Genomic DNA, 144,179 nt, shown 5'->3' on the forward strand with positions numbered 1-144,179 from the left:
TGATTTATTCATGTTGTGTTTCCCAGAATCTCTGTTCTTTGATTTAGCCCGTTTCTTTTCATTAATTAATTCTTCCATTTTCTAAGCTCGTTCAGATAATGCAACAAATTCTTTCAATTCTAGAGTCCCAACAAGCATTTGGATATCTTCATTCAAACCCCATTCAAATCAAGTACACATTTCGGCCTCAATGGAAACCAATTCTCGAGCATTTTTATTGAGTCAGATAAATTCACATTCATATTCAGAACAATCATATCACCTTGTTTCAACCACATAAATTCTCTCTTTTTCTTTTTGAGATAAAAACGATTAATATATTTCTTTTGAAACTCAGCCTAAAATAATTCCCAGTTTACATGATTTTTCGAAACAATAGATATCAATGTAGTCCACCACTAGTAGGCTTCCTCCTTCAATAGTGACACAACACATCTTAAACAGTCCTTAGATGAACACATCATTTCTTCAAAAACTCGTTGTGTGTTTTCTAGCCAGTATTCGGCCTTATTTGACTCATCATATTTCTTGCCTTGAAACTCTTCTGTTCCACACTTTCGAATTTTCTCTACTGGAGGTCTATGAATGTTTACTGGGTTTAAAATCTGAGGATAATGGGGTGCCATAGGAGGCACTGTCAGGGGTTGAGGTTGTGTAGTCGCAAGATTAGCTCGCATAAATTCTAAAAACCACTAGTTCATCTGTAACACCTTCTACTCGAACCCAATCACCAGATCCGGATATCAGATGTTACAACACATAAACATTTAGCAAAAGTTTTACAACCAACATATAACCACTTTTAAAACATACTTCTTATTTTTTTATTAACTATCTTCAAAACAAAAGATTAACTAAAGAAAATATTTAAGAATACGTTAGATTTTCAAAGCAACATAAGATGTTACAACAAAAAAGTTTGCTAAAGACAAACTCTTCATGGCGTAGTATACTAGCACCATACTCCTATAGTGTCCTCTGTATGCATACTATCGCAACTCGAACCACCACCCTGGCACAATCTTGGCTTGGTCCCTCCTTGCGTACTCACTCTTAAAGCAAACCTAAAACATAAACAAACATTTGTAAATTCATATGAACTTAGTGATTTTTAACCCAGATTACCTTGCAACATTTCTTGTTGAATTCTTCATCTTGAAGATTTTGGATTTCCTCTTTGTCTTTGGCGGATACTTTCTTATATCGGGCATATACATATATATCAAATCTCATACTTAACCATCCTACACACTATAACACCCCTAACCCGTCTTCGTTGCCGAATTAGGGTCACAAAGTATTATCGAATAATCAAAAACATTTAACATATTAACATTTAAATAAACTAAACATATTATAATCCATTTAATTAGATGCATTTTGTCCCTAATTCGAGCCTTTGATGCCCTAAAAATAGCTTTGAAACAATTCGGGACTAATTTGAAACAAAAAATTTCATTCCCTTTTCTTACCCATTGAACCATCTAGAACTACATTAGATATCGGGAAAGCTCACACATAGTGTGCCTTTACATCAATGTTCACACGAGTTGTGGGTGGAAATGTAAGCTACACGATGTTACTCACATGAGCTATGGAGAATCTGTAACAAATGCAGGACTTTAGTCATTGGTAGGACATTCAAGACCAGCACCCAAAACATGAAATCCCTAATGACATGTCATTTGTATCCTAAGAATTCTTTACGTTCAACCGGGACTCGTTATCCATCAATTCATCATAACATGGATACATTTATATTTAGATTCATTTATATTAAAACAAAATAGTAAACATTCAATTTAGCTAACACTAAAACGATCACAGTTCATACGAACTTACCTCGATGATTAGGGCGTAGAAGTATAATCGAACTAATCTGAAGCTTTCGCTTTTCCTCGATTTAAGTTCGAATGTGGTGTATCTTTATCTAAACAGATAATTTCATTCAATTAAGTACTAGAATTAAATTTAATCCATAATTCATATTTATGCAGAATTATGAAATTACCCCTAATACTTTGACTTTTCACAATTTAGTCCTTAAGCTCATAGCTTTAAATCTAACCATTTTAACCTATATCCATACTAACCAAAGCTGCAAGAGACCTTGAAACAACCCATAACTACCAAAATTTCACCAAAAAACCCTTGGATTTATACTGTTAACAATTTAATCCCTAATTGCAATATTCAACAAAAATTACTTAACAAAACATGTTTATTTTACAAAAAAGATAAATAATCCATCAACCAACATCAAAACCTATTCAAAAGATTTCATGGCAAGTCCTTCAACCTTTAATTTTTTTGCAAATTAACCCTAGGGCTAGCTAGATTAAGCTAAAACGAACTCAAAAACATAAAAATCATTAAAAACGGTGCTTGAATTCACTTACATGCACCAAAAGAAGCTTTGTCGAACCTAGATTTCTTCTCTAATGGTGGAAAACGGTTTTGGCTTGAAGAATTGAGGAAGATGATAACTTTTCATCTTTTAATTTATTAACATTTTAACTTAATTATCAAACTACCAAATTAACCTTTTAAAATTATTAAAATTTGATTAAAACCTATCCATAAACATCCACTAACTCATTAATTGGTATATTTACCATTCAAGTCCATTAAATTTCCTTTCCATAGCCATTTATCCCTTTAAACTAATAGAACTCAACTTTTATACTTTTTACAATTTAGTCCTTTCCACCTAATTAACCATTTAAACATCAAAATTTCTTAACGAAATATTAATACGACCTTAATATAACCCCATAGACATTAAATAAATAATAAATTAATAATTTACCCATCAAAATAGTGGTCTCAAAACCACTATTTTCGACACCACTAAAAACGGGCTGTTATACACACAATTCACTCATTGAGCAGATTCCAGACTTCACCACTCAATACAAATCTCATTTCTTTTTGGAAAACAGATACACTTCTCAGAAGGATATCCATACAGAACCTAACTTCGACGGATTATCACTCAATCGGATGTTGAATACCTTCCCCAAGATAGGGTACTCACATATACTATTCTTGGCGGGTACTTATACTAACTAATCTTTTAAAATGAACTTCATACAGATCCTGCATTTGGCAGATTCATACTAAATTGATACCTATCAAAGTGCTAGTCAGATCATGTCTTTAATCAACCCAGATCGCAACTTATTCTGATGGATGAAATCTTCTAAGTCATCCTGTAGAATCCCAGACAACCATGTTATATATATGAGAACGCTCTGATTTGACAGACAACTTATACTTTAGATAACCTTTTTATATACAGCATGAAACACTCAGATTTAGCAAATACCAGGTAATTCAGATTACTTCCTTACATAGCGTAAACAAATTTTGATCTGACAAACTCTTAGTACTTACAATAACGAATATGCCAAATTACCTATATTGACAGACTACTATGGCATATTCACCCTTTAGAAACACTGTTGAGAATCCTTTTAGGAAATTCCTTTAAGTCATATTGAATTTCATCACAAGGTTATTCATATAGAGATGTTTCCAAACTTATCCAAATCTCTACCACAAAGTTATCTAGTGAAGAAGTCTCTAAACTGACCCTAATTTCACCACAAAGGCGATTATCCAGATCTTGCCTCAAGGGCATTATAGAATACGCCACAAAGGTTTTACAGATTATGCCACAAATGCATTACAGAATACGCCTCAAAGGATTTACAGAATACACCATAAAGGCTTTACAAAATAACACATGTTTACTATCCCAACAGATTATCTCAGAGGGTGTCATGGGTTTCTCCCTCATGGTTTTGTACATAATTTCATGTTGTGCTCTGCCAATCTGATATATCTTACCGGAGGCAACACCATGAGTATTCTCAATGTCGTATGGTGCCATGGGTCTCTACCACATGGTCTTACACATATTTTCATATTGTGATATGCCAATCCAATTAGCAATGTACTTGCCCTACTAGAGACATCACAAATGGTTGTGTAATACGCCAAACCCAACCTTATAATAGGATCCGAGTATGGTGTGTCACTACTTAAAATCCAACTAACTTTAAAACATTTTGGTGAAAGCTTTATATAATTCTTACAAATTTATAAATATAAGACATATATTAGTTGTTACTTTACTAAGACTTGAATGAAAAACATCAACAGTTTAAAAATTATACACAAACCATATAATGTATAATTTAAAATATAATAACTTCATTAAACATAATATATTAATTTAAAACCCAGCATTAATGCCTCATAGAAATCTCATAAAATAGTCTTATCAAAACAGTAGTTCTAACTACAAATCATTTCCAAATACACATCTATGTCACCCCCACAAGTCATGTATGACACAAAACCTCATAGTCATCTCACAAAAGCAATAGCACTCTAGCATAGTCCATCTAACAAAGCCTTCCTTCAATCAGCAAGCCTGGGAAAGAAAAAGTAACAAAGTAAGTTCATACGAACTTAGTGAGTTCCAAAGAAAAATTATACATAACATTACTAATAGTACAATTGAAAATTTTTGAAGGATTTACACACACATAAACATAGCACGCCCAATGGAGTATACAAAACACACACAGACTCAGTATGCCAACTTACTTATCATTTGGGCTTATATTGTATGCCAGCTCAACATAACTCAGACAAATCCATTCTCATGTCAGCCATATTCCCAAAATTCATAATCAGAAGCATATCATTCAGTCTTATTCACATACACTCTCCCCATTAACTCCTCATATCATTTACATTTAGAACAACATTTTTTATCATGATTTGCCAATCCGGTTTGCAATATAGTTTCCCTACTAAAGGCTACACAAACATATCTTTTCATCTTCATCACCTTATAACATTTCATATCATATCATACATATCAGAAGTAGACGGTAATGACTTAAGCATGAATAATATCTCACAGACAGATTACACTTAGATTGAAGACTATGGATAACCATTACCCATACATCACCACACAACATCTTTCATCCAATACAAAGGACGATTACTTACCTTACATGAATTACAAAATAAAGAAACTTACTAAACATAGAAGTAAGAATGAACTCACCAGAAACTCTAACACAAATCTATAAAGCAGGTCATTCTTTATCACTTGGACCTTCTTTAACTTATTAAGCTAAAAGATAATTAAACATATCAGATCACCAATCAATCAAATCTGATCATGCATGTAAGTATTAACAACGCTCAATCCTGAATTAGGAAGTTTCCTCCCTCACACACTATTCTAATATATATGCATGCAGAACGAGAAATATTTAAATGACTTAGAGGGTAACCTAGTGTTCATTAGTAATTACTAGTGAGCTGGTACTAACGTAGAAGTTAGCTGAATATTGCAAACCTTACTTCGAAGAGGTTTTCTGAACCTAGATTTTTAAAGGGTTTTCAGAGGAAATTAAGGAAGAAGAACAAAATGTAAAAGTGTTCAAAAAGACCACCACTATCCTTATATACTTAAGCTCAGATACAAGGATTAGTGGAAAATTAGATAATTCCACTAACTCTCTTGATTCCAGTGATTAAGTGCACTTAACATGATTTAAGTCTTATCATCTGTAGTAGTCTAATTCTGTTCTAACTAAATCTCAACTTAACTAACAAAATTACCTTACTTAAATAATAAACAAATCCAAATAGCTACGAACTTAACGAGTTCACCCAAAACATTTGGGTTGGGCAGATACTTAACAGAAGAGTCTGCCAAACCACAGAACCCGCCAAAACTAAGAGTTTTCCAAATGGCGCAATACACATAATTATATACTTAGCCAAGACAAACCTTTTACATACTCATATCTATCCTTATTTTACCAACTATACGTCAAATAATAACTAGATACAGAGACTTCGTTGGGTTGGTTGTTATAGGTTGTGTTAATCACTTAACACAGAATGCACTTAACCAGATTCTTTCACACTTCTAGTGAACTCATATTCTTTCATACTTGATTTCACAAGCATACATACCACACATCATCTTATTCATGCAATAACCCATATATCTCATTTGTAATTATGCAGAACCTTTACAATAATTCACATACATACATTACCATCTATCTAAGAAGACATCAACATTTGATCTACCATTATAAACTAACATGCAAGAGTCAAGATAAAAACTCACTTAAACTCACATTTACTATAGCTCAAATTTCCAAATCTGATCGTCCTTACTGAACGAACAACAACAATAGAAGGTTGAAACATCCATGGATTCACCCAAAAACCTTAACTTCCAGGTTAACAAAGAGGAAAAGAATGTTTAGGTCTAAAAAGAAGAACCAAAGGGTGGAAGAAAAAGAAGAAAAACCATCTCCTTATTCTCTTCTTACCATATATATACATACTCAACTTCTCTTAATGGATCTTGATAAGTGGCCATATTTACTAAAATCATTCTTTGTTTCCCTACTAAAAAAATTTTGAGACAAGTAGAGGAAAATCTAGTGAAGTTGATGTTTAAAGATATGCTAGTCAAGAAGAGAGTCAAATCAGTCCAATCAGCCCTCAACTAATCCCATTACAAGAACCAACTAGAATAATGTTCATGGAAACCAGGCGTATTACACCTTGGTGGTGACTTGCGTATTGCGTGGTCTGAAAGACACTTTAGTCCCTTACAACTTTCTCATATTCAGGCAACAATCTGAGACGTGCCCTTCATTTTTTGTACTCTCTTTTCAATTGAAGAATATCCCTAGATTAAATCCTTAGATACTTCTACGGGCAAATACTTTATGCGCCAACTTTACTTTTCCATAAGACTGTAAAATGGCGAACTATCTTACCATAGCGCGCCAAAATAGGTAACCTTCACATTCACCTTCTTCTCAAATCCTCAAAATTTAGGGTGTGACATTATCATTTGAAAGAAGGCATTTCTCACCTGACTTTTGGGCATTTGCAAAATAGGGATACTATGACTTGTTCTCTAGTTAGAAGTTAGAACATTACTATCTATCTCAACAGGGAAAACACAATTTGATTCGACTGACATCGTATATCTATATGAAAAATAGAGTCAAATCAAATCAGAAGGCATCACACTATTACAGGTTATTGTTGCATGTATTTTTAAACAAGTACTCGATACGTTTTAGTCTTAGAATCGACTAAATCGTAGCTCTGATACCACTAAATGTAACATTCCTCGCTCGACCTAATCATTGGGTCCAACTTATGGGATGCTACATTCGTTACCAAAGCAACTACCGATGAAAAGATTGAAAATAAACCATTCAAATATATAAACATTTCAAAATTTCAGTCATTATACGATCAATAAACTTTCCCAAGACTCAATTGAATATACGAAAGCTTAATTGTTAACCTAAACATGAAATAGGGCTAAATTGCAAAATTTAAAAATTTTAGAATAGTTACTAATACCCCTGAAATGGTACTGATACCATTTGTTAGTTCAATGTTTAGAAAAATTCTTCCTTAAAACACAAGTATTGATACTTGATATATGGTACTGATACCTCTTTTACAAAGTATCAATGTCGTTTTATGATTCTGATACTTTTATAAAATTTAGACAAAGTTCAATTGTATCGATACCCTTGTAAAGTATTGGTATTCTGATTTAAGTATCGATACTTCAATCCAGTATTGATACCGTTTTGAAATTCAATGTTTGAAAAATTAACTAAAAAATACTAAGTATTAATACCTTCACCTGTGGTACCGATACTTCAGTACCAATTATGTCAAAATCTTCCATTTTGGTCCCTTTTCATGCATAAACCAAAGCTATTTCAAAAGATGCTCTAAAACACCCTATAAACCTGCACAAAACCAATTCATTTCATACCAAAACACCACAAATCAATACTTTCTCAATCAACCAAACATTAAACATCAATTGAACACTTAACCAAGTCATTTTCACCTATAAATTCAATACCTTCAAGCCACATTTCAACTATACAATTTTTAAGATCCAAACATACCATTATACATTCAAAATTTTCTATTCAACAAGACAAATAATATAAGCATATCATTTTGCGAAAACACGTTTATGCATATATGGACATTAACTTTCCAAATTCAAACATTCAACAAGGTTTCAACCAAACCATCCATTCACAAAAAATTATATACATAAGCACCTAAGTACATGCCACAATACCGAGTTTAAAACGAGTAAAAGTTTATCGAGTTGATAGAGGGATAGTGTGATCTTTGAGCTGATCCAACTGATGAGTTTCGCAAACTGACAACCTACAAAAATGTAAAACAACTAGGTAAGCATTTCGAATGCTTAATAAGTTTATAGGTGTTAAAACGAAAACTCACCCCGAATTACCATTAATTGTAATAAACTAAATAATGTGACATAATATACCTGACATAGCATATTCACAACAAATAGGTGAGTTCAACATAATTCGAGTCACATAGCAATTCCACATTTACTATGTTATTCAATTTAGTACCATTCATATAGAATTCACATTTCAATACCATAGACACTATCACATCATCATATACCATTTGAGCATCAAGCTTCTAACATACCATTTTCATTTTTATTTCCATTAATCAATTAGCTCAATGAACTTTAGTAAATAAAATCGGATACACAGGTAACTACACCACACTAAAGATTACTGTAGTGTAAAACAGAGAACAGTGAACTGCTAAGAAGAGAGCACCGAAGTGTTGATCAGAGAGCACCGAAGTGATGAACAGAGAGCACAAAAGTGTTAAACCCGTACAAGTGCGTAAATAACCCTCTTGGCATATCAATCGTATCCTAATCATTTACTAGGTTCACGCGGACATTAATAATGTATTCGTAACATTTAAATTACTGTAATGTCATCATATACATGTCATCCTATCATAAAACATTCTCTATTCTCTTGGGCACATATAGCACATATTACCATTTCTTTACAATCCATGCCTCACCTTTTTGTACCAAATTGTAACCAATTCAAAGTTACATTTATACACAAACAAATTCATAATTAAATTTATTTACATTACTATTACAAAAAACTACACCATATGAACTTCCCTGGACAAAACTGCAATAATAAGATGTCAGTGACTAATCTATAATTTTTCCTTTTCCTCGATTATCTTCCGATTGGTTCAATTACTGATCTATAATAATAACTCATTTCACTTATCAATTTCAAATACTTTATAGCATTCTATTTTATGCATATGACAGTTCAAATTCAATTTTGAATGTTCCCTAAAGTTTTAAATTTTATTCAATTTAATCACTAAAATCAAAATTGCTATAACTTTCAAATTTGAGCTTCAATTTCAAAACCAATCTAAATTTCATCTTTCTATAGCCCCTATTGCCCATATTTATAGAAATTTCATACTAAATTCAAAATATTTACATTTTACTCACGATGATCAAAACTAACAATTTTCACTTTAGAAATTAGTCCTTTTTTTCATATCTAAGCTTCAAATGTACTCATTTAACACCAATAACTTCAAGAAATCATCAATGACATTTTTAGAAACTTTAACAATTTTGCAAAATAGTAGTTGAAAACGTTGAAACCCTTGTTTTTCTTTATTTTCTTTCGTGATGAAGAAGATGAGCATCCATTTTATTTTTATTTCCTTTTAATTTGATATATATACTTATATTAACTTTCATTAATCCTAGTTAACTTAATTAAACTATAATTAACATTTCTTAATCAATTTTAATATAAACTAATGAGGACATACATCATTCTCCATTATCTATTAAGAGAAAAGTTTCTAATTGCTTAATTAGTCTATTGGCTAATAAAAAATCCATAGTGATTCAACTTTTACCAATTTTATAATTTAGTCAATGTACTGCAGTTAACTAACAATTCACCAAAATTACTAGACCAAAACTCAATATATTTCTAATTTAGACTCGTAAATATTAAATAATAATATTTACAGACTCGATAATAGGAAATGGGGTTTTGAAACCACTGTTTCTAGCACTACTAAAAAATGGGCTATTACATTTCCAACAGCTTAAGTAGTTGAGTTGAGAAGGGAAATTTTTGGTGTTTGACAAAGGGATTCGAAAAAACTTTTTTATTATTAAGAGCATTTTTAAAAGTTATACGCAAGTTGCCCATTACACGGAATTATTGAACAATCTCTTCTTCATTAATTTCTATGAAAGCTTGCTTCCCATGGAAAGAAAGATGATTGATGTTGCAAGTGGAGGCACTTGTTAACATGACCCTTTAAGAGGCACGAGACTTGATCTCCACTATGGTGGCCAACTTTCAACAATATCAAGCTAATACAGAACCTATGAAACGAGTTCATGAGATAAGTACTCCATCCTTAGAGGAAAAAATTGATAAGCTTACTAATATCATTCAAAACCTAGTTGCAAGAAAAAAAATCTCTTACTCAAGTTTATGGTATCTCTGCAGTCCCAAATCATACTACTGATACATGTTTGTATTATGCAACGATCCCACCTCACAAGTGACAGCAGTTGAAAACTTCTCGGGTCCACCACAAGATTTATATGATCCATATTCCAACTCGTATAATGTTGGATGGAGGGACCACTCTTATATCAATTATGGAGAGAAACCCTCATACAAACAACTGTACCAACCGAGGCCTCATCCTCAACAACCCCAAGCTTCAAGTACATTTCTAAAAGATCTTGTGAATAAACTTGTTTTTGATTCTCCAAAATTTCAATAGGACACAAAAGCGACACTTCAAAATCTAGAGATCCAAGTAAGCAAATATTTTGTATCAAACGGTAATGTAACAACCTATTTTTCAATTGTGTCAAAAACGGTGGTTTTGAAACGTCATTCTAAAGATTGAGTCCATAAATATTATTATTTGAATATTTAAAAGATCAGTAAAAAGTTTAATTAAAATTTGGTCCTTTAATTTTGTCAATTAGATAGTTAATTAAAGTACAAGGACTAATTTGTAAAAGTGGTAAAAGTTAATCACTTTGGATTTTAATTAGTCGAAGGGCCAAAAGGAGAAAATTTGAAATTTTAGATTGGTCAAATAGTGGTGGATATATTATAATCCACTAACTTTTGTTTAAAGTAGATTAAAACCTTATTAATTAAAGTTTAGTTAAATAAATGATAATTAACTAATTTTAATTAAAGTATATATATTAAATGAAAAAAATAAAGCCATAATTATCATCTTTTCCATATTCATGAAACAAAAAGGAGAAAAAAGGTTTTCAACTTTCGATCCTTGGTTGTTTATTTGGTAGGTGATTTTCAGTTTGTTTTTTGTAATTTTTATGTTTTTGAGGTTCCGAGAGCTTGATTTAGCTAGTCCGTCTATCAATTTGTAAAACTGTTAAAGTTTACAAAAGTTACCACTATTTAATGCTTCATGAAATTGGTGTTAATTTGTTAGATTTTAAGCTTAGATATGACAAACGACTAGTTTGTAAAGTTTAATTGCTAGTTTGTGAACATAGGGACTAAAGTGCACAAAATTCAAAATTGATGTTATATTTCTATAATTATAGATAATAGAGGGTTGTATAAGGGTGTAATTGAGATTGATTTCAAAATAAAACCTCAAATTTGAAAGTTATAGCAATTTTAATTTTAGGGACTAAATAGAATAAAATGAAAAAATTTAGGAGCATTCAAAAGTAAAATTGAAATGTCATATGCATATGCATATAATAGAATGATATAAGGTATTTGAAATTGATAAGTTGAAATAAATTATCGTATAGATCAGATTTGAACCAACCAGAGGATAATCAAAGAAAAGGCAAAATTACAGATTAATCCTCCATATCATTTTTGTTGTTGTTTTTGCCGTGTAAGTTCATATGAAACTTACTATGTTATTTATTTTGTGTGTGAAATATATATTATAATTTCTATTAGTTTAGGTTAATTATAATTTTGACGATTTTGGCATCTAAAGGACTAAATCATAAACTATGAGAAATATAGTATTACAAGTGAACACGATGTATGGAATGGATGTGGAATGTTTATATATTTTAATGATATGTATATGATGACATTACAGGGATTGGAATGAATTGAATATCGTAATAGAGCTCGTGTGAACTTAGTTAATGATTGGGATACGAATGGCATGTCATTAGGGTCCAAATGGAAAAGGAAATGGTTCAATCGAAAAAGGGAAACAAGTGTTTGATCAGGGATTAATACAATGGCTTGAGATCTAACATATGTTATAGATTCTCTGAAGATGGTGTTATCAACATCCAACTAAGCTCGTATGAGCAAGCTTGGTCTAAAGCTCGTATGAGTAGCTTGATTATGACAGCTTGTGTGAGAAAATTAGTCTCGTGTATATGAATTCATTTTGCTATAGTATCTGGGCGAAATAAAAATGAAAACGATAATTAAAAATTGAAATGAAATTATTGATCGTGGATTGAAATTGAAATGAAAACGATAATTAAAAATTGAAATGCATAGTTAATAGTATATGTTATAATATGAAAATGGTTATATATGTACATGATTTTGGTATTATGGTTTGATATGCAAATGAACTTACATAGTGATTGTGTGATTGAATTGTACATGAAAGTATAAAGTTGCCAAAAGATTACAATGTTTGTACCCATGTGTTTCAATCTCTAAATTGTTATAAACGTCAAGGTAAGTAAAGTAAATTTCATATGGACTTATTAAGCATTCGTTATACTTACTCGTTACTTTTCCTTTTCCATGTAGATTGTTGATTTGTAGAACCTATTATTCAAATCAACTTGAAGAACACACTATCCTACCATCTGTTCGGTATTCTTTTGATCACTTTAGACTCGGTTATGTGGCACATACATAGGTGTTGCCATATTAACTTAAAAAAATTTAGTTTGGTTTGAAACTTTGGTAATGCTTGATTTTGTGCAAACTAATGTCAAGTTTTATAAATGTTTGATTTGGTATTTTGTGTGATATTGTATATGGCATTTTGATTTGTATCATTAAGCTTAATATGGCATGGTTAAATGTTGGTTTGGAATGGTTTAAAAGCATGATTGTATGAATGTACTTTTGTTGGTTTTGTGTAGGTACAAAGGTGCAATTAGGCACCAACTGAATTAATATGGTTGATGGCTTGAAATAGGTACCAAAAGGCCTAATTTACACCAAAAATAGGGTCTACGTTACGACGTCAAACAATGGTCGTCGCAACGAGACCCGGACTCTAGGCCATGACATAGCAAGGAACCCTCATCGTCACAACAAGGCAAGTCAGTATGTCATGTTGCTACGAGAAAACCCCTCACATCTCGACATCATTTAAAAATTGTTGCAAATTGGTCTTAGTTCAATTTCGGTTCAATTCTAGAACATACATAGGATTGTAAAGACCTGAGAAAGGGATTATATGGTGAATATGAACTAAATTGGTTATGATTGTATGATTTATTTTTAATTTGAATGTTATTTTTCCATAGTTTCTCCGGTAATGACTGTAGTACCCTGTAACTCAGAATTGACGATCGAGTCGGGTGAGGGGTGTTACAGGTAGGTTGGAATCCCAAGGCAATCTGTCATCCCAAACAAAATCAAACTCAAGACAAAATGTGAGTGTAATGACTTTACGAAGTGGAATAGTCTTGGAACCCCTTATTGGCACGAGTCGTGGGCATTAGATTAGGAAAGAAAAGCAAAAAAACAAACTAGTGGCCAAGATAGAATCGGGAGCCCAAAAAATGATCACAATACCAGCTCATTTTCATGGAAGATTGGCAAAAAATAAAAAAGAAAGAGATGAGAAGAAGATCCTTGAAACGTTCAAGAAAATTGAGGTAAATATACCCCACTAGATGCTTTTAAGAAAATTCATCATTATGCAAAATTCCTTAAAGAATTATGCACTAGTAAGAGGAAACTAGTTGGTCATAAAAAGGTAAACATGGGGTGAAATGTCTTCACTATTCTTTAAAAGAAAATTCCACAAAAATATAATGACCAATGTATGTTTGCTATTCCATGCAAAATAGCTAATGCAGACATAAAAAAGGTTATATGTGATTTAGACATTTCCATTAATGTTAAGCCAGTATTTATTTATAATTCACTTAATGCATGTTCATTGAAAGAAATAGGTTTCGTGATTTAATTGGTAGACAGGTTAGTGCTTTACCCAGAGGGAGTTTGGGAAACATTTTAGTTAAATTTAATGAATTAATTTTTCCTACAAACTTCTATATCGTGGACATGAAGGACAATAACTCGACAAGTTCTTTCAACCTCTTGCTCGGGAGACCTTTCTTTAGTATTTCTAGTACAAAAATCAATGTCCGAAATGGCACTCTCTGTAACAGCCCGTTTTTGGATCAAATCAGAACAGTAGTTTCGAGACCATAAATCCTAAGTTAAAATATTAATTTTATTATTATATTAAAGTTTACACCATGATAGAATTATTAGGTGAAAGTTTCGTAAAGAAATTTTACTGTTTGAATGCTTAATTCGGTAAAAGGGACTAAATCGCGTAAAGCGTAAAAGTTGAGTTCTAATAGATGAAGGTATTAAATAGCTATAGGGCTTTCAAGTGAAAGTCCTTATGTGGTAATTCTTCCATAAATGAGTTAGTGGGAGATTTTGGCTTGGAAATTTTGAAATTTGGTTTAATTTTAAAGGTTAATTAGGTAATTATGTAATTAAAGTTATAATAAATAAAACCAAACAAATTGTCATCTTCTTCCATTCTTTTTCAACCGAATATCAAAGAAAGAAAATTCATTTTTGGAATCTAAGGTTCGGCAACTTTGAATGCTTAATTGGTAAGTGATTTTGTCATGTTTTTAATGATTTCTATGTTTTTGTGATTGTTACAACTAGTACTAGCTAGCCTGTGTCTTCGATTTCAAAACTGTTAAATATTTTGATAGTTTCCATTGGTGATCTTATGTGTTCTTTGATGTTTAATGGTGAAATATGAATATTTGGTGTTAGATTTTCATATTTTATAATGTGATTTTTGATGAAAATGCAAAAAAAGGATTAAATTGATAAAATGTGAAATGTGGTGGTTAAAAGTGTGAATAAATTGAAAATATGGGCTACTAGTAACATGTAATAAATTTGGTTAAGCATGGGTTTGTACTAAATTGCATGAATTTGCAATTTTATGTGATAAGGACTAAATTGTAAAAATGTGAAAGTTTAGGGGCAAAGGTGTAAAATAGCCCTAATGTGTGTTTTGGACTAAATTGAATAAATAGTTTCTTAAATAAGCTGATTTTGATCATATATATCTCAAGATAAGTCGAGGTTGGGATTAGATCGGTGAAAAGGACAAGTGGACGAATAGTCAATAATTTCCATCTGAGCAACTCGAGGTAAGTTCGTATAATTAGAATCGAACTTTCATTTAATTGAAATTGTATGAAATGAATATGTATATATATATGTGAATTGAATGGTTGAAATAAACGATATTGAATTGCTTAATTTGAAATGTATTGAGTAATATCGAGCGCCGTTTGAACTATAGAAAATCGTAGGATACAAGTGAAATGTCACTAGGGTTACCGTTTTCGTTGAGCTCCTGCATTTGTTGCAGACTCACCACACCTTGTATGAGCCTACCGATATATCAGCTCTTATGAGCTTACCGTTTTAGCTCAATAGAGCTTACCGTTCTTTAGCTCGGAATGAGTTTACCGATTAAGGGTCAAAAGAGCGGAAATGATAATGAATTGATGGATTATCGATTAATACACATAGTGTGTATCACCCAAGTATCCTTCAATGTTTCATTAGGTTCAACGGGCATTATACTGTTACCGATTATATGCTTGAGAATGAAATGGAATATGATCTATGTGAATTGTATAGATGAAATATGATATGTGTTATGAGGACGTATGGAACTAGAAAAGAGATTTTATGAATTGTATGAATGAAATGCTATCTGAGTTGAATGCCAAATTGAATCATTCATGGATGAAATTTTGGTTATATGCATATTTGAGACTCTAACCTATTGAGGTGTATGTGTGATAGCATTTAAATATTTGAGTTGGACATGTTGATTTAATTGTTTAAATTATGCAATGTGGTAAGTTTAATTCCATTATACGGGCCTACTAAGCTTTAATTCTTACTCATTTTATTTCTTCGTGTTTTATAGAGGTTCGTTAGCTAGCTCGATTCGGATGACATCGGAGATAAACATCACACTATCCAGTCGATTTCTTGGTACTTTTGAACTTATGGAAGTTGTGTAAACATGGCATGTATAGGCTAGTTTATGGGAATATGTTTTTGGTTACTTTAGCTTATTGTATAGTTATGTGTTTTGATGTTCTTAAGCCATGAGATTTGGCTTAGTTGTTATAATGGTCAAATGTGTATAAGATGATATGTTTTGGCAAGTTTTCTTATGAAGGATTTGATGCATATGATAATATTGGTATGTGATGAGTTAGTGATTGGAAAATGTTTGAATGTTATTTGATATTAGGATAGGTATGAGGTTGAATCATATTAGTTTGATATGTGTTTAAATGCACAAATTGTATTGATTTGAGTATGTAAATGATTGGTTTTGAAATGGCATATAGGTGCATTGAAATGGTTGTTTATAGCTGCTCATATTGTATGTGAATTTGGTACTATATGAATGGTTTAGGTACTTGTTTTTTGGGGTGTGAAAAATGGCTTAAACCAAGCCTATTTCATGCCGCACAGCCTGAGTACACGGGCATGTGACCCTTATTCAAAAAATTTTCTAAGTTTTCTCAAAACTTTTATATGTTATCGATTCAGTCCCAAACGTATGAATTAAGCTTGGTATGCTCGATTTAAGCATGTTATGAATATGAATGATTGATAATTACTGAAATGAAATGATATTTGTTAAATTTTTGATGAATTACCGATCTGAAATGAGTTGAAAGTCCAGTAACGCCTCTTAACCTATTTCGACTACGGTTACGGGTTAGGGGTGTTACACTCTCACTATGGAATTCGATGGTGACATTATTAAATTTAATGTTTATGAAGTTGTGTCATCCTAGTGAAGTGTTTAATGTCTTTAGTGTCAATTTTATTAATCCCATAACACAAGAAATAAATGATTTGCATGATACTAATAAGTTGAAATGGTACTTTGTAGGAGCATCAATAAGAGAGCCAAGAACCAATGTAAGGAACTTTTGACAATTGAGGAACCATCAAGAAAAGTTGTCAGCAAGATAGAGGCACTGAAGCCTTTCAAACTCAAGAGAGGAAGGTGTAATACCCATAACTTGTTTCCATCGCCAGATTAGGGTTACAGAGTATTACTGCACAATTTAGAAAAATCAATAATAGATAGCATCAAGTTTACCATAATAATTTACAAATTTCATAAATGATTTAGATTAGAGAAAAACATGCATTTATGAGTATTAAATCAAGCTTACGTGGCCTTAAAAATATTTTAGAAAAAATGGGAACAAATTTGAAACAAATTAGAATATTTGGGAAAAATATGAAAATTTCAAAAACGGGGGTCACACGGCCGTGTGACTGGGCCCAGACCGTGTGGCTCAAGACATGGTCATGTGGTTATCCTACACACTTGTGTGCGTGGGCCATGTAACTCACTGACTTGGGTCACACGGCCATGTCGCAAGCCATGTGCTAGCCCGTGTGAACCCTGCACCCAACATGCTAGGGGCACACGCTTCTGTGAGTTTGCTCCTGTGTGACACACGACCGTATGGCAGACCGTGCCCCAAGCTGTGTGTGCCCAAAAATGACCCAAACATGTCATTTTCACACCCAATACTTAGGTACCTAAACCAACTTACTAACACATGATCACAATGCCTCAAAACACATCCAAGAATAATTAAAACATGCAAAATTAATCAACCAAAGATCTAACAAATAAGTCATCAAGGACACCTCAACTCAATCAATTAAAATTTCATTTACCTATTAGACTTCCAAGTTATGAACACTTGACCTCAAATAGCATACATCAAGATAACCAAGCTTACCAATTGACTCACACAACTACATCCACTTGTGTCTAAGTTGGGAACATGCATACATATATCAAGGAGTTATAAAACACCTTAAGATCATAAGCATAACAAGATATACAACATAAGCCATTATGCATATTTACAAACATGACTTAGATCCTCCTATTACATGCCATATAAGCCAAGTTGTATTCAGTATCTACCAAAACGGATCCTCGGATAGTGTGATTCTTCGAGTTGATCTGATCGCTCGATTATCCAAAAAAACGTGATCTATAAGGAAACAAGACAAATAATACAAGTAAGCTTTTGTAAAGCTTAGTAAGTTCGAGGTTAAAACGATAAAGTTTACCTAATAACATAATAAACCAAATAACAAGATTACTAAACAAAGGTGTCAACCACAGTTCACAACAGGTGAGTAATACTCGAACAATAAAGTAAATCAACTTTCGACATTTCAATAACATTTGTTTATCAAAAACACATTGCTGATGAATGATATATGGATATGAGTACATGGTTAACCATCCGAAACACACCAACCGCTCATAAGAGCTAATCCAATCGATAACACTCCTTGGCACTAAGTGCCTAGCCCGTAGGCTAACTTCTGCCCCCATAACATACTAGAAATCACTATAATACAACACGATAGTCCGAAAAAAATGCAGGACCTTGATATATTCAATGAACAAGAGATATACAGGAATCATTATCAGTTCTCAAACCAATCTCGTATCGCGCACAAAATAACCTATTGGCATGTCAATCATACTCTATCCTGCGTTCACCAGCTTAGACTATTTCATTAGTACACAATGTTATAACGATTCATTATCTCTATTCTCATTACAAGCATTAATACATTACTCAACACTCAAAAAATAAATTCATATAACATCTATTTAAATTTTATTACAATTAAACCGAACGAACTTACCAGACTAAACTGCATCAATAACGAAGGTACAGGGACTATTCCATAATTTTCTCAACTCGTTCTTGATCTAGAATAATAATTTCATTCAATTAACTAATTCCAACAGAAAAATTAACTCATTTTATGCTATTAAGTTCTTCTAGACATTTTTACAAAATTACTCCCAACATTTTACTTTTATGCGATTTAGTCTTTAAGTCCAAAACTCGCAATTTAACCAATTTCAACTAAAACCCAACTTAGCCAAATTTTTTAGGACCTCACTACAGTCCTTATTTACTGTTAATTCACAACAAGTAAAAATAATTTTTCTATTTTTACATTTTAGTCCTTAAACATTAAAATTACTAAAAACTACTTTACAAAATAGTTCTATTATTACAAAATAGTTCTATTAAACAATCAAGCTTAATAATCTATCAAAAAACTTCAAAAACATAATAAACACGTCAATGGAAAAATCCACCACATTTAACAATTTTGCAAATTAATCCTCGGGTTAGCTAGACCAAGCTAATACAAGCTCAAAAACATAAAAATTACTAAAAACGGGCAAGGTTTGCTTACCTAATCACAAAGCCAATTTTTGGTCAAATGTGTTTCTTCCTCCTCTAGGGTTTCGGTTGTAAAAGATGAAAGAAGATGATATGAATTTTTTTTAACATGTTCTGTTTAAAACCATTTATTTACCTAATTACAAATTTACCCTTTAAACATACATTTAATATTCACTAATTTTAAACCCATTACCATCCACTAAAGTAGTGATGGTTTATTTTCTATTCAAGTCCCTTAATTAACCTTTCTATAGCTGTTTGATAACTTTAACTAATAGAAATCAACTTTCTCAACTTTTACGATTTAGTCTTTTTTGCTTAATTAAGTATCCAAACGATAAAATTTCCTAACCAAATTTTAGTACAACCCTAATGATCTCTTAAATATTAAATAATGAATATTTACGGACAAACACGTCTGATTTGTGGTCTCAAAACTACTATTTTCAACAACACTGAAAAATGAGCTGTTAGAGAAGGAAATACATATTAGAAATCCAATTTGAACAGAATGATGGGCCATGTTGAGCCAACGATATTAAACAAATGCGCTTTTTATGAGACAACCCATTTTTATTTTATTTTATTTTCTTGTTTGATTTAGTAATTTGATTTTTGTTTATGTTTGTTTGTGGTTCTAGTTATTTCTAATTTATTTTATTTTTTACTTGAATAGGATTGGACTCTTGTAGCCACTTGCATCATAGCCCTATTGTCTTGCACATTCAGGGAAGTTCTCTCAACACTATGTCATTTATTGAAATACATTGAGGACAATGAATGGATTAAGTGAGAGGTAGTTGAATTGAATTAAAATTTGATATATGAGCATTGCATGTGGTAAAATGTGTTGATCTCTTGCTTGTCTTTATGCATGACTTGTATTTCTCATCCTTATATGCTATTTTCATTCGATAAAGTTCAATGACTACTTCCCAAATTCTTTAAAGCATCTAAACACTAGGAAATTTTTGATTCCATTACTTGATTCTGATGAGAAAACACTTAGGTTAGCATAATTATTTGAGATAAAATTGTGTGTGAAATTGAGTACTTAATTTTTGCTAAACTGGTCAATACACTTTATTTGCATGAATTCATTGCCATAAATAGTCTTTTGTTTTATCTTGTGCTCGAAATTTGTTTGAAAAATTGGAAAAAAAATTAAAAAAGATTTGAAAAAGATAATAACAAATGCTCCATTAATTGTTTAGATTATGAGTAAAGTCTTGGAATCGTGACCGATTAAGTAACCAGGGTCAAGTGCTTGGGTTTTCATATATCTTCACATCAAAAGATCAAGTCACATTATAAGCTATGCACTTGCTCTGCTAATCTTAACAAATATTAATCATCTAGAGATGTGATTGATTGAGTAACCGAGATCAGGTGCTTGGGTTGTCATCTATCTTCACATCAAAAGATCGAGTGGGGTTCTAAGCTATTCATTTACTCTGCTAATCTTAACAAATATGAGTAGAGCTAGTAGCCATCTAGAGATGTGACCGATTGAGCAATTGATGTGTGGTTCTTGGGTTGGCACCCTTCTTGTAAAAAGATTTAGCGAAACTCTAGACTTCATTTCCTCATTTAAAAAAAAAAAAAGAACACAAGAAATTGAACAAATGGTTGTTTATGGTTGTGAATTTTTGAAAAGTTTGGTATCTTAGCAATTTAGCATGAATCAATATTGTGGAGTCTAATCATAAAATAATTTGATAATCGTGTGCTTAATTAAATTGTGAATCGACATGTTTGCCTGAGGAAGATGTGTAAGATTGGAATTTTACTAATGTCTATCTATTCGATTGAATTGAGATTATGATGATTGAATTGACTTGAATGATTGTGCTATACTTAGATTGATAAATGCATGAAATGCTCGAGTGCAAACATTGATTAATTGGGGGGAATTGCTACTTATATGGCAACCAATGCTGAATATTCTAAAAGTAGTGTAGCTTTTCTTTCGAGGAACAAAACTATCAATAAAAGGTTAGATTCCAATGAGATTGCATCCACAACATCTAAGCCATAGTTTTAGTTCTTCAGTTCTAGTTGTCTTCTTTTACACCCAGAAATGGGTCCCAACGTCCAGCGTTCCAGTTTATGAATTAAGGGAAATTACAGCTTTTTGACAATGGGGGTCTCATTGACATATGAAGCCATTGTCCAGGCAATAGGGAATTTTAGTGCTGGCAAATGCATGGGGAACAATGGTTTTGGGTCCACTTACAAGACTGAAATAGCTCTAGGGTCCCTAGTGGCAGTGAAGAGGCTTACAATTGGAAGGTTCCAAGGTGTTACAACGGTTTCATGTCGAGGTAAAGACCCTAGAAACGATTAGGCACCCTAATCTCGTAACTCTAATAAGGTTCCATGCCAGTGAAACAGATGTTTCTTGTTTATAATTATGTCAGGCGGTAATTTATAAAATTTTACTAAGGAAAGGTCCACAGGAGCTGTAAATTGGAAGATTGTTCACAAGATTGCTCTGGATGTAGCCCATGCACTTGCATATCTACATGAGCAATGCACTCCAAAGGTTCTACACCGAGATGTCAAGCCAAGTAACATATTTTGGACAATGGTTTTAATGCTTATCTCTCTGACTTTGGGTTGTCAAGGCTTTTAGGTACCTCTTAAACCCATGCAACAACCGGGGTAGCTGGCACAATTGGTAATGTTGCACCAGACTATGCTACGACCTGTCGTGTATCTAAGAAGGCTGATGTCCATAGCTAAGGCATTGTGTTGCTTGAGTTGAAATCAAATAAGAAAGTTTTGTATCCTCCTGCGATAGGGTCAGGCAAAAGATGTGCTCACGACAAGGTTATGGGAAACAGGTCCGCATGACCACCTTGTACAACTGTTGCACTTGGCCATCACATGGCCTCTCAACTAGGCCAATTATGTGGCAAGTTGTCCGAAGGTTGAAACGATTTCAACCTTCATCAAGATAAAATGTAGTTTCTAGGTGTTTAACAGAACTTGTAATTTTTACACTCATAGCTATAATTACTATTGGAACATTTTGGCTTTGCTGAAAACAATGAAAGTCCCTTGTACAATGGGTTGATCTGTAACATGTTTGTAGCCAGTTAAGTGTTGACTGCTTTGTTGCTAAGTTACAAATTTCAGGGTTCGTCTTTATCTCACAAATTTTTACCTCTGTAGGGATATTTGACCCATCCTTGTTGTATTGCATCATTTCATGGAAAATGAAGATTCATTATAATGAATTATCCAGAGAAATAAACTTATTGTTTCTTCCTTTTAAATCAATCTCAGAACATGTGGTTTTACTTCAAAGATGATGCAAATATATCATCATAGATAATGGATGACTTTTTATATTACCTGAATTTCATTTTTCTTAAGTATCGAACATACAATCCTGGTAATATACAAATAAAACTTGAAGAAATTAAATATAAATACACCCATATTTATTAAAAACATGATTTTTAAGTTTTAACCCGATTATTTATGGAGGCAATACGTTGAAGAGCTGAAAGTGAATAAAAAAAGAGAAGCACAAAGACAAAAAAAATAACCATCTGCATGTTTCTTGCCATGGGAGCAAGAAACATGTAATCCAAACAGAGGCATTGCAAAATCTGTCCAATGAGACATCAACAGGAGTAAATTGAACATTGCAAACTTAGCAAAGGAAAACAACTGTTTCACCCTATTTTCTGGGGATGCAATGTACTGCACATTACAAAAAGGAAGAAGAGGAAGGGTTTACAACTAGCCACTCACACTATCCTCACTTCCTCTCCCTTCCAATGCTTAAATAGAATGCCGTCTACTCTTTTTCCTTTAGGACCTCCTTTTGTAACCAGAGCTTCTTGCTTCCCCATAACTGCTTGCTCCTGCAATGAATGAGATCATAGCAACATGAAGACCGGCTACTCCCTATAGGGGTGAGAAAAGGGGGTTGAATGACCACTCTTTCTTCCTTAACCAAAGGCTTAATCAATAACTTGATCGTAAAGTCTCAACAATAATGCCCAACAGCAGCAAGCTATGAACATTGGAGCACTAAAAACAAGTTCAGCACTTATGGATTAACATTAATATCCTACTTCAAGTAGCCAAAGATCAATCAAACAGGCTAAACAAATATTTGCACATGCAGTTGTTGCATATATTTTATTTGGGTTACTCAAATGCAGTGCTGTTGTTCCAAGGGGACTGAATAAGCTGGGCCTGTAATGGAGTTTTTAACACTTGATTCTCTATTCCATAGGACAGCAAGAATTATCTGAAAAAAGAAGTCATGTGTTACTGAGGACTTGAGCATGTCCATAATTTGTTAACAAGAAAAGTCAATTATTAACAAATTAAAATTTATGATACTACTAGATAAACATACAAATTATTGGGTGTGAATTCAAGGAACCAGAAAGGACAGTTTCTACATTTTTCTAGTTAGTAATGCAATGTGCCTAGCTGAATTCAACTCTATGAGTTCCATTGGAAAGACATGTTCTTGCAATTATGCTACATGCATGATGACATTTAGTCGTTCTCTAGAGGCCCCAGAGGAAGCTTAAAGCTCAGATTGATTACTTTCTGTGGAATCGGGGGCATATAAACTTACACACTCTTGTTATGTACCATGTACCCAAGAGTTTTAAAGGTAAAAGATGAACTGAAAGGTGCATTATATGCTTAAGTTGCTAACAATGCCGGCTAGAAGAACTAATAATTTTCATCTTCAATCTCAGTAGTTCTACACAACACTTTCCGGTACCTAAAATATAACAAGAAAGAAAAGTACAATAACACACATCCATAAATATAACAAAATTTATATAATACACAAATAATTAATACTATTAACAGAAAACCAATGCACTTATTGTAAGAACTACTCAAAATGAACAGATTCTGCAACTGGCGGAGAGTTGATTGTGTGACCTCTCAAGGTGTCAAGTCTCAACCACCAATCAAGGTTTCAATTGTAACTTCTCCTCCTTAAATGGTTGCGTCGATGCATCAGACAAACTCGGTAACCTTGAAACACTGCCCTTGCCTTTCCTTGCATTAGGCCCTATCTCCTCTATCATGTATTTCCACCCATCAATAGGTCTCCTCCGGCTAAATATGTGAGTCTTAATAAAACTAGCTATCTGTATAATTTTAGATAACCAAAAGCAGCTTCAATGTTAACAGTTCAATAGACCAAAGTACCCATGACAAGAAGCTCGTAAATAACAACACCACACACACACACACACCTGGAATTTACAGTAAGCAATTCGGCGATCAAATTCTTGGAGGAGAATATCTTCTTCCCTCTGTGACATCTCCCACACGTTTCCATCAGGAGCTTTTGATGTTGTTTCCCAACCATCAGGCTTAGTTTTTAACTCAGAAGAGCTTGGAACTTCTGAATTCTCCAAGTCAGCATTGGTAGAGTCAAAAATCCTTCACAATATACATTATGTGTTACATCCCACAAGTACAGCAATAAATTGCTGGTAGAACCTAAAGATGTTGTTAGCTATGACATGAAGACAAGTTTCAATATGGAAAGTAATAGAAACCAAAAACCCTTTCAAAATATCACATTAAACCAACATAGCAAGGAAACAAAGTGTATAAAAGAAAAGACATACTCAGAGCAGCTATCAAGCAATCTATCAATATCATTGGCAGAATTTCCCAATTTAGCTTCTTCCAATTTGTCAATCTCCTTCATCCACAACCCAGCATGGATTCTCTGCTTCTTCAACCTATAATCTTTCTTTATGTTCTCCAAACTATACAATCCACCACCCTCTCCTTTCCCCTCCTTTTCTGCTTCCTCTTTCTGCTTCTGCTTAGGTGACTTTCGTCTCTCATTCCAATTCTCATTCATGTCTTCGACAAATGCCTTGGTTTCAGCATCTACGTCCGATGAAAGCACCATTTTTGCGGATTCTTCATTAGAAGGGAAGTTAACATCAGCTTCCCAAGGAGCTCTGTTCTTGGGAGAAATGTCATCAGGGAGCCAAGCCGTTTCCCAGGCATCGTTCCAAGAGTCATCTTTGCCATTTTGAGGAGGTTTAGTGGAGAGAGTTTTGAAAAGGGTAGTCAGATTTAAGTGGGGTTTACCAAATTTCGAGTGAATTGTGTACATCACTGGCTTTGTGATGGATTTGGCAATCCAATTAAAGGAGTACATCATTTTAGGGTTTATGGCAAGCAAGTTTATAGCTTTAAAGAAATAGAAGTTAAAGATGTAGAGAAACAGAAGCAAGCTATGATATTTTTACTAAAATCAATTGTGAACGAGAACAAGAACCAGGTTGTCAATGCAAAGCTAGTGCCATTCAATAAAAACATGAACTTACTACTAATTATGAAAGATCACCCTTCTTCCTCTGAATCTCCTACCAAATTGGTTACTACACAACACCGAAACTGCAAACGTAAAGCTCTGATCAAATGCAAATTTCCAAGATAGAAGAAGCAAGGAAAAACTAAAAACTCTCCAAATTATACTAAAGCCAAAACATTAATAAAGAAATATTACTAAAGGGAATGACATGAACCCATGTAGAGGTGCTCATGGGCTGGGCCGGGCCAGGTTCAGGCCGGGCCCAAAAAAAATTTTCAGCCCGCTTCCTAGGCCCGGGCCCATGGAAAAATATAAAGTCCGGCCCGGCCCGGCCCATTTTTTTGGGCAAGCAGTAAACTAAATTATACTTTGAATAAAAATTTTAGAAAAAGGAGAAAATGGAGCAAACCTTTTGACAGAGAATGTAAATTGCCCGCTAATTTGTCGAATTGAAGAAATAGCTGCCATTATTATATCACAAAATTAATATATGAAGCTCTAAGACTCGATTTCAGAGACTCGGATGATTCATTCATTTTGCTTAACAGAGAGAACGTTAAAGATAATCGATAACATATTACATAATGTCTACAAAACAAAATGGTAGTTCAGTCCAATCCTTGAAACCAGTAATGTATAATAAAAACATTACCAAAAGAAATCAAAGACTTAAAATCCATCAAAGCTTTCAACAAGGCTTCTTGCCTTCTTCACCTACGTAGATCTCTTACTTCTCATATGAGTTAGGTCCTCTTTTTTTGCCAAATCCAACCACTGTTAAAAAAAAAACCCAAAAAATTCATATTATTAACAATCATTTAGTTTCATTGTTTTGCCTAGTCGATTACAAAAGAACAAAATAAAGGATTGTGTTAAGTGATTAACCCTGAAAAGTATTTAAATACTTCTTAGAGCATAAAAAATCCCTAAATTCTCAACGAAATTTGAAAAAAAAAAAAGCAATTTACATTTTCATTAATCACCTTTAGTGTTAAGGCAACTCTTACCTTGATTATACATGGAAATTTAAATATACAGATGTATTAGGACAAATAAATTAATAAATTGAAATCGTAAGTTAAATGCAAATGGCAGCTGTATTATCATTGTGAACTTGAAATAATGAGTGCAAAGATTGGGTTATTATAATTTTATATATATATACTTATATACCATTCATACTTTAACAAAATGCAAAGGCCCATATGTTCGAACATTAAAATACATATAAATCATTCATACTTTTAATTTATTCAACCAATATACTTTAAATTATAATTCATCAAAGTACAATACATATACATACGATGGGCAAGATCATATATCCTTGAATTAGTTAGTGGAAAATGATTGGCAAGATCATATTTGTCCACTAATTATATACCAGTGAAGGTTTTATTAAATTTTAAGAACCTTGATTAATCTCCCATTTAATCCTTCAAATCTAGTTGCTTCACAATTTAGTTCATTCCCTTTAATTACTAACTTTTAATCAATTGCTAATTTCCTTAATAATTCCCTTAATGATCCTACTCATTATTCACGGCTTTGTCCCGTGAACTTATCGAGGCTAAGAGCAAGTGCCACAGATGATTCGAGAACAGCCTACTTTTTCAGTTTCTTCTTATTTCAAACAAAGTTGAATTTTGGATTCACCCCAATCTTCTGGATCACAAGTTTTCGCTTTTTACGCATGTATAGAGATTCCATAAACCCTAAAATCTAAATCCAATTCTATTGATTTTCTTCCTTTTTCGGTTTTAATAAAAGAACAAATTTGCGACAAAAGAATGTTAACAGCAAAATCAAACCCCCCCGATATGTAAAGTGTAAACACAATCAAAATCCCCCCAAGATTCAGTGTCTCAAAATCAAAATCAGAAAACCGTTAACAGCAAAAATCAAAATCACAATCAAAATCAAAAAGCAAAAAGGGGAGAAGACGTTGAAAAATTAGAAAACCGGTTACGGGAAATAGGGTTAACACTTAACAGCAAACTCACCTTTGAAATTCAAAGGTAGAAGACGTTGAAGGCAAGAGCGGAGGTGGAGTCGAGGAGGACCGGACACCGGAGGTGGAATGGTGGATCGGTGGAGGTGGGTTTTCGATTTGGGGAAAAAAAGGGAGGAGGGAAGGGGTTAGGGATTTATCAGATAGGGGTCGGGAAATGGGAAATGGGAAATGGGAAATGGGGAGGGGAATTGGGAAATGCAAATGTAATAAATTTTAAAAATATAAAATATATATATTAATTAGAGGTAAAATTTCAATGGCTAATTGTATATGGTCTGATTATATAGTTTTAACTATATACATTCCTTCAATTAGGTAAAATTACAAGCCACTGTCAGTACTACCGAGACATTTAAACTGACATAAATTAAAGCTAAACTCCGATCAAGAAATGAGTACATACAAAACAATCGAAGATTCTTCAAATATGAAAAAACAATTGAAATCAAAATAAAGAGGTAAAATACTGGAAAAATGAAATAAAATCTCAAAGAAATTGAAGCGAAGAAAATTTTCATAAAGAAAATGAATATGACCACCTTCTGTTGAAAGCCTGCCGAGAAACCAGAGGACGGTAGAATAGAATAGCTAACCTGGGAAAGTAGGGTTCTTTGATGTTTTAGATTTTCTTTTCTTTTCATTTTTTAAATTATGTAGTGAAAGTATCGTAGAAGTTTGCATTTTTAGTGCGACTAATATTTTAGATTTTTTTTCTTCATTCCTATCTTAGTCGCTTTCGCTTTCAGATATACTCAAAATTCCAAATTTAATAAATTTGTTATTTTATAAACTTCATTCATGATCAAGTTAATAATATTTTCAATACAATAATTTAATTTTTCCTATGAACCTTAACAAATAAAAACAAAAAAAGTTTCTTATAAGCCTTTTATCATATCATTATCTTTTACATTGTCAACTTGAAGCATTTTACACATCTCTAAGTATAAAATTTATCTTTATCTAATTTGTTTGCAATTTATTTAAAAAAGAGATAACTTTTTTGGGTTTTAATTTCTCTAACTTAAATTCTAGATTTTTTGTAATAATTTGAATTTTTTTAGATACATACGTTTTTTTCAATTTATCATTTTTATATTTTCAAAGTTTATTAAATGATGAAATAGTAATCATTTCACATGATAGTGGTGTGCACAAATTAGATTAAACCCTATTCAAAGCAAACCAAAATATTTTATGCAAGAAGTCAAGAACATATTATGTCTAACATATTATTCCCTATAAGACTTTTAAACATTCATGACATAAATATGAAAAGGAAAAAATGTGTATTATAGAGTAATTGATTAAACCAATGTCTTACCTATTAAACTTCATTATTACAAATATGTTCAACATGACTAAAGATCTGTAACATGTTTGTAGCCAGTTAAGTGTTGACTGCTTTGTTGCTAAGTTATAAATTTCAGGGTTCGTCTTTATCTCACTAATTTTTGCCTCTGTAGGGATATTTGACCCATCCTTGTTGTATTGCATCATTTCATGGAAAATGAAGATGCATTATAATGAATTGTCCAGAGAAATAAACTTATTGTTTCTTCCTTTTAAATCAATCTCAGAACATGTGGTTTTACTTCAAGGATGATGTAAATATATCATCATAGATAATGGACGACTTTTTATATTACCTGAATTTTATTTTTCTTAAGTATCGAATATACAATCCTGGTAATATACAAATAAAACTTGAAGAAATTAAATATAAATACACCCATATTTATTAAAAACATGATTTTTAAGTTTTAACCCGATTATTTACGGAGGCAATACGTTGAAGAGCTGAAAGTGAATAAAAAAAGAGAAGCACAAAGACAAAAAAAAAAATAACCATCTGCATGTTTCTTGCCATGGGAGCAAGAAACATGTAATCCAAACAGAGGCATTACAAAATCTGTCCAATGAGACATCAACAGGAGTAAATTGAACATTGCAAACTTAGCAAAGGAAAACAACTGTTTCACCCTATTTTCTGGGGATGCAATGAACTGCACATTACAAAAAGGAAGAAGAGGAAGGGTTTACAACTAGCCACTCACATTATCCTCACTTCCTCTCCCTTCCAATGCTTAAATAGAATGCCGTCTACTCTTTTTCCTTTAGGACCTCCTTTTGTAACCAGAGCTTCCTGCTTCCCCATAATTGCTTGCTCCTGCAATGAATGAGATCATAGCAACATGAAAACCGGCTACTCCCTATAGGGGTGAGAAAAGGGGGTTGAATGACCACTCTTTCTTCCTTAACCAAAGGCTTAATCAATAACTTGATCGTAAAGTCTCAACAATAATGCCCAACAGCAGCAAGCTATGAACATTGGAGCACTCAAAACAAGTTCAGCACTTATGGGTTAAAATTAATATCCTACTTCAAGTAGCCAAAGATCAATCAAACAGGCTAAACCAATATTTGCACATGCAGTTGTTGCATATATTTTATTTGGGTTACTCAAATGCAGTGCTGATGTTCCAAGGGGACTGAATAAGCTGTGCCTGTAATGGAGTTTTTAACACTTGATTCTCTATTCCATAGGACAGCAAGAATTATCTGAAAAAAGAAGTCATGTGTTACTGAGGACTTGAGCATGTCCATAATTTGTTAACAAGAAAAGTCAATTATTAACAAATTAAAATTTATAATACTACTAAAAGATAAACATACAAATTATTGGGTGTGAATTCAAGGAACCAGAAAGGACAGTTTCTACATTTTTCTAGTTAGTAATGCAATGTGCCTAGCTGAATTCAACTCTATGAGTTCCATTGGAAAGACATGTTCTTGCAATTATGCTACATGCATGATGACATTTAGTCGTTCTCTAGAGGCCCCAGAGGAAGCTTAAAGCTCAGATTGATTACTTTCTGTGGAATCGGGGGCATATAAACTTACACACTCTTGTTATGTACCATGTACCCAAGAGTTTTAAAGGTAAAAGATGAACTGAAAGGTGCATTATATGCTTAAGTTATATATGGTCTGATTTAGAGGTGCTCATGGGCCGGGCCGGGCCGGGTTTGGGTAGGACCCATAAAAATTTCAGCCCATTTACTAGGCCCGGGCCCGGCCCGTCCCTAAATATGAGCCTGAGATTTTGCCCAGGCCCGGCCGGTATAAAAAAATGAAGCCCGGGCCCAGCCCGACCCGTTTTTTTATTTTTTTTATTTTTTACTTAAAAGTTAAAACTAATTGTTATTAAATTTATATGAAATATCAAATTGTAATTTTTTTGTATATAATGAACAAAAAAATAAAATTATTTGATTACTTATTTGAATTCAATTACAAACAATTAATTTGAATTTAATTACAAACAATCAATTCTTAAAAAAAGAGAATAAAAATAAATACATATTACATAATAGTATAATACCGAACTCATATATTGCATGAGATAATAAACTAGTTATTTAACTATGCTAGCCTTGTGATACAAGATCAAACTTGTCACATGTTTTAAGTAATACTAAAAAAACACACATCATTTACGAAAAGATCTGAGTTTGATTGTTTCGAAGGAAAGGGTGTGATAGCAACCTCTAAGTGATAGCAACCTGACTGGGCCTGCTTTTTCTGCCTCAATAGCTTGTTTCTGCAATAAAACAAAGCAAAAACAAAAAAGATGAGATTAAAATTTGGCAGGAGCTCAAAATTGTTTGATTCCAAAATTCCAATTAGTAAATTTCAATGGCTATGCAGAGAACATTGCTACAGAAACAAATTTCAATGGCTATGCAGAGAACATTGCTCGAGTGATTGAATGCACGTATATTGTTTGTATGCAAATACAGAACCCGTGGCAGCATGCATTCTCATCCAATAATAATTTTTTTGTAACTACAGCCAAACAATCAATAACAATCATTCTCATCCAATAATATTTTTTTTTGTAAAGTTAGAAAGGTAAATAAATCTTATACCAAATTCTAATGACAAACATGCTGAGCTAAGTGTGATGAAAGAAAAAAAGAAGAAAGTTTTTAAGCTCTGTACTAATAAAAGCTCTGTAGTAATAAAAGCATGGCAAAAGGAACAGTATCTACAATTTCTTTCTTTAATAGATGGTAAATTCACTAATTGAAAAGCACCAATTTCTGCCTAGTGCTCCTTGAAGATATACAAGTATATACTGCCTGAAAGTAAAATATAGTGTAAGAACTAGTCCTTAAATTTTAGATTTTTGTAGTTTTCTGATAAGATGCGGTGCTACAGTTCACTATCATGCTAGGAGAACTCATGACAATGATTTAGTCTAATCCCAAAAGACTAAGAGTTTAAATATAATATAATGCAATAAGTTGGTTTTGAGGGACAGAGGAACAAACCAAGAACTATGGGCACAATATTTTAACTATTAAATGTAAAAGAAGCATGTTGATAAAGATTAAAATCATAATCATGTGTTTTGTAAATATGACCAGCTAAGAAAAATTCATATCATGGTTTTGTTTATTTGGTTAGGTTATGGCCATTTGCCAGAGGATGCATGGCTGATGAATCTTTACTACTCTGCTATCAGTATATCAGTTTTTGGTTATAGATGGTTAAAAAAATTGTGTGTTACTTCTGAAGCACCTCAAAGTTTTGAAGGTTTCTTAAATTTTCATTTTCTACTGCTATCATTATATGTTTTATTATGGCACCTGTAATTTCACAAGATGTGTCTAATACATGTTTCATCATAAAATGCACATTAATAGTTCAAGTATCACATTTGACATTTTATGAAAGTGTAAATACCATAATAAAACATGTATTGATAGTTCAAGTACCATATTGGATATTTTTCAAAATACATATAACACATTAACATTTTATGATAGTACAAGTACTATAATAAAATACATATCAATAATTGATGTACCACATCGGACACTTTATAAAACTAAAGGTATCAAATATAAGATTATCCCAATTATAAAATTATTGGTAAAATGCAGTCATGAATGTAATAATAGCTACGTCAAGACATTGACTCTACTTTGTTTGACTGTAGTTAGGGTAAATGTTGGGTTCTTGTTTTAATGCATCGAGAACTTGGGATTCTTCGATTTGGGACTGGGTTTGATCGGATTGGGGTTCTTTCATGGGAGTTGAAACTGGGTTTGTGTTTAAAACGAATGGGATTGAAGGTTTCTGAACTTTCAGCAATAAAGAGCGGCCTTCTCTTAAGTACATGATTAAAATGTAAAGCTCGAAAATTTCAATTAAAATGAAAACTAAAGTTGGCTTACCTTGAACTTGTTGATTTGAAGGGTTTGGGTCGGAAGTTGCAGAAGAATCGAAGTGAAGAGAACAACAATGCCACCTAGTTTTGGTCAAAATTTGCTAGAGTTGTGGAGGACCGGACACCGGAGGTGGGATGGTGGGTTGGTGGAGGTGGCTTTTAGATTTGGGGGAAAAAAAGGGAGGAGGGAAGGGGTTAAGGATTTGTATCTGAAGTCTAAACGCGATCTGGGAAATGGGGGGAAATGGGAAACGTAAAATGTTTATGTAAAATAAATCAGTAAATGTAATAAAATATATATATTAATTATATTCGGGCCGGGCCAGGTCGGGCCCGAGCCAAAAAAATTTGCCCGAGGCCCGGCCCGTTTTCTAAACTGGTCTATTTTTCTGCCCAAACCAATATTTCGGGCCTATATTTTTACCCGAACCCTCCCAAATTTCGAGCGGGCCGTCGGGCCGGGCCGGGCCGCCCAACCCATGAGCAGGTTTAGTCTGATTATATAGTTTTAACTATATACCTGCCTTCAATTAGAGGTAAAATTATGAAAAACTACAAGCCACTGTCAGTACTGCTGGGACATTCAAACTAACATAAATTAAAGCCAAACTTCGATAAAGAAATGATTACATACAAAACAATCGAAGATTCTTGAAATATGAAAAAAAATTGAAATCAAAATAAAGAGCTAAAATACTGAAAAAACAAAATAAAATCTCAAAGCAAATGAAGCGAAGAAAATTTTCATAAAGAAAATGAATATGACCACCTTCTGTTGAAAGCCTGCCGAGAAACCAGAGGACGGTAGAATAGAATAGCTAACCTGGAAAAGTAGGGTTCTTTGATGTTTTAGATTTTCTTTTCTTTTCATTTTTTAAATTATGTAGTGAAAGTATCGTAGAAGTTTTCATTTTTAGTGCGACTAATATTTTAGATTTTTTTTCTTCATTTCTATCTTAGTCGCTTTCGCTTTCCTGTATGTACTCAAAATTCCAAATTTAATAAATTTGTTATTTTTATAAACTTCATTCATGATCAAGTTAATAATATTTTCAATACAATAATTTAATTTTTCCTATGAACCCTAACAAATAAAAACAAAAAAGTTTCTTATAAGCTTTTATCGGATCATTATCTTTTACATTGTCAACTTGAAGAATTTCACCCATCTTTAAGTATAAATTTTTTTATAAAATTTATATTTATCTAATTTTTTAGATACATATGTTTTTTTCAATTTATCATTTTTATATTTTAAAAGTTTATTAAATGATGAATTAGTAATCATTTCACATGATAGTGGTGTGCACAAATTAGATTAAACCCTTATTCAAAGCAAACCAAAATATTTTATGCAAGAAGTCAAGAACATATTATGTTAACATATTATTCCTTATAAGACTTTTAAACATTCATGACATAAATATGAAAAGGAAAAAATGTGTATTATAGAGTAATTGATTAAACCAATGTCTTACCTATTAAACTTCATTATTACAAATATGCTCAACATGACTAAAATTTAGTAGCATTCATATATACGTAGCATTCAAGTATCTTCAGGTGTCACGAGTTGTGGATCAAAGTTCGTGATGATCAAACAAAGAGGGTTCCATAGAGGTTAATTGATGAAATGAGACTCATTTAACCCGCTTGATTTGACCCAACTCGTGGGACATATGGAGAAACCCATTTACTTGAAACCTCGATGGCCTAGTGAAACACTCCAGTAAAACTAGAGCTATCAGGGTAAATAGTGTAAATCCTAAAGGGATAAAATTGTATAGAGTTTAAATTCCTTAGGGCTCTCAATTGTAGATAAGCTCTAATCTTAACCGTCGATGTAACTCAACCTGTACCGTTGGTTTTGAGGGGGCTCAACTATAAAGAGACTTCCCCCATCATTTGTAATCATTCCATTCATAGTTTTGAATATATCTGAGAGCATTTACTCAAACACTTGGTACAAGCTATTTTTCTCTAGTTTTTCTATTCGTTCATGGCTTCTTTCTTTTTCAAGTTGCTTCTGCTTTGTTTTCGATCCCTTAGAGAATTTTTGTGAGAATTTTCACTTTTGTGAGAGTTACGCTGACTTAGGCAAATTCAGAGCAAAGAAATTGCCTAAGGCTACACGATTTACGAGACTAAAGTTCTAGCCGCGTAATAGTTAGTATCAAAGTCAATGTTCGAAGGCACTAATTGAGATCTCAAATGGAGTAAAAGAACAAGTTAAGCTGATTAAGATCTGTGGGAAGAGTAAGAAAGCTTGCAGCTCGAGGGGTATGTGTTGAAAAATCGAGTTTGAAAAACGCAGAGGAAAATAGATTTGAGGAAAATCAGAGTTTTAAATTTTTTTTCTAAAACTAGAACTTTATTATGATATCTAAAGTAATAAACACTTAGTCAAAAATATACATTTCCGATTCGTTTAGGATGAACGCTTCCACCGAGTAGTCTTCTTCGCTATCCTCAAGCTCACGTCTGCCGAGTATGGGCTCGCTTTGAATCAAAAAAATTCATAAAATTACCAGTAGGGAAATTTTAGAATTTCTCTAAACTTCTGGACCAAGTTGTAAATAAAAAGATATCTTTAGAAATCTTCTAAAATAATTTCTTCAGAGAATTTTCTCTCTACAATTTTTTCTTAAATTTAAGTGTGTGAAAAATAATGATACAAGACTATTTATATAGGAGAGTTTAGAGAGTTCAACTATGATTAAACTTAATATTAAATTAATATAATACTTATCAAGATAAATATTAGATTAAATTTAATATTAAATATATTAAATTAATATAATACTTATCTACAAGATAAATGTTAAATTAAATTTAATATTAATATAATCACTTTAATATTAAATTAATAAAATATTATCAAGATAAATATTAACTTTAATTTAATATTAAAACTATTAAAATAATATCATTTTTGGAATTGTTAATCTGAAATCAAACTATCTAGTAAAGTCTTAGTATGAGTGTAAGTCTTCCATTGCTCAACCATAGAAGAACTATCATCTCGACCATCCGCAAGCCACCTGAATGTCGTCGTCGCAACCACTGGCAGCATCATACCTGGTGGTGCCATCGTAGGTGCGACACCCTTACGGCATCCCTAGTCAGTTCAACTGTTGTGTGTTCGGTCCAGGCTAATGATAGCCCGATTGGTCCGCTTCAGCCACCGGTTGTGTAACACTCTTAACCCATATTCATCGCCAGAATAGGGTTATAGAGCATTATCAAATAAATGTAACATAATCATTATTTTCAAAACATTCAATGAACATAGCATAATCCAATATTATACATGCATATCGTCCTTTAATCGAACCTTCAAGACCTTAAAATCACTTTAAAAGTGTTTCAGGACTAAATCGGGAACATTTGAAAATTTTAGGAAAAATTAGAAAAATTCAACTTCAGGGGCCACATGGTCAATTTACATGCCCGTGTATCTGGTCGTGTGGGCATTTGAAGTAGATGTTGGATCGCCAAGACACCCTACGGTAGCAATGAAAAAAAAATCAATGACCCTAACCATGGATCCATGTGTGAGGAACGAATCGGGTGATCAAGGTTACGAAATTACCTCTGCTTATTCGAGTAGACAAGAACACCTCAACAACGAGTAGTCCGATCCGCTATCGAACCAAGTCGTAATCTATCGTGATCCCGCCTCTCGTAATCCACCCAGTTGACTACGAACGGAAGGAATCCCCAAAACAGTTTTGAGAGTTATTTTTCTTTGACGGCTGCTAGGCTCAAACAAAGAAAAACGGGATTATATATATATCCTTTTTGTTTTAGGGTTTTTAGGAATTAAATAAATATAATAATATTTTTATACCGAAAATTATAATTACATTAATTATAATATTAGTTCGGTAAACCATATATTTATTTGAATTCTTATGCTAACCAAATTCATGTCCTCATTATACATACAACAACCTTGTACATAATGTGTTGGAAATTTGATTACCGAATTAAATTAATTCTATAATTAATTTAATTCAAGCGACCCCAAAAACAATACCAACTATGGTTTATTCCGTTCATTTCAACTATAGGGTGTAACCCTGTAGGTTCCTGTAACGTTAGCAGTAACACTAGAATGATTCTAATGCTACAAACAATGAGTGGCATCTAGCAATGCATCATTGCTACCTAAGTCACAAGAGATCATGATTCGACATAACCTTTTTTTTATGATTAACCTTTTATGCAATAATCCTTAAGTCCTTTATCTCTGGATTGGACACAAGTCTTGGAATAGTCACACTTACATTGTCCATTCCATGTTCCTTGATATCTTAAGCAGACTACGATATACAAATAAGTATGACATCTAATATCAACTTATTTGAGCATGGCCATGCATTTCTAGTCTCACTTAATCAAGTGGCCTAAGATATTACTCCTATTATGTAGGAGGACTTATCCTATATCGACCAACCATATCCCTCTACATAGATTGTGGTATATCCAACATCGCCTTTATAGAACAACCCGGTTATGGTGTACGCTTGATCGTATCAAAATATACAACTCACGATGTTGGGATTATGATGATCTCATGTCCGAGGATCATATAAATATTAATCATTATGAGTAATGTCGTGACAATTACGTAATAATCCAAGAAACATACTCATAACGGGTCACCCAATATGTTGTTCTCTAACACACATATTCATGTAATGATTCTGACATTCCATATCAATGACAACTCTTTATCATCAATCAACTACATGTTAGTCTTAATGCATTATCGTTGTCCTATCCAACAATAATACTTGACTAAGGAACTTTTAAGAATAATCATATTATTCTTAGGACATTATTATAAAACAGTTTATTTATATACACAGAAAAGAAACTGAAATAATAATGGTAACGCCTTATATTAATAAACATGATAAATCAAGTATGTTATTACAACCATCTCATGATTGATCTTTGGGCATACTCTAACAGCAGAGACACACAACCGTGTTCCAGCCTGTATTCGTGCTCGTGTAACTCACTGACTTGGGTCACACGGCCAAGCCATACACCCGTGTGCCAAGCCGTGTAACCCTCGAAATGACCTCGCACGCCCATGTGCTAGCCGTGTGGACCTAAATTGTGCCTTAAACCACAAGTTTACCATTTCCTACTTGCTTATGCATTCAACAACTCAAAAACCATTCATTTAATCTATTCAAAACACGATCAAACACACTCAAAATATGTCAAAACAATCATCTTAGGTGCCTAACCAATATACCCTCATTGATACCACATTTGTATTATCAAAACATATCATTATTGAATCATTCAAATCAAAATTTTAAACATGCCAAAATCCATCAATTTGGCCTAGCTTATATCTACCTAAAACATCAACTTATATTCACATACACGTAACAAGCATTGGTTCAAAATAACATGTCAAATTATGGCTTCAAACACAAACATACATTTATATACTCAAACCAACATTACACTTATAACTTCATTTACAATCCATCCACAAAATAACTATCAACTAGACATCCTAGGTACATGCCAACACAAAAAGATAAACATCACCACATTTGAGATTAGGATTGTTGTTGGATGCTGAATCGATAATCAAAAGAGAAATACCTAACCTGCACACGGGAAAAATAAAACCGTACACTGAGTAAAACTCAGTGATATTTCTATAATCTGAACATTTAAAGACAAGAGAATGCAAAATGCAAAATTGAATTATAAACACATATTAATGTCTAAGATCACAACTACCATCTGTCAATCTTTTGAATTCATACATAATAGCATATCATTTCATACTATATTCAATTTACACATGTTGTTGTATTTCATTTGTTTAACAAATGTTCCAATTCACACACTTGCTATATAAATAGCTTTTCACATATCAAACCACATTTGTTTATACAATGGCATTATCCATTCAATATTCAACTCATGAGTACATAACTCATGTATCTCATTTAATCACCACATATCTCATTTTTCATGTTTCAAATCATACAATATCATTCAATATCGATTACAAAACTTTATTATTTGATTACCCCTACTAATACGACTCGGGCTCGGACGGATACACAAATCCAACCAACATACTAGTTTGGCACCCAGTGCCTCATTGGATAAATCTGAAGTAATAACTACGCCCAGCATTATATAAATTGACACCCAGTGTCTCATCGGTTAAACCGAAGTAAATTGGCACCCAATGCCTCATCGACTCGAAGTCGAAGAAATTCCTGAACTCTTCCTATCCTATGGCATGCTATCTATATCTGACTCAGCCCAATACAGTTAATAAGGTTCCAATTCACTTTCCAAATACAACTAATATCCAATTATCATAATTGCACATTATCATATTTACAATATATTTATTTCAATTCAAATAATCAATAAATTCATAATATTTATATCAATTCAATCCATTTCAATCAACTATAATTTCAATTCAATATCAAAGTGCCAAAATACTCACCTTAACCACTTATCATATGCATTAAATCAAAATATAACTATTAGTAACTAGGTTCAGATTATAGAAAAACAAACCGTGGATTCCAAGCTATTCGACGTCGATTTTATCCTTTCCCTTTTTAGTCTAGGATTTCGGTACAACGTTAGCTACGGAATTAAAACAATTAAAAGACATCAATACAACACAATTTAATTTCATATTGAATATTTTAAATTTTACTCAATATTTTCTTAAATTCCAATTTAGTCCCTAAATCGAGATTAATTTTATTCTTCACATTTAATTCTATATTTTCATAAAATTTCACTTTAAACTAAATTTAACTCCTTATTTTTAATTAAACCCTAAATTTCAAATTTTTCACAATTTAGTCCCTATTACTCACAATTTACAAATTTGTTCTACAATTTAATATTTTATCATTTCTAGCTTAAAAATCTATTAATTTAATCTCTAATACTAAAACTATTTAATAATTACAACATTTAAAATCTTAATCAATGCTAAAATTACAATATGGGTCGGGTAGCCCTAGGTACCTAATTCTAAAATATAAAATTACAAGAAAAGAAACTAAATTGACTAACCAATTGAAGTTAAATCTTAGAAACTCTTATGGGCATACGTTTCTCTCATTTTTCTTCTTTCTTTTCTTTCTTTATATCTTCTATTTATTTTGGATGTCTTCTTTTACATTTCCCACTTTCTATCTAATATAATTATATTTATTATATATTATATTATATAATACATATACATACTTTTAACTTTTAATTTATTAATTACTATAATATATATATATATGTATACTTAATCATTAATGTCGTCCACTTAATGGAACAAAGGCATAATTGCTTTTTTGGTCTCTTTAATTATTTTAAAATCATAATTCAACTTTTACCCTATACGCGATTTAGTCCTTATAATTTAATAACTCTTAAATCATGCATATTTACTTAACCAAAATCTAATTAACTACACAACTAACTTCGTAAATATTTATTATTTACGAGTTTGATTTACGGGAACGAAGTCTTGGGAATGCACTTTCCGACACTCCTGACTATAGGGTTGTTATAGGTTGGACCGTCGGCCTAGTTTCACATACCAGACCCGGTTCAACTAGTTTTTGGGTTTCAATTTCGATTTTGCTTTCTTGGGCCCAATTTTCGATCTTAGGTCCAATTTTCAAGTTTAATTACCCATTAGACCAATTGTTTGACTTGAAAATTAATTTACAAAAATATCATATTTATTTTAATTAATTTGATCAATTTAATTTTATTTGATCAAAATTAATTTTCCTAAAAATCACTAAGATTTTCCAAAATTAATTTTTAGGAAAATTCTTTAATTAAATTATTTAGTTGAACAATTATCACTACCATCTAATTTAATTCCACGTCGAATAAATTGACTCAATTAAATTATGTCCAAATTCGTACAATTTTCTTCTGATTTAATGCAATCCGATAGAGCTTTTTTTGAGCTAGCGAAGGAACCAATCAAACATATACAATTAGGCTTGAGTAATTGCAATTATGTTTAGAAGCATTGTTCCGATAATTCACAATTTACTTAATCATGGAGTTAGTCTACAAGAAGTACCATGATTGAAAACTCCTTATTGTATACTCTTTACGAAAGCAATTCATCCAACTGCTTTGCCCAATGACCTCGTCATGTGTGTGTTGCCCTCATATGATACCATTGATTTCTTTGAGTTAAATCCGTTCACTCAATACAATCCTATTTGATCTCATTGCCACCATTGTGTCTTCTTAATGATTAATATGATCACTGTCAACAAATGACTGTGATAAATTGCTCGTTCGAGAACAAGTAACCCATGGCCACATTCCATATTTATCAATCCACACAATCCCAATGAAAGGATATCGTTAACTCTTTAATCGAGCTATAAATTTCATTATTGTCAGTAAAGTCATGTCATACACAAGTCATGTACCCAACATACCGACTATGGGCTTAATCATGTTTAGAGCATAAGCCTCCACTTATATCAAAGCACATGAGTTACATACGCATGATCAGTGACTAACTCTAGATTTAAGTAAATCGCACTATGAATGTCACAAGTTAATTAATTCACAAATAGATTTAGAATTAATTCATCTTGGGTCCAGTATAATGTATCATTATTTCAATGAATACATCTATGTCTCTACCTATAAAGTCAACTGCTTCAATTGCCAAGACTAGTCATCTCCCTCAATTGGAATTGTAGACGAAATAATAATCTTTCTAAGTATTTGAATCAAACTCTCACTTTGATTCTTTTACGAGATTACAAACTCGTTTAGATTATATACTGAAGTAAGTTGTCTTTCTCGCAATGTAAACATTTTTATAGTGTCACTTATCAATAGTTTCAACTTAAACAATCAATGAGTTAACAATTTGCTTGTCTTAATTTTGCTATGTATGCAAAACATGAAAGATAGAAACACAAAAGATATAGCAGTGAAATGTTCAATTAACTTTATTTATTTATTCATCGTTCAAATACATAGAAAATAACTACAAGTTTACTTCAATATTGACACATTTCCCCACAATATGTTGTCAGCTTTGAAAGGCTGAGTTGCCAAACTTGAAGGCTCCATACGGGATGTAAGGGAGACCCTTAATGTAGTCGAGGGACGCACCGATGAGTTGGACTTGATGAAAAGGAAGCTAAGGGACTATGTTATAGAGGCCCTTAGTGCCAATTAGGATGTCATGAAAGAGGCCTCCAATGCCACCAAGGGTGGTCAAACAGAGAAGAATGATGCTCCCGAAGCTATGGTCATGGCTTTGAAGGAGAAAAATGAGGCCATAATGGAAAAAATTAAGGATCTTGAGGGAGAGCTCGCTATGTGTAAAGTTACTGCGGGAAAAAAGATGTTGGCTTCTGTTTCTAAGCAACTTATAATAGATGTCCCCAAGCCAAAAGAGTTTAAGGAGATGAGTTCCACAAGAGATGTGGACAAGTTTCTTTAGATGATGGAATAATACTTCCGTACGATGGGCATCGAGGATGATGCCACTAAGGTAAACACTACTATTGTCTATTTTACTAGTGTCGCTCTCTTGTAGTGGTGTTGTAGATCCACATATGAGAAACAAGGTGAGACCAAAATTGAAACTTGGTAGGAGTTTCAGAAAGAGTTCAATGAGCAATTTTGCCCCCCAATATGTCGAAAAGGAAGCTCAAGTTAAATTGCATCGATTTTCGTAACAAGGCATAATTTAGGAGTATGTGAATGAGTTCAATTAACAGATGCTCCAAATCACGGATCTAAGTAAGAAGGCATTCTTCTTTTTTATGTATGGTTTGGAGTCGTCGGTTAAGCAAGAATTGGAACTTCAATGAGAATAAGAATTATCCAAAGCTATGATTTTAGCAGAGTCCTTAATCGATCTTATTTCGAGAAAAGACATGTTTGAGTCTTCTAATCCCAAAGGGAATGGAAATGGTAGAGAGGATGAAGAAAGACAAGTTGAGAATGGCAACAATAATTCTAACAATGAGAAACCACAAAAATGGGAAGAGGAAGCCCGACACTAAATCGAATAGGCGATTTAAATGCTTCCTTTGTGAAGGTTCGCATATGGTAAGAGACTGTCTAAAGTGGCCCATGTTTTCTACCATCAAAGAGGATGATGAGCCATAAAAAGCTTTAGTGAGGCTAGGTTTGATCATGCGTGGGATCAAAGTCAAGAGGGGCAAAGAGAATGAGAAGAACTTAGTGAAGTATTTTTTATATTGTGGTCCGCTTAAGATATAGGACTGTGAACTATCTAAAGTGATCTAAGCTATCTGTAGTCGATAAAGAAGATGATGTGAAGTTAGAGAGAGAGGCTTTGAAGCTTGGGTCAATGATACTCAATTCTGCTAAGGCAAGGAAAGATCATAAACAAAAAGTGGTTGATGTTCTAAAAACCCAATCTTATTTCCTAATTTGGCCGAAGCTTATATGGTCTTTAGTGGTTGTTTCTAACATGTGTTTTGTGCATGTTAGTTATAGATCTGATTGAGATCTAGTTAGATCTAAAACATAGGAGTTGGGAATTTAAGTCTAGTGTTTTGGATTTTCATTTTTCAAGTGTGGGTCCTAACTTTATATGTTTGGTGATTGCAAAAAGTATGTATGTACTTTATTGTATTGGTTAAATGTGTATTGACTATGCAAGGTTGGTCGAATTTTGGTAAGTAGTAATGCGTGATAGCCGAATGCACTAAGTGACCTATTTCGCATTGGTCAAATGTTCTAAGGTCTTAAAGTGTAATTAATCAAATGTGTAAGTGCTATAAGGGTTAACTGATTGTATGCCTTTTTTTATTGATTGTTTAGCTGAATGCATATTATTACATGTCTTGTACTGCAAAGCATGTTGATTGTTACTGTATAATTTATTGCATATATTGTATGCCACTGATTGTTACATTTTCTATTGCCTGCTTGTAAAAACATGTCATTGATTGATATTGTTATTACTTAATGCATGAAAAGCGTGCCACCGATACTGATAAATTGAATGCATGTTAAGCAGGCCATTGTTACTAGAATTGATATTGATAAGCATGATATACAACACGACTGATATGACATATTGCATTGCATGGGGATTAGGACTAATTGGTAACGAAGGAGTTCCGTGGAGTACTAGCCGTTTATCCTTAATTTTATATTGGTAGTTAATCTGCAACACTGGTGTATTGTTTGGAGTACTGGCAGTTTATCCATAAATTACTGAAATTCTAACTACAAATTGTTATTAGTGGTTTATCCATACTTAGCTACGGCTCCTACTGTTTTGGTGTACGGATGATGAGTTTTGGGGAACTCATGGTGTGTAGCGGATGGATGGATATAAACTCTGCACTGTTTTCATATGAGCATGCCTATAAACTATAAAGTTGTGCTTTACCGAATGATTGATAGCTTGTGTTCACTAATATTTTGATTATTCTATTTAAGACTCACACCGAGCTTTTCAGAACTCACCCCCATAGTTTTATCCTTACAGATAACCCATAAGGTTAGGCTCAAACACGTCATTCAGAAGTCTTGTCTCGATTTTTATTTGATAAAATATTTTTAAATTTAACTTCATTTTATTATGGGTTTTGGGGACTATAATTTTGTTAATTTTGAACTGTGGCATGAGTTTAATTTTAAGATTTTATTTCCATTTCATTAAATAACGTACAAACTGGTCAAATGAACAATAGGTCTAACTTGGGCATATTTAAGTTTAAAATTAAGAGACATCACTTTTTTCGTTGTGTAACAATGAGACTGGCGTTGTTAAAAGGCAATTTGACAAAATTAACTAAGTTTTTTCTCAAATGGCACGACACTTATTAAATTGGACTCTTAAATTAACTCAACTTAATAATCTAATGTTTTGATAATGCCAAGGCAGTTGCATTAAGTTTCCTAAAATTTATTCAAAAAGAATGTTCTCAAATCTAATTGGTTTTACTAGGCCATTTCGATGGCCAATGTAACCTTCAGAATTCAGCTATAACATTTGGGTCGGGTTAGGGAGGTTACAAAAAGGATCAAGATGATAAATTCCAAAGAGGCCCCAACTTTGGGAGTATCATAAAGAGTTGAGCTACAAATCGATGAGTGGAAAGAAAAGGAATATTTCAAGGTAATATTTTTAGATGATTACGACTTCGTGCTTGGCTTAAATTTCCTTGACCGGATTAATGTTTTGTCGGTTCCTGTTGTAGATTGAATATGTATCTTGGATACTAGCCAATGAAAATGCGTATTTCTGGTGAGTCGTGATGAGAAAGGTGGAACTAAGGTACTGTCGGTAATCCAACTAGTCAAGGGTGTTCATGGTGGAAATAACATTGAATCGGTATATCGAAGTACTCTAGCAGCCCTTTTGGAAATGCTAGAGGGGAAAAAAATCGATATGAATCCCGTTGATTCATTAGTAGGGCTACCACCTATGAGAGAAATGGGTTGTGCATCAAACTTTGGGGGTAAAGTAATGATACAAAATGGGCAATTGAAACGAGTAAAAGCAACGAGCGAGGTACATCTCAAACACTTATCTGGTATTTTTCATTTTGACTTACCATTGGCTTGGCAAGTACATAGAGGTCCTTTCAATGTATTGAAGCGGGTGAACCGAGGGGCTTACAAACTAGAGCTGGAGGGAAAATTCAAGGTTAACCCAATGTTCAATATGGGTAAGCCAAAGCCTATTTGTATGGATCAAGGGGATCTCGATTGAGGCAAGTCACAATGTGTGCAAGTAAGAGCGGTAGGCTTTTGAGAACAAGATGTAGCAAAGAGGAGAGAAATGGTTTGAATTATGAAACAACAAAAGTCAAGGCAAGTTTTCCCTAGGGGTGAGACTACCTAATAGAGAGGCTAGTCAAGAATCAAATAAGGCATCAAGAAAGTTCCGAGGCAAGCCAAACCAATTTCAATCCAAGGATGCAATGAGGGCATTGCAAGAATATGTGGGGGAGAATGTCACAGGTCGCGGAACAAAGCCCGTGATGATTGTGTAAAGAGCATCCTATAGAGGTCAATTGATGAAATGGGGCTCATTTAACCCACTTGAATTGACCCAGCTTGTGGAATATATGGAGAAACCCATCTACTTGAAGCCTTGGTGGCCCAATGAAACACTCCAGTAAAACTAAAGTTACCAGGGTAAATAGTGTAAATCCTAAAGGGATAAGATTTTATAAAGTTTAAATCCCTTAGAACTCTCAATTGTAGATAAGTTCTAATATTGACCATCGATATAACTCAATTTGTACCGCTGGTTTTGGGAGAGCTCAACTATAAATAAAAGTCTTCCCCCTTATTTGTAATCATTCCATTCATAGTTTTGAATATATCTAAGAGCATTTACTCAAACACTTGGTGTGCTCTATTTTTATGTGTCTTTTTTGTTTGTTCATGGCTTCTTTCTTTTTTCAAGTTGTTTCCTCTTTCTTTTCGGTGCCTTAGAGAATTTATGCGAGAATTCTCACTTTTACGAGAGTTAGGTTCACTTAGGGAAATTTGGAGCAAAGAAATCGTCTAAGGTCGTGCGGTTTGCGAGACTAAAGTTCTAGTCTCGTGACATTAGAACGAGATCAAATGCTATATAAACCATAATTTGTCTAATTATCATCTACTAAAAGGAAAATCACATTGATAAAAAGGACCAAAAAGGAAAAAATGTTACCAATCATATCTATTTCCAAATAATGTCACTCACAAAAGCTCCATTTCTTATATATGTAATTCAACTCAAACACTCAATATAACCAAACAAATATATCTCAGATGTCTAGTATACCGACAATACAAATAAGAAAAATCAATAAGCTTAATAGTGCCGTCCAAGCAAAACCGTCCCAATCCAACCGAAAATTTGTAGAATGCAAATACAAACAAAGGGTGGTTTTATTGATATAGGCATAAGAGAATTTTTTTAGGACTAAAATGATATTCCTTTTTAAATTTAAGATCAAATTGATAGAATGTGTAAATATTGAAGAGCTAAATTTATTATTAGGCTCATAAAAAAGGCTCACATTAGACTTCAATTGCTAAGTTAACAACTTACGAGAGAATAACTAAAATATTTAATTTCAAAAGTTAAGTGAAAAGATAAATAAAATTAATAATTGGTTGATGAAAATAAAACTAAATGCATGGTTAGATAATTATTCTTGTAGTTGACTGAAAAGGACAAAATGTAACAAAATAGTTTTACTATGTCATTAAATGATTACTTTTGACATATACATCGAATAAAGAAAGATAAGCAAGTAAATTAGGAAATAATATTATATGCTTTTGCGTGTTTAATATCTAATTATTTTTCAAAATATTACATTTTAAAATAATATTTCTTATTTGAAACATTGAATATAATTAAAATATATTAACTTATCAATTCAAATAATAATTAAATCATTTTAATATATTCAACTTACACTATAGTTTTAATTTATATAATTAATGCATAGTATCATTATTCAAAATAATAACTAATTAATATAATTAACTCCAACATTAATTAAGATGTTCGAATTCTATTCAAATGATAAATCTATTTTACATCAAGAAAATTAACACAACATTTTTAAAGGATAAAATTAACACAACTTTTGTTTAGCCAAAATCTTTTAATTAATAATGATAAATTATAATTATCACCATTTTTCCCTATATTTTATGCTTAAAGTTCCATTTAAGTATCAACTTCTATTAAATTATAATTATTTTTAAACGTATAATTATCAAAACTTTTATTTCATTTCAACTTTTTAACTAATAATTCTAAATTAAATTTATTTTATTTTTAAATGTGAATTTAGTAATATAATGAAAAATAAATGGTATTCTCGTCGGTTCAAAAGTTTTTAAACTCGCACTTTTATATATATTATGGATTATAGATAAAATATGTGAACTCAATTATTAAAAAACATTTCACTTAAAAATGATTAAATATTATTTACTCAGTCGACATCAAAATTGTTTCCAGTTTAGGAAGAGGTGAGTTCAAACACACTGAAACGCATTTATCCTCTTATTTAAAGGTTAGAGAGAGGTTATAGGTAGTTCTAAATATTGCATTAAAAATTAAAACTTTTACAATTACAGTATACTACCAACAAATTATCGTTAAAACATTTTAAAACATAGTCATTAGAATTTTAAAACTAATTACAATTACATTAAAACTATTTTAAAATCCTAATAATTATTTTCATTAATAATAAAAAGCTTATTGCATCGGACAACTCTAAACTATGACTCTCATTTTAAATTGGCCTTCAAACTTCAAAACATTCTAGTTACATCCACGAACTATTGATGTTATATCAATTAGGTTTTAAATTATTAAAATCATTAATTTAACTGTTAAATGATATATTAAATCTTATGTAGCATAATTTAAATGAAAATTTTAAAGGAAAATTAATATTGTAAAAATGAATATTGTAAAAATCTTGGTTTGAGGTTTTCAAAGCTTTCGCTTTATTGGTCAATCTCTCTTTTTCGATTTTACTTTATTTTAATATTTTTACTTTTAAAAGTTATATAGAAATCTTTTACTTTTCATTTTAAACTATGTCACATAATATTTAACATTGTTAGAGTATTCCCAAAGACCAATCATGAGATGCTTGTAATGATATACTTGTTTTACCTTATTTGTTAATATAAGGCATTGCCATTGTTATTTCAGTTTCTTATTCTGTGTGTGTAAATAAATTGGTTAATAATAAAGTCTTGAGAATATTATTATTATTCTTAAAAGGTCCTTAGTCAAGTATTATTGTGGGCTTGGACAAATAATATTGCATTAAGACTAATGTGCAGTTGGTTGATGACAAAGTGTTTTCATTGACATAGGGATGTCAAAATCAATACATGAGTATGTTTTAGAAAACAACATATTGGATTGACCTGCAATGAGTTCTTGGATTATTATGTAATAGTCACAACATTACTCATAGTGATAATTATGTATATGATCCTCAGACTTGAGATCATCATTGTCCCAACATTGTGAGTCATATATTTTGATACAGTCAAACGTCTACCGTAATAGGTTGTTCTATAAAGACTGATGTTGGGTATGCCATAATATATGTAGTGGGATATATGTAGTGCGTATGCCATAATATATCTTAGGTCACTTGATGAAGTGAGACTAGAAATGCATTGTCATGCTCAAATAAGTTGATATAAGATATAACACTTATTTGTTTATTGTAGTCTACGCAGAATATTTAGAAATATGAGATTGGATTATACAAGTGTGATTATTTCATGACTTGTGCTCAATCCAGATATAAAGGATAAAATGATATAATACATGAAAAGTTTATCACAAAAAGGTTATGTCGAATCACGACTTCTTGTAACTTGGATAGCAATGATGCATTGCTAGATGCCACTCATTGCTTGTAATATTAGAAATGTTCTAGTATTACTACTAACATTACAAGAGCCTACAGGGTCACACCCTATAGTTGAAGCAAACATAATAAAAATACAATTGGTATTATTATGTTTAGCTGTCACATAAATTAAATTAATTATTTAATTTGAGTTCGATATTGAACAAATTATATCTACAAATTTTTGTACACAAATAGAGAACATAATTAAAATTAATATATGAATTTAATTCATATAAAATATTAATCGAATATAGTTTACCAAATTATTAAAATAAATAGTTATAATAATTTCAGTCAAAGATAAAAGGTATGGAAGTTGATATTCTTTTGGAAAGAATATGATTTTTTAATACCATCCATATGTTTCTCTAAAAATAAGGGAATAATTTTGTTTTTCTGATTATGTGATATTAAAGAAAAATAAAAGGGATGTGAATCCCTATATGTGCATAGGTTACCAAGAAAATAAAATAAAGGGTCTAGTAGTCGTTTTTTAAAAACACTCTCTAAAAGGTTCAAGAGAATTTTGTTTTTCGTACTTCGACTGGGTACACTACGTAGAGCCCAAGATGATATTGTTATGGCTTGAGATCGGCATTGCATAGGGGAACCATATCGAAAAGGTATAATTTTTTTATCCTATTTCAACCCAGATTTGTTCCTCGTACATGGATCCATGGTTAATGATCACTGAAATAATTTTTCCACTACACCACGGGGCATACCAACGTCCCAACAAATATATCATTTAATGGTTAAATTAATAATTTATTAACAGAAGGACTTTATTGATGTAAGCTCGATAGTTTGGGGATGTAATTAGAATATTTTAAAGTATGAACACTAATTAGAATGAAGATTATAGTTTGGGGATGTATGGTGAAATTAACTCAAAATAAAAATTCTTTGTTTCAAATAATAATAATAAAAAGATTTAATAATTGTGCTAAATAATAAATCATCTCTAGCGACAAGTTTTAGGTGCAAAAGGACACCCGAACAGCGAGCCAGTTGGCTGGGAACTGGGAAGTCACCCATAAGTCTTACTTCCCGACACAACCATCTAAAAAAATACAAGACCATCCGGTATCCAAGTCTTCAGACCTTCATTAGGAATGCGATGTCATTGGTTACCAAACACCACGTGGGTTTAATTGCTTTACACCATCAAGTCAAAATGAATGGCAGGATCTATCCCATCATAGGCATCCTCGTCCCATTGAAGACATCCACCCCACATGTTCTGTAATGATGGCTAGATAGCAAGTACACCACGTTAACATCACCTTACACGTTACCCATGACTATAAATAACTCCAGAAATGATGAAGAAATGATCAACTATAAAAAGATATCAAGTCTATACCCTACCAACTTACTCCCAGCTCTTAGCTTTAACACTCTCCTTATCGTCACTTTTTACAACCTCTGGCTCTCTGTCTCGACTGTGTAAACCGACCTCTGCAATAGCCACCACTCTCTCCTCCCTATTGTATCACTATATCAACAATTGGTGCAATGAGCATGGACACCATGGCTTCGCAATCCCAAAGTGGCACTCCCATCAACCCAGCTGATCTGCCAAAATTCTTGTGGCAAATTAGAGTCTTTTCGGCACTTAACAAGCTTGTTTTCTAGCTCTTTCGTATGTTTTTATTATGTTTTTGGTTTTTTATTAGTTTAAGTTTAATTTTTGCAAAATAAACGTTTTTATGCAATTTTTAGCCATTTGAAAACTTAATGGGCCAATATGGGCCTAGGGGTGAACTAACGAGCTACTCGAATGTGTAGAACACTGATTTCGAGCTTAGAACGAAAAGGACAATGGCAACATCACGACACCGGGCTGTGGTGTCGTAACACCAGACTTCGAAGCTAAGAAATTCAACCCCGAAAGGTAGTGTCATGAAACCGAGCGACGAAAATGCCTAAATTAATCAAGGGCATTTTAGTGTGCACAATGTATATTTATCAATTTTAGGTTTTTAATTAAACCTAATTAGGTCAAACATTTTTTGCTATAAATAGGAATGTTTAGCCTCATTTTAGGAGGCTTGGCCAAGTGAGCCACTTAGTTAGTTTTAGGGTTTATATATTCTAGTTTTATTTTATCTCAACTTAGTCTTAATTCTTTTTCTTTGTTTAACTTGTGTTAGCTCTAGTTTTTCAAGTATTTTGATATAACAAAAAGAATATTAAAAATCCCCTATTTAAATTTGCAAAAATTGTTTATAAGTCTTGAAAATTATTTTCAAAGTGTTGGACAAAATAAACTTAAAAAGCCTTGAATTAACTTGATTTTTAATGAGTTTTTTGAAGTATGAATGACTTCTACCGATACTTAGGTGGACAAATATCGGTAGAACTCAAGATAAAAATGACCTTGAAAAGGCTATAGAATTCTACCAGTAGAACTAGAAGTGCTATCGATACAACCCTGACTTCAACCTTGACTTTTATTGGTAGAACACACTCCAGTAAGCAAGGTATTTTGGCCTAGGACTTCTATCGATACCCTGGTCAGGTCTACTGATATCCTCAGAGTTCTACCAATATCTTGAAGACTTCTACCGAAATAAGTCAAGATAGTAACCAAAATTCAGCATCCTCTACACTTCTACCGGTACTTTAATTGGTTCTATCGGTACCAAATGAAACCCTCAAATTTATACCAATACAAGGGAACTTATATCGATAGAACGAGCCTAACGGTCACATTTTAAAAAGACTTCTAGCGATACAAGGTTCAGTCTACCCATATAACAAAGCTGCAAACTGCATTTAAAGTTGGTTTTTATGGCTGCAATGACTCTATTTTGTTTCTAACGGCTACTAACATCCACAAGGTTGTTAAAGGACTTAGATACAAGGTCAACGCTCCCTATTGAAGTCAACAAAGACAAAAACAAGTACCTAACCTCCAAGAACAAAATTTTCCAATCTTTCTCAATCTTTTACTAAATATTTCTTGTACACACTTGTGGGTTAAGTTTTTCTTTCATTCTTTCAAATGATGTAACTTTGTTTGATAGTGCTTAATTTTTATTATCTACCTTTTAGAGGTATCATCTTATTCATCATTATTTTTCTCTCATTTGTGAGGTGTTACTTAAGGTTTTGGGTAGAAAACCTTAAGGGGAAGTGGTTCTATCTTACCTTTGAAAAGATAAGGTTTAGTAAGGTTAAAAATTATCCTTAAAGGTTCAAATCTAGTGGATTTGGGAAACCTTTAGTTGAGGAAAGCTAAGGTAGTGGATGTAGGCAATTGAGGCCGAACCACTATAATTTCTTGAGTCGTTTGATTTTTTTCATTTCCCAAAAACTTTTTAAAACACTAATCCACCCCTTTTTTGTGTATTTTGATCTCAATAACTTGGATTCAACTTCAATCCAAACCTTTAATTAAATAGTTTTTCTTTATTTCTTTTTTGTTTTCTACTTGCAATCGGAGTTATCTTCGCAACTGTTAAAGGAAATACGAATTTCGAGCGTAAATTGACATCGAAACGGATTTATTTTATTATTCCATTTTCTTATTTAATTTACTACTTTGTATGTTAAATATGAGGTTAGGGATAATTGTAACTAGATCCATGAGTGGCTAGTTTCTGTAAGGAGATTAACGAGCGAACATGTGACTAATTAACAAAAGGATTAGGATTTGAATACGAGTTAGTTGGTTTAAATTATGTGCGATTAAACACTAGGATTAACAACCCTAGGAAGTAATTTAGGATAAATAAGATCGAGAGATAAGTTTACTAAGTAAATTATAATTTATCATTGTCAAGAAAGTAAGGTCGAGAGATAAGTATGTATTGGTCGATTAGTTTATTAGCTAGAGGCCGAGAGGTAATAACTAGTTAATTAATAGCTAACTTGATAAAACCCGGGTTTTGAAGTTGATTAGAAACACTGAAATGAGTTAATCTTATGCCGGCTTAATTGGATTTTATTTTGGATTTTATTTTGATTTTTATTTGGTTGTCTTTAATTTTAGTTAATTTATGTTATTTTGATTAATTACCTTTAATTTAATTTTTTGTAATATAATTTTAGATTATTACTATTTAATCTTGTTCGTGTAGAAAATTAGTCTTAGTTTAATTCAATCTCCATTGGGTATGAATGTCAGAATACTTCCGGAACGTTTCGCTGTAACATTTTTCTATATTGCAATTTGACCCGTATACTTGTAAACAACGCTATTTTATCTCTAATCCATTTTGCTGCAGTATTTCCATTCCAGACTTTCGCATGTCTATCAGCAATCAAGTTGTTGGTGCCGTTACCGAGGAAGTTTCAACATTAAAATAAAATTTTATTTTCTGCATATTAATATGATAAATAGGAAAATTTAGAATTATTGATACAAATTTAACTTTAGCTATTTTTATTTAATCTCAAGTCACTAATTTCATTTTAATTTGAATTCTTTTATTTAGGAAGTTGACTGTTTGTCGGGATAAACGATGACAACTCTCTTGGGACGGACAATCTTCGACACAAATTGGATTCAACCAAGTATAGCAAAACCCATTATTCATAGAGCTCACTTTAAGATTAATCATGCATTGCTAACTTGGGTGTCAATGCATCTTCAGTATAGTGACAATGTTGATTTGGACCCAATGGTATTTCTTCTACGATTTGAGCAAATCTACAGCACATTAGGGTGTTTTGGAGTTTCTGATGAAGTAACTAAGTTATTACTAATCCTTTTTGCATTTGGAGGTCAAGTTAATAGTGGTTGGAAGCATTACCACCGGGTACTATAACATCATGGGAAGAGTTTGTACAACTATTTCTGCATACATATGATGAGTTGTTAAAATTCAAACAAAACTCAACGGAAACATTGGGGCAAGTATAGACTGATTCAAAATGATTATTCAGAAAGTACTTGGAAGAGGTATTGATCTCGCGATTCAATTGTACCATTTCTATGGGGGTTTATATTATGATAGCCTATGACAATTTGATATCATCACAGGAGGAAGTGTTTGGACTAAAGCAACTCATGAAATAATCATGTTGTTGAAAAAGTAAACAACAACAATCATACATGGAGGAAGGTCAAAGAGCTCGAACCAGTAGATGAGTTGATGAAAGTGACTAAAATGACTAACTAAAATAGAAGATGATGATTTAAGTGATGAACGAATTGCAATGAGTGACAAGGAGTCAGCAGATAATGACTCAAATCTATCCAATATAGGAGAGATAATGGAAGAAGAGATGGAGGAAGAAGCAATAAAAGACCATTTAGAACAGATTTATCAGATAGATTGGTGGAACCAGTGTAAGGAACCATTAGATATGAAAGGCTCCTCCTTTGATAAAATGGTCTCATCAATTATTAAGCCATCAAACTTGGAATTGAAACCACTTCTAAAACATTTGAAAAGCAGGCATCTCGGTGAAAACAACACTTTACCTATGATTATAGCAGCTCACTTATCATCTGAGCACGGAAAACCACTTCTAGAAGTGCTAAAAAAGAACACAAAAGAGAAATCAAATGGACCATTTCTAGTATAAAAGAATTTAATCTTATTCTTAGACAACATAAAATAAGGCTAGAGGAGGTCAAAAAGCTAGTGGTGGACGCACAATGACGTATTAATTCAACAATAAAAAAAGTAGTAAAAAAGTAGTTGATGAAATGATTAGACGCAAGAAGTGTATAAGCTATATATGACAAAAAAAAAAGATGAGTTTGACTCAATGTGTTCCAAATAAGGGTGGTCTAACGGTGGTAACAAGTGGAAAAAAGGAACTCATTCCAACACAGACGATAACAAGATGGAGAGTATGTATTGATTATAGGAAGTTGAACGACGCGACCAAGAAAGATCACTTTCCGCTTTCATTTATTGACAAGATGTTAGACAGATTGACAGGGAAAGAGTATTACTATTTCCTGGATGGGTATTCAAGATATAACCAGATTCTAATACACCCGGATGATTAGGAGAAGACTACCTTCACTGGCCCTTTTGGAACATATGCCTTCCGTAGAATGTCGTTTGGACTTTGCAATGCTCCAATCACCTTTATGAGATGCATGAAAACAATTTTTGCTTATATGTTAAAAGATGGATGTGATATTTTCATGTATGATTTCTTGGTATATGGAGATCCATTTACAAAATGTCTGGGAAATTTAGAATGGGTTTTTGAATTATGCAAATAGACAAATTTAGTGCTCAATTGGGAGAAATGTCATTTTATGGTAAATGAGGGAATTGTTTTAGGTCACAAAATATAAAAAAAGGGTTGCAAGTTGACAAAGAAAATATTGGAGTCATTGAAAAGCTGTCACACCCCACTACAGTCCAGAGTATTCGAAATTTTCTCAGTCAAGCTAAGTTCTATAAAAGATTTATTAAAGATTTTGCTTAGATCTCAAAACCTTTGAGTCAATTGTTGTAAAAAGACACATCATTCGTATTCAATGAAGAGTGTGCTTAGGCTTTTAAGGTAATCAAACAGAGACTAATTTCAGCTTCTATTATAGTCAGCCCAGATTAGACAGAACTCTTTTGTCATTATGTGTGATGCAAGCGATTATGTTGTAGGAGTAGTGTTGGGGAAAAATAAAGATAAAATTTTCCATGCGATTTATTATGTGACTAAGACTTTGAACCTTACTCAGTGTTATTATACCACCACAAAAAAAATAAATACTAGCCGTAATATTTGCTTGCGAAAAATTTTGCCCATACTTAATGGCAAATCGAGTGTACGTCTACACTAATCATTCGAACCTGAAGTATGTTATGAAAAATGAGACTAAGGACAAATTAATACGATGGGTATTACTACTACAAGAATTTGACATTTAGATCATTGACAAAAAAGACACTAAGAATCAAGTTGTGGATCACCTCTCAAGGTTAGAAATACAAGCAAGCAAACAAGATGATGTAAAGATAAATGAAAGATTTGCTGATGAACAATTATTCCAAGTGACACATCATCAAGTAATGAAGCGAACTCATAAAACACCATGGTATGCAGACATTGTCAATTATCTAGCCCGAAGGGTTTTTCCTGCATATGCATCTTGGCAGAAGAAGAAAAAAGTACATATGAGAGGAGCCTTATGTATTTTGAAAATTTACGGATCAACTGATTCTATGATGTATGGTAAAGAAAGTAATTGAAGACATCTTGCTAGGGTGCCATACATTACCGTGTGGGGGCCATTTTAGAGGAAGAAGAATCACGCAAAAAAATACTACAATCAGGATTTTATTGGCTTAAAATGATCAAGGATGCCTACGAATTCACACAACAATACGACAAATGTCAACGGCAAGGAAACATTTCAAAAAAGGACAAAATGCCTCAAACTGGCATCTTGGAGGTAAAAGTATCTGATGTTTGGGGCACTGACTTTATGGAACCCTTCCCCAGTTCTTTTGAAAATCAATACATTCTCTTAGCAGTGCACTATGTACCGAAATGGGTAGAAGCAGTGGTGTTACTAGCCAACGACACTAAATTTATGGTTAGATTCTTACGTAATAATATTTTTTTCTCGATTTGGGACCCCTAGAGAACTTGTTAGTGACGAAGGGTCACACTTTCGCAACAAGCAGCTAGAGGCAACTCTAGCAAAATACTGTGTCAAACATCGAGTCACCATAGCATATCATCCACAAGCTAACGGGAAAGCATAAATATCAAACTGAGAAGTCAAGCAGATATTAGAGAAGACAGTGAATCCAAATCGAAAATATTGGAGCACATGATTGGATGATGTGTTATAGGCATATCGAACAACTTACAAAACTCTGTTGGGCATGTCTCTATACAGACTAGTTTATGGCAAAAACTGTCATTTTCCAATTTAATTAAAATTTTACCGAAAACATGCATGAATCATCCATACACTTCAAAATATGGCTAATTGCCATTTAAAGCCATCCAATCATGCTTTTATAGTCATTTAGCACCTTTAAATTAATAGGAATTAAATTTTTCAGGTTTTACGATCTAGTCATTTTTACCTAATTAACCAACCAAACATCAAAATCACTCAGCCAAACTTTAATACAACACTCTAATAGACTTGTAAATATTAAATAAATACTATTTACTGACTCACTGGTCAGAATTATGGTTTTGAAACCATTATTTTTGACACCACTAAAAAACGGGTTGTTATAGAATTGACATGAACCAAGCAAGACCCCACGTGTGTTCTATGCAAAGGAGAGACTCAACACCTGTCCTTAGCGAGGTAGATTAGAAACATACCCCATGTTAGTGACACATACATTTGTGAGGCCATATTTGGAAAAAAATGTTGCCCAGGTGTAAAGTCATAGCCAATAAGGAATGGATAACAATTCCCCCTCCCCCAGTCAAAGGTAATACCTGTGTGCTTGATGAAGGAGGTATAATGTCGAGGACACTGCAAGTGAAGCATAAGTGTGACAAGGAAGGACCTCGTATTGCACATGTGACCCACTCTTGTGAAGACCTCAACTTTAATAGAGGGAGGTGTCGTTTGGGTTTTCGCCATCTAATGAGAGAGACACATGTGTTTGGTGATGATAAGTCATCAATTCAATAGGTCATAATGAATGGGATATGTGTATGTATTCTGTTGGGCATGGTAAGTCATGTCGCTTTAAATCTTGCTCTATATAATTGAGCCATTATAAATAGGACACTTAGAGGCTTTGTTTGGACCTTTACGCTCTTACTATCAAGAGTTTAAGAGTTTCAAGAAAGTTTCAAAAGATTCAAATATTGCCTGAGTTCTTGTCGAAGTCTACCTCTTGCAATTTTTATATGTTTAAATGTTCTATGAAAATGTAATAATGTGTTATAGAAAAATTTATATGTTTTGTGCTTAAATATTTTTTTGAAGAATTATGTTTAAATATTTTCTTGCATTTAAAAATTGAAAATATTAAAGATAAGTAGCAAAAATTAAATGGCATAATAATAAATTTAGCCCTTGACGCTTAATGTTTACATTTTCTATCAATTTGGCCATTATTCTTTTTTGGGCTAAATTTGACTATTAACCTTTCGTAAAGTGTCAAAACACTTTTATTTAATGAAAATATTGATTAATATATTATTTTGTTTAATGAAGTTGGTGTGACAACACGCATGATAATTCTCATGCACTTCATATTAACATGGTGTTGTTTGTCTTATACATCTTTTCAACAAATAATTTAAATTTTATAAAACAAAAAATAAATCAAAATTCAAATAGAATTATAAAAGTTCAAAAATTAACATGTAGTACATGTAGGTTGTCATACGAGCTACCAAGTTTAAAAGTTTAACATTTAGTTAGTATTTACATTTAAAAAATATCAATTGTGACTCTTTTTTAAAAAGTTGATGGTTAAATTTGACTCTTTTTAAAAGGTTAAGGGTCAATTTTAGCTCAAAAAATAATAAGAGCCAAACTAACAAAAAATGTAAACGTTAAGGGCTAAATTTGATATCATGCCAAATTAAATTAAAGCAGAACGAGGTGGGACGGGGATGAATGCATCCAACATCCATAAAAGTGGTAGTATTTTTCAAGATTATACATCAATAATATAGAAAAATGGTGAAATAGAGCTTACAACTTGTGGGTCAATAGTGGATTTGGTAACATTCGCCCTATTCTATTTTCATCCTTAAAACTAACTTTTCAAACTCAAAACTTGAACATATAGCAAGCAAAATTGGCTTCTCAAGCCAAACCAAAAACTTAAAATTTTTAGTTTTTGACTTTTCAAAAAATTAGTTTATCTATACCACTATATATAAGTCGAAGGCTCTAAGGCCTTCCTTCTTTGACACCTGTCATTGTTTCTCTTTTTTTTTTTACATTATTAATAATATTGGTTAAATTTCAATTATGATCTTTTTTATTTTTTGATTATATAAAAATATTAAATTTTTATTCCAATCCTTATACTATGTTTAAATTTGAGCATTTATACTTTAATTTTTGACGTAATTTGCTACCTTAAGGTTTATAATGCCATTAGTTAGTCGAGTGAGTACTTAAAGAATTGTTAACATCATTAACAATTATGTTAAATTTAAGAACATTACAATGTCATTTTTATCACATGATTATCGAGTGAGTACTTTTTAAATTTAAGAATGTTACACTAATAAACTTAATAGAAGAATTTTAATAATGTTAATAACTGAACCTAAAATTTAAATTTGAATAATAAAGGGATTGAATTCTTAAAAAAATGGGGACTTAAATTTCAAGTATTCAAAGAATATAGAAGCTTAAAGCATATTGTAACCTTTTAATTTTAACTAGTTAGTCCAAAATAATTAACTTAGCGTGAAGCTTGGATTGGAAACCATACTAGTTAATTATAAAAGATAAATATGATTTATGTACTCAAATTAAATTCTATAAACAATTTATATTAATTACTTAAATTTATTTAAACTTTATATTTCATATATCATAATATTAAAATTTGTACCATAATATAAATTGAATATTTGTTAATACCCAAAAAAAATAACACGGTATCATGGTAGTGGTGGCGATGGTGGTGGTAATAATAAAGACATGTGAAAATAATATTTTATATTTAAGTCAATTATAATTTTTATTGTAATTTAAGTTTATATATTTAAACTTAGGGCACTACACCAAAACAGGCTTTTAGCGGCGTTTTTAGTGGCGTTTAGATAAAAAACGCCGCTAAAAATCAAGCATTAGCAGCGCTTTTAAAAAAATGCCACTAAAGATCGAGTATTAGCGGCGCTTCTTAAAAAACGCCACTAAAAAAAAGAATTAGCGACGTTTTCCAAAAAGCGCCGCAAAAAACCTAAGTCCAACGACGTCGTTTTCTGAGTTTTTTAGGCATTAGCGGCGTTTTTGAAGAAGCGCCGCTAATGCTCAGGGTTTTAGCGGAGTACATAATAGTTTTATGACACTTCTCATATGTTAATTTTGTGAAGTGATGTGTCAGCTTTATGATTCCGTGTTACTTTTTATTCACAAGGACTACAAGAAGTCTTCTAGACAGGTCATTGATGCAATGAATGCCGAGGACCGACATTGATATAATACTTACTGAATTCGACCTCCAAATGACAAAAGGAATGAAGTTGCTAAAGTATATTATGCGGAATAATGAATCGGCGCATTCTCGTTATTAGTAAGTTTGTCTTGTACCATTCTTCGACGTCGAACTTTCATCATAGTGAATTTTCCTTCCGGTGTTCATGGTCCGATCATTTATGTACATTTCTTTCTTCTCTATGACAAGTGATGTCGGCCCGGGATGAGGTCTCTATTGTTGTTAAGTGCTTGAGGCTTGGTGTCATTGACTATCTTGTCAAGCCTTTACTGAACCAATGAATTGTTGAACTTGTGGACACACATGTGGAGAAGGCGACGTGAGGTTTGTTGCCCTTCTTTTTCTTTCCTTTGTTCTTCTATACTAAAATTAGATCCATGGCACTTAATAGCCATGAGAGTAAAATTGAACATACTCATCTCGGACATGCCTTCATACCCATATCCGACATGTCTTTATCTTGACACCTAACACTCATACCTAAGTCCGACTAACATGGTTCTTTTCTTTTCAAGTTCTAAATTGTTTAAAATAGGTTCTTTGTTTTCTTAAGCGGGGATAATGAAGATGATTCATTGCCAAGATGAAGGCGGTGAGGAAGCCTTGAAGCAAAACAAAAGTAACAAATAGCTTGTCTCTACACTTCTTTTTTTTTATCATGTTTTATAATTTTGTGACAAATTGTTCTTGGTACTCAAGATATTTATGCAAAATTACCCTATGATTCTATTAGTATTTATATTGCATGGTTGCACCATGTATTTCTTAACTACTTTGATAAATTTTATGTGTGGTGTTTAATTTTTCGTTATTGTCTCATGTAACTTGCGGCAAAAACCTACATTTGAGCTATCTTTCCATTGATTATTTTAGTTTTGATTCTAAATATTTATTTTTACTTTAATACTTACGACAACTTGAGTTCTAACTTTTGGATTTTAATTGTGTTATTAATTTATTATTTTAAATTCTAAAACTAAATTCATTAATTTTTATATTTATTTTAAAGTTAAAATTTTCATAACAATTTTAATTTAAATAATATTTTTATCCTTAAAAGTATATTTAAAGTTCAAATTTAAAAAATAAAACATAATAAAATATTTATCATAAAAATAAATATTATTTGATTAAAATAATTTTTTTAAAGATTATGTTTTTAGCGGCGTTTTGCTAGAAGCGCCGCTAAAGGTTTTAGCGGCGTTTGTGGGAAAAGAGCCGTGAAAGGTCATGGTCATTAGCGGCGTTTGTGGGAAAAGCGCCACTAAAGGTCGTGGTCTTTAGTGGCGTTTGTGGTAAAAGCGCCGCTAAAATTAGCGACACGTTCTTTAGCGGCGTTTTTTCCGGCGCTTCTCAAAGCGCCGCTAAAAGTCTGTTTTGGTGTAGTGGGGTTAATAATATATTAAAGACAATAAGGTAATTTAATAATATAAAAATGTGAAAAAACTCGATAAGGCTCATGAGCTACTTGAGTTAAGTATTACTGAGTTTGAATTTAGCTTGACTAATAGCTCGAGCTCGAGTTCGAATCAATAATTACCAAATCAAGTTCGAACTCTTTTTCGGATCGAACTCGAATAGCTTGTAAGCACCAATATCTCATTTGCACCCTACAAATAGTGATAAGAAAATTATACAATTTTCTTTGAAAGTTAATTAAGTTCGATAAATATATATGTAACTCTACTTAAAAAAAAAAAAAGAACACACGTATATGTGCCCATAATATATTTAAATTTTGAAATATTTCAATTGTATGCATTTCTAAATAATTACTTTTTCTTTTTGCATATATGTACCAACGAAAATTAGATATTTGATCATATCTTATAAAAATGCTTTAAATTGAATTAATTTACTTTTTACATTTAAGAGTGTTAAAACAGTGGTTTTATGGAAATAGCTTAGTACCTTATTCACGAAACGTATGCCACTGTATTATACAATTATTTTTGATGATTTATTTTTAATTTGAGAAATATTAAAGATTTATATACTTCAAAAGAAACTCGTTATTAATGTAATAATTAATAATTTTTCACAGTCAAACAAATAAAAGAAAATTGTTTATTTCACTCAGCAATATTGTTTACCTTTTTCCTTCTTGTTATAATCAATTTACTTTGAAGATTTCTATACATTCATGAGTTTCTATAAAAGAATAATATTCGACAGTGAATTTTTTCATCTCATAAATAAAGTAAGGGATTAATAAGTATTTATAGGAGTATAATATTTTTAAAAAAATAAATATTTTTAATATCACAAATATTATAGTTAATATTTTGATTTAATCTGTTTTAATTTTTAATTAAATATAAAATTATATTTTAGCCCTCCTGAAAAATAACATATCAATTTAAATCATTTTAACATAAAAATTTTAACTTTCACATATATTGTTTATAAATTATTTTAATATCACATATATTTATTTTGAATATCTATACTTACTATTTAAGCTCTTGACTGAGTTGATGTTACAAGTCAACTAGACACTAACTTAGTTAAGAAAACGACAACAATGCCCTTTCATAATTAAAATGAGTATTATTTGAAGGTATTTTAGTCTTTTTACTTTAAAAACCCAAATAAAATGTTCACACTGTGGGATTTAAACCCACAACAATTGCATTAGCAAAACCTTTAACTTATTTGTAACACCCCTAACCTGAATCTGTCGTCGAAACAAGGTTACGAAGCATTACCGGAGTTTACAAATTAATTATCAGACATTTCATTTCATCTAGCATTCATATTATAAATCAATCAAAAGCATACATATTGTCCCTTAAACGAACCCTCGAGGCCCAAATTTACGCATTAGAAACAAAAAGGGACTAAATAGAAAACTTAGAAATTTTTTTAGAAATATTTAAAATTTTTAACACTGCAAATGTCACACTGCTGTGTAGCCAGACCGTGTGACTCATATGGTTTGGAGACACGCCCGTGTCTCAGGCCGTGTGGACATTTGAAATAGGGACACACGACTGTGTCTTAGCCCGTGTCCGTGCTCGTTTGAGTATACTGACTTGGGTCACACGGCCAAGTCACACGCCCCTGTGCTAGACCATGTAAGCATTCTGTTTTCTGCAAATTTAAGATACAGGGGACACACCGCCATGTCACCCGGCCATGTGTCACACACGGTTGAGACACACGCTCGTGTCTCTACCCGTGTGGACGAAAATATGTCATTTTACAAGCTATATTTCTCACTCATTTTTATGTCAATCTACAATCAACATTAAACATATCAACAAGCCATAATTAAACATCCAAATCAAGCCAAAAAAAGTGGCTAAACTCAACAAATTACATATAGGTCATCATTAAACAAAATACCTATACATGCCATTATAACCAAAATCAAATCATTCGAAAGTACCGATAGAACCGATGGATAGTGTGATACATCTCCGACAAGCTTCCAACCCAATTGAGCTTCGATAATCTGCAAAGTAAAGGAAAACAAATACATAAGCAATGAATGCTTAGTAAGCTCGTATAAACTTTAATCATAATACTTCTTTTCAAATATGGAATTTATACATATCAATAATAATTCAATATTGATACCACATTACTCATGAAGTTATATTTAACAACTCACTAAGCGAATAAATCTACAGTATCACTTATACATATTATTCCTAGCATAATAGGATTTTAATCAACTTTAACTCTTCCAAATTTTCTTTATTTTCATTTGCGTTTGTTTACTTTTCACACTCATTCCATATGCATAATACACCAGTCATAAGCATATCATTCAACCCTAGCTACAAGCTAGTGCATTTAAACATAGACATTTTTGAATTAATCACATGATAATTCATTTCATAAGAAATTGCATAACTTAAACCTTACCACTCTTTCATGAGCACAAACATATTTTCATTTGAGCACTTACCATTTCAATGCATCTTGTAATTAAACATATTACCATTCAACCAGAAATTTGGAACTTGCCTAAGCGTCAAACAACAACACTTGTTAGCGTACTTGAACATATTTCATATAATTTCACTATCAATAACCTTATTATCTCAACATGTCACACTTGAATTTATTACTCGTTTCAACTTAAAAAATTTTCATGTATCAATATATCAAGATATTGATATATATATATACATTTCATGATACATATCATCTTTTACTGTTTCTTCATATACATATATCATCCAAGACAACTCACGATAACTTACCATTCATAGAACGATTTACGAATATGAGTACATCGTTTTCAAAAGCCCGAAGGCTAAATAGAAGCTCATGAGAGCTAAATGAAAACCCATAAGGGTTGAATGGAAGCTCGTAAGATCTTAATGAAAACCCATAATGGTTAAACTGAAGCTCAAAAGAGTTGAACGAAAACCCATTAGGTTTGAACAGAAACTCATATGAGTTAACAGAAGCTCGTAAGAGCTAAAAGGAAAGTAAACACGAAAGTTCGCAACAAATGCTGAACCTCGATTTACTTGGGTAATTTGCCATCAATTCATCATTTTCATTTATCGTCAATTCATCCTTTGTATTTACCGTCAATTCATCCTTTTCCACATAACAATTGTACTCAATCCCGCGTTCCACTCGTTTTAAACATTCAATTCAATTTCATAATTTAACAATAATTTTATTTTCAATAATAGATATGAATAATACATAATAACATTCATCAATTTAATAAATAAACATTAAATCTTAACCATACAAACTTACATGGGTTAAATTGTAAGATTTGTAATAGTTCGAGGACTATTCTACTATTTTTCCTTTTTACTTTTATCTACGTGCTCTTGATATAAAATGTAAATTTATTCATTCATTAGCATATATTTCAGTTCCAATTTATTTCACAATTTATACCCCTCAATTTTTAAATTTACACAATTATCCCAACTTTTACAACTTTTACAATTTAGTCCCTTAACTAGTTAATCTATCAAATCAACTAATTTTTCTCAATTAATAATTTATCCAAATATTCTAGGCTATCATACAGCCCTTAATAAAATAGAAATTTAATATCAAACCCTAATATTTTAACTATTTTCACAATTTGATACTAACATTAATATTTAACAAAATCACTTTATAATATCATTATACAACAAAATTAAAGCTCTAAACCCACTTGATATTAATAATTTCTTTCAATATATTAATTTAGATAATAAAAAATTCATTTCATGCAATTTGGTCATTTTTAACATTTTTTACAAAATTGCCCCTAAAATTTTACTTTTATTCAATTTAGTCCCTGAGCCTAAAACATGCAAATTAGCCATTTTTAGTGTAAACACATGTTAGCTGAATATTCATATATATTTTCCTCCTCCTCTCCATTCCACATCCTTATATGTTCATATCAAAGTTGTCCACTTGAGTCATAGTCACTAAATTATTTATATCTTGAGCTATAGAATTCTAAATTAAGATCCACTTAATGTTTTTGAAACTAGGCTCAAAAATATTTCCACCATAAAATTTTCAAAATTTATAATTTAGCCAATAAGTACAGTAAAATTTTCAAATTTATCCCTATTCATTGTTTGAAAGCTTGACCTTTCTTTACTAAAATTAATTATCTTTTAGTACGGGTTTGGATGATATTTCCGTTTATTAATATTGAAAATAGACTCATTAATAATTTAAACATATAAATTTAAACTCCAAATTATTTTTAAAAAAAATTTTGATGATTTTCCAAAGTCAGAACAGGGGAACCCGAAATCAATCTAACCTTGCCTCACAAAAATTCATATATCTCATAATATGAAATTCTTTTGCTTTCAAAATTTCTTCTATGTAAAACTAAACTCAATAGGATTTAATTTAATACTTTAATTATCCTATAATTCGATTTCTACAATTTTTGGTGAATTTTCAAAGTCAGACTGCTGCTACTGTCCAAAATTGTTTTAGTGCAAAATGTTGATAATCAAGTTTATAACACCCTCCTTTCCTTTCTCTATAATATTTCCCATCACTTCCTCTTATTTCCCTTCACTAACATATCAAGAACATAAAACCTTATATAAGAAAACTCTACTTTAACATCATTTTCATGCTTTTTCAATAATATCAAACTTAAAAATATATTGAAATCTTGATGTTCTTACCTTGCCCCATTGATTTCAACCTTTAACTTGATTTTCTCTCTCCTCCCACTTCCATTTTCTTGAATCCAAGGTGATTTTCTTGTTCTTCATAGTCTCCTTATCACTTTTCTCTCTTGGTGATTATGAGAATTTCTTGAAATTCTTGGTTAAAATGGTGAATTTTTGGTAAAAGGACCAAATTGTACAGAAAAGAAAATTTTTTTCATTTTTTTCTCTTCTCACGTTGGTAGCATGGAAAGATGAAGAGAATTATTCAACTTTCTTGCCTTATATACTAAATAAAATAATAATAAAATATAATTAAAAACCAAATCAAAATATTAATAAACTAATATTTATTTATTTATTTAATCTAAAATATCACCAACATCTTCATTACTCTTCAAAATTATCTTCCTTGCTAAATGACCATTTTGCCCCTAATGATTCTTCAAAATTCCTTCATCCACTCATCACTTATTTTGGTAAAATTTAATTTAACCCATCATACTTTTTCTACTTATTCAATTTGGTCCTAATTCATCCATTTTCCTTAGTTTCTAGATCATTCTACCCTTAAAATATTTGCACTATTGGTCCTTCAAATTTTTATATTTACACTTTAACCCCTCAAATTTTGAGTATTTACTCTTAGGCCACAAAACTTTTCTCACTTTTGCAATTTAATCCTTTTTGAGTTAATATATCATAATATACTTCCCAATGTTAACATAACTCAAAATTTCCTTTTGTCATTTTATTTCCTTATATTACTATATCAAGGATAATATCTTACTTTCTTCTTGTAGTAATTTCGGGTATTACATTATTACTCAACTAAAACTTTTTTAGTACTTTTATACATTTTAATTTTATTATGCACACTTTATTACCTCTGTCAATTGTATATATTAATAATGTACTGAACATACATTTATGTTCTAAATTTGTGGTTTCCACAGACATACGCGTGTGATAAGATTTCTAATATTATTTGTGAGTGTAGCTGAGGGCCAATTAAACGGTATGATATAAATTTGGATAAACTATATCATTTGTCACCCAACTTTTAGGGCGCTTTCATTGGTCACCCAAAGATTAACTTTTTAGCAACTGTTGATTGTATAAGTTGCATCATGTTTACACTTTCATTTTGATCACCCAAAAAATCCTTTGTTTAAGTATTGATTAAGGTAAAAAAAACATTAATGAATAAAGTGAAAAAGTGGTATAAACTAAAATAATGCATTAAAAATATATCAAATTATACTTGTTTACCTCGTTACTAAAAGTTCTAAATTTCTCTCTTTTCAATATTGAAATTTTAAATTTCAAAGTATCAAAATCAATTAAATAAATTATTGAAAATTTTTGGTAAAAGACCTCTCTATTCCTCTCAATTTTGATATTGAGTAAATTGGTCCCTCTAAAAAATCGAAGCAATTTAATCCCTATCAATTTCGATAATGAGCAACTAAGGACAATTAATCATGTCGTAAATATTTTTCATTAATTTTGCTTAAATTTGTTTGGTATAATAACAAATTTAGCCCGCAATATTTTTGTAAATGTGTAAATGTTGCAGCTAAATTTATTTATTTTTTTTAGAAACAAGACCGAATTAACAAAATATGCAAACAACGAGGGCTAAATTTGTTATTATACCAATCAAAATTATGCACAATTGAGAAAAGACACTAACATTGTGACTAATTGTCCTTAATTGCTCACTTTCAAAATTGACAGGGATTAAATAGCTCCAATTTTCTTGAGAGGGACTAATTTGCTTAATTTTGAAATTGGAAAGGTCTTTTTACCTAAATTTTTTATCTCTTAATAGTGTCAATCGATTCGTTACTATACTATTGAAATTAAGTAAATTAATTAATTTAATCACCTTCTAAAATTTAAAATGTTATTTTATGGTTCCAAATTAAAATCAACTTAAACAACTCATCTTTGATAAATGTTTATAAAACTCAAATTTATTTTGATTAAATGATCTTAAATCTTCCATGTTAAGCTAAAAGAAAAGAAATATCCTTACAATTAATTAATTTTAATATTATAGTAACAAATTAGTTGATGTTATTAAGGAATAAAATATGTTCAACAATTTATTTAATTGATTTTGATGTTTTAAATTTTAAATTCAAATTGAAAAAATAGAATTTTGAAGATGTGATAAGCAAATATAATTTGACCATTTTAATGCATTATTTTAGTTTCTACTTTTTTATGTTAATCCTTAATTCTTTTTACCCCAATCAATAATTAAAAATTAAGACCAAAATGGAATTGACTTAGAAGTTTGATGACTAAAATGAAAGTATAAATATGATATGTGATGTATTGTTAACTGACATTAGAGATTTGACATTTAAGAAACTATAATGAAAACACCTCAAGAGTTAGGCGATGAAATTCTAAGGATTTCATTTTGAGTGATCAAAATAAAAGGATCCTAAAAGTAGATAATCAATTAGGTAATTTACCCTATCCATTTAAACCCTTTTAAAAGTTTATATTTTGATTTAATCTGTTCTAGTTTTTATTTTTTTATTTTTACTCCCTAAAAAATAACAAGTCATTTTAAGTATTTTAACATCTTCAAAAAAATTTTAATTTTATCCTAGGTTCTAACTTTTACATTTTAGCATGTTATGCCCAAAAGAACATACAAAACTGGGACAGCGACCATACAAAACAAGGGAAAAAGGACAAAGCAATTAATGCCCTCAGATTCTCTGGCAACGTTGCGTGACTGCTTTTAGTTGAAACTGATATAAAATTTAAAATTTAAGCCCCCGGCGAGGATCGAACTCGCGACCTTTCGCTTACGAAGCGAACGCACTACCACTATGCTACGGAGGCAGTTGTGATGCATCTGTCATTACTAATTCTAAGTAGGCCTATATGGTTGAATTTTGTTTGTTTTGCTGTGAATAATGTTTAAGTTCATATTCTTTTCGTTATTGAAGGTATTTAAAATTTCCAATTGCTTGAATCTTTTTTTCGCATGCATGATGGATTGTGAAACATTTGGAGATGAATTCAGGTTGTACGACGTAGTGAAAACAAAGACAGTACTGGAATTCTGTCATAAATATAAAATATTCCAACATACATAGAACACTTGTTCTTACATCTTGTTTTGTGAAGGTTGCTCTGTTTGCCTAATGCTGCAATTCAAGACCCATGTTATTCACATTTCTTCAAAACAATTTCGAAAACTACAGCTGTTTGATAATGACTTCTACAGGCAGCTACAATGCACCCAGCTTTCATGAGAAAAATCTCTCACTTTGTTGATTCTTAGGTTTAATGCTGTTGAGACAATAACATTCTTATTTTTTGTTTTATAAAAGATTAACACCTAACGGTAATATTATTATTTATTCATTAAAAATAATTTTAAATAAATTTATCAAATAAAATACTTAACGGTCCTTAATTCAATAACGTTGATGGTCAAAAGGGGTAGAAAGAGAAAGGAAATGGTTTACACTGTGGTGAGATGTTAAAAGTCATTGAAAAAAAAAAGAATGAAGAAGTACATGACATGTAAGAGGAAGGTAGAAGAAAAAGATATAGATTTCCTAAGGCCAAGAATAGTTTTTTATAGGCGAAGATGTCCATCTCTTGGCATTGGGTCATGACACTTGTGCTTGTTTTGTCATGGTTGGTCATTTAAGGAGCATGATAGTCTTCTAAATAATCGGTGATGAGATTGATATAAATCAAGTGAGACCCCGCTTGTGTTTCATACAAAGCAGAGATTCAACACTTGTCCTTCAAACATACTACGTATCATATAAGCATACATCCGTGGGGCCAAAGCTGCAAAAATGTTGCTCCCGGGTAAAGTTATAGCCGATGAGGTATAAACAGCAATTACCCCAATCGAGGGAAATATTATGGTGACTTGCCCTGAATCAATTAACTTGTTTGCTTATTGATGGAGTTATAATGTTGAGGACATTGCTCTTGTGAAGACCTCAACTTTAATGGAGGGAGGTGTCATTTAGGTTTTCGCCAGCTAATGTGAAATATATATATATATATATGGTTCCTCTTCCTGTAGCTAAAGGCTGGTAATTTGGGCTAAGGTGCAACAGGCTTTGAAGACGAGCCTTTTTGGTATTTCAGCCGGTGAAGGGAGAGAAAGAGAAAGGAAAAAGAAAAAAGAGAGAAAAGAAAGGAAAAGGGAAAGGGGAAAATGGATATATTTTTTTAATTTTTCTTTTACTTTTAAACATTAAAGTATTATTTAAGCTCGTTATTATAATGATTTTAAATATTTAAATTAATTATTTTAATGATTTAGTTTAAAAATATTTTATTTTATTTTTAAATTATATATCTAAAAGAATTAGTACACATTATGATTTGTGTTGGACGAATTAGAAAGAAAGCTAAAAAATCAAATTATTTAAATAAGTAATTTATATAATTGTAGAGTTGATAAGCATGCATGTCAACTTACAATTGAAAAATAAATTAATTATTTAAGATCTATATTTGCTTTATTTTAAATGCTATATTTAAACAAGTTTATTCAAAGTATTTATTTGAATAGCATTATGTAAAGAGGTTGAAGGAATCATATACTTCGTATTTTAGTTTATATTTTGCGTAATTTATTATAATTACTAGAACGTACTTTTAAACTTAATTACAAAAATATAAATATTAGATACTTAAATAATAATTTTTTATTATAATTTAAATTTAATTTTTAGATCCGAGCAAAGCTTGGTAATAAAATCTAGTTTCAATAAAATTAAAAGACAATAATAATATTTTACTAAAAACTCAATATTCTTGTTAGTGTGGAAGGATGCGAGTTCAAGCAAGTTGAAGCGCGTTTATTCTCCTATTTAATGTTTGGGAAGCAAAAATGGTTATTAAATTTGATAGAATTTTCTTTTTTATCACTGAAGTATGAAAAATTACATTTTGGTCACTAAAACTAGTAACTTATAATGTTTTGGTCACTCGTCCGTTAATGGTTGTTACAATCTTAACGGAAAAGTGAGATAACACATTAATTCAAGAGTTAATATCTAATTTGATCCTTAAACTATAGCTAAAACATTTAATTTTGTACTTTTACAATATTTTTAACAATAATTTTGAAAAATTATTAAAAGATTCTAAAAATATAAGAAAAAACTCTGAAAATTCATATTTATTTTAAAATTATAAAAACCTTTTTAAATTATGATTATGTAAAAAAAAATTAAAAAATTCATAAAATTTATAATAAACAAAACACATATTTACAAATTAAAAAATTCTTATCTCCGTACCTTTCCTTCAACCCAACTTCATCCGCCTTTGATAAATTGCAAGTGGAAATGATTAAGGATTTCATTGCCACGTTTTCTTAAAATATTTTAGGGAGGGATTAAGTTAGTTAGCAAAAAGATGGTTGCTAAAAACACAAACAACAAAAGTAAATTAGGGTGAACAAAAATTTGATTCATTCGAAAAAATTGAAAAAGATTGAGTTATTCAATTTTTTTGAGTTTGAGTAGAATTGAACTCTACAATTCGAATAATTTAAGTAATTCGAATAACTCAAATAATAGATTGGTGTAAATGCTCCTTTAGTCCCTACTCTATTTTGAAAATGAGCAAATTCGTCTATTTCTCAACAAAAATTTTAAAAGTTCCAAAATAATTCAAAATAATTTTAAAAATCCAAATATTTATAAAATTCCAAATTTTATATTTTTAAAAATTCTAAAATTAAAAAATTCTAAAGAATATAAAAATGCTAAAAAATTCTAAAAATATAATTCCGGAACCTAAATAAATTAATTAACTATTCAAGTTTATCATACTACAAAGATCTTTTTCTCATATTTTGCTTTAAAAGAGTTTTCAAATATATATGGTTTTAAATTTATATGCTCTAAAATAGAATTAGTTATTTGGTAACAAGATGTTAATTTGACAGGTTTAACCTTTTTAATTTAACTCAAACAAATTTACTTGACTCTATTAGAAAAAAAATATTCAAATCGAGCTAGGGTGAAATGTAACACCCCTATACCCGATTCGACCCAAGGAACTTGATATAGGGATATTACATTTGGTGCCAAAGTGATTTTAGCTAATCACTAATATATTTGAACATTAAAAAAAATAAAGTTTTCATAACTTATATTTTAGTCCCTACTACTTGGAACATACTTGATCTTCCTAAGTACATGTCATTCTATTCAAAATTTTGAAACATACTCTCTTGGCACTTGGAGATGTGATGAGATGGATGCTCAAAACCTCAATTACAACTCTTCAAAATCATTGTACCTAATCTGGGCACAAAAAACAAAACCATACGCCGAGTAAAAACTAAGTGGTATTTCTATAATCCGAATATTTAAAGACAAGATAATATAATAGGCACAATTGAATTATAAGGACATATTAATGACTAGCATCATAACTATGATTTTCATTTATTAAAAAATATCCTAATTCACACAATTGCAATACAAATGGTTATTCACATATCAAACCATATTTATCCGTACAATGGCATCAGTCATGCAATATTCAGTTCATGAATACATCATTTCATACCATACTCAATTCATGAGTATATAACTCATATATTCCATGTATTGCCAACATATTTCACATTCTATTTTCAATTCAGTATATCACTTCCATTTCTAATACCATGCCATTTCAATATCAATTATAAACTTTATTATCTATTTACCCCTATTAACACGACTCGGACTCGGACGAATACACGGATTCACCCAACACACCAGTTTGGACCCAGTGCCTTATCGAATAATTCGAAGTAGTAAATTGACACCCAGTGTCTCATCGGTTAAACCGAAGTAAATTGGCACCCAGTGCCTCATCGACTCGAAGTCGAAGAAATCCCTGAACTCTTCCAATCCTATGGCATGCCATCTATATCCGACTCAACCCGATACAGTTAATGGGGTTTCAATTCACTTTCCAAATGCAACAAATATCCAATATTCAAATTTCACATTAATATTCATTTCAATTCAAATAATCAATATATTCATAATATATATCAATTCAATCCATTCAATCAACTTTTAATTCAATTCAATGTCAAAGTGCTGAATACTCACCTCAACACTTACCATATGTATTAAATAAAAAATACAACAATTAATAACTAGTTTCGAATTATAGAAATATAAACCAGAAATTTCGAGCTATTTGATATCGACTTTATCTTTCCCCTTTTTAGTCGAGGATTCCGGTACAACGTTAGCTACGGAATTAAAACAATTAAAATTCATCAATATAACCCAATTCAATTTCATGTTGAATATTTCAATTTTTGACTCAATATTTGCCTAATTTTCAATTTAGTCCCTAAACCGAGACTAACTTTATTTCTTTACAATTAATCCTATATTTTTATACAAATTTCACTTTAAACTAAATTTAAATCTCTATTTTCACTTAAATCCCTAAATTTTAAATTTTTACAATTTAGTCCCTATTATTCAAAATTTACAAGTTATTCTACAATTTATTCCTTTTCCATTCCTAACTTAAAAATCTATCAATTTAGTCCCTAATACTAAAATTATTCAACACTAACAACATTTAAAAACTCAATAATTGCTAAAATTTCAACATAGGTCGGGTAGTATTTAACACCAAGATTCTAAAAACATAAAAATTACAAGAAAAATGGACTAAATTGACTAACCAATTGAACTTGGAAACTTTGAGACCCTAGCCTTGTCTTTCTCCTTTCTTTCTTTCCTTTTTTTTTCTTTTCTTTCTTTCCTTTCTGTTTCGTTTTGTTTCTTTCTTTCTTTATTCATTTACTTATTTGTTTGGTTTTATTATATTTACTTTATTATTATAATATTATATATATTTACTTAAATATTAAGTAACATATTATGATATATATTTTAACTTAAAATTTTATAATAATTTCACCCTTATGCCGCCTCATTTATAAACTATAGCAAAATTGTTTCTTTAGTCCTTTTAACTTTTTGCTTTAATCTATAATCAACTTTCACCCTTTATGCAATTTAGTCCTTATACCTAATTACTTTTAATTCATGCAAATTCACCTAACCAAAACCTAATTAACTACACAACTAAATAAATATTTACGAGTCTGATTTACGATAACGGAGTCTCAAAAATGCACTTTCTAACACCTGTGACTATCGAGTCGTTACAAAATAGGACTCGTCAACTCGATTAACTCAAAATTTTTTACTTAATTCAATCGAATGATCACCCTAAACTAAATTGATGTCTAAGTTGGTTTGCACTTCTCCAGGCACTAAATGAATAATAGTAAACACATAAAACAGAAGAAGCTTTTACGTTGTTCTATTTCTCTTCTATGGAGCATAACTCTGTGAGAAATATGCACTCTCTTCAAAAATTACAAAGTGAACCTACTCAATCACACACACCGTGATCGTTCCCTTACCCTTGCACTTTGAAGACACAATACTCTTACCCTTATGATCACCCATTGTGATCACAGCTGTAACAGCCCGATTTTGACCCTAATCAAAACGGTGGTTTCGGGACCACGAATCTGAGTTAGAAAAATATTTTAAAATTATTTTATGTGTTTATTACGTGTGAATTTACTTGTGTGAAAATTTTGTGCTTTAATTTCGTCGTTTGAGTGTCCGATTAAATAAAATGATTAAATCGCGTAAAATGAAAATTTAGTTGTTATTTCTAAAAGGGTCGAATAGTGGTTGTTCTTTTAATATGGAGGTTTTATATTGCAATTTGACCATTTAAAAGATAATGGACGACATTATGTTTATAATATATAGTTTTTATATTATTTATAAAGGTTATAATATATATTATATTATAATGTTATAATAACACAAATAAAAGCCACTATCATCTTTTATTTCTTTATCTACTAACCGAAACTAAAGAAAAGAAAAGAAAAGAAGAAAAACCTAGCTATTCGGCCTTCCTTGAAGCTTGATTTAAGGTTAGTTTTTGTTCGATTTTTGATAATTTTTATGTTTTTGTAATCGTTGCTTCGAATGCTTCAAGACCCATGCTTGAATTTTTTATTTTGATGAAGATTTTGAGATGTGCCATTGATGAGTTTATGAGTTTTATGATGATATTTGATGAATTATGAAATATAAGTGTTAGATTAATATGTTTTGTCTTTGGATTTTTGGTGAATTTGAGTAATTAGGGTTAAATTGTAAAAAATATTTTGAGGGACTAAAATGTGAAATAAATAAAATATATGGACTTGTATGGAGCTTATGAATGTTTGGCCCTAGCATGATATATGCAAATTTTGTGTATTTTGAGTTTTATGCAATAGGGACTAAATTGAAAAAAGTGTAAAATGTCATGGGCAAAATGGTAAATTGCCCATTTATGTGCTTTTGGATTAAATCAAATGACTTGATGAATAAAAGGGTTGAATTTGAATATGTTTAGATCAAGAACCAAAGAAAACGGAACTGGATCGGGGAAAAACAAAAATAAACGAATAGCCAATTATTCCGTCCATCGATATCCGAGGTAAGTCTATAAGCATATAAATGTTGTTAAATTTGCAAATGTATAAATTTTATTTGTTGAATTGAATTTTGTGGATATATATGTGTATTGGTTGAATGCGTGATAAGCCAGGAAGTTTTATTTCATGTTCGATTCGATCGAGATACGTTGTCCGAAAGCCCCGTACAAACCCTAGGAATAGTTAGGATACATATGTCATGACATAGGATTCTGATATGTGTTTTCGTGTAAGACCACATCTGGGGCGTTGGCATCGACTTGTGTTTACGTGTAAGACCTTGTCTGGAGTAGTGGCATCGATATGTGATTACATGTAAGACCACGTCCGGGACGTTGGCATTGTCCGAGCCTTCCAACTATCCACGTATCCTTTTTAATTCCGAACGGTTCAACAGGCAATGTTAAGTGAAGATCGAATGTGAAATCAAATAAAAAGGTTCAGGTATGTACATATACTAAGTTAAGGTAAGGTAAGTTGAATGATTGAATTATTGATATAATGATACATGTTAATGTGAATTATGTGCAAGTTTATGTGATTATATACAAATTCGGCCTTGTGATGTTAATATATTGCATAAGGTGAAGACAAAATATGTTAATATACATAAATGAGTATTTGATCAAAAGAAAGTTGGTCCAAAGTATACATGATTTGATATTGAAATTATAAAAATATATATATGAGATTATGATAATTTATCAATATTTACTATGAATAAATTGTGTATATGAATTCATGATTCTTTTGTTTATGACTTACTAAGCTTAAATAGCTGACTGGGTATGTTCTTGTTTACCTCTGTTTTATAGATTTTGGAGTCAAGTTACAAGCTCGGGAATCGTTAGCAAAGTCTATCACACTATCGACTAACCTCAGTATTTTATAAGCTGAAATTTTTCTTTGAAAATTATGGCATGTATAGGCCAGCTTTGGAGTTAGTTTAATTCGAAAGTGTTTGTATAAAAGCCATGCGAAAATGGCTTAATTTCCTTACTTGTGTTCGGTTTTGGTTTAATTATGGCTTAAGTTTGTTTTGGTCATGGTTTAATCTTATATGGATAGTAATCACATGGTATGGCATATATATATGGTAATGTTTTGTTCATGTGTTTCGGCAATAAGGTAGATGAGGTATGTTTGATGTATTTTAGTAAGATAAATAATGTTAAGTTTAAGTGATTTTGGTTATGTGTTACATATATATATGTATGATATGCTTAGTATGTTTTGTTATGATGATTTGATATGATTTAACTTAAGTAAATTGGGTATGAGTAATGAATATGTTAAGGTCATTCGGCTTTGTAATTAAATTATTTGAAAATGCATTATATGGTATGGTTTGTGAGTGGGGATGAATAGGTGTTTCGGTTTGAATAATTTGATATTAGATGGACAAGTATTGGATTTAGGTTATAGGTATCTATAAGCTTATAATGTATTTGTATATATATTTATTATAAAGGTTTGGTCGCTAAATGGTAAATAATGAATTATGAGTGTGAGCATATTTGGCTTGTTAAAATATGTGATATGTGTATGGCATGATTATATTAATATGAAGTAAATAAGGTTTCCTATATGACCTAATAGGTAGTTAATTTATTAGTTAAGTGTATGTATTCTAACTATGGTATTTGGGCATGTGAAATAAATGTAATATTGGTTGTTATTTGTGTTCAAGATGCTTTAAATTATTATAGTTGATGCGCATAATCTTGAGATGAATTAAAATGGCTAAGTATATGATATGTTTGGTAATTGTTAAATAAATGAAATTGAATTAATGGATGTCTTAATGCATGCTATGTATGAGATGATTATATGTTTGAATATACAATGGTTATTTTGATTTAGTTGTAATGGCAAAGTATGCAACTTTATTATGCTTGAATGGTTCGGTATATGTACTTTGAATTGATTATAAAGCATGCGAATTTGGTATACAATAATTTGTTCTTTGTGTTCAATAATGTTTTAGGCATTCGAAGGCCATGCATTTGATTTTCATACGATTCGAACTTTGTATTAATGAAGCATGATTTGTATATGTGAAATGATTTAAATATATATATGAATTGATTTAGAAAACTTAATAAAGAAGATTATATTGCCTAGTATTTGAATTCAATTGAATGTCTGCTCTGAGTTGTGTTTTGTTAGGTAATGCCTCATAACTCTAATCTGGCGACGGATTCGGGTTAAAGGGTGTTACAATAGCAAGTAAAACCACAACAAACGGTTTTACTATCAAAATAACACTCTTACACAATTATTTTCACAAGAATAAATTAAGTGTCTAACTTTCAATCTATTTTCCTAGGCAAGTCTCTCAAATATATAGATTTTGATTTCGAGACTTGCTTATAATTGAAGATCTAATACAATTCCAATAAAAAAGTAGCATCATAAGATAAATACTATATAATAATAGCATATGAAGTAAATATGGACTCTATGGTAGCTCATCAATAGAATCACGATCCAATCCAAAGTCCATAATCCAAGGGATTGCTTTGGGGAATTTCAATCCAAATCAATTATCAATATTTGTATTCCTAAGCAACATGGTCTTTCATAACGAGCTAGATATTCACCATGTAATCAGCATAGCCCAAATATAAGGTTCAATAAGTTGCCAACACCTAAATTTGGAAATTGTTTCCACACATATTTGATGGGCAGAGAAATGGGCACTCCATTTGACATCAAATTTTCAATTTCATATTTTCAGCAATCTCCACATTTGTCAATTTGTTGAAAAAATCACTCAATGCAGGAAGCTTGAAATATAAAAAACCAACTCCCCTCAGCATATACACCTTAACTTAACTTAACTTAGAAAGTAATTAAGCAATTAATCATCACTGCTAGGATAATTTGCATCAATAACTAACTAACAATAATTATAACTAAGTAAGTTAATAAGGTAATATCGAATGCATTAATGTAAATTAAAGTTAAAGAAATCCAAGTTTATTACCAACAACAGAAACAATAAAATATAGTAGCAAAATCACTTAACAAATATCCAAAAACTGTAAAACAGAAAAAAAAATTCATAAAAATATCCAGACAATTTCGCCCTCAAAATGAGCATCCAACAAAGGCAAAAAAAAATGGAAACAACTCCAGTAAAAGCAACAACACCAACTTATGCTATTCTCCCCCTGTTTAATCTTCTTCCTATTTTTGTTCCACAAGATTGCCAAATTAGGCTGCATCATCAAAAGCTTGAAGATATGCAACCAAAGCTTGTGCATTGGATATATGACTTATACAGTATGTAGCATCATTCACAATAGTGGAATTCTTAGCCCAAGACATGGGTAAATGATATCATTTCATTGAAATTACATGATAGATGAAAAGTAAATATGATCACGGGTAGTTTGTCTTTGTGATGAATGACTTAATTACTATATGATAATAATTGACTTTTCATGAAGGAAGATGTAATGGTTACCATAAGATAAAATAGGATCATATTAGGAGAACGAGTTTATCCCAAAGAGATTAAGGATATCCTATGAGGATAACACACTTATGGCAAGGTCATTAGACAAGCATTGATCGAGTAGCTTTCGCAATAGTATGTAATTGGGGAGAGCTCAATCATGATACTATAGTGGAATGACTTCGTGACTAAATGAGTTTATAATTAATAGGCAAAAAGCTGAAACTTAATTATAAATTATTTGAGTTCTAATCACATATGTCCAATCAATCCCTTCATTAGCTCGTTGAAACCAAAAATGAATTGCATGTTGAATCAAATAAACATAAATTGATAGAAATGATAAAGTTAGAGAAATGGGTTACATTCAAAATGAATGTGATTTCTCACTTAGTATGGAAATGACTTAATAACTAATTTAAGTTTTTCAATTATTATTTAATTAAATAATGGAAGTTCGAAAATAGAATTAAATTAATTGGTCATTATGAAATCCGTTGAATGTAGAAATTAAATATATTTTCTTCAGATTCTTTTACAGTAAAGTTGTCATAATTTAATGGGCTTAGAATTGGATTGAGAAAATTGTTTAATTGGAAAATTAATTTACTCAAATTAATGTATATTTTGGGAAATAGAAAAACATGTATTGGGTAGGATTAAATTATAAAGTGTTTGGTTAAAAGTTTAGGAAGCACATATAATTGGACCTAATACAATAGAGGCCTGAATCCCCATCGTAAGACATGTGAGGGGAAGCACACCCTATTAGCCCCTCTCTTTCCTAGTTCAATTAGGGGGTTGTTTTTTTCTATTAAATAGACATAAAATGCATTCTACTAATTCAACTAGAGTTTCACTTTCTCTCCCTATAAATAAATGGCACTGGTAGGGCTAAAAACACAATAAGTTATATACAACTTTGAGATATTGTTATTCTGCCCAAAAATAGTGATGATTTATTTCTAAGTATAAATTCTATTTTCTGGGAATAACAATTCTACTGGTTTTTATAAGAGAGAGATTTACTTTTCTACTAAAAGTAAGAAAATTATTTATGGTTCTGTGTTTGATTCAAAATTGTTCGAGTCCACAATCAAAGTAGTTCGTGATACAAGAATAGTGGAGAAGGTCGTGCAGTTGAAAGCCAAGAACGTCTAGGATCCATCTAGCCCAAAACACATGTACTATTTTGGGAAAAAGTTTATTGCTATAAGTATCACAAATCGACCCAGTTTTTAAAATTTTATTTTTCTATTGTGCAAGAAAATCATTTTCGAGCCAGATTTTTTCCAACAATTGGCATTTCTTTTGTCACTATAACTTCATCAGAAGAGGTTCTATCATTGAGAACTTTTGTAGCTTCCTTTTCTAAAACACCTTATTCATGCAAGTCTTTTTCTAAAACTAGTTCAGTAAAATTAGTGGTAAAGTCACTTGGGTTTAGTGAGTTGGTGGAATTGGATAAGGGTTCAAAAGTAGCATATGGTACCAAAGAAGGATTTTGTGGAGCACCTTCTTCGTTCTGGCTAGTTAGGGTTTGAATGAGAGAGTCAATCATTCTTTCTTGAATAGGATCAATATTTGACACCAAAGGTGACAAATTTTTAGTAAAGGGTTTAGAATAGGGACTTTTGGGTTTGACTCAACCCGAAATTGGATCTGAGTATGATGTGTCACAACTAAAATCAAACTAACTTCAAAGCATTTGGCGGAAGCTTTATAAAATTTTAAAAAGTTATATATATAAAATATATAATGGTTGTTGCTTACTATAGTTGATTGTCATCATTATAGTTTAAAATAACATACAAAAAAACTTGGCATATAAGTTTTTAATAAATATATTCATTGAACAAAATATAATAATTCAAATTCAAGCATTGTCAAAATAAAATCCCGCAAAAACAAAGTATTGTCAAAATAGTAGTTCTTAATACAAATCATTTCCATAATACAAATATACGCCACCCCAAGAGTCATGCATGATACAGAATAAAACCGTCAGCTCACAATAGCAGCAGTACTCTAATGTAGTTCTTCTAACAAACAGTCTTTCTTTAGTCAGCAATCTTAAGAAGGAAAAGATAAAAGAGTAAGCTCATACAAACTTAGTGAGTTCCAAAAAGAAATTATACATATATATATACTTACATTACAACTGGACCATTAAGAGGGACTTACACACAATAGTCATAGTACACCCAATGGTGTATACAAAATAAAGACAGACTTAGCATGCCAACTTACTTAACACAGTGTACACGCCAACTTAACACAGCTTAGACAACCCATCTTTATGCCAGCCCTGTACCAGAATTCAGAATCAGAAGCATATCATATAGTCTTATTCACATACATACTCCCCATTAACTCCTCATATCGTTTTCATTCAAATTAGCATGTTTTATCTGATCTGCTAGCTCGATTTGCAAATTAGTTGCCCTACCGGAGGCTACACAAACATATCTCCTCTTCTCCATCACCACAAATTAGATTATATTTCTCATATCAGAATCATATAATAGTGGCTTAGGCATGAAAGATAGCATTCACTTCATATCACAAACAGACTAAACTCAAACTGATGACACTAAATGACCATTAACCATGCACATACACCATTCATATATTACAGAGGTGGGTTACTTACCTTACACGAATTATAAAACAAAGAATTTTAAAATATATGGAAGTAAGAAGGAACTCACCAGAAATAGTACAAGTTTACAAAGCAGGTCATTTTCCTTTATCGTTTGGACCCTCGTTAGCTTCTTGAGCTAAAGGAAAGATAATTGAACATATCATATCATCAATATATCAAATATTAACATGCATGCAAGAATTGATAGCACAAAATCCAAAAATAGGAAGTTTCCTTCCTCTTACACCATTTTGTTATCTATGCATGCAATATTAAAAAATGTAAATGATTTCAGTGATAACCAAAGGGTTCATCAATAATTACCAGTGATCTAGTACTAACGTGGAAGTTAGCTAGATACTATGAACCTTCACTTTGATGAAGTTTTCTAAACTAAGGTTTTTCAAAAATTTTAAAGGAAATTAAGAAAGAAGAAGAAGACGTAAAGGTGTTTAGAAAGACCATCGCAACATAGACAATGATTAGTGGAAAATCAAATAATTCCACTAACACTCTTGATTCTTGTGATTAAGTGCACTTAGCAATATTTATGTCTTATCATCTACAATAGTCTAGTTTTGTTCTAACTAAATCTCAACTTGACTAACCAAATCATCATACATTAAAATAATAAAAAATCTAAACAACTACGAACTTAACGAATTTTCCTAAAGCATCTGGGGTGGATGGATACTTAACAGAATAGTCCGTCAGACCCTAGAGCTCGTCAAAACTAGAAGTTCATCGAACGGTGAATTACATAGAATTTTATACTTAGCCAATACAAATACTTTACTTACCCAAATCTATCATTAATTTTCCATCTATAAGCCAAATAGTAACCAATGACGGAGACTCCACTAGGCGGGTTGTTACAGGATTTTGTTTGTGGATGGAGGATTCTGAAACATGGGATTCTCTTGAAGGGTGGATGACTTGGGAGAGGAAATAGGAATGGTTTCAGCCTAATTTTAGGACGTACTTGATTTTTTCTGCCACCATAGAGGATGAGGGAGTGGGACCTCCCTAACTTGCATCACAACTTGATACGGCCTCGGTTTAGTGATGAATCCGAGTCGTTTAGTTGCCCAATCGATAAACGAAGAAGTATGCTTTGTTTTAGAATTTAAAAGAAAATAGACTAAGTTGAGTTTACGAAAAGAAAGATGATCCGTATAAAGAAGAGGATAATGTATAATGTTAGGATAGAAAGGATGTGGTTGGAATTTGGTCCTTTACAATTTAGGTATTAAAATGGAATGGCTTTTGGTATGTGTACGAATTGGTATGGTTTAAAACGAAATAGACCAAATTGGCTCAAAAGGTCAAGGATGAGCCAACACTAAAGAAGAGTGTTGACCCGAAACTTATAGGACCTAAAAGAGTCAGAATTGGCAATTTGGGAACCTTGACCCGATACTTAGGAAAGTAAGAACCAAGGGTATTAAGGGTGACCGCCACACACGGGTTTAGGGAGTGATAAGTTTGGAAAAGACTCGAAAAGACACCACCAGAAACTAGATAAGTCTTACGGGTCTCGAACGAAATTTGAGAGAAAATGCCTGACAAATTCGGCAGCAATTCATTAACAAAATGTCAAAAATTCTTTACAAAATGAAATTTTCAACTATTTATAAGCAACACCTAAGCTAGCCGAATAGTCACATACATCCTTAAGAATTAAGCAAATGAATCCATTTAATTAGGCTAGCTAAATTCAACTGAATGTGAGCTCCATTGGTCAGCTTCTAGAATGAACATTGGACTTGGAAGCTTGGAAAAGTGCATGGCAGCAGCTAGGTTCGGTTAATAGACTTTATTAAGCTCATTTAAATGACAACTATTGCTAGAAAGTGACCAACAATTAAGGAGTTACTGGTCAGCCTTTTAAGGTGAGAAAACTTTGAACCGAACAGCTAACATGTGTTAACATATGCCCAGCAATGTGAAAGGAATTAAAATTGGCTGAATGGTCAGCTTGGGAGTAGGAAACAATAGCTTCTTTGGCCGAATGGACACCTAGAAAGCTTCAAACAGCAGCCAATTTAATTTGCCAAACATGCATGTACCGTCCATTGCATATACCTGAAATTAAATACATGCAGCTAATTAATTAGATGAGAACACATTAAAATCAAGCAGCAACAAATTAATCATCATAAATTCGGCTTCACCTTAACACATTTAAAAGATGTAATGTAACTAGACAAATTAATTAGCTAAGTATTAAATTAAGCTGAACAAAAAAAACAAATTAAATTGATGTCTGAACTTAGGATGAATTAATTATGGACAAAACACATTAAAACCATGTAATATCATAAAACATATTTAATGTAGAATTATCCACCTAATTTAATTCATATGCATGTTGTAACAAACTAAACTAATTTATTTTAAAGACAAATTAAATTAATTCCAGCAGCTAAAACGCATAATCACAAATTTTGCAATTGAGCTCAAATGAGCTGGAATGAGTTCATAGAGCTGAATCTGAGCTTAATTCAGCTAGTAAAAGGGTGCAAGAGAAACTTATGGAGCTGTTCGAATCATCCTTAAAATGTTCAGCTAAAATGTCATTCCAAACTTGCTCCACTAAAGCCGAAATTGCTTCCTTAAATTGTTTTAAACGAGCTCGAGTGATCGGGCCTTGCGAAAGTATCTGTGGATCTTTGCTTGTATTTGGTACACTCCGAGCCATGGCCGTATCATTCCCCCTTCTTCGAAACAACTTGTCCTCAAGTCAGAATTTGCATCAAAAGGGGTTAGATCAACAACATTGAAACTAACACTAATATTATATTCACCAGGCAGATCAAGTTTGTATGAGTTGTTGTTTATGCGTTCCAAGACTTGAAAAGGTCCATTCCCTCGAGGAAGTAATTTGGATCTCCTATGAGCTGGAAATCTTTCCTTTCGCATGTGTACCCAAACCCAGTCCCTGGGTTCAAAAACAACTCGTCACCGGCCCTTGTTTGCTTTCTGGGCATAGATCTTGGTTCTTGCTTCAATGTTGGACCTCACCTTCTCATGTAAATTCTTCACGAATTCAGGTTTCTTTTTAGCATCTGTATGAACAAATTGTTCATTAGGAAGAGGAACTAAATCTAATGGCGTTAGAGGATTGAAGCCATAAAAGATTTCGAAAGGGGAATATTTAGTCGTTGAATGCATAGAACGATTGTAGGCAAATTCGACATGTGGTAAGCAATCCTCCCAAGATTTTAAATTCTTTCGAATGATAGCCCTAAGCAACGTTGATAAAATACGGTTGACCACCTCGGTTTGGCCATCGGTTTGAGGATGGCAAGTAGTCGAAAATAAGAGCTTAGTTCCTAGCCTTCCCCACAATGATCGCCAGAAATGACTCAAGAACTTTACATTGCGATCCGAAACTATCGTTTTAGGAATGCCATGTAGACAAACAATTTCCCTAAAAAATAGATTAGAAACATGAACAGCGTCGTCAGTTTTTGTGCAAGCTATAAAATGTGACATTTTAGAAAAACGATCGACGACGACAAATATTGAATCCTTCCCTGTCTTAGTCCTAGGTAATCCAAGGACGAAATCCATGGATATATCCATCCAAGGACCTTCAGGAATTGGAAGCGGTGTATATAGTCCATGCTGCTTGATTGTGAATTTGGCTTTCTTGCACGTCAGACAACGTCCACAAACTCGTTCAACTTCCCGCTTCATTTTCGGCCAGTAAAAATGTTCTTTGAGGGTAGCCAATGTTTTTCCCACGCCAAAATGACCCATGAGGCCCCCACTAGGTGCCTCGTTTACTAATAGATCCCTAGTAGAACTTTGCGGGATACACAATTTTCCTTCCTTGAAAAGGAAGCCATCTTGCCTATAAAACCTGTCAACAGCCACATTCTCACAAGCAACATAAATTTCACCAAAATCATTATCAGTGGCATACAAATCTTTCAGAAACACAAAACCAAGTAATTTGGAATCTAAATGTGACAGAAGCGTATACCTCATTGATAATGCATCGGCCACTATGTTTTCTTTACCTTTTTTATGCTTAATGACATAGGGAAACGACTCTAGGTATTCGACCCATTTGGCATGCCTTTTGTTCAATTTGTGTTGGCTTTTAATGTGTTTAAGCACCTCGTGATCAGAATGAATCACGAATTCTTTTGGCCACAGGTAGTGTTGCCACGTCTCAAGGGCTTGAATGAGGGCATACATCTCCTTGTCATAAACGGGATAGTTTAGCACGGCTCCATTCAATTTTTCGCTAAAATAAGTGATCGGTCTCCCATCTTGAGTTAACACGAGACCTATTCCTACACCTGATGCATCACACTCAATTTCAAATGTCTTAGAAAAATCAAGTAGAGTTAATAACGGGGCTTTAGTAAGACAATCCTTAATAATAGTGAAAGCCTTCTCTTGCTCATCACTCCAATGGAAGGTGGAATTTTTCTTGATTACACTCGCCAATGGTGCGGCCAGAGTGCTAAAATTAGGCGCAAAGCGTCGATAGAAGCTTGCCAAGCCATGGAAGCTTCTCACTTGGCTGATACTCGTTGGTCTCGGCCACTCTTGGATTGCCTTAATCTTTTCTTGGTCCACCTCGAGTCCATCCAAGCTAACTACAAAACCAAGAAAAACCACTTTATTAGAACAGAACGTGCACTTTTTAAGATTAGCATATAAAGTTTCTTTACGAAGAACATCCAAAACAGACCTGAGATGCGTTACATGCTCTTCTAAGGACTTGCTATAAATTAATATATCGTCAAAATACACAACACAAAACTTACCAATATAAGATCTCAACACATGGTTCATAAGTCTCATGAATGTGCTAGGGGCGTTGGTTAGACCAAATGGCATAAATAACCATTCATACAAACCGTGTTTCGTTTTAAAAGCGGTTTTTCATACATCACCCTCTCGCATGCGAATCTGGTGGTACCCGCTCTTGAGATAGATTTTTGAAAATAATTTGGCACCGCTAAATTCATCAAGCATGCCATCGAGACGCGGTATCGGATGACGATATTTAATGGTTATTTTATTTACGGCGTGGCAGTCAACACACATACACCAAGTTTCATCCTTCTTGGGTACCAACAATACCGGCACAACGCAAGGACTAAAGCTCTCTCGAATGTAGCCCTTTTCCATGAGTTCATTGACTTGTCTTTGTAGCTCTTTGGATTCTTCAGAATTGGTTTGTTATGCTGGTCGATTTGGAATAACGGCTCTAGGCACGAAGTCGATTTAGTGCTCAATCCCACGAAGGAGTGGTAAACCACTTGGCACATCATCCGAAAATACATCTTTGAAATCCTTTAAAAGAGAGACAACAGAAGATGGAATGTTCTCGGGAAGTTTATTAGTGTTAAGAAAATTTTCCTTGTACATGAGTACAAGGATCGGTTGCCTCATCAAAAATGCTTTTTGAACATCACTAACCCTTACAAAAACACTCAATTTTTCACTTTCCTTTTCCTTTTCGTCTTTTTTTTTTCTCAATTTCTTTTCATTTTCTTGTATAGTTTTTCCTCTCTTTTTTTCTCATTTTTCTTTTATTTTGCATTTTCACTCTTTTCTTTTTCTCTCGTTTGTTCTATCGATTGTTTCAATTTAACTTGGTCCTTATAGACTTGCTTTGGCGTCAACGGGGCTAAGGTTACATTTCTTCCCATATGCTTGAAAGAATAGCAGTTTGAGTATCCATCGTGCATTACTCGACGATCAAATTGCCACGGACGACCAAGTAGCAAATGACCCGCATGCTTGAAAGAATAGCAGTTTGAGTATCCATCGTGCATGACTCGACGATCAAATTGCCACGGACGACCAAGTAGCAAGTGACCCGCATGCATTGGAACAACATTGCATAGTACCTCGTCGCAATATTTTCCAATAGAGAATGAAACTAGAACTTGCTTGGTGACCTTGAGTTCACTGCCATCATTGAGCTATTGGAGTTTGTAAGGGATCGGGTGCTTGGTGGTTGGCAAGCCTAACTTCTCAACCATAAGAGTGCTCGCCACATTCGTGTAGCTACCACCATCAATGATGACGCTACATATTTTCCCTTGAACTTGGCATCGTGTGTGGAAAATGTTTTCTCGTTATTGCTCGTCTTCCACACCTTTGATGCTAAGGCTCCTTTTGACAACAAGAAGTTCTCTTTCAGGGACTTGTTCAATTTCTTCCTCTTTGTCAGAACCCACTTCGGGCTCATCTCCGAGTTCTTCCTCTTTCGATTCAATTTCTCAATTCGCACGAACCATCATATTGCTACGGTTGGGACATTAGCTGGCGATATGCCCCCTTCTGAGGCACTTAAAGCATTTGATATCCCTCATTCGAATGGCAAATGAATCTATCGCCTTGCCTTTACACGTGTTGCCCATAGGTCTATTTGTCTTAGTAGGCACCATTGGCTCTTTGGCATGACTTGGTGGATTGTTTCTATTCATTCTTTGACCCCATTTTGTTGTGCTCGTAGTGGGGTAGCTTCGAACGGTGCTCTTTCGCTTGAGTTACTTCTCCACCTTAATGGCCATATGCACCATGTCCACGATTTTAATGTAATGTTGTAGCTCCACAACATTGGCGATGTCTCGGTTGAGACCAGCAAGGAAACGCGCCATCGTTGCTTCACGATTTTCTTGGACATCGGCACGAATCATTGCAATCTCCATCTCTTTATAGTAATCTTCAACACTTCTTGAACCTTGAGTGAGATTTTGAAGTTTTTGATAGAGTTCCTGGTGATAGTAGGATGGAATGAAACGTCGTCGCATCACAGCCTTCATTTCGGCCCAAGTGGATATTGGTCGTTCCCCATTCTTTCTCCGGCTCGTGGTGAGTTGATCCCACCAAATCATGGCATAGTCGGAGAACTCAATGGCCGCCAACTTCACCTTCTTGACCTCGGAATAATTGTGACAATCAAAAACCAATTCAATCTTCTTTTCCCATTCTAAGTAGGCTTCCGGATCGAATTTTCCTTGAAAAGATGGAATAGAAATTTTGATGTTCTTCAAGTCATCATCCACTCGTCTTCGATCTTGATTGTCTCGATTCCTTGGACCTCTTCGCCTTTCGCTTTGGTTTGACCCTTGATCACTTTCGGCCTCACTTGGATCATAGAGGTCTTCTTGATTGGCGTCTGGGCGGCCTCCTTCTCTTTGTGTCCCTTGGGGAGTTCGTTCTCGTTGAGTCCTCTCCTCGACTCGTTCCAAATGCTCATTTAATGATTCTATATCATTTCGGAGCATGCGTTGGAATTCTTGCAACATGGCTTGTTGAGCCAAATCCGGCACTCCACCTCCTCCAGGCACGACGTTTCGGATTGGTTGTCTTCCTCCTCCTTCTGCCATGCTTTGTTCGGGGATTTGAGACATGAAATAGAAAACCTCACAACAAAACCCTCACAATTCTCTCAAAAAAGAAAAGTTGATGACACTCACACTCGTGTTTGCGCTTGTTTTTCGGCTTTTACCTCCACTCTAATGCGCTCACACACTCGTGCCTTTTTTCACTCAATTTCCTCTCGTGATTTCGTAGGAGACTCGATGTGACGTTATCTTAGTCCAGAGGGTCGGCTTCAAAATGGCTCACAAGGGATTGATGTTAGGTTATGGGTAGGCTAAAAGAAACAAGGAAGGCTTTAAACTAAATGTGGCGTGAAAGAAAGAAAGAAGAGTATTAGGGAATGATCTGTTTTACAAAGAAACGAACAACTTTTCAATGCACAACACTTGAAACACGAACACTCTTTTTTTTAATTCACGAATTGTTTTTTTTTCAATTCACTTTTTTTTTAAATTTCATATGTATATATATTTTTTTTAATTCTGAAATTTTCTTTTTTTTTCAAACTTTTTTTACGTACCTATTCCGGAATGACTTCGAGTACTCTTACTTCTCATTTTAACCAACTCTGATACCAAATGATACGACCTCAGTTTAGTGATGAATCTGAGTCGTTTAGTTGCCCGATTGATAAACGAAGAAGTATGCTTTGTTTTAGAATTTAAAAGAAAATAGACTAAGTTGAGTTTACGGAAAGAAAGATGATTCGTATAAAGAAGAGGATAATGTATAATGTTAAGATAGAAAGGATGTGGTTGGAATTTGGTCCTTTACTGTTTAGGTATTAAAATGGAATGGTTTTTGGTATGTGTATGAATTGGTATGGTTTAAAACGAAATAGACCAAATTGGCTCAAAAGGTCAAGGATGAACCAACACTAAAGAAGAGTGTTGACTCGAAACTTATAGGACCTAAAAGAGTCAGAATTGGCAATTTGGGAACCTTGACCCGATACTTAGAAAAGTAAGAACCAAGGGTATTAAGGGTGAATGCCACACTTGGGTTTAGGGAGTGATAAGTTCAGAAAATACTCGGAAAGACGCCACTAGAAACTAGATAAGTCTTACGGGTCTCGAACGAAATTTGATAGAAAATGCCTCACAAATTCGGCAGCAATTCATTAACAAAATGTCAAAAGTTCTTTACAAAATGAAATTTTCAACTATTTATAAGCAACACCTAAGCTAGTCGAATAGTCACATACATCCTTAAGAATTAAGCAAATGAATCCATTTAATTAGGCTAGCTAAATTCAGCTGAATGTGAGCTCCATTGGCCAGCTTCTAGAATGAACATTGGACTTGGAAGCTTGGAAAAGTGGCAGCTGCTAGGTTCGGTTAATAGACTTTATTAAGCTCAGTTAAATGGCAACTATTGCTAGAAAGTGACCAGCAATTAAGGAGTTACTGATCAGCCTTTTAAGGTGTGAAAACTTTGAACCGAATAGCCAACATGTGTGAACATATGCCCAGCATTGTGAAAGGAATTAAAATCGGCTGAATAGTCAGCTTGGGAGTAGGAAACAATAGCTTCTTTGGCCGAATGGACACCTAGAAAGCTTCAAACAGCAGCCAATTTAATTTGCCAAACATGCATGTACCGTCCATTGCATGTACCTGAAATTAAATACATGCAGCTAATTAATTAGATGAGAACACATTAAAATCAAGCAGCAACAAATTAATCATCATAAATTCGGCTGCACCTTGACACATTTAAAAGATGTAATGTAACTAGACAAATTAATTAGCTAAGTATTAAATTCAGCTGAACAAAAAAAACAAATTAAATTGATGTCTGAACTTCGGACGAATTAATTATGGACAAAACACATTAAAACCATGTAATATCATAAAACATATTTAATGTAGAATTATCCACCTAATTTAATTCATATGCATGCTATAACTAACTAAACTAATTTATTTTAAAGACAAATTAAATTAATTCCAGCAGCTAAAACGCATAATCACAAATTTTGCAATTGAGCTCAAATAAGCTGGAATGAGTTCATAAAGCTGAATCCGAGCTTAATTCAGCTAGTAAAAGGGTGCAAGGGAAACTTATGGAGATGTTCGAATCATCCTTAAAATGCTCAGCTAAAATATCGTTCCAAACTTGCTCCACTATAGTCGAAATTGCTTCCTTAAATTGTTTTGCCCGAGCTCGAGTGATCGAGCCTTGCGGAAGTATCTGTGGATCTTTGCTTGTATTTGGTACACTCCGAGCCAGGGTCGCATCACAACTGGCCTGAGCATGGCCACTTGGATCACAACTAGGGTGTTTCTCATATTTTTCTACAATCATCATCTTAGTTTTTTCCATGAGAAAAAAAAGTTAAATACTTTGAAAGATCTTCTGTAAGAGAGCATAGACTTGCAAAACAAGAATGCTTGAGATGTTTTAGATAAATCTTCATAAGAGAATTGAGAGGTCTTAATTGATGTGAATAACTTTTTATGGATGAAAAGAAGTGATCACAATCTCATTAATTTCATGTCATTCCCAGAGATAAAGAGAGAGAGAAAAAGAAAAATCTTTTTGATATTTTCCCACCAAAAATAAACTATAAAAATAAGGAAAATATTCCCTCCAAAACTAAAAATAATATAGGCTAAAACTAAGATGACGTTTGTCTTCAAAACAACATTAAGAATGACCGTCTGGATGCAATTTTAATTAACAAATAACTTTTTGCACTACATATACCAACTGAGCTCCTTAAGCTCTCAAACATGTTAGCATCCAAGGCTTTTATGAATAAATCAGCTAGCTGTTATGGGTTCTCACATGTTTAATCTCATCAATTTCTCTTTCCGCCAATTCATGAATGGAATGGTGCCTTATATCAATGTGCTTAGTCTTGGAATGTTGAACAGGATTCTTTGATATATTTATGACACTTGTATTGTCACACTAAATTGTGGCTATTGGCAAAGTTATCCTAAAGTCTTCAAGCAGTTGTTTCATTCAAAGCAATTGTGCACAACAACTGCCTACTACAATGTACTCAACCTCTGCGATAGATAACAGGATTGATCATTCTTTCTTGTTATACCAAGATACTAGATTACCTCTTAAGTATAAACACCCTCCTGATGTACTTTTCGATCATCCGCATTCCCGGCCTAATCAACATCACTATATCCTACTAGGTACATAAGGTTGTCTTTAGTGAACCAAATAGCAAGTTCAAGAGTTCCGTGGACATACTTGATGATCCTCTTCACAACCTTAACATGAGATTCTTTTGGATTGACTTGATATCTTACATATACACCAACACTAAAATTCAAATTTGGTTGACTTGCAATGAGATACAGCATAGTTTCTATCATACTTTTGTAAGTGGTTTGAGGAGTGGACACTCCCTCAATATCTAAACTTAGTTTCTCAGTCACTAATATATGAGTCCTGGCAGACTTTGATTCTTTAAGACTAAACTTCTTTACAAGGTTATTAGCATACTTTTAAGTGGCGGGATCTGATACCAATTATTAGTAAAAAAAGCTCGTTGCTAATAACAAAAACAACACAACCAAATTGACGCCTAAGTTGGTGGGCACTTCTCTAGACACTAAATGAAGAACAATAAACAAACAAGACATGAGAATATGTTTATGCAGTTCAATTTTCTTACATCTGTAAAGCCTAGCTCAATGAGAAACATGCATTCTCTTCAACAATTACAAAGTGAACCTACTAAATCACACCACCGTGATCGTTCCCTCACCCTTACACTTTAAAGACATAATAATCTCACTACTATGATCACAACAAGTAAATCCATAAAAATGATTTTACTACCAAAATAGTACTCTTACATAATTATTCTCACAAGAACGTATTAAGTGCCTAACTCTCAGTCTATTTTCCTAGGCAAGTCTCTCAAATATATAGACTTTAATTTCGAAACTTGCTTACAATTGAATATCTAATACAATCCAAATAAAACAGTAATACCATAAGAGAAACACAATATAATAATAACATATTAAGTAAATATAGACTCTATGGACTCTATTGCGGCTCATTTGTAGAATCACGATCCAATCCAAAATCTATAATCTAAGGGATTGCTTTGGGAATTTCAATCCAAATCACTTACCGATATTTGCATTCTCAAGCAGTATGATCTTCCATAATGGGCTAGATATTCACCATGTAATCAACATAACCTAAATATAATGTTCAATCAATTGCCAACACTTAAATATGGAAATTGTATCCATACAGATTTGGTGGGCAAGGAAGTGTGCACTCTCTCTGGCACCAAATTTTCAGTTTTTTATATTTTTCAAAAAAATTGGATATTAATCCTTGAATTAATGTGCCACCTCACTTTTCTGTCATTAACGAATGAGTGACCAAAAAGTTACAAGTTAATAACTTTAGTTATCAGAACGTAACTTTTCATAGTTCAGTAGTAAAAAAAGAAGAAATTTCACCGAAGTTTAGTGACCACTTTTGTAGTTTACCCAAAAATAAACTAATAAAGTTTAAATGTAAAATTGACCCTCAAACTATATAATGTTTTCTACTTAAATACCTAAAATATTTCTATGGTAAAAAATTATACTTAAACTATTAATTTTGTCTCAATTTACTCAATATACAATACCAACCAATGGTAATGTGCCATGTGTCATGTTCTTACTAGACATCACATACTTTTGGAGTTAAAATAAGATGAAATTGATAGTTTAGAAACATCTTTTGATTAAAAAAACCGTAAGCACCTAAATAGAAAATACAATATAGTTGGGGCCTAATTTTGTAGTTAAGCAAACCAATAATAATAGTAACGCTCGCATTTCGCCTCCTTTTTCAGTAGCCAACTCCTAGTTACTGCTCTTCCACTTTCGCTCTTCTCCAGATCTGATCTCAAAAGAAAATTTCAGGCAATTTCAGAACGCTAAGCCTAGATCTTTTCTTCGCACTTCAAAAGGTTCAATGTTTCATTCACTGAGTTTAGCTTCCAATTTGTTTACTGTATCTCTGATTTGATTATATTTCCCTCGTTGGCTACTCATTTTTATGCTTCATTTAATTTGTTTGATGTTTACGTTTTGCAAAGTGGAGAGTCCAAAGCTTTTCATGCGACGTCATTAATTTGTTTTACATTGCATTCGAGAAGTGGAGGGGGCGGGGCGAGGGGATTTGAAGTATAGGAATAACATTGCTGACTATAGTCTTCATCAAGGATTGTGATGGAAGTTCATGCGATATGCTTGTTTTTCTTCCTTTTTTTCTGCAATTCATCCATAATTTTATGTTCATTCCACCTCCTCTTGCTCCAATCCCTTTTGGATTATTGCTTTTTTGGCTATACTTATAGATTCTTACTTTGTGCTGTGTTTTTTTTCCTCCCAGCCTGTGTGATATTCTTTTCTTTTTTTTTTACTTCATTTCCAGTAAGATGGAAAAGATGGGTCGTGGAGTTAGCAGTGGTGGTGGGCAGAGCTCATTGGGCTATCTGTTTGGGAGTGGAGAAGCTCCAAAACCAGTTACAAACAAATCCGAAGCTGCTCCAATTGAAGCACAGGATGTGTCCAAACCTGCTCCTGCTCCTGAACAAGTTGCCAAGCAAATTCCTGCGGGTATTAACAGTACGCGTGCTGATGGTCAGAACACTGGCAATTTCATTACGGTATAACCCCTTTTGTGATTGCTTCATGAGTCTTTAAAATTGTATGACACTTATGGACTTGCCCTTTCAGTGTTTTAAGTTCTTGACATTCTCTTGTTTTTCCACCAATTTTTTAAATGAGCAATAGGAAACATGTTGCAGAATAGATGTAGAGGTAGTTCAGAAAGGGCTAACTGCGTGCTCAAAATAATACCTTGAAAATATGATTTATACAAGTTAGAAACTTGAATCTCATTGAGGAGAAACTATTACCAAGGAACTTGACATTCTTGGCCGCATCTTTAAGTAATGTGTTTCCAAGTTCTGTGAATTAGGCTTGAAGCTTCCAATAAATGTTATAGGTTAATTGCTGTCTGGGATTGACGAATCTAGGAAGTTTTTTCTTCTCATTTATATAATTTTTTTATTAATTACTGTTAGAAGATAGCTGAAATGTACAATCTTTTATCCTTAGTGTTCATCTCCCCTTCCTTGACCTAAGTGGTAGATGAGTGAATAACTTTGTCGTATTAACTTTCTTTCCAAGGGTGATGGCTTAGAAAAATATATATTAATCAAATATACAACACGGATGTCATTCCCCTGAATGTGCTACCTTCTTCAAAGCACCATGATACTATGCTTGTAAATTTTCTTATTAACTGGTGGTGTTTATAATTGATTTTTTATGTTTAAATCAAGCAGTAATTAAGGGTGTATATCAAATTAAGTTTGGGGGGGGGGGTTGTTATTGGTTGCTTAATACCTATAATAACTTGTATAACTGTCTGTGTTTTATTTTTTTCCTGGATGCAGGATCGACCATCCACCAAGATTCATGCTGCCCCTGGAGGTGGATCTTCTCTGGATTACCTTTTCGGTGGGGGAGCTGGTGGTAGCAAATGAGATCGAATGACTTAATATATCTTGATAATGGTAGTATTTTGGTTGTTGATTCTTAGGGAAGCCATAGATTCCAGATGTTGCTGTTTTCAGATATTATCACATTAAGCAATGGAAACTTGCCGTCATGTAGTGTAATATTACAGATCTTGTGGCTATTGTTGGTTTATTCGAAGAAGTCTCCAGATAGATGCGAAAACGTGTATTGCAGAACTCAGTTACTATAAAAAGCAGTGTTATATATTTCATCTGCATGGTTCTGTTATTTTACCTTCTCTTTATCCCATTTTATACAATATACAATTTTGGCAGAATTCTCATTGTTGTTGGTTTTGCTATATGCCTCTCCTTTTCCTTTTCCTTTTATGCATGTATGTGTGTAATGTATATTGTGATTGGGTTATTCGTAACTGGTGAGTTTGAGAGTTCGGTCCAGCATATAGTCATTTTTTAAGATCGTGTTACATGATGATTCGTTGTGTAAATATAAACACATTACCATGTTATACATGAATATGATAAGTGTATTAATGCTTCGTTTGGTAGGTGTATTAGTTTTCAGTTGGTTTTAATAATGAATTAACAATAAATTAATCACTTGTCTTTAGTAAAGAGAAGAAAATCTTTAGTTACTCGTATGTCTTGTCTTAGTTACTCAGTAGGTCTTACGTTGATGGCAAACATGGAGAAAGTTGGCATAAGGCACGTCTTTCGGGAAGCCAACTCGATGGCTGATTTCGTGGCTAAGAAAGCGAGAGACATTGTTTTTGGTCTGACGATTTGTGAGATACTGCCGGATCAAGTTCGTGATCTATTGCTCTGAGATTTGTCTGATAGCCTGTTATCTAATTAAGTTTGGTTGTTAATATTTTTTGGTAAAAAAACAAAGTTTAATTCATTCTATACCTGGTTAAGAAAATTTTTAATTTATTATTCTAATTTCAAGTTTAATTTTGTGCAACTTATTTTTTTATGTTAGGAAAGCTACTTCAATACATATATAATAGTTACGCTTTTTTTTAAAATGATACTTAAATATAATATAATATAGGCTTAATAACAAATTTGGCCACTAACGTTTATATGTTTTGTCAAAATGATCCTAATTATATTTTTGAGCCTTTTTAGCTTCAACTTTTGTTCTTTTTTCAATTTGTTTTTTTAACAGATTTGATAAAAGTACTATCAAAAGTTAACGAGAATGATGTGGAATTTCACATTTGAAATATTTTTAATAAGATGTAATTTATTACTTAAATAACCCAATAAAATAATTAGATGTGAAAATAATAAAATAAATCATACATAAAATTAAAAAATAACTCTTAATTAAAAAATAAACCTAACTATCGAAAAAAACTTAATCCAATAAAAAAAACCTCTCCATAAACAAATCTATGAAACATTGAAACCTTGAACCATTTTGAAGAGGCAAGAGAAACCCAAAACCTTTCTCTATTACTGAGCTTTGAAGAGGCACAGACTGTATTTGGAATCGAGAGATTGAGGCGAAGCAAAGGTTAGTGTTTCGTTACAAATCGACTGGATATTCTAATATTTTAGGTTTAAGTTTATGAAATTTGGTGTTTAACTTGATTTTCATAGCAATATTTAGGGTTTTGAAATCCTAAATTTTGAAATTCAAAATTGAATCTAGTATTTGGGTTATTTGAGTTCAAAAGAGAGAAAAACTTATAATGGAGTGAAATAAGGTTAGTCAAATGTATTAAAATGGATTTCTTGATCTTAAGATAGGTTATTTGTCTGCTCGTATAAAAATAATGAAAAAATAAAGACGATAATCAAATTCAAATATCTTTATAAAACATATTACTTCATGGGTTAGGTTGAAAATTCAAAGACACCGTTTATAGTTCTTAAAAGCCAAAGACGCTATCTCCATCTTCAAGTAAACTGATTTAACATCTTTTCATTATTGGTATGTTCTCATAAAACTTTTTGTTATGAGCATAACATGAAGTCACATGAATATATATTAAGTCATTACTCTTGGTCTAATCCAGTCAAATAAATATTTATGATACTCAAAGTTTAACAAATACAAGTACAGAAATCTATGAATATGTGTTATAGAGTCATGAAATGAACACCATATTCACATACATGTTTGGATAAGTTGGAGTTGAGAGTGATTGATGTTTTGCTTAGTGGGCTTCTCATAAATGAGGATTTAATTTTTATGTTTCTATGATGTGTTAACTGTTCTTATCATGAGTTGCTAAGATGATGTCTCTATATTTGACATCTCTAGTAATTGTTGATTATTTCTAACTTGCTTGATTTTACTAATAAAACCATCTTTTGCTAAAAAAATACAAAATAGCTAATACTATGCTTTCTAACCTTTTCTTTCTTTCTTGTAAAATGTTAAGAGCATATAAAAAATTAAAAGAAAAGAGTTGCATTAAGAGAACTTTGTATTTTATTTTCTGATTTGATCATGTCATTACCATGCCTTATACTTCACATTATCACAAATATGTTTACTCATCTATTTTGCTTTGTTTTTCCAAGCAGATTGACATGTGTAATGGCAACAACAATTACAAGATGTAAAGTTCCGAATTGATTATTATTGATATAATCATTTTGATATTTATCTTTTTGTGACAAATTTAATATAAATATATTAGATTCTATATATTTTTAATACATTTGTAATATTTTAAATTGCATTGCCAAAAATTATACCAAAGTGATAGTTAACCAATATGCTTGTATCTTATTGTCAACCGTTGTCACAATAGCGAGAAGTTCGTATACCATAAACCATATTGTCAACCAATGTGGTGCACAAAAAAAAAAGCATAATGTCAATCATAGTCATTATAGCAAAAGGTTTCCATGAAAAAAAATAAAATATGACATGTCATTTAGCAAAAGTGCCACTTCTTTAGTTGTTTCTGTGTAATTGATTCTTGGGTGCTAAAATGGTCTTTAATTTGTTTGCGTTTTTTGTTCAGGGAGTTAATTTTCACCAGAGAGCTCATAGTAGATGTCCTACTGGATTCAAGTGCCCTAACAATTTGTGAGTTGTTATTCCTCTGTAGCAAGCAAATGAAACAACTTAGGGTCTGTTTGATTGACGGAATTGATTTTCCGGAAAATTATTTTCAACTTTTCCAGCGTTTGATTGGCGGAAAACATTTTTCATTTGGAAAATGAACTCCAAAACAAGGGAAAATGGGTTATATTTTAGGGAAAATGTCTTACCCTTTCAATTTCCGTAAGACATTTTCCGTGCTCTCCTCTCTATCGCCTCCTTCATTCCTTCCTTCATTTTCGGTAGAAAACTGCTTCTGTTTATTGATTTTCCAATAACTTGTTTTTTTAATTATTCAATACTTGTTTTTTTAACACAATTACAAATAATTTATTTGATATTAGTTTTTTTCAATTTATAACGATTAATATTGTAGCTTAATAATTGAGTATTATTATAAATAAATCATTGCAATATATGTAAAAATAATTTAAAATATAAAAATTTATTAATATATATTAATATATGTAAAACAACTTTTCCGGAAAAATATTTTCAAAAATCTGCCAAGCAGCAGAAAATATTTTACATGATTCAATCAAACACCGAAAATATTTTCCAAGAAATCATTTTACGAAAAGTAAAACATTTTCCGAAATCATTTTACGGAAAATATTTTTCGACAATCAAACAGACCCTTAATATCCAAATTGACACAATAATTATATAATATCACAACAAATAACAATTACAACAACCTACAAATAATACAAAAAATAATAGTTTAAGCAACCAATTTCATATTTATTTAATGACACATAAAATTAGATTTACAAAATTATCATTACTGAATGTGTTACAACTTCAGCATCAGCAGTTTCTAGTTGATTGATCCTCTGTAGCAAACAAAAGAAAAATTAATTTAATCATCCAAATATGAAATAAAATCCAAATTATAAGTTTAATATTTACTAAATTATTTACGACTTCAGGCTCTGCATTTTGCAATTGATGAGTCTGCAACAAATAGAAAATTTTAATCAACCAATATGACATATATCAATCATAAAATAAAATCATATTTATAAGTTTAATATTTACTGAAAAATTTGCTTCTTGAGGCTTTACATTTAGTGGTTGATGGGTCTGCAAGAAACAAAAGAATAGCCTATTTAATCAACCAATTTCTATGTTTATTAAATAACACATAAAATAAATATTATGAACCTTAAATGACAGTTACCTCCTACGGACATCTTTGTTTGTTATGAGCCTCAATTCCACAAACACTGCATGTCATTATCAACCCAACCCTACTAAGTTGTCTTGGTCTTTTTTTCTTTGGTTCATCTTTTGGGTTCCTCCTATTTTTCTTTGGCCTTCCGGGCATCTTTTTGTCAATAGGTGGGAGAACAGGCTCAATTCCAAACTTGACCCATTCATGTGCTCCATTGATAGGCTGCAGCGTATATACGTATGCTTTCTCATAGGTTTCTTTATGGTAGAATTGATCCAAGTAGTCATCTGGTTCACCACCCATATGCCATATGGCAGCGCAACCATGTGGACAAGGCAAGCCAATTAATTCCCAACTCCTACAACTACAGGTTCTTTCTTCAATGTTCACTGTGTATTACTTTCTTCCCTTTTTCACCTCACAACCATCATCACCATTCCATACCATCTACCATTCAACACCATCTCTTTTATTTTGATCAAATTTCTTCTTCACTAAAGGACCATAGTTTTGCTTCCATGATTTGCAGAACTTTCGCATCTCGACAATTCTATTTCTTCTAACATTGTGATTATACTTTTGTACCTCACCTCTACAATGCTAGAGTTGAAAGCTTCACAAATATTATTGTCAACCATGTCAAACTTACACTGGCATCCAAAAACGGCCTTCGTCCAATGTTTAGGAGACTTGCACATCAACTCATTCGCAACTTTTTCATCTTTTTTCTTAAGATTTTAAACTTTATCTTCCCACTCCCTCTCTGTTGTGGCCTTCACAATTTCCCAAAAATCAAATTCATAAAACTTTGCTTTCTTCCTTCCAAACTAGTTGGCAAAAACATGATGTGCACAATTTCTGTGCTCTATTCTGGGCAAAACTTCATCAATTGCAATCTTTAAACCCTACGCAAATAATTAAAAAAATGTTAACATAATTGGAAAAAAAATACATATAAAAGAAAAGCCTATGAAAATATTGTCTTACCTTTTGTTTGTCACTAATTATTGTATATCCAAAGCCATCTTCTAGGTCCAAATCAATAGCTAGTAGATTTAAAAACCATGCTCATGAATCTGTACATTCACCCTCAACTATAGCCCACGCAACTGGGTACATCTGGTTTTTTACATCTCTTCCAACTACTGTTAACATTTCACTCTTGAAATACCCTTTTAGAAAACAACCATCTAAACCAAGGATTGACCTACATCCAACTTTCTAACCTTTCTTTAAAGAATCAAAACAAGCATAGAACCTTGTAAAATATGGGGAAGAATCTAGAGTTACCCTATGCATTGCCATTTTAATTGTACTGTCTGGATTCTTAACCCTCAACTCATCTGCATAATCCCATAACATAGCAAATTCTTCCTTGAAGCTCCCAGCCAACCTCTTGTTCACTCTTTTTTTGGCCCTTCTACACTTAGTAAGGTTCATATTCACATGCAAATCTGAAGCTACCCTTCATTGAATCTCCTTCAACTTCATTTTTGGATGGTCCCTTGTAGTTTCTTCAAAATGGTTTGCAATTATAGCAACATTAACCATTTTGTTCTTGAATCTCACACAACAATTATGCTCTTTGTGAAAGCTGCTCACCTGTAGACACTTTGATCTCTTATTGTAACTTGCAGATATTCTCCAAGGACATTTCGCAATGGTGATGCACTTAACCCTGATCCATTTTGGTTCATTTGTAACAATTTTCAATTCCCTTCTTGAAACCTTTGAATAATTTTGGATGACATCTTTGAAAGTTTCTCCATCTCTAAAAAGCATCCCTAAACATAATTTTGGATTTTCATAGTTTGGATTGTACACCGAAAACTTCTTTCTTCTCCTTGCACCATGCTCATGTTTCTCCTCAGAACTAGACTCCACTATACTACATGGTCATTAGATTCAAAGTAATCTATCTCATAACCATTTGCCTCTTGTGTACTTTTATCATGCCTTTCTTGGACTTCTACATCCTCCCAAACATCATTTTCAAGTTCACATGCCATCCTCTCCCTATTAGCATCAATGTTATAATTTTTTACAGATTTTCCTCTAAATCTTTTCAACTTATCCCTAGCAGCTTGCAACATCTCATCCCCCTAACCATTTGAAAGATATTTAACATTAACCATATAAACTTCATCAACATATTGCCAGTCAACATCCTCCCTCTTACCATCGGCCTCAAAAGCCCCTTGACCAACACCCTTACCATCCTCCTCACAGTCCCCCTCATTGGACCCTTCAATAGCTCCCAAAACAACTGCCTCACCAGCTCCAAAATCATCATTCTCATAAACATGTGATGCATTATTGTCTTGTTCTACAAGTGGCTCAATACCTATTACACACATCTGCATGTAAATTAAATAACAATAGATGCTATATAATGAAGCAACAAATAATAATTAAAAAAACAACAACCAATAATAATTATTAATTCAAGAACAAATACAAGTAACCAATAATAATTCAAAAAATATGTTGTTGTCCACATTCGAAACAAATTAACAACAAATAAATTCACATGTTGTCACACTCTTTAACTATAATTAAAGAAATACTCATTAGTCACTGGAATATTAAGCTATTGAAGAGTTTAATTCAGCATATTCTATTGAGGAGTTTAATTTAGGTTAATTCATTTTACTTTGAAGATAGAGATGGTGTCTTTGGCTTTTAAGAACTAAAAACGGTGTCTTTAAATTATGTATTGTATTTGTTTATGTTTAAAATTACAAGATTGAGCCTTTAGCTAAAATGACAAGGTCATTTTTTGAATCTTAGAGTGTGTTCGGTTAGATAGAAAAGTAGAGGGATGGAAGGGAGTGGAAAAGTGGAAAGAAAACAAATTTTGAGTAGACTTGGTAGAGAAAAGAGTAGGAGGAAAGAAAATAAAAGAAATGATCATTTTTCATCCTAATGAAAAAGTGAGAGGAGAGAAAATGAGAGAGATAGTAATTTAGTTCAAAATTATATATTTTTTCAATGTTTTATTTTATTTTGTTTTGTTTTTCAACCTCGCAAACAGTGGATGGAAATAAAATTATTTTTTCTTTGAATTTTTCATCTTTTCTACCAAGCACACTTATAGGATGAAAATTATATTTTCTATCTTTCTATTTTTCTACCTCTTCCAATTTTCATTTTTCTATTTTCTTTCCACTTTACCAAGAAAAATCTCAATGTTTCAAGTTTGAGTCCTGTCATGTGTAAATTTTCTCTAATATTTATGTTGAGTTTAAGTTCTATGGATATATTTTTAGTTTTTAGTAGGTTGTAAAACTTACGAGATAGAATTAATGAGACAAAGGGTGTGTCTGTTATACAAAAAATGACTTGTGGAAAAATATTTTATGCATTTTCTTATGTTTGTTTCATAGAAAACAAGTTGGCCAACATAAAATGACTACGTGTCAACTGAAAATAAACTACTTTTCCTGTAAATTAACTTACCCTTTTGAAAAATGTAAGTCATTTTCCGAAAAAGAGCTCATCTATTAATAGTTTTATTTTTATATAAAAATTAACTTGAATCAAGCTTACACTACACCAGAACAGGTTTTTAGCGGCGTTTTTTTAGGCCTTTAGCGGCGCTTTTTAACGCCACTAAAGAAATTTGCGACGCTTAAAGAAGCGCCACAAAAAATGTCGCTAACGACAATGTCACTAACTTTTTGCGGCGCTTACAGAAAAAAACTCCGCTAAAGATCATGTTCTTTAGCGGCGCTAAGAAAATAATCGCCGCTAAAGATCATGTTCTTTAGCGGCGCTTATGAAAAAACGCCGCTAAAGATCACGTTCTTTAGCGGTGCTTAGAAAAAAACGCCGCTAAAGATCATATTCTTTAGCAGCGCTTAGGAAAAAACGCCGCTAAAGATCATGTTCTTTAGCGGCGCTTTGGATGAAAACGCCGCTAAAAGTAATGTTCTATAGCGGCGCTTGTTCAAAAACGCCGCTAATAGTAGTGTTTATTTAGTGGCGCTTATTTCACAAACGCCACTATTTGATATGACTTTTAGCGGCGCTTTTTTAAAAGACGCCACTAATTTTAGGATTTTTTTAAAATAAAATTTTCTGTTTTTTTCAGCCCTCCTGCAACAACAAATCAAAAGCAGCCAGATCTAAACTAACCAAAACAATAAATTTATATAATATAATGACTAAAATAATATTAATTGATATAAATAAAAGTGAATTCATACTTTTCTTTACAAAAACGTTTAAAGTTAAAATAATAAAATATTTATGCAATATACACTATGATTGCGGAAGTTATGATCATTGAAACATCTTCATCATAGTCCTGTCTGCTGTTGAAGTTCGTCGTACTTTTTGCTCGCTCTGCTTCTCTCGATGCCGCATCTTTTGAAGTCGAGTGTAGTTCTTCATATTTCTTTTGAACCTCTACTTCTATCGCTGCTTCTCTCGCTGCTTCTTCTTCAGGGCCTCTGCTTCTCTCACTGTAGCATCTGCTTTCCTCGCTGCCGCATCTGCTTTAAGTTGTTGCTGAAGTTCTTCATATTTCCTTTGAACCTCAAATGTGGTCGCTTGCATCTGAGCTATCTGATCTTTTAACCTCTGAACTTCAGCTTGAGATTGACTTCCCGAAGCCATGTATTGGTGCGAATGGATCCAAAATATTGGGTTAATGATAAAAGATCCTTGAAATCGAACCCGACCATACTTTTCAGACCCAAAACTTCAGAATAATCCGGTTATCAATGTCTTCAAGATGAACAGAACTATCACTAGAAGCAATCGCTTCAGACTCAAATTTTTTCCTTTAGTTTTCCTAATAAATAAATCACATAGTTAGGAACACAATATATATTAAAAAAACAAATGCAATATAACAATAGTCGCATTACAAGCAATGAATTAAAACATTAGAAAATAAACACTATAAATAACTAAAATAAGTCAAATCGTATTAAGTAAACGTACCATAATTTCACCAGCTTCAGGAGTCATAGTAGATCCATCTTTCTTCTTATGTGTAATTTCAAAAAGTTGAAGGCGTCCAACTTTTTGACCGGACGACCGTTCCTACAATATAGTAGTAAAAATATTATTTAATAGAAAGTTATACATATTTGAGAATATTAAAAAATTAAAAATACCTCTGCCTCAGCTACACATGCAAAACTTCTCGACCCGGCTGTGTGAGCGAATTTTTGTTGCTACCGGCTACTTTTTCCAACTCGTTAACGATCCTACGTTATAAAATTTTTAGTACGTAAATAGTAAATACTATAAACCAAAATAATTACAATAGTTTGGAAGTACGTCGTACATCGCCTTTCTGAGAATGCCAAAATCTAACCGCATCTTCCCATTGGTACCTCAACATACCCGGCGGGACATTTTGTAATTTCTCATCGAGGGTTGTTTTTGTCTTATAATAATTTTTCTTCAAAGTACTTTTATTGTCTCTCCATCTTTTTCCCAATGCATTCTTTACATAAGCATCCGAGACCTCTAAAGCAAACCTCACCTACAAAAAACACAAGTTAATAAAGTAAATATAAATGAAATTATTTCTCAAGCATTACAGATAGCATTAACATTTTGTTACCATAATATTATCGAGGGCTTGGTTTTTGTTGCTATCGGGCATTTGACGCCATAACTCGTAGTTGATAGGCAACATATTCGCATTTCGTGCTAAAATGTCCATGTATCCTGCTAAAAGTCGAGCTTCTAATCCAATAGGCTGACCAAAATTGTTTCTGCATACCTTGACACGCTCGACTGGATCTAACTCGTATAACTCTCTAAGTAGCGTACGTCCTCGACCTCTGCGCGTTCCACCATTTTCAGCTACAAATGGTATATTATAATATAAGAATTTGAAAAATAAATCAATTATAAGTCAACACGCATGTAAATTAAATGTAAAATTACTTTGAACTTCCGTAGGATCCTCAGGTGTAATCGGAACATTCGAAGATCCAATTGCTGTCTGTTGTTCAGTACTATTTGTTTCTGTCGAGTTTGGATCATTTTGAACAATGCTTTCCCTTACAATTTTTCTTCTAGGCATTTTATCTGCAATACACATAAAATCTAAGTAAACTTAATAACTAAGTACAACAATAACAACACATATAAAATAGTTGAAATATATAATAAGACCAAGATTTAAATTATGATATTACATATAATTAAACAATAGTAAAATCTTACTACATCATTATTCGTAAATATCTTCATCCGTATCCTGATGAACCCATTGAAATTGTGCACTAGTACTAGGGATATTATCGTTTAAGTTTTGTTCTGGAAATGGCAAAGTTTCTGATCTGTCGTCGATGTTATCTCTACTTCCACTGCTCATGTCAAACAAGTCTCTAGGGATGTTACGGAGTACAACGTACCAACCCTCATCAGTTGGATCTTTTGAGTAAAAAACTTGTTTGACTTGACTAGAGAATACATAAGGCTCATCTATCAGTTGTTGTCCTGTGTGAATCAATCGGTCAAAGTTCACCATTGTAAAACCAAATTGATCTTGCTTGATTCCACGAGCTGTATTAACATCGGCCCAATCACCTCGAAATAAGACAACTTTCTATTTGCCGTAGTAATCCAACTCAATTATGTCAGTAAGATGTCCGAAATATTCCACATTTCCCTCGACAGGATTATTGTCCCTAACACTAGCATAACTTGTAATTGCAGAATTAACAACTATTCTACAATTTTGCGTTCTCCTCAACCTCTCGCGATATTTTGTATGAAATCTGAATCCGTTGATGAGGAACGCACTATATCTTTTAACCACTCGATTTGGACCTTGGGAGAGCCATTTAACTTCGTCGTTTACGCTCTTCCCACTCCAAACCTATTGAATGGAAAGTAAACTGAGTAATTAAAAATGTTATGAGAAAGCATTATATACAAACAAGCGGAAGCTCCAACTGCATACCGTTTGGCTTAACCATTCATAAAAAGATTCTGTAAACAACTTATTGATATCTCGATATTGTGTTCTTCGGGAGCGCGAACGAGATCTCAATATTTGTTTGTACTCACTATGTTAAAAAAATATGATCTTTGTTAGAAGATAAACAATATTTAGTTTGATAAATATTTATAAAATTTGTAGAACTTACTTCCGTAAGTGTTCCAATGATTCGTGGTGAAACAGAACATATCGATGTGCTTGTACCCACGATAAATTATCTAATTCTGCAATTTCAACTTTGCCGATTGGTTCTCCAAAACTTTGGAACAAATAAGTATCGGCTAAGTTATAGTCTGTGAGTCCAGCATTCCTATTTGGTCTGTTCAACCTTGTTTCGACATCTTCCAAATATCTTGAGCAGAAGGTCATACATTCCTCTGCCAAGTAGCCTTCAGCAATCGATCCTTCTGGATATCGCTTGTTGCGGCAGTAAACTTTAATTTGGATAGGAACCTAAACACAATATACAACATTATCAAAAGTTGTAACTGAAGGCATAGAGGTGAATGAAGGAAAATTTTAAAAATACTTCTTTAACACCTTTCTATGGGATACATCCATCGATAGAAAACGGGTCCGCCAAGAATTGCTTCGTGCGGAAGATGAATTATCAAGTGAACCATAATGGTGAAGAAGGAAGGTGGAAAGATTTTCTCCATGTTGCATAAAGTCAAAGCGGCTCGATCCTGTACCTTCTGAAGTTCTTGAACATCCAAAACTTTACCACAAATGGCTTTCATTATGTTGGATAGTTCAATGATACAAGACGTCACCTTCTTGGACATACAACATCATAGAGCAACTAGCATTAAATCTTGCATCAAGATGTGATAGTCATGTGATTTTAGCGAATATAATCTTCGATCTTTAACACTAACACATCGAGATATATTTAATGCATACGCATCTGGAACCTTTATATCTTTCAACACCATGCAAAACAGTTCTTTTTCCGTCTTGGACATTGAGAAAATAGAAGGCGGCAACCGATATTTCCCATTCGGAAGTGGATTGGGATGAAGATCAAGCCGAATTCCCATTTGGACTAAATCAAGTCGACTCTGAAGATTGTCTTTTGATTTTCCGTCGACGTTCAAAATTGTACCCACAATGTTCTTTCAGACATTTTTCTCAATGTGCATAACATCAAGATTGTGTCGTAAAAGGTGATGCTCCCAATAAGGCAACTCAAAAAAAAATACTTCTTTTTTTCCACAAGTCCGCCTCATTAGGATCGTCCTCTTCGTCGGAGCTTTCATCCCCTTCATCATTTAATCTTCTGTTTCTCTGCGTGTTTGGCGGTTGGTTCATCTTCCCATAAATGAAATTCATATCTTCCAACATGAACAAGATTTCAGAGCCACTGGTCTGGGAAGGAGCTTCTCTGAACTCTTCAGTGCCGTCAAATACAGAACTCTGAAATCTAAATCTATGATTTTCCGGTAACCACCGACGATGCCCCATGTAAGAAAACTTCTTCCCATTGTATAACCACTGCGAACATGTTTGTGCAGCACAACAAGGACACGCATAACGACCCTTGGTGCTCCAACCGGATAAATTGGCATAAGCGGGAAAGTCATTAATGGTCCACATTAAAGCCGCACGTAAATTAAAGTTCTCCTTTCTCACCACATCGTATGTCTCGACACCAGCCCATAATTGTTTTAACTCTTCAATAAGTGGCTGTAAATAAATGTCGATATCATTCCCGGGCCCTTTCTCACCAAGGATAATCATAGATAAGATAAGGGAAGATTGCTTCATGCAAATCCACGGAGGCAGATTATAAGGAACAAGCACTCATCGGCCAAATCTTGACGCAGATGCTCATGATCTTGAAAGGATTAAATCCATCAGATGCTAGCCCAAGCCTCATACTCCTAGGATCGCTTGCAAAGCCTGAAAATTTATTGTCAAATGATTTCCAAGCCAAAGAATCTGTTGGATGCCTTAGTAATCCATCATCAGTTCGTCCATCATGGTGCCACGTCATTGACTCCGCTGTATTGGACGACATGAATAGCCTTTGAAGCCTTGGTATCAGGGGAAAATACTGCAAAATCTTGACTGGCTTCTTTCTCGACTGTGCACCATTTTCATCGTCCTTCCCATTTTCCATGTTTCTACTAATCCATCGGGATTGGCCGCATACATGATAGCACTGTTGGTCATTTCGATCGCCCCAATACAACATACAGTCATTTGGGCAACTATGGATTTTGTTGTACCCAAGGCCTAAATCTTTTATCATTTTCTTCATATCTTTGCATGACTGAGGGATTTTTACAAACGGAAACATTTCTTTTAAAAACTCTAACAGTATTGTCAACGAGTTTCCGGTCCACCCTCCCAAACATTTTAACTGAAAAAGACGAACAGAGAAAGACATTTTTGAAAATTTTGATCCCTCATACAGTTCTTCGTTCATGTCATTAAGTAGCGCGTAGAACTTTGCCGCTTCTTCATTCGGCTCTTCATGAAGTACACTACGTCCCGGTTCGGTAAAAGCATTTCTCCCAATATTACAATCATCAGAAGCCACAAAGTCCGCTGGGAATGACTGGACACCATGATTGTGCATATTAAATGCATCCCGCAACATACCTTCCATGTCATCCCCTCTATCAGACTGATGGTAAGCAGGACCAGAGTAAGATATATCCATCGTTGAAAAAGAAGTACTAGGCGGGCATTCTCCATGAAATAACCATTGTTTATAACCCCGAACAAACCCATCAACAATTAGATGCTCGTATACAACCTCACGACAATGCCAGTTTATGTTGACACAGTTCTTACACGGGAAAAGAATCATGTTCTCCTGGCTTGCATATTGAAATGCAAAATTTAGAAAATATTGTACTCCATTTCGATAACCGTTGCTAACCCTTGACAAATTCATCCAAGACCGGTCCATTTCTTAATTCTTGAAGTCTGACGTTGACAATAATTTGCACGGGTAAGTTAAAACGCCAGTTATAACCATAAATGAATTACAGAAATTTGTGATATGATATATTTTTATGTATTATGTAAATTATGTAAGTTATGTATTATGTATTATGTAAGTACTGTAAGTAATGTAAGTAATGTAAGTTATGTAAGTTATTTAATTTATGTAGGTTATGTAAGTCCACGGAATTTATGTAAGTTATGTAAGTTATTTAATTTATGTAAGCTATGTAAGTTATTTAATTTATATAGGTTATGTAAGTTATGTAAGTTATTTAATTTATGTAGGTTATGTAAGTTATGTAAGTTATTTAATTTATGTAGGTTATGTAAGTTATGTAAGTTATGTAAGTTATTTAAGTTATTTAAGTTATGTAAGACCGGTCCATTTCTTAATTCTTTAAAAATTATGTAATCATTGTATTATGAAGAATTATGTTAGTTATGTATTATGAAAATTATGTAAGTGTGTAATGTATAAGTTATGTAAGTTTTATATTATGAAAATTAAATAAGTTATGTATTATGAAAATTATGTAAGTTCCAATATTATGTAAGCTATGTATTATGAAATTTAAGTAAGTTGTGTATTGTATAAGTTATGTAGGTTATGAAAATTATGTAAGTTCAATATCGTTTAAGTTATGTACTATGAAAATTATGTAAGTTCAATATTATGTAAGTTGTGTATTATAAACAATTATGTAAGTTGTGTATTGAATAAGTTATGTAGGTTATGAAAATTATGTAAGTTATGTCTGTGAAAATTATTATTAAAGTTAAGTAAGTTCAATATTATGTAAGTTATGTACTATGAAAATCTAAAAAGTTATACATATTGTGTATTATATGTAAGTTATGTATTATGGCATTTTCTTAACAAAAAACTGAACCTTATTTAAATAATTTACATCGTCATTTTATATGATAAAAATTAAATTCGAAAGTGTGAAAAATTTAGTTTTATCCAAAAATAATAAAATGTACATAGTAAAATTAAAAATATTAAATTAATAAATCAATATTTTAGTTGAGTTCAAGTTCAAATCCGCCTACAATATTTTTATTTTATTAATTTTAAATTTAGAAAACACGATATATATTAAAAATGGTATATATACAAAGGCTAAGTCGAATTTTTTGGGGATCCGAAATTAAATTTGTGTCGTAAAAGTGCAATTTCACAATTTTAATGGTCAATATATTCATAGTTTTAAAAGGATTAAATCAATTTTTATCTTTTTAAGAGAAGTCAACGTGGAATTTTATATTTACTAATTTAAAATTTTTAAATCTTAAAAATTACATTTTAGAGAGTTGAAACTCATCAGTCTCTTCAATGATTATAATCGATTTTAATTATAGAAAAGCGGTAACCTTTTTCTTTGTTAAATAAAGAGAGAAATTGTTGCGGATTATAACAACTCAGATGTTTATATAAATACGCTGAAAATATAAATAAATAGTATACAAAAAAAGAAAACAGCATTGTATACAAACAAACCAAATAAAAACCAAAAAATAAATAAACAGTATACGAACAAGGAATAGGACAAATCAGAATTGTATACAAAAAAACCAAATAAAAAAATGAAAATCAAATACAGCAGGTCAAACTGAATACATATTTGTGCCACAATCCTTCTGAATAAATTTGTTAATCAGTAGTAAATAGGAAACAGTTGATGGATTTTTTGTTCAGTTCTTAACTAAAACTGTTTTTGTTCAGTTTATGTTTAACTGTGCATCATTTTTTTTCAGTTTTCAAAGTTTACAATTTTAATCTAAACAACATAGGTAAACAGAAGACCAATTGCAGAAACTCATATGCTTAACATTCGAAATGTTTAACATTCAAAACATAGATTAACATAGCTAAACATTCAAAACTATGCTTAACATTCAAAATGTTTAACATAGCTTAACATAGTTTTCAAAGAACCAAATTTTGTTCAGTTCATGTTTATGCTTAACCCAAGTCCCTAAACTCATCCGGTTAACATTGAAAATGTTCAATACGAGAAGACTAAAGAAACTGTGCCAAAACAAAATACCAAAAAATAATACCAAGTAATGTGCCAAAACAATCCTACCAAAACAGAATACCAAGTAATCCACAAAGTCATTTGCTTAACTGTTGTGCCAAAACAGAATACCATCCTATGTGTTTTTAAAAATCAACAATCCTACCAACCCTAAACACGGAGAAGACCCTAAACTTCCCAAAACCCTAAAAATCATTGAACTTCATCAAGAAAGGATTGTGCACATTCCTAATATAACATAAATTAAAGCATTACAGTACCTTGCTTGCGATGAACAGAAATGAAAGCCCCGAACCGAACAAACCCTAAACACAGAGAACACTCGCATTTCAGTTCATTCAACGGGTCATCAATAAATTACAAACAAGAAATTTAACAAAAACAATAAAATGCAACCTTTAAATACAAAATATAAAGAAAAGGGTACCTTAAATAATGAATACCCAAAAACAAAAACCGACAGCAAAATCACCTTCTTCTCTGTGTGGGTTATGTATCCTTGCCCGAAACCCAAAAAATGAACCTTCTCCTTGCTGTTAAAACAAGCACTCGACGAATCGGAGGCAAAACTTCTCGACGATTTGATCTCTTGGAGTATTTCCCTCTGCCTGTTTAGGGATTTTGAGAAATGGGGGAAATCGGGCTGGGGGCGATGACTTAAGAGAAAGAAGCTGATTTTGGACAAAAATGGCGTCGTTATCACTTTAATTATTGCGGCGTTTTGAAACCAAACGCCACTAAATTTTAACACCGCAACGAAGCGGTGTCGTTTTCTTAAATTATAAACGTGCACTTTCCGACGTTTTACGAAAATGCGCCGATAATGTTTATATTTTCTGGCGTTTTACTACAAAACGCCACCACGCCTTAAATTTATATCAATATAGTAGTAAAAAAGGCAACGTATTATATTCTTAACATTAGCGGCGCAAACAAAAAAACGCCACTAGATTCACAAATTTTGCGGCATTTTTAAGAAAACGCCACTAAAATTTAACTCGTAATGAAGCGGTGCCGTTTCGTTTAATTTTTATTATGTTCTTTGCGGCATTTACTTAAAAACGCAGCCAATTTTAGATTTCTGTGGCGTTTTAAATCAAAACGCCGGTAACGATTACCTATTTATTACTATTAAAACGACATCGTTCGATATTATAATTTTTGCGGCGTTTACACTAAAACGCCATTACCTTCACAACCTCTACGGTGTTTTTACTTAAAACGCCACTAATCTTTAACTCCCCAACGAAACGGTGCTGTATTGCTTCATTTTTTATATATTTTTTTGCGGCGTTTTGTGAACAAGCGCCGCTAATATTAACATTTTTATATATTTTTTATACATTCTTCTAGACATTATTTTTAATTGATACATTAAAATTATGACATTATTAATATTATTATGAATATTATTTAAAAAAATTATCTGATTTATTATTTTCAATTGTTAAAATTTTATAAATTTTATAAATCTTAGAGAGTGTATAATTTAAATATTATCAATATTTAAAATTATTAATTATTTACGATATTCAAATAATGTATTATAATTTTAAATTTATATATACTCTATTTTTAAGTGAATATATAAATTATTAATATATATGTAAATAAAACAATTAAATAATTTGTTTTTCATCATATATAACATATAAATATGCCATTCGTCAATTTGTAAACTAATCATTTCATCAATTAGAACCCTAGTATCATAATAATAATTTAAAAACAATACATATTTGTCATTTTTTAATTTGGTACCAAAAAAGTCATTAAATCCTAAAACTCATAACCATAAACCCTAAATCACTCAAATCCTAAAACCATGTATTGTAAATATTAAATTATAAACTGCAAGCCGTAAACCACAAGCCCTAAACCCTAAAACACTAACCTCTTATAAGCCTTGAACACTAACCTCTTAACATGACTAAAGCGACCTAAACCCCAAACCCCAAACCTTAAACCCCAAACTCCCAACCCCAAAACACTAAACCTACATCATAAACCCTAAACTCAAAACTCCAATCAAAAACATTATATAATGATTAACCCTAAAACCCTAAACCACATACGATAAACTTTAACTTATAATAATCATTGAACCTTAATCACCAAACTCTCAAACCCTAAATCAAAAATACTAAATAGGCAGCCTACATCGTAAACCCTAAACTCAAAAACTAATCCAAAAATATTAAACATTATACCCTAAAACCTAATACCATAAACCAAACACCGCTATTCACTCTATACCTCAAAACCAAACCTACATGCGTTTTTACATGAGCGCCACTAATTCTAATATACATCAAGACCAAACGCTGCGTTTTGGTTAAGATATTTTGCGGCGATTCTTACAAAGCATCTCTAATACTCTGCTTTAGCGGCCTTTTTCCGTAACCGCCACTAATTCTTATATACCTCAAGACAAAACGATGCGTTTTGGTTAAGATATTTTGCGGAACGCCGCTAATACTGTGCTATAACGGCGTTTTCCCACAATCGCCACTAATTCTAATATACATTAAGACCAAACGCTGCGTTTTGGTTAAGATATTTTGCGGCGATTCTTACAAAGCATCTCTAATACTCTGCTTTAGCGGCCTTTTTCCGTAACCGCCACTAATTCTTATATACCTCAAGACAAAACGATGCGTTTTGGTTAAGATATTTTGCGGAACGCCGCTAATACTGTGCTATAACGGCGTTTTCCCACAATCGCCACTAATTGTAATATACATTAAGACCAAACGCTACGTTTTGGTTAAGATAATTTACGGCGTTTCTCACAAAGCGCCTCTAATACTCTCCCTTAGCGGCATTTTTCCGTAACCGCCACTAATTCTTATATACCTCAAGACAAAACGATGCGTTTTGGTTAAGATATTTTGCGGCGTTTTGTATAAAACACCGCTAATACTGTGCTATAGCGGTGTTTTTCCACAATCGCCACTAATTCTAATATACATTAAGACCAAACGCTGCGTTTTGGTTAAGATAATTTGCGGCGTTTCTTACAAAGTGCCTCTAATACTCTCCTTTAGCGGCGTTTTTCCGTAACCGCCACTAATTCTTATATACCTCAAGACCAAACGATGCGTTTTGGTTAAGATATTTTGCGGCGTTTACTAAAAAACGCCGCTAATAATATACTATAGCGGCGTTTATCATAAACGCCACCAAGTCTAATATACCTCGGGAACAAACGATGCGTTTTGGCTAACATTTTTGCGGCGCTTACAAATAAACGCCGCTAATTATGCTATATAGTGGCGTTTTTATATTGCGTCGCTATTGCCACTATTCCTGAAGGTCAAACGATGCGTTTTGTCAGTTTTTCTTACGGCGTTTTTTTTTAAAACGCCACTAATGATGTTCTTTTGCGGTGTATTATAATTAGCGCCGCTAATGTTAGATCTTTAGCGGCGTTTTGTGTCATGCGCCGCTAATGCTCGACTTTTAGCGGCGTTTGTCATCTAAACGCCACAAAACATGCCGCTAAAAGCTTGTTTTGGTGTAGTGTTAACATTATTATATTAATGATAAAAATTTTAATTTTAATTTTTTAAAAATATTTAAAATAATAATATTATTATTATTAATATTAATATTATAATGTTCAATATTATTAAATTCATTATTAAAGTATTTATATTTAATAAAATAATAAGTTATTAATATAAATTATTATTTTAATAAATTATGTAATATTACAAATTTGTTTTAATAATAAGTTTTAAATAATTTTTCCTAATATATTATTGAACAATATTTATATTAATATTTTAATAATAAATATATATTACAATTTATAAATCTTTAATAATAAATGTTTATAGTATAAAATATGAATATTTTAATTATATAAATATGCATATTTGTTTAAATTATGCTTAGCTTCATTTATCTTTTCAATTCGATGTGTCATTATACACTCTCATATATGTAATACTAATTTCCAAGGCCACGTCGTTGCACTGAATATAAGTGTTTATACTTTTATTATTTAATAAAAAATTTATTCCATAATCATTAGAAAATATAAATTTAAAACTAAAATAATGTTTTAAATTTAATAATTTAAATTATAATGAAAGTGCAATGGGATATGAATTACTTTAATACTTATTATGAGTTTGAATAAAGGTAAAATAATAATTCTATCTTAAAATTTATATAAATATCTTAAAGATCAATTTTAAAAAAAGTATTCTAAAAATTGAGATTAGATTTTGACTTAATTTACACGTATACACTAATAATATACAAAACTAAGTTTTAATATTAAAATCATTGAATTAACTATTAATTTTGAAATTAATATTAAAACACTAAATTCAAATTTCTTTAGTTTTATTATTAAAACTATTTTTAACCTTTTATATTTATTTTTCTACTATAAAATCAAATTATAATGTTATTAATTAAAATTAAATTCAAATTGTATTAAACATAATCCAATCAATAGAGTTGGCAAGGTACATTGCACTTTTAAGAAAAGAATGAGGTTCGAGCCTTAAAGATACATTGTGTTAGGAGATATAGTCACGAACCCCGAATATGGACCATAAAATAGACATGACATGAAAAATAAAAATAAAAATCAAATTAAACTTTATAAATCTTATTCAAAACTAACTTATCTAATTAGCATAAGATTATCACAATATATTTTTAATTTTGATAATAGCTTCATTTCATAAGTGAAACAACTAATGAAATTATTGAATTATCAAATAGTATTACAAAAAAATAAAAAATTTTGAATTCCTAAAAAATAAAATAAAATCTAGTCTAAAATAAATACTAATAATAGGTGGCAACTATAATGAGTCAAAATAAATAGTTTGTATTTACCTTACCTTACTAAAATAAAACCAAGAACACCCAATCTCTCTTCTTCTTTTCTTTCCAATGTGTAAGTATCAGGGTGAAAAAAAAGGGATAATTTTACTTTAGGATTTAATTTGTTTTTTCTTTTGAGAAGAAAATTATAATGGAAGTTATTAAGATTTTTGATTTCCTTAAAAAATCAATTTGTGTGACCAAAATTTTCATTCAATAAAACAAATACAAATACCTAATATCTAAATTGATTAATCTTAGTAATCCTAATCTATTGCTTTCCATTCCAATTTTTCTCAAAAAAAAAATTAAATATGAAAGTAAAGATTATCCAATTTTTTACACTAAGACTTCAATAACATGGTTAAAAAATCAATTTGAGTGTTGCTTGTTTTATTTTCATAAGATAAAATAAATACAAAATTTAAGATTTAAAATCATTTATTTTGATCCTTTCATTACTCTTATTTTAAAAGTCCTCGCTATTACAAGTACTTTTAAATTTTTTTATTTTAATCTTTTGCTTCTCGTCATCATCTTCTTTCTAAATTTCTTTTCACTCTATCATATTTGTCATCCTCCTCCTCATAATCATCAATCAACATTCAACTTTCAATGTAAATAATTACTTTGAAGTTGCAAATTATCTAAACAATTATAAAATTATAATAATTTATTGTTGTAAATTGGAGGCTTTTATGAAGTAACTTTAAAATTAATAACAACATACAATTATAAAGTGAAACTTTAACATTAGATAATAGAATGATACATAAAACTAAATTATAAACGTGTGATAAAATATATCATAATTTTACCTAAAAGATCTTTCAATTCTTTCAGGATGGTTTGAAATTTCTTCTTTGAAAAACTTATTAATACTAATAATCTTTATTTTTTTGCAATATTATTTAGATGTTATTTGTTTGAAAATGTTTTAAGTGTCGAAGGTTATTTATAATAGCAAATCTTAATTTTAATTTTATATAAATATAACACTAATTAAGTGATAATTAATTTAAAATAATATATATTATTAATAATTAATTAATATACTCAATTGTAAAAATTCAATGCAAAAATAAAATTTATTATTAATATGATTTTATATATGATTAATAATTAATTAATATATTCGATTCTATAGTTAAAGTTTACATTAAGTTTTAGATTAAAATATGTTATATGTCCCTATACTCTTCATAAATTTGAAATTTAGCTCTTCTATTTTTGGATTTTAAAATTTAGGTCCAATTGTTGACACTACTAAATTTACTTTGTTAAATTTAAGTTCATTACAACGTATTTTTTAGTCATATGGCTATTAAGCGAGTATTTTTTAAAATTTTAAAATAACACACCAAAAAATTTAACCAAAAGAATTTAATATTGTTAACAATTGGACCTGAATTTTGAAATTTGAAAATAAAGAGACTAAATTTCTATAAATAAAAGTATTATAATTAAATTTTAAATTTATGAAAAGTGCTAGAGACTATGACATATTTTAACCTATTAGGTATTATTTATCTTTAAATTTATATAATAAATTATTATAAAATATCATCTTATTACAAAATAGATTTTGGTTGTGAAATAAAATGCAACTAGAGGTCCTCGTGGATCGGGCCGGGCCTATGCAATGTATTTAGATCACATTTCCAAGCTCAGGTTTGACCTGAAAATTGAGTTTACTTTGTTGCCCAAATCTGGCCCAATTTAAGAAAAGTAAACCCAAGCTCGGCCTAGCCTGCCATATTTGATTTTTTAGAATGTTTTTATTTAAAATTAAAATTTTTAAAAAATATAATACACTAAATGCACTAAAAAAGGACCAAAATAAAAAATTTTCTAACACATTAAAATTATTTATATTAAAAAACACTACCATAAATATAATAATTTTTTTATTATATTAAATAAACACAAATAAATATAATAAATATTTTATTATATTAAATATAAATTTTAAAATTTTATATTTTGGGTTGGGTTATTTAGTTGGGTAAGTTTTGCTTAGGTCTTAGGCAATGAGTTTAATTGTTATTGGATTAATGATTTAATATGAATATGAATATATAATTATTATTTAACATATATAATTAATATAATATTACTTTATAACATAATATTCCTGCTGGGTCAAGTAGGGCTTGGGCAAAAAAATCATTCCCATGACTCGACCCATATAGAAAACGGGTCTCAAATTTATCTAAGCTCATTTTTCAGACCTCGTATTTTATCCAAACCCTCCCATTTTTTAAGCAGGTCTTCGAGCTTGGGTGGGTAGCCCGGCCCATGAGCAAGTTTAAATACAACTATAATATGTAATATTTTGACAAATATATTTATGTTAGGTTTGTTACACTAAAATAAATTTTAAAAAATATTTAAGAAAAAATATTAAAAATATAAAATATTTTACGCAGAACTATTCGAAAAAAAAAAAGAAAATCAATTCATTTTCTAGAAATATTTTTCAAAAACTGTGTTTAGTGAGAGAATTAAAATTCAAAGCAGATTCTGGATGGGGTTAGTTCAATGTCCACTGTTGGCCCATGTTTAAAAAGTTGTTCACCTTTCTTTTGGGCTCCTTTCAAACCAGTATGTTTGGGCCTGTAATTTTAGTCTTTTAATGTAATAAAATAGGAAAAAAGAAAACCCCTCTAAATTAACGTTTCAGCTTTCTCTAGGCAGTTTTGCAACCTGAACACCGGCGGCGGTGGCAACTTTAACGCGCCTTTTCTCTTTTCTATCTATACGATCCGATTTGCTTTGTTCACTCAAATTTCTCTTCCCTTTTTATCCCAACCTTGGATTAATACTCCGGTAATTCAAGACTTCTTTGATTAAAAGTTTGGTTTTTTGGGGCCTTAATTTTTAGTAATTAGGAATGATAGAAAGGGCTCGAATTAAGCTGAGCCCATGGCAGCAGGCGGCGGTTGCAGTAGGTTCAGCGGTGGGTGCGTTGCTCGATCCACGAAGGGCTGATTTAATAGCTGCTTTAGGAGAGACAACTGGAAAGCCTGCTTTTGAAAGGGTTCTTGAGAGAATGAGGAGGAGCCCCGAAGGCAGAGTTAGTCTCTCTTCCTATCACTCGTAACCTATGTATTCATTTGTAATCATTTGAAAAAAAAAAAAACAGCAGATTTTTTGGCTATATATAGAAATGTAATTGTTCGATTAATTTTGCAGTTAGAGGGATTTTGTTTGAGAATTCATAATTTTGAATCAGAAACTTAAGTTGGTAAAAGACAAGTATATATATATATATATGGATTATGGGAATTGTTTGAGTCGTCAATGGAGAAACTTTGTGTTCTTGGCATTGGACTAGCAAAGCTATCCTTTGAAATATATGATTTAAATACATAATCATAGTAACGTTGCTATCTGATAATCGAAACTGCTAATTTTAATAAATTAGTGTTTCTAATTGTTAATTCTATTATTTAACTTTAAAGTTAATTCATGGATGATCAATGTGATATTATTTGCTTTAAGTGTTCTTAGAATTTAGTGAAAAATGCGAGATGACTAGATACTCTAGCTCTTTGTTGGTTTTTGAGGAATCAACTGTGCATAGAGTTACCCTTCCTGTTTAGTAAAGTTAGTAGTATTTATATGTTAACATCATTTTTAGCAATTATAGACTGCAATTTCTTCATTCTTTTTTATGTATATTGAGTTTGTTTAAGGTGCAGATTTATTCCTTTTACCTCTTCTGGTCTTGATTGTTATTTGATAAAATAAAGCCCTTTGTTAGTATGTCTTTCTTGGAATACATTGCTTTGTTTTTCACCATATGCAATGCAGTGGCCAATTTGGAAATTTAGAGCTTAATCAGAGTTCATGATGGGGAATTCTGAGTCTGCCTGTGATATTAATCCATTGCATTCTTTTTGGTCAATAAGCTGCTTGATGGTTCAAGCATCTTGTTTTCATTGGTCTTCCTCATCCACATTGTTCAAAGCTGGCATGAGTAACGTCTTCCAAATTTCATCCATAACCAAGTCATTTTCTTTAATAGGCAGTGCTCATTGAGCGGCCACGGGTTATATCTGCAAAGGTTGGTCATGCATGGGATCTACCAGAGAACACTTTTGGTGCTGCATATGCAAGGTTCATGGGATCCAGGAATTTTTCCCCGGATGACAGGCCGCCTGTGCGATTCATGGACACAGATGAACTTGCATATGTGGCTATGCGAGCTCGTGAGGTGCATGACCTCTGGCATACCCTTTTTGGCCTTCCTACCAACTTGATTGGGGAATCTGCATTGAAGGTTATTGAATTTGAGCAAATGCATCTCCCCATGTGCCTGCTTTCAGTTGTAGGTGGGACGTCAAGGTTTAATGCGAAACAAAGAAAATTGTTCTTCCAGCATTATTTCCCATGGGCTGTCAAGGCTGGTTTTCAGTGTACAGATCTCATGTGTGTATATTACGAGCAGCACTTTCATGAAGATTTGGAGGATGTTCGAAGGAAGTGGGGGGTAATTCCGGCTCCTACTGTCCCCAAGTAAAGTATTAGCCAAGAACGGCATCATAGTAGTACATTTGGTATTTACAAGCACTTTGCCCCCTACCCAGTATCCCTTCCTGAATAGATGCGGTGACTGCAATTTTCTCGACTACTTTAGCATTGAATGACATTAAATAAAAAAACTTGTCTACTGTTTACAATTTTCCATTTGTGGTTGTCATGAAAATTTGGGGATGCTTGTATCTATGAAAGCGGATGATAGATCTTGTGGTAATCCAAAATTCACATATAAACGAATAAAAAAAATTGCTTTGAACTGTAGAATTGTTCTTTTTTGGGCCAAATTGAAGCGTGGAATGACTGCTCTCATAAAGACAACTTTATTATAACAGTTATTAATGATGCAATATTTAGATGGATATTAGCATATGCAGAAGCCCAGCAGTGGGTGCTTCTTCATGATAGTTTGATAATTAAGCTGACTTTGAATAACCCATCTTGCAAGATATAATCTGGTTGTGACAAGAATTGGAAAGGAACTAGAAAATTGAACTTATCTTGCAAGATATATTTACAGTCAAAAGCTACAATTCCAAGACTTAAGTGAAACGTAGATAAGAGCAGAGAGAGACGAGCTGCATACTGGTTGGCAAGTGCAACCCAAAGATGAGCATTCAATAACCGGGTTAACCATACCCCGTCTTTTACATGTTCGTATTGAACAGAGATGACCTTCTAAACACTGGTAGGCACATGTGTGAAGACATGTTTGACTAAATGAATGGGACAGACTATTCTAGTTGGTAACAAACAGGGCGTGAGATTTCAGTTTTAATCTAAAATATAAATTTGGAAAGAAATTTGGATGCTGAGTTTGGCTACGTGGCTCTTTTCGAGTTTGGATCATGCATGTGAGGAGATCAGGGTTCTCCAGTGTTCTGTAAAATTGATGATCGACAAGGCTTTTAACGATTCTTCTATCTGACTATGTTGCCCCTTAGCACTCCAACATGGTGCTCCTTAAGCTCTCGTGTTGTGCAAAATTGGGGTTCTCGGGGCATTTTTGGCCTCCTCGATTTGGCCACATGCTCCTTTGTATCTGTTGGTAGATAATTAATTTTGGCTATTAATATTTTATATTTTCTTTGAGATAGGTATCATTATATTTTAGAAAATTGTGATATCTAGTGTGAAATAATTAGCATTGTCGTTTCACTTAATATCTCTCTCGGAACAGCAACTCTTGTTTAGAATAGTTGTTGTTTGAGAATAGCCATGTCTAGAATCATTTCTTTAGTTAGAACAACTATTATCCAGTGTAATTATTATGAGGACAACTTCTATTGAGAATAGCTTAAGTTCAGAATTGCTCTTATTTAGAATAACAACGTTTCAATAATAACTATGTTTAAAACAACCATTGTCAGGAACTTGTATTTAGAATAATTGTATATATATATTTTTTTGGAAGAGCCATTATTCAGAAAAAGCTCTACCAAGAAAAGTATCATCATAGAACAACTTTTGTTCGAAACAACCTCTAAATTAATAATAACTATGTTGAGAAGAACTCACATTTGGAACAAGTCAAAATAACTATTGTTCAGGAACAACTCTTGTCCAAGAATAATCATCACCTTGCGTTTCAAGAGATGTTCCGCAAAAGATATTTCACATGGTATTGCTTCACCAAAGTAGAAGTGGAAGTAACCTCGGGATATGACAAGGTTCTTGGGTTATTTTTACTCTTGGGATGTTCTAAAAAGCTTGGCTTGGTGGATCGGATATGGAGGTAGTTAAGAGGTTTTCCTCTTAATCGTTCTTGTAATATTGAGTGTTTTTCCCTTTTTTCAGAAACATAGTGCATTCTTATTTATTATTTACTATCACCTACAAAATCCTTTCATAATAAAAAGAACCATTAATGCTTTTCTAATTGAAAAAATATCTATTATTACTTTCATTAATTACCAGTCTTATAACTCCTATTTTTGAAACACTATAAATAGGAGCTTTTCACAACTGGTGAAAATACTTTTGGGCACTTTGGCATTCTAACTCTCAAATCTCTCTTTTAAAATTCTCTCAAGTTGTTTTCTTTTTATTGAGATTTATCATCAACTATATTTCCCTTTCTTTAACTTACCAACTACTACTTGTCGTAGCACTCAGTGTTACTGGATTTGCTCCAATCTTCCTTTTCGCCTTTTTTTTGGTACATATTGTTCACTTGTTTGCAACATTACCTCTTCGCACCAAAAAACCCTCTACACCACCCTATTCGTGTGGTGTGACCGGAGCTCTCCCATGTCTTTGCAACATTGGTGTTTCTCCTCCTCCCCATGAAGTGTTCATTGGCCTTTCTAGTATTTTGAAAATTGGACTCAAGCAACATTGGGGCTCTCCAGCTCTCCTGCCCATATGGCACTCTCTTTCCTATCCGCGCCACTCTTTGGACGCACAACTTGTCCCTCTTACTTTTGTGTTGCCACTGTATGTTGAAGTTAATGTCTCATCAACAAATTCGTTTGTCCTTTTGATCCATTTGGTTATGATGTTATTATTATTCAATCTTTGTAATTGTTTATTAGTTATTACTCCTTTGCAAACTCCATGATTTATAGTCCCATTACTATCTTCTTCTTCTTCTTTTTTAAGTTTCATCAAAAAAGTTATCACATTTTGGGTTTATTTTGCAAAGGATTAAATATAAAATTGGTACTCAAATTTATCCACTTCTCCCAAATTAGTACTAATAATTTTTTTGTTGTCTTAGATTGATACCAAAACTTTATTTCCATCCACTATATTGGTACCTAAGCCTAAAGGTGTTAATTTTTCGTTGATGTGGCAGCATTGGCCACTTGCATGCTGCCACGTGTCACCCTGTTTGGCTGCAACCCGAACCCCTTTAATTTTTTTCCCTTCATTTTCCTTGAAAAATTATTCTTTTAATTACTTTTCCTTTAAAAATTATTCCTCTCACCATCATCTTCTACCTCACTTCTATCTTTTTCGTTTTTTCTTTTCACCATCTGTTTCGTTTTTTACTTGACCTCTTCGTCTTCTACCTCACTTTTATCTTCTTCTTTTTTCCTTTCACCATCTGATTTGTTTTCTATCTATTTTGTTTTATCTATTCATAACACATTTTTTGAAGGAAGAAAATTAAGTGCTAAAAAAAGTTTTGTACCCAGAATCTTGAAAACAAAAAACCCAACACATTAAAAAAAAAAAACAAACAAACAAAGAACCCAACACATTCAAAAATAAATAACAAACAATAAAGAACCCAACACATTCAAAAAATAAATAACAAACAATAAACAACCCAGAATATTCAAAAATAAAAAGAACCCAATATATTCTCAAATTCAATCTTAGTAATAAACAAAGAACCTAACATTTTCGACCCAATATTATTTCAACTAGAAAAAATTAACAACCTAATACGATAACAAGAACCTAAAAGATTATAAGAATTTAAAATTATTTGAGAGAGCAAAAAATCAGAAAAAAATAAATAAAATACAAGAATTTAGAAAACCCTAAAAATCCAATGGATCCAATGAACAATAAGGGCAATTCCTCCCTTGAATTTGTTGACCCTGAACTCCATTACTTGAATAACTTCTACTAGGCTCCAAGAAAACCAATTCTTTGTTGTTGCCTTGGCAGTGGTGCTATTACTGCTTCTTTTAGCTCCTCAACTCACTCTCAGCCTCACCAAAAGCCTCTTCAGTCTTTCATCAGTAGGCAGAAAGTATAATTTCAAAATCTCAAGGATCAAGCTTTGATTTTTTTCGGCTTTAAAGAGATTTTCTTAGAAATACAAGGCAAGATTTGTGAAAACGAGGAAGAGAGAAGAGTTTTGATGGTCGGATCGGCTGAAGAAGGCCATGGATGGCGGTAGCAACTAGGGTTAGAAGAAGAGAAAAAGGTTTTATTATTTTTTAAAGAAAAAATGAAAGGAAAAATAAGAAAGGGGTCTGGTTTGCAGCCAAAGAGGGTGACAAGTACTAATATAGTGGATGGAAAAAGTTCGGATAGCAACCTGAGACAAAAAAAGAAAAAAACCATAAATACTAAATTAGGAGAAATAGACAAATTCGAATACCAATTTTTATATTTAACCTTTTGGCAAATAAATATTTCACTTGCTACCATGATATGCTTCCATGCATTTTTCCATGTTGAGAAAGATTGAATTACGGTTGGTTTTCATATTTTTCATTATTTTGGTCTGTATTGCCTCTGTTTTATTATTTCAGGTTGCTTTGAGTTTATTAATTCTTTTTCTACTTTTTTTAGAAGTTTTAGTTTGTAATGACTTTTGTGAGTGACTGTTTGAGCAAGATTGCGATTTCTCTCTTCTGCATTAATTTTCCATTGAAATCACTTTTCTTATTTTGTTATTAGACTCTTTTTCATTGGTGTGTGAAGATGAAATCAATAAATTAAATAACTTAATATTATTTAATTATTACTAATCTAATAATCAGCTAAGTTTATTTTAGAAGGAGTGTTGCATTTTAGTATGGTTAATTTCTTTCTTTTTATTTCCATTTTTTGTAGGGATTACCACCTTTCGATCTTCAAATAGAGAAGACAATTCGAAAACTTAGGAAAAATCAAACTGAAGCCATGGTTGATCCACCAACAATGCTTGTCGCTAATGATAATGGGAAAAAGGCGCAAACTACAGACTGTAGGAGTATTAGATACTATTTGATGCTTGATACAAATAAAATCCAACGTAGTATTTGTCGAAAATATCCAGTTAAGAAAACGGTTTTCAGTTACTGTGGAATTTATATTTTTTTGAAAACTGACTCAATAAACCTTGTCCCGAAAAGTACTTGTGCTTTTTGTAAGATGAATTTATATCAACCAAACGACCTTCTCTACTATCCTCATACCTTGAATTATGCTGAGTGTGGGCTCGAGTAACACAAACCAAACACAGAACAAGAAACAAATAAATTACTTTCAGTAAGAAAGATACTCTCAATAGAAGCCAACAACAATTGTAATTCCTAGAAAATAAAATTTATTCTAAGAAAATAAATTTCCACTACTTTCTATCAAAATAATGATATATAAAACTTGTGTGTAAATAGCTCTATCATAATCATTTATTTATTGGGAGAGATAGAACGATTTTGGTTGAATAAGACTTGAACAAATAATATTATTTAAAATAGAAAACACTCTTCTAGTCTAACTAGAGAGGAGCTGGACGACACACCCTAGTAAATAATATTAGGGTTGCCATCCCTCTCTCTTATGGAGGGGATTTAGACCTCTCATTAGGGTCAATTATATGTGTTTTCTAGACTTTTTAACCTAACACTCTATAATTTAATCAAATCCAATCTTTGTTTTCTATTTCCAAAATAAATATTATTTATTCTAATAATTTAATTAATTTCTAATTAAATGATTTTCTCAACTCAATTCTAATTCTATTAATGCCATAAAAATTTTCCGTAAAAGAATCTATTAGAAAATATATTTAATTTACTTATTTAATTGGATTCATAATGATTAATTAATTTAATTCCATTTCTAACTTCAATTATATAACCATAACTAATTACATAATAGTTTGAAAACCTTAAATTAATTCTCAAGTCATTTCTATACTTAGTGAGAAAACGCATTCATTTGTGAATACGTCCCATTTTCTAACATCATCATTTCTATTCTTTTCTTTTTTTTTGTTTCAACAAGCTACCGGTTGGACATATATAATTATGGCTTAAATAATTTATAACAAAGTTCTAGATTTTCGTCTATTAATTATAAACTTATTTAGTGACAAAGTCATTCCACTACAGTATGGTGATTAAGCTCTCCCTAATTACATACCATTACGGAAGCTACTTAATCAATCATTGTCTAATGACCTTATCATAAGTGTGTTACCCTTATAAGATATCCTTAAACTTTTTCGGATAAATCTGTTCTCCCAATATGATCCCATTTTATCTCATGGTAACCATAACATCTTCCTTCATGAAAAGTCAACTATTATCAAATAGTGATCAAGTCATTCATCATAAAGACAAATGACCCATAGCCACATTTATTTTTCATCTATCATATAATGCCAATGAGAGTGTATCATTTACCATTTAGTCGAACTATGTATTTCACTATTGTGAATGATGCTAAATACTATATAAGTCTTATACCCAACTCACCAACTTTCGGTTCCTTATCTATTTAAACTCAAATTTTTATTTGCATCAAAGTATACGAGTCACACATAAATGGTCCATCATCCACTCAAGAATTAGGTATGTCACATTGTGAATGCCACAAGTGAATAAATCTATAAACGGATCTAGGATTTATTCTATTTGGGTCTTGTCCGATGTACTGTCACTCCAGTCAGTCACATCTATGTTTCTATCTTCTACAAGTCATCCTTTCTAATGCTCAAGACAAAACATCTTCCCAAATGGAATTGATGGACGACATATTAGTCTTCTAACTAGTTAGCTCATTTCCGATTAGACTAAGGTCATGTTTAGGTTTATCTACTAAAATAAGTTGTCCTTCCGTATTACGATCCAACCACGTAATATTGCTTTATAATGACCCGATTTTCAATGGTGTCAGAAAATGCGATTCCAGAACCTCGTTTTCGCAAATCGAGTTTGTAAATATTAAATAGGAATATTTACAGAGTTAGTATAAAGACATATTGAAATTTGGTCAAGTAATTTAACCGAAAAAGTGGTTAATTAAGGCTTAGAGACTAAATTGTAAAAGTTTAATCGCTATAGAGTTTTAATTAGAAAAAGGCTTAGGGACTTAGATAACAATTATCCAAAGGACTAAAATGATTAATAAACCAATTTAGAATGGTAGTTAGTGGATTTTTATCATGATTTCCATTAAAGATTTAAATTATTATTAAATTAAGATTAAGTAAATGTAAAACATGTTTAACTTAATTAATCAAGGTTAATTAGTAATTAATTATAGTATATAAGTTAATGAAAGTGGAGAAATATGATGAGTTATCAATTTCCTCACCGTCCATTGAAGCAAAAGTAAAGAAAAACTCCATTTTTGGAGCTTGGTCATTCGACAACTATTTTAAGTAAGTTTTTATGCCATTTTCTTCTATTTTTATAGATTTGTGATCGTATGAGCTTGATTTAGATAACCTATGTATCAATTTGTTCAATTGTTGAAATTTTAGCAAGTTTCTATTATTGAGGATTTGATGAATTAGACTTGAAATTGATAGAAGTTAAGCTTATATTATGAAAATGACTAAATTTTAAAGTTCAATAAGTTTGGTTGTTAACTTTTACATTAGAGACTAAATTGAATAAAATGAAAACTTATCATGAAATTATGTTAGGAATAGAAAGTATACGGTCCCTAATGAGTAAATGTGTAATCAAATTTCAATCCAAAGCTATATATCGAAAGATATGTTTACCCGAGTTTAGAGATTAAATTGAATAAAAAGCAAAATATACTTGGCTTTGTATTCAAATGTGAATTGGATGAAAATTTATATTACTTATTTGTTGAATGATTGTACATAGCTAAAGAGGATGCTGAGCCATCAAGAGAGAAAGGAAAAGAGAGAGTCGTCGATGAGTGATGCGAGATCTCGACTTGTACTTTTATAATTCGAGATCAATTTATTTGTTTGTATATTCATGTTAATTGTATGTTGAATATCAAGATAAATATATAATGATCATATGAATTGATTCATTGATATCGTCGGAAATGAGATTTCATAACCACCGTTTCCAACACCACTGAAAAACAAGTTGTTACACATTTCATGTTGGCATAAGCTCTTGAAATCTAGTCCCTCCGGCTGAAGTGAAACCACTTTAGCCAATCGTTGTTTCAAAGTTGCAGAATTTCACAATAAAAATATGCACCCCAAAAGTAGTGATTAAAAAGAAATTTTAGCTAGAATTAGAACATCCCAAATATTTTGGTCATATTATGAAATTTACATCGGCACCAACTATATTGCAAAACAAACTACTTATTTGACGTAAACCAAGACTAGAGATGCAATGAATATAAATAATAAGGTATATATAGTAATAAAAGCGAATACCACTAGTTCAACAAAGTCTAAGGTGGTTATGGGCTTTGAGAGCGGCGATCCCAACGTCAAGTCAACGGTGGAGGCTAGCTTTATGAATGAGACATTTTTCTGGGGGTAAAGAAAGTGGGATGTCTCCAGCACCTCCATGAACAACAATTGCCCACCCCATTTCTCATTCTTTTGCCTTGTAAACTTTAAAGCTCTTAGTCCCCCTCTCCCTTTTCCTCTCCCTCTTCCTCTCTTCGTTCTTATTATTGGCTTTGTATGGATCTCTTCCTGTTCCTTGGGTAGTTGGTAATTTATATTTCACACCAAAGAAGACAAAATAGAGACTATGCTGTGGTTGATGTTAGTGAGTCACTCATGAGATACCCCGCTTATATTTCTTCTTAATTGGTCACCAGTTTCCTCCATCCTCTAACATAAGTCGTACGCCAATCACAAACTTTCTAATTTCCTAACTTAAAACTATTCGCTAGCTTGTAAGAACAACATGGAGGAGAGGAGGAGAGGGTTGGGCTGTTAGGGATTTAGAAATTGGTGGAGTGGAGGAGAGGGTTGGTTTAACTTAGAAAAAAAGAAAAGAAAAGAAAGCATAGGCATGTGATTTGAGTCGGACAGTAAAAAAAATTTACACAAGGTTTAATCTATTTAGAAAATAAATTTTATTTTTAGCTTATAATTTTGCTCAAATCTTTAAAGCAAATGGGTGGCCCGGCCATGGTCAAGCTTATTGAAGACTTGAGCATTGCTTAGGGGTGATTTGAGGGTGTTTGGGAAGATGACAAGTTCTTAATGTATGTATAGGGGTTCGATTAGAGTGGTGTTGATGGAGGAATGAGGATTTTGGGTGAGGTAAAAGGTGAGGGTTAGGTTTTGTTTGGGTAGGTGAGGTGGTGATGGTTCAAAGGTGATGAGGAAGCAGTGGACAATGGTGAGGTTGGATAGTGCTATTGGGGATTGAGGGTGAATGAAAAAAAAATGAAAGGGAAAGAGGTAACAGCTAGGGTTTGGTAAAGGAGAAGAAGAAAAAGAAATTGAAAATAGATGGGAAGTTAAAGACTAAAGAAGAGTAGAAGACGTGGGAAAGAGAGAAAAAAAACATAAAAATAAAAAAATGAAGAAACGAGTAGTTGAACCCATAATAAAAAACTTTAAAAATATATACATGGCTCTATTTGAGTACGGTTTTGACAAAGATTTTATATTTCGATTTGGTTTAAAATCAATTTGAATAATAAAATAATAATTTTTAATATAAATTATAAATTAAAATATTTTATCTTTTAAATATTAAAATGAAATTTTTTGGATTGACCAAATCGACCCCAAGACTTGATCCGGCTGAACCATAAAGAACTCTAATTCCAAGTTCCGTAGCCAATAACAGGATGGTCAAAACAGTAACTTATTCATTGGTCGGTCTTGGAAAATAAAGATGTGCCTATGCATAATGCATACGATACTGTTGTTTTAACTTTTAAAATGTGGCTGATTCTAGACAAATATGGGAGCATAGCATACAAGCGCAGGAAAGGGAAGAGAATCCAAAATCCCCAAAATAGGAGAGAATGATTCAGCTCAAATCAGAGTTCAGAGGGCAGAAAAATCAATGTCCTTTTTGGAAGATGAACAACAACGTGGGATGGATGGCCAGAGACCTACACCTGGAAGTTGAGGAAAGGGTTTGCATGCAGCTGAAAGAGATTGAAACGACGGGGCTAATGGCTCTGAACCAGTAAAAAACAACAACAGCAACGGGAAAAAGGAAAAAGAAAACAACAGTTTGGGAAGTGCTGTAGTGAAGAAATGAACAAGCTGCTGCTGATGAATGATGTGACAATTGACAATGAAACATAGCGCGGCGCCTCTAGTCTGTGTACCAGAGAGAGCGTGGGTGGGGATTTGTGGGGTTTTTCTCTGCCTGCAATTTGCATGCTGGCGCCTGTTGCTAGTGCCCTAGTGGCTACACCCCATTTCTCCACCTCCACAACCACGCCATTAAGTTTTATTGTTATACTTTGGCAATTTGCCCGCAGATAGATGTACGGTGTATCCTTGTCAAACCAGCTTTAACGAAACTGTGTACAAGTAAAAGATTTTTACTATTTCTGGACCCTTTTTTGTTTCTTTTCTGTTCTTCACGTGATCACTGTACTTCCTTTTAATTTCATAAACCAAAGTTTCAAAAGACAATCAATTTCTGCTGCATTATTGTTCTTCTGCTAAAGGGCTGATTTGATGTGATCTTTTATCATTAATAACATTTCTATTTTATACCATTGATATAGAATTTTAAGATTATTTTACTCAAAAAAGCTGAAAAATAAAAAAATTATTAGAATAGATTGATTTTTAAAAAAATTATAGGAATAAATTATTTTTACGAAAACACTTCCAGCTGAAAGCGTTTTCTTTTAATGGTAACCTTCAACGGATACTTTTTTTAACAACTATTTAATTAGCCGTTAGACCCCCGAACGGTCTAATTTTTTTCCTATATAAACCCTTTTTACAATTCAATCAACTCTCTGGCATATTCTCAAATCTCTTTCAAATTTCTCTCAATTCTTTGTTAAAATCTCACTCAAATTTTATTTTATTTTATTTATTAAAATTATTTTAACATTTTCGTAAATTATTTTTCTATTAAAGATTATTTGGTGTTTTTCGAAATTAGCAATGGCCAGATATCTAATCCGTTTTTATGGCCACATTTCTGTCAATCAATTGCAAATGGAAAGAATATTTTTATTATATTTTAATGTTTTTAATTTTCTATTTTCTTGTTATATTTGAATTTAATATTTTGTATATTTTTTACCTAAATAGGCGGAATATCGAATTTTGGAGGCCTATATTCGTAATCCACCCTCTCATCCATCACCTTTGATCGAGCCCTACTTGAGAGATGCTGGTTTTTCATACGTGGCCCTTGTAGGTAGGGGGTGTAAGTTGGACTCGACACTTATAAGCGTGTTGGTGGAAAGGTGGAGACCCGAGACACATATATTCCATCTTCCATGTGGCGAGTGTACTATTACTTTGGAAGACGTGCAGTTACAGCTCGAGTTACCGGTGGATGGGTCAGTAGTGACTAGGTCAGTTCAAGCAGCTGATTGGAGAGACGTATGCGCCGAACTTTTGGGGAAGGTTTCAGAGACGATTTTTAGAGGCCGGATGGAAATCAGTTGGTTAAGAAGAAATTTCAGTAGGCTCGACGAGGATTCGACTGAAGTCCAAAGAGAACAACATGCTCGGGCGTACATTCTTCAGATCATCGGGGGTATCCTAATGCCGGATAAGTCACGAAATCTCGTCCATCTAAGGTGACTGCTAAAACTCGTCAACTTTAAAGAAGTGGGCAAACTTAGTTAGGGGTCCGCCGTATTGGCGACCTTGTACCGGGAGATGTGTCGGGTGACGCAACCACAGAAAATTAAAATTGGTGGTTACATGTTACTACTACAATCATGGGTGTGGTACTGATTGCCATTTTTACATCCTCGAACGAACTACCCTTATACATTCCCACTCGTAACAAGGTAAAATTCATTAGATAATATATTTACCATAATAAAATTAATTAAATTTTAAATTCTGCTAACAAATTATTTCAATAGGTGGAACCATCAGCCGAGTTACGTGGGACTACCGAATGAGCTTCGAGATATACGACTTCTGTTAGACTAACGATCGGAAGCAGAGGTATCTATTTTTTAAAATTTGAATTATATAATATTAACTTAGTTGATTTGAGAGTTAGTAGTATATATAACACTAAAATTTTTATTTTTTTAATACAATTTGAATGGATGCCTTACGAGGATCTGACAATTCAAGAATGTATCCCATCAAAATTCTTGGTGAATTCCAACATATGGCACGTGAAGGTGCCATTGGTAGTGTACGCTACCGTGGAGATGCACGAGTCGGATAGAGTATTGCGGTAATTCGAGTTCAGGCAATTGATTCCAATGGCACTTTAAGGCCTCGATGATCTATATCCTATCGACATGTGGGGGGGATGGATGAGAATTGGCTGGTATTTCATGCCCAATATACCAACATGTGGAACAATAGGTACGAGTTTTTACCTACTCGCGAGGTTATTATCACCCCGGAATTAGCTTGTGATCCGAAGTATAAGCAATAGTTTAGGGTTTATGGCAAGCCATACTTGTTAGGGGAAGAGGAAAAGAGTCGACAACCGCATACGAGGAGACCACGACGGGCGCCTATAAATTTAATGTCTAGTGAGGCGAGTCCATCATTAACACTTATGCAAGAACCAACACTGATGGCCGCACCACCCCCTGTCACTATGTCTCGTCTTATTCTGGTGCATATACTAACTCTGTCATTTTCACATAAGCACCATATTTGCAACCACATTTTTCTGCTTCTACTTCGATGCCAGTTCTATTTTTGGACCTTTGTTCGCGACATATGACACGCTAATGCCATTGACATTTTTAACGGCGAGGATATCGACGACAACATATAGGTCGTTTATGATTCGGGCACCGATCGAGCGTTCAGTCGTTATGCCATCGGTGTATGGGACACATTGTATGGGACACAATATAGTTATACCCCTACGCCGATGGTGTCGCAAACACCTCCGGGTTCATTCTTCTACCAAGGTGGATCATCTTCCCAACCACCTATTCCTAGACTAGAGGATGTACGATGGTAATCGAAGAGCAACCGATCACAATCAACCATAGACAAAGGTGAAGAATATGAGAGACCGAGACCATAACCTATACTGGAGGTTGAACCAAGATGGAATTCGGCTCACAATCGTCGACCACCCCAATGTGGCACACATTCTAACCAAGGATTAGATTGATTTACTTTATTATTGTACTTCTCATGTTAACATTTCAATAAATATCAAACGTTTTTATTGTATCCATGTTGTACATCATTATGTTTTTAAATAAATATCACTTTTTCATTAAAGTTGGTCTCTGTTATCATTTCATAATATTAAATCAAGACTGCACGTGAACAATGAAAGAAAGTTGTATAATTTATTGATTTGTATTATATTGAAAAACACGCGTTTACAGATTACAAAAAAAATTGCGTTGTGTTCTCTGATAAAAAAACCACCCCGTTCTAAGTGTCACGCACTTCACCATCGTAATAAACAACAACATTAATTTATCCATTCATTTTCAACCAAATAACTTGTTTCACATATTCGAAACAAAAACATTATGCAGAAAAATAATGCTGTAACTAAATATGAACAACAAAAATCAATACTTAACTTATGCAAATAGTGTGGTTACTCCAACTTATGTCTTATGTGCGAACTTCTCTTCTTCTAATCTTCTTACAATTTTCTTTGCTTGTAAATAATTTATAGGTTGATGCTGAAATAGGTTGCATTTATAGACCAAGGGGTGACTCACAGTTCATTCTAAAAATTTCCCAGCCTAGTCGGGGTTTGGAATTTGTAGAGAGAAAATGCTCTAACTAGGACGCACTGTCAGCAAAAACACAGAAAGCGAAAAAAATTAATAACTAATATTTCATCCTAGTCGAGTTTTAATTATGAATCGAATTACAAAATACAATTAGTATATACGATTGGTGTAAATACGATGTTTTTAAATTTCAAATTCAATAATTATTATTTAACATTTCAAAAAATTATAAAAAAGTTAAATAATATATAATAAACTTAAAAATTTAAACCAAAATATAACAAAACCCTAAATCCAAAAAACTCTACTTTATAAAACCTAAATCCTAACCCTAAAAAAGAAAAATATACTTTAAAAAATAAAATCCTAACCCTAAAAAAATAAAGGGAAAAACGCTTCCAGTAGTTGACTTGGCAGAAAACGCATCCAGCTAGAAGCGTTTTCAGGTGACTTGGTAGAAAACATGTCTAACTGAAAGCGTTTTCCTGAAAACACGCTGAAAACACTTATAGCTAGAAGCGTTTTCCTGCAAATTACCTGAAAACGCTCCCAACTGGCAACGTTTTCGTAAAAATGACATTTTCCCATAAATTTTTCAAAAATCGGCCTACTTTGATAAAAAAATTTATTTTTTGACATTTTTGAGTAAATTAGTCGCATTTTAATAAGTCTTAAAAGTACTTGTAAGATACTTTCAAATACAATTATTCTTAAAATCAAATTTGAAAGTGGGCTCTTTGATTGTTGTTGCTTATTTTGGAAGTTTTAGAACCTATTCTTTTTTATAGTGAGCTGATCGTAGCCAAATGGATGTTATAGTGATGCAAAGCTTAGTACTTAAATTTACTTCATTAATTAAAGGGTAAACTATTAAAATAGTCACTTTTATTTATTTTAGATTACATTTTAGTCATTTATATTTAAAATGTTACGTGTTAGTCACTTATGTTATCGCGTTATAACATTTTAGCCACCAAGCCATTAATTACCATTAACGGTGTAACGATAAGCTGACGTGGCACATTAAATCATCATTTCAAACAAAAATTTTAGGTTAATTTATACAATCGGTCCCTATATATTTTCGTTTTGAGCAATTTAATTTTTTATGTTCTTTTAACTTTTTTTTTCTTTATTTTCTATGCTCTTCTGCTTCTCCCTCTGTTTTCCTCCATTCTCTATTTCTTTTAACGCAATTTTCTAAGTTTGCCATTTGTTAAAACTAGTCCCTATACTTTTATTTTTTGAACAATTTAATTTTTTCGAGTGACGCAACCTTGTGAACTAGTTTTAACAAATGAAAAACATAGAAAAACTACATTAAAAGAAATGAAGAAGGGAGGAAAACAAAGGGAGAAGCAGAAGAGTATGGAAAATAAAGAAAAAAAAGAAAGTTAAAAGAATATAAAATGAAAAAAAATGAAAAATGAAAAAAATATAGGGACCAATTGTAAAATTTAGTCTAAAATTTTCGTTTGAAATGATGATGTAATGTGTCATGTCAGCTTACCGTTATACCGTTAACGGTAATTAACGGCTCAGTGACTAAAACGTAACATTTCAAACATAAATAACTAAAATATAACATGAGTCAACAAAAGTGACTATTTTGAGAATTTATCGTTTTAATTAAAGTTGTTTCTCAAGGGAATAGTAACCCAAACTATATTATGTGAATTGCAATACATGCTGAACCAGACATTGTTGGTAACTTTTTACACCAAATGTAGATCTTAAAATGAACATGGAGAATACCAAAAAATAATTTAAATTGATACATTTCATGTATTGTAATATTAACAAATTTAAATGTATTTTTTTACTTTACAACAATATGTTTAAAATAAACGTTTTATCTTTTCTAAAAACATGTTTTAAAAGCAATGCTATACACTTAAATATTAAATTAAACTTTAAAAAGAATAAATTTTTATCATATTTTAAAACTCGTGACCAGCATTTACCCCTTAAATGGGTTTACAAAATTCGGAGGATTAATTATTGGGCTCATTCCGATAGATACCTTGAGAAATTAAAAAAGGGCTTATATGTAAAAAAAAACCACTTAAGTGCAAAAAAAAATAATTAAGCCCCTATAGTAAATTCGCTCCCAATTAAGCCCCTATCATTAACTAAAATAATCAATTAAGCCCTTGAGTTAACGAGTTTTGTCATTGACCACATTGACCATTAAAATAAATTGATGGATCAATCCGAAGGTGACACGTTACAACTTTTGATTAAAAGATTATAAAAAATTAAAAAGATTATAAAAGATTATAAAAAAATTATAAAAATTATTAAATATTTAAAATATGAAACTTGATATAAACTTATAAAAATTATAAAAAAACATCAAAAATATAAAAAAGTCTAATAAAATATAATAAATTATAAAAATATTATAAAAGTAATTAAAAAAATTTAACAATTTAAAAATTTATTAAAACATATTAAAATTCTATAAAAGTCATAAACAAATCGTTAAAACTTGAACTGGATCAAATCAGTCAATTGGACTGATTAGACCGAAATCGATAAGGGTATTGCTTCGGAAGAAGGCATTAGACCGGTTTACCTAGGAACCAGACAGTTGAACGGATTTTTTTTATTTTTTTTATTTAATTGAATTGGACGCATTAGTCGAACTGGAAAATCGATGGCCTGACCAATTGAACCACCAATCCGATTCTGAAAACCTTGGTGAGAATATTTTCATTTTGACATATGCTAATAGTTGGATAATGAAAATTTGGTTTGATAAAAAATATTAAAAAATAAAAAATCGGTTCAACCACTTGGTTCCCAAGTCAACTAGTCTAATGGTTTTCCTCAGATCGGTACCCTTATCAATTTTGGGCTACATGTCCAGTTCAATTTTTTATGTTTTTTTTATAATTTCCATAAGTTTATATGAATTTTAACATTTTAAATATTTTTTTTATAGTTTTTTAACATTTTTAGTATTTTTTAAAGAATTCTAATACGTTTTTTTTTAATTTCAAGTATTTTAAATAATTTTTATATTTTTATTATAATTTTTAATAATTTTAATAATTTTCTAATTTTTTATGATTTTCTTGATGAGAAAAATATTAGATTAAACCAGAAGTTGCCACGTGTCATTATTTGATTGGTCAATCAATTTATTTTAACAGTCAACGGGGACAATGATGAAAACCGCATTGATTGTTTAAATTAACAATAGGAGCTTAATTAGATGGGAATTTAATACATGAATTTAATTAATTAATTTTCATTTTCTTAAAAACATTTGGTTACAAAAACCTTTCTAAAACAATATTAAACTAACCTAACTTCCTTTTAAACTTCTTGAGAGAGGGCATACCATCTTTACGCAACTTGAGGGCCCTTTGTTCCATGTGGTCAATAAAATATGAGATGAAAGGGTAATTTGGGTAAAAAAGAAGTATTTTATATAAATAAAAAATTTAATTTAATAGACCATAATATGTTGCAGAGAATGCTCATTTATTTAAAGCATAGTCTCTATGTTTTATGGACAATGTTCATTACTTCATTCATTGCTTAAGACTGTTATATTCATAATAATCACATTTAATATGTATCAAAGACAGAAAATGGGGCATGTACACGTCGCTTACGCGAACATATGGCCATTTGAATCTTGTATTCAAGTTGTGCTGTTAATGGCAATGTTTAGGATATCTTTAGTTTAACATTATTTTTGAAAAATGTTTGTGATGATTTTGAAAAGTTTGATTTAATATTTAAATGTTTAGTATTGTTAAAAAAATTATTTGAAAAATGTAAAATATTCATTTTAGATATGTTGTTGTAAATTAAAAAATATATACTTTTAAATGATATTTAAATTTTTTAATATTATGATATATGAAATATATCAATTTAAATTATAAAAAATACTTTTTTGTATCTCATCATTCATATTTTCATATATGAAATATAAACGTTAACAACTTTTTAAGCAGTACTTTATTGAAGCAAAGGAAGAAACTTTTGGTTCCTTCACGTGATTAGGTCTATGCTTGATTCCAACATGAAAAGATGTCATTTTTTGTTTTTGTGTGGAAGAATGGGGCATAGAGATAGTTTTATTCCAATATGGATAGTTCACAGAAAACAAGTGATAGAGATGGGATGAGATATCGAGCTGAAGGCGTGGCCACAATGAGCACAACTGACGACTAGCGTTTGGCTCAGGGATGAGGGTAATTTGGGAAATTTGAAATTTAGGGATAATGATAGCAATCAATCTATTAAGAGAGATGATTATGGTAAGTCAATATTTTATTTTATCCGTTAACTTAGGAGTAAATCTAGTAGGATTTAGGAGGATTAATGAGTTGAGTTTAGGATGGGATGGAAGATAGTCCAATGGACGTGGTTTACAGGAAAAAAAGACCACGATTGGTAACTTTTGCCTCTATAGTTTCTAGCACCAAGGATTCTGTATAGGCTACTTTGGAACAGGATGCTGCTCCCACTAATAGTATATCAAACTACCCAGATGTATGGGCTACCATATCCAATGAAAATCCCATGTTAGAACGTCCATGATTTGGGGAACCAACAGCCACTTCGTCGCTTGAATCACATGCTGAGGAATATGTGTCTACACCTTGTACTTTTTATTGAAACAAAGCTAAGTAGGTAGAGAATGGAAATGGCCCGTTTGAAATGTGGTCTTTTAAATATACTCGGTCTTCAAGCAGATGGTTCTAAAGGAGGATTATCGTTAGGATGGAGGCAATATTTTATTGTCATTCTGTGTAGTTTTTCTTGTTCCCATATTGATATGACTATTTCTTCTAAAAAGGTTGGGTGTGATTGGAGGTTCATAGGATTCTATGGCACGCTTGATGTTTGTTTCTGACCGAAATCATGGAATTTCTTGCGACAATTGGGTCATGATCAATCTTTACCATGGTTAGTGGCAAGAGATTTAATAAGATTCTGTATTCATTTAAAAAATCTGGTGGCCAGATTCGAGATGAGCAGAGTATGGCTCAATTCCTGGAAACGTTAACTAAGTGTAATTTGTGTGATCTACGTTTCAAGGGACAATGGTTCATGTGGGAGTGAGGGAGGTTACCTAAGAATAATATAAGGGAGAGGTTGGATCGAGGGATGGCGAATGATAGTTGGTGGAACTTATTCCCTAGATTTAATGTCATACATTTGCAACATGGTTTTTCTTATCACTGTTTGATTTTGGTCAATACAATGGAAGATCTATCTTGGATAGTCAATCGAGGTGGAGCAAAGAAATTTTGATTTGAAACTGCATGGGCTTTGGACAATCCATGTGAGTTGGAAATTCATAGATTATGGGAAAATAGATTTAAGGATGTACCTGCTCGATTGTATTTATTAGGGAAAGGATTGGCAGATTGGAGTTGACGTAATGGTAACCTGAAAGGTAAGGTTCTGAAGGACTTAAATAGACATTTGGAGATTTTGAATTAGATGAATCCTATTAATGATGTATTGGCAGAAGTTGTGGATTTAGATTGGCTCTAAATATCGAATCCAACCAAGAGGAATGTTATTGGGAATAATGAGCTCGTGCCAATTGGCTTAAACAGGGTGACTAGACTACATCTTTCTTCTACAGTTATGCCTTTTATAGAAAATGGGTAAATAAGATTGAAGCTTTAGAGGACTGTAACGCCCCAAACCCGGTCTGAACCTAGGGTGTTTCCACTCAAGTAAATAAGAAATTCAATTCTATTAATACAAATTACATTTAATCACAACTATTTAATTACGATTTTTACTATGAAATATGTAACTGTGAGCCAGGTGAAAATTTAATTAAAATACTCAGAAAATATATTTACAACTATGATTGACTTGGTATCTTGGTCTATCATAACTATTCAATGTAAAAGACTTTGTAAAACAACTCAGATTTGGAGACACCAACAATTTGCTCTACATGCATAATAGCCCTAGCGTCGCCCCTCCAAGCGTAGATCTTTAAGAGTTCACCTGAAACATAACACGCAGAAATAAGTTCAATAGTACATACTGAGGCAACCACCATTTACCTGAGTCATATTTGCACACCGTACCTAATGTTTTCAAAACCATCTTGTTGCTCTTATTCTTCAACGAGTCTCTAACAAAAGCTGCCCCCATTTCTGTTTCTTCATTCATGTTCGTTACCATACCTTACTCTGAGTCCATTTCCTTCTTTTTAGTGCCTTTGAGACCTTACCTACATTCTCCGTTCACCAAGCCATAACTTCCTCAACTTCAGGAATAGATCTATACACAGGTGATTGATACTTCTTTTTGAGCGTGACATGATTACGTTTAATTTTAATACACATTCTCATTACCTCGCTATATCTCTTAAAATTTACATCTCAGCACAAACCTTAATCATATCGAGTACCTTACCATAATACCCATAGATACATTTTGTACTTACTATTCTTACTGTTTGCATTTAGGAGTAATAAGGAATATGCCTTTCACTTAGTACAGAGTTCGCCACAAAGAGCGTTCTTCATGGTTTATTCTTAAGAGCCTTTCTAGAACACCCCACAGGTGTACCCCATTCTGTATGTGTTGTAGTAACTTTCTCTATGGGATCTGCCGAAGATGATGTTCCTTCAGAACCTACGGCAAAGGCATATCCTTTATTCTTTTCTGTGAAGGTTCTAAGTCTAGAATTCACATTTCATATCATTTCCTTATTCGTCAAGAATTCCATTCCTTAAGAATACATCCTGAAAATCATTTCTTTCTTTCATGGCCCGCCGTAGAGGTGTTTCATTAAGAATATTGCCACAAGGGCCATTCTTTAGAGTGTGCCACAAAGGCGTCCTTTACAAGATTTTCCACAATGCTTCAAATTTTTTTCTTAGATCGCCGCAAAGGCTTTCATTTTTCTTAGATTGCCACAAAGTCTTCCATTTTTCTAGTGTGTTTACGATAGGGATTTGCATAGATTCACATTCAATGAGGTTTGCCCTTTATTATTCTAGGTCGTAGAGAGAACCTCGTTAGGTAATAATCTTCCTTTGGTTCTTTCCATATGATTCCATATTCAATTGGAAATCATTATGTTGGTAAGACATTATGTGATCTAGGAGCGAGCATAAATCTAATGCCTATGTCTATTTTCAAGAAACTAGGAATTGGAAAAGCAATACCTACTATAGTAACGTTGCAACTGGTTGATCGATCCTACGCGTATCTGAAAGGTAAAATTGAAGATGTGTTGGTAAGAGTAGATATATTTATCTTTCCTACGGATTTCTTTATGTTAGAATGTCAGGCTGACCAAGATGTGCCAATTATTCTTGGAAGACATTTTCTTGCTACTGACAGGACTTTAATTGATGTATAAAAAGGTGAACTAACCATGAGGGTAAATGATCAGCAGGTTACCTTCAATGTATTTAATGCTTTGAAATGTGTTGATGTTAATGATGGATGCCACGCCATTGGGTTGATAGAAATAGCATTGGAGGAGTTCATCAAATTTTTCCACAGCAATTCTGACAGTGACGAAAGCTCACTTGAGCAAAGTGATATAGTAAGTTTTGAGAAATTTGGTGAATTATTAGAAGCCAAGCAAATAATGGATAGACCTGGGAAGAAGTTTGAATCCTTGGACTTAATAAATCGACCTTTTAATCCCACTAAACCTTCTATAGAGGAACCTCCTACATTAGAGTTTAAACCTTTACCGCAGTATTTGAAATATGCATTTTTAGGCGACAACAGTACTTTATCAATAGTAATTTTTGCGGAGTTAACACCAGAGCAAGAGGCAAGGTTTTTAGAAGTTTTTTGGCGATTTAAAAAGGTATTAGAATGGAACCTGGCTGATATAAAGGGAATTAACCCTACATTCTGCATGTATAAAATTTTGTTGGATGATTGACCTAACAATTCTATTGAACAACAACAAAGACTAAATTCAATCATGAAAGAAGTTGTCAAGAAAGAGATTATAAGTAGCATAATGTTGGTATCATTTACCCGATTTCAGAGAGCTCATGGGTGTGTCCTGTACAATGTGTACCTAAAAGAGGAGGGATCATAGTGGTAAGTAATGATAACAATGAGCTCATAACAACTAGCTCTATTTCGGGATGAAAAGTATGTATGGATTACCGTAAGCTTAACAAGGCAACTAGGAAAGACCATTTTCCCCTACCATTCATTGATCAGATGTTCAATAGATTAGTTGGGAAAGTTTTCTACTATTTTTTGGATGGTTATTCAGTATATAATCGGATTTCCTTAGCCTCCAATGATCAAGAGAAGACAACTTTCACATGTTCGGGTTATGTAATGCCTCGACAACTTTTCAACGTTGTATGATGACCATATTCTTTGACATGGTGGAAAATTTTTTTGAAGTCTTCATGGATAATTTTTTTGTGTTCGGGAATGATTTTGAGGATTATTTAAAAAATCTAGAGTTGGTTCGGTGCCGCTGTGAAGAAATGAATTTTGTTTTAAATTGGGAAAAATGCCAGTTCATGGTTCGTGAAAGAATTGTCTTGGGGCTTAAGATAGCATAGAGAGGAATTGAAGTGGACAGAGCAAAAATTGAAGTGTTAGAAAAATTTCCACCTCCCACCAGTGTCAAAGGTATTAGAAGTTTTTGAGGTCATGTAAGTTTTTATAAAAGATTCATTAAGGATTTTTCGAGGATATCTAAACCTTTGTGCACTTTTTTGGAGCAAAATAGACCTTTCAATTTTGATGAACATTGTTTGGAAACTGCCTTTTGAACTCATGTGTG

At 32.2% G+C, this 144,179-nt stretch overlaps 5 protein-coding genes, 2 long non-coding RNA genes and 1 other non-coding gene across 10 annotated transcripts; 5 read left to right on the forward strand and 3 right to left on the reverse strand.

Moving 5' to 3' along the window:
* The first annotated feature begins 21,522 nt into the window (after positions 1-21,522).
* Positions 21,523-22,479, forward strand: LOC105795869 (probable LRR receptor-like serine/threonine-protein kinase RPK1). Its single transcript, XM_012625523.2, is given in 8 exon segments — positions 21,523-21,643; positions 21,646-21,821; positions 21,823-21,908; positions 21,910-21,930; positions 21,932-22,092; positions 22,095-22,308; positions 22,310-22,402; positions 22,404-22,479. Coding segments are annotated over 8 exon segments (948 nt in total).
* Positions 22,480-23,127: 648 nt separating this feature from the next.
* Positions 23,128-28,066, reverse strand: LOC105794239 (protein GAMETE CELL DEFECTIVE 1, mitochondrial). 2 transcript variants are annotated; one of them, XM_052628331.1, is made up of 7 exons: positions 27,854-28,066; positions 26,503-26,624; positions 26,260-26,311; positions 25,147-25,933; positions 24,766-24,955; positions 24,446-24,657; positions 23,128-23,786 (listed from the first exon to the last, which is right to left on the reverse strand). In XM_052628331.1, the coding sequence occupies exons 4-6, from the start codon at positions 25,695-25,697 to the stop codon at positions 24,475-24,477; spliced, it is 924 nt and encodes a 307-aa protein (XP_052484291.1). In that variant the 5' UTR covers positions 25,698-25,933; positions 26,260-26,311; positions 26,503-26,624; positions 27,854-28,066; the 3' UTR covers positions 23,128-23,786; positions 24,446-24,474. The 2 variants fall into 2 exon arrangements, with proteins under 2 accessions (XP_052484291.1, XP_052484290.1); XM_052628330.1 differs by lacking the exon at positions 23,128-23,786 and having other exon boundaries at positions 24,219-24,657.
* Positions 28,067-69,562: 41,496 nt separating this feature from the next.
* On the reverse strand, positions 69,563-69,634 carry TRNAT-CGU (transfer RNA threonine (anticodon CGU)). The gene has a single exon. It is a non-coding gene; the product is annotated as a tRNA-Thr (tRNA).
* A 24,931-nt stretch (positions 69,635-94,565) lies between these two features.
* LOC105794243 (protein SPIRAL1-like 1) lies at positions 94,566-96,582 on the forward strand. Of its 2 annotated transcripts, none has more exons than XM_012623322.2 (3): positions 94,566-94,733; positions 95,201-95,435; positions 96,231-96,582. In XM_012623322.2, the coding sequence occupies exons 2-3, from the start codon at positions 95,205-95,207 to the stop codon at positions 96,318-96,320; spliced, it is 321 nt and encodes a 106-aa protein (XP_012478776.1). In that variant the 5' UTR covers positions 94,566-94,733; positions 95,201-95,204; the 3' UTR covers positions 96,321-96,582. The 2 variants fall into 2 exon arrangements, with proteins under 2 accessions (XP_012478776.1, XP_012478777.1); XM_012623323.2 differs by having other exon boundaries at positions 94,568-94,733; positions 95,159-95,435.
* A 1,093-nt stretch (positions 96,583-97,675) lies between these two features.
* Positions 97,676-99,764, forward strand: LOC128039621 (uncharacterized). Its single transcript, XR_008194067.1, has 3 exons — positions 97,676-97,836; positions 98,856-98,890; positions 99,302-99,764. It is a non-coding gene; the product is annotated as an uncharacterized LOC128039621 (long non-coding RNA).
* A 349-nt stretch (positions 99,765-100,113) lies between these two features.
* On the reverse strand, positions 100,114-100,706 carry LOC128039622 (uncharacterized). Its single transcript, XR_008194068.1, has 3 exons — positions 100,565-100,706; positions 100,423-100,467; positions 100,114-100,338 (listed from the first exon to the last, which is right to left on the reverse strand). It is a non-coding gene; the product is annotated as an uncharacterized LOC128039622 (long non-coding RNA).
* Positions 100,707-120,049: 19,343 nt separating this feature from the next.
* On the forward strand, positions 120,050-122,188 carry LOC105794244 (ubiquinone biosynthesis protein COQ4 homolog, mitochondrial). Its single transcript, XM_012623325.2, has 2 exons — positions 120,050-120,455; positions 121,410-122,188. Exons 1-2 carry the CDS (start codon positions 120,273-120,275, stop codon positions 121,902-121,904), a joined length of 678 nt encoding a protein of 225 aa, XP_012478779.1. The 5' UTR covers positions 120,050-120,272; the 3' UTR covers positions 121,905-122,188.
* A 9,345-nt stretch (positions 122,189-131,533) lies between these two features.
* Positions 131,534-133,295, forward strand: LOC128039952 (protein MAINTENANCE OF MERISTEMS-like). Its single transcript, XM_052628893.1, has 2 exons — positions 131,534-131,647; positions 132,795-133,295. The coding sequence occupies exons 1-2, from the start codon at positions 131,534-131,536 to the stop codon at positions 133,293-133,295; spliced, it is 615 nt and encodes a 204-aa protein (XP_052484853.1).
* The last annotated feature ends 10,884 nt before the right edge of the window (positions 133,296-144,179 follow it).

The sequence above is a fragment of the Gossypium raimondii genome, chromosome 3 (assembly GCF_025698545.1).
Source record: "Gossypium raimondii isolate GPD5lz chromosome 3, ASM2569854v1, whole genome shotgun sequence".
NCBI classification, from domain to species: domain Eukaryota; kingdom Viridiplantae; phylum Streptophyta; class Magnoliopsida; order Malvales; family Malvaceae; genus Gossypium; species Gossypium raimondii.

Excerpts from the sequence above, each read along its gene's own strand:
- LOC128039952 (XM_052628893.1), top strand. The coding sequence starts at position 131,534 with ATGATTCAGCTCAAATCAGAGTTCAGAGGGCAGAAAAATCAATGTCCT. Across the intron at positions 131,648-132,794 it reads ACCTGGAAGTTGAGGAAAGG|GCGGAATATCGAATTTTGGA; the intron begins GTTTGCATGCAG and ends TTACCTAAATAG.
- LOC105794243 (XM_012623322.2), top strand. The coding sequence starts at position 95,205 with ATGGAAAAGATGGGTCGTGGAGTTAGCAGTGGTGGTGGGCAGAGCTCA. Across the intron at positions 95,436-96,230 it reads ACACTGGCAATTTCATTACG|GATCGACCATCCACCAAGAT; the intron begins GTATAACCCCTT and ends TCCTGGATGCAG.
- LOC105794244 (XM_012623325.2), top strand. The coding sequence starts at position 120,273 with ATGATAGAAAGGGCTCGAATTAAGCTGAGCCCATGGCAGCAGGCGGCG. Across the intron at positions 120,456-121,409 it reads GGAGGAGCCCCGAAGGCAGA|GCAGTGCTCATTGAGCGGCC; the intron begins GTTAGTCTCTCT and ends TTTCTTTAATAG.
- LOC105794239 (XM_052628331.1), bottom strand. The coding sequence starts at position 25,697 with ATGATGTACTCCTTTAATTGGATTGCCAAATCCATCACAAAGCCAGTG. Across the intron at positions 24,956-25,146 it reads TTGCTTGATAGCTGCTCTGA|GATTTTTGACTCTACCAATG; the intron begins GTATGTCTTTTC and ends TATATTGTGAAG. Across the intron at positions 24,658-24,765 it reads TTGCTTACTGTAAATTCCAG|ATAGCTAGTTTTATTAAGAC; the intron begins GTGTGTGTGTGT and ends AAAATTATACAG.